At 35.9% G+C, this 138992-nt stretch overlaps 2 protein-coding genes across 2 annotated transcripts; one reads left to right on the forward strand and one right to left on the reverse strand.

Annotated features, from left to right (window-relative positions):
• Positions 1 to 15798: 15798 nt before the first annotated feature.
• LOC141419664 (germ cell-less protein-like 2) lies at positions 15799 to 17304 on the reverse strand. The gene has a single exon (XM_074062919.1). It carries the CDS (start codon positions 17302 to 17304, stop codon positions 15799 to 15801), a length of 1506 nt encoding a protein of 501 aa, XP_073919020.1.
• Positions 17305 to 35271: 17967 nt separating this feature from the next.
• LOC141419910 (lysine-specific demethylase 6A-like) lies at positions 35272 to 113646 on the forward strand. Its single transcript, XM_074064214.1, is given in 21 exon segments — positions 35272 to 35407; positions 39702 to 39800; positions 39927 to 40146; positions 42025 to 42120; positions 43373 to 43471; positions 44063 to 44458; positions 58221 to 58401; positions 58404 to 58995; positions 63617 to 63746; positions 64493 to 64598; positions 65442 to 65647; positions 69133 to 69197; positions 69271 to 69325; positions 69327 to 69346; positions 70319 to 70467; positions 72976 to 73090; positions 76476 to 76663; positions 77335 to 77476; positions 106347 to 106473; positions 111210 to 111380; positions 112388 to 113646. Coding segments are annotated over 21 exon segments (3309 nt in total). The 5' UTR covers positions 35272 to 35285; the 3' UTR covers positions 112418 to 113646.
• Positions 113647 to 138992: the final 25346 nt, after the last annotated feature.

Genomic DNA, 138992 nt, shown 5'->3' on the forward strand with positions numbered 1-138992 from the left:
GTCTTTGACAAAGGAGCTAAAAATATACAATGGAGAAATAGCAGCCTCTTCAACAAAAACTGCTGGGAAAACTGGTTAGCAGTCTGCAAAAAACTGAAACTAGATCCATGTATATCACCCTATACCAATATTAACTCAAAATGGATCAAGGATCTTAATATCAGACCACAAACTCTAAAGTTGATACAGGAAAGAGTAGGAAATACTCTGGAATTAGTAGGTATAGGTAAGAACTTTCTCAAAGAAACCCCAGCAGCACAGCAACTAAGAGATAGCATAGATAAATGGGACCTCATAAAACCAAAAAGCTTCTGTTCATCAAAAGAAATGGTCTCTAAACTGAAGAGAAAACCCACAGAGTTGGAGAAAATATTTGCCAGCTATACATCAGACAAAGGACTGATAACCAGAATATACAGGGAACTCAAAAAACTAAATTCTCCCAAAACTAATGAACCAATAAAGAAATGGGCAAGTGAACTAAACAGAACTTTCTCAAAAGAAGATATTCAAATGGCCAAAAAACACATGAAAGAATGCTCACCATCCCTAGCAGTAAAGGAAATGCAAATTAAAACCACACTAAGATTCCACCTCACCGCTGTTTGAATAGCCATCATTATTAACACCACCAACAACAGGTGTTGGCGAGGATGCAGGGAAAAAGGAACCCTCTTACACTGTTGGTGGGAATGTAAACTAGTACAACCACTCTGGAAAAATATTTGGAGGCTACTTAAAAAGCTAGATATTGATCTACCATTTGATCCAGCAATACCACTCTTGGGGATATTCCCAAAAGACTGTGACACAGGTTACTCCAGAGGCACCTGCACACTCATGTTTATTGCAGCACTATTCACAATAGCCAAGTTATGGAAACAGCCAAGATGCCCCACCACTGACGAATGGATTAAGAAAATGTGGTATCTATACACAATGGAATTTTATGCAGCCATGAAGAAGAACGAAATGTTATCATTTGCTGGTAAATGGATGGAATTGGAGAACATCATTCTGAGTGAGGTTAGCCTGGCCCAAAAGACCAAAAATCATAGGTTCTCCCTCATATGTGGACATTAGATCAAGGGCAAATACAGCAAGGGGATTCGACTTTGAGACATGATAAAAGCGAGAGCACACAAGGGAGGGGTGAGGATAGGTAAGACACCTAAAAAATTAGTTAGCATTTGTTGCCCTTAACGCAGAGAAACTAAAGCAGATACCTTAAAAGCAAGTGAGGCCAATAGGAAAAGGGGACCAGGAACTAGAGAAAAGGTGAGATTAAAAGGAATTAACCTAGAAGGTAACACACACGCACCGGAAATTAATGTGAGTCAACTCCCTGTATAGCTATCCTTATCTCAATCAGCAAAAACCCTTGTTCCTTCCTATTATGGCTTATACTCTCTGTACAACAAAATTAGAAATAAGGGCAAAATAGTCTCTGCTGGGTATTGAGGGGGTAGGGGGTAGAGGGAGGGGGCGGAGTGGGTGGTAAGGGAGGGGGTAGGGGCAGGGAGGAGAAATGACCCAAGCCTTGTATGCACATATGAATAATAAAATAAAAAAATAGAGGACAGGTCATGTTAAAACTTGGTCAGGGCATGTTTACACTTCATTTTGTAACAAATAGCTGGCCTGACATAGCAAAAAAGTTACAAAGATTAGAACACTGGAAAGATAAAAATATGAAAAACTATTAAGATAATCCCGAAAAGTTTATATAAGGCGAGATGAAGAAAACCAAAACAAAAGGCCACGATAATGTTGTCTGCCATAGAGAAAATGATTCAAAATAAAGCAGGCCTAAAGGCCCAGGGACAGCAAGCTCCTCAAGGAGGATGCCAGAAGGGGCCATACTCCATACAGCAACCAAAGGAGAAAGGGAGAAATAAATGTTACAAATGTGGTGACAATGGGCATTTCAAGAGAGAATGCACAAATTGGCAAAAGGAGCAGGTGATACCCCTCATGTTTTTCAATGAAGACTAAGGGTGTCAGGGTCTCTTTTATTTTTAGGGATCCTACCAAGAGCCCTTGATAAATCTAGTGGTAGGATTTGAACTAAATTAAAAAATCTTTTTCATTGATTCTCAAGCAGCTTGCTCATCTTTAGCATTCCATCCTCCTTGATGCAGTTGTAATCTGATAGCTTATTAACTTCTGGAGTGAAAGGAAAGGGATTCCATGTTCTTTTATTCAGAGAAGCCCATGTACGATATAAAGATAGACAGGCGAAAGTAGTCTTTCTCTTTGTCCCTGAAGCAGGAACCAATCTCTTGGGCCGAGACTTAATGTCAGAATTGGGTGTAAGATTAAACATACATCAAAAACAGATTCAGATATCTCTCAACCTGTTATCTCTGGAGGAAGAACAACAAATTCTTCCAGAGGTCTGGAATAGGGACGGAAACTGAGGAGGACTAAAAGTTCTTCCAATTAACGTTGAACTAAACAGTAAGGGAGAAACTGTCAGGGAAATAGTATCCAATTCCCCTTTAGGGAAAGCTGGGATTGCAATTTATCATTGAGGGACTACTCAGGGATGGCCTGGTTAAACCCTCCATGTCCCCTTACAACACCCCAATCCCCCCAGTTAAGAAACCTGATGGGTCTTATAGATTAGTCCAAGATCTAAGAGCCATCAAACAAATTGTGCAAAGTAGATACCTGGTGGTCCCAAATCCTTATACCCTCCACAGCAAGATACAACATGATCATAAATGGTTTAGTGTAGTAGACTTAAAGGATGCCTTTTGGGCCTGTTCTTTAGCTCAGGAACATAGAGATTTCTTTGCCTTTAAATAGGAAGAACCCCAAATGAAAATAAAACAACAATACTGATGGACAATTCTGCCTCAGGGATTCACAGAATCTCCTAATCTGTTTGGACAAATCCTTAAACAAGTATTGGAGACTTTTAATCACCCACAAACAGATTAAGTTACTCCAATATGTAGGTGATTTGTTCATCTCACAGGACAAAAAGAAAGAGGTAACAGAGGCAACTATTGCCTTGCTTAATTTTCTGGGTCAACAGAGGCTGAGAATGTCAAAGTCCAAAACACACTTTGTGGGGAAGGAAGTTAAATACTTGGGACATGTTATTAGTGAAGGAAAATGGAGACTAAGCCTGCAGCAGATTTCTGGAATAATTAGTATGCCTCTACCAAATACCCACAGGGAGCTAAGAAAATTCTTGGGTCTTATTGGATACTGAAGATTATGGATAGATTCATACGCCCTTAAGTCAAAGGGGATTTAGTTTAAACTTTTAGATGAATAACCTGACCCTCTTCTTTGGGAATCAAAGGAATTACAGTCCCTAGACAATCTAAAAGCAGACCTTTATCACCACTCCAGTGATAACCATTTCACCTATTTGTAACTGTTGATAAGGGAACAGCCTTAGGGGGCCTAACAGAAGACCATGGAGGACAAAGAGAGCCAGTTGCCTACCTCTCCAAGATCTTAGATCCAGTCTCAAGGGGATGGCCAAAATGTATTCAATCAGTTGCAGCCACTGTTCCTCTAACAGAGGAGAGCAGAAAATTGACCTTTGGGGAAACCCTGTTTGTAAGAATGCTTCATCAAGTGAGAGTGATCCTTAACCAGAAAGTAGGGAGATGGTTAACTGACTCTAAGATTTTAAAATTTGAGGCCATTGTGTTGGAGAGAGATGATCTAATACTCTCCTCAGATGATTGCTTAAACCCAGCTGAATTCCGAGTGGGAAGACAATCCTCAAGTTCTAGACATGATAGAATGCCAGACCAAGGTGAGACCAGACCTACAAAAGACTCCCTTTGAGAGGTGAAAAGTTTGGTGGATGGTTCTTCCAAGGTAATTGCAGGAAAGAGACATAATAGATACTTAATGATAGATGAACTCACTTAATTATAATTGAATCAGGCCAACTACCTAATAATTGGTCAGCTCAAACTTTGAATTATTTACACTTAATCAAGCCCTAGAACTTTTAGAGAAAAGGGAAGAAACTATCTATACAGACCCCGACTATACATTCAGGGTAGTACACATGTACAGAAAAATTTGGACTGAACAAGGTTTGATTAACAGTAAAGAAAAAGATATTGTTCACAAGGAATTTATCACTCAAGTCCTAAAATACTTAATGAAACCTGAAGAAATAGCAGTAGTTCATATACCGTGACATCAAAAAGGGCATAATATGGAGGCCCAAGAAAATAAAATGGCAGAAAAGGCTGTTAAAGGGGCTGCCTTGAAATCCAAGGTATCCATTTTCCATCTTACCTCAGTCATACCTCCCCCTTCCATTACCCTGAAGTTTTGTCTTCAGGAGGAAAAACAATTATCAGAACTGGGGGATTTCAAAACTCCCGAGGGAAAATGGATTTTACCTGATGGTAGAGAAATGATCACCAAACCAATCAGGAGAAAAATAATATCTCATCTATGTAAAGGAAGTCATTGGGGACGTCAGGCTATGTGTGATGTAATCTTAAGAAAATATGGCTGTATGGGAATATACACCATATCTAAACAAGTAACTGAGAATTGCCTGACCTGTAGAAAGGTCAATAAGCAAGTTTAAAAAACACAGCTTCTAGGAGGAAGGATTAAGACCATTTCAAAGTGTTCAGGTTGATTATAATGAAATGCCCATGGTAGGGTGACTGAGATATCTCCTGGTTATAGTAGATCATTTGACTAATTGGGTGAAGTTGATTCCATTGCCCAGTGTCACTGTCCATAATGTGGCCAAGGTATTTTTGGAATCCATAATGCAACATTTCGATTAATAGAAAATATAGACTCAGACAATAGCAACCTTTTCATGGCCACATCAGCAAAGATCTTACTTAACCCTTAGATATGTCTTGGGAGTATCATGCTCCCTGGCACCCTCCATCCTCTGGAAAGGTAAAAAGAATGAACAAAACCCTAAAGAGATAAATAACCAAACTGGTACTAGAGACCAAACTTCCATGGACCAAATGCCTTCCTATAGCACTCCTCCAAATTAGAACAACTCCTAGGAAAGACATTGGCCTGTCTCCATATGAAATATTATATGGGTTACACTATTTAGGAAGGTCCTCAGATCTCTCCACTATGGAGACAAAGGACCAACTTCTTCAAAACTACATACTGGGTCTCTCCTCAACTTTACTCTCTCTTAGGCTACAAGGCCTTTTGGCCCAGACTCCTTCCCTTGAATTCCAAGCTCATTCTTACAGACCTAGAGGCTATGTCCTGGTAAAAATGTGGAAGGAGAGAAAACTCGAGCCCACCTGGGAAAAATCCTATCAGGTCTTACTTATGAGTGAGATAGCTCTCCAAATGGCAAAATGAGGTTGGACCCTTTATACCAGAGACAAAATTTCTCCTGATCCTCACCAAGGAGAACGATGGATGGCCACCCCACACACGGACCCTATGAAACTGACAATAAAAAGGCTATAAGAGCCTGCCTGGTAATCTTAGGTGCTATCTCCTGTGCTCAGGCTGCACTACCTATGCCCTATGAAGATTATAAGCAGCTTCTTACTATCCAAGATAGGATGTAAATTTGGTTATAAATATTGCTAAAGCTCCTAAACTTCAGGTTATCCACTTTGATCCCTGCATAGTTATACTTTGTGGGGATTTAAGTTATCAAAGGCAATTTTCCCAAGAGGATAAATATTTATGTCCAGAAGGGGAGACTTCTTCTAATGGGGAAGGCTCTTGTCTGGACCGGGATGATGTTTGGTGGACCACCCAACCTCGGGGACGGACTGCTGACCCCACCACACCTAGCATTTTGAGGGGCCTAGCCCCTCTAAAAATAATTTTAGCTAAAAGTATCCCACCCAAAAATTGCCCACATCTCCAGTGTAATCCTCTTCTACTGACCATCCTTAACCGAAAGGCTGCTGGGGAAACCCACAGGTTATACCCCACACTTATGGAATAGGGGTCTCAATCTATGGGTTTGACCTCAGAGGCAGGCTCAAAATCCAAATCAGAGAACCTTCCCAATCCTCTTTTGTACCCTCAACCTACTTTACCACCCCTACTCCAGAGGTGGATAATGGGGAAAGCCACTAAACAATCCTGAAAGGTTCGTGTAACAGTAGTAACTGACTTAAGACAAGCCCTCGAGATAGAGACTGGATATGGAGAGACAAATGCCTGGTTGAAATGGGTAAAATATTCTGTACATGACTTAAATAAAACCCATTGCTATGCTTGCACTGCAGGTAGTCCGGAGACTCAGGTGGTCTCATTCCTACTAGGGAGGAACTCAGACCCAAATGATATGGCAAGAATGATATCTCTATATCAGGAGGATTCAGCCTGGGGAAATAAATAAACTGTTTCCAGCAGTAAAAGGTCAAAGACAGGAGACCCATCTCAATGACAGAAATAAGCACAGGCTTAGCATAAAAGGCTGGAAGAAGATTTACCAAGACAATGGCCCCCCAAAACAGGCAGGAGTAGCAATACTTATCTCTGACAAAGTAGACTTCAAACCTACATTGATTACATGAGATAAGGAAGGACATTCGATACTAATAAAAGGGGAAATAGACCAAAAGGAAATAACAGTTATCAACCTATATGCACCCAATGTCAAGGCACCCAATTTCATCAAACATACCCTGAAGGACCTAAAAGCATATATTAACTCAAACACAGTGGTTGTGGGAGATTTTAACATCCTATTATCATCAATAGATAGATCATCCAAACAAAAAATTAACAAAGAAATCCTAGATCTAAAATATACAATAGATCAAATGGACCTGCTTGATGTCTACAGAACATTTCATCCAACTTCTACACAATATACATTCTCCTCAGCAGCCCATGGACCTTCTCCAAAATAGATCATATCCTAGGGCACAAAGCAAGCCTCAGCAAATATAAGAAAATAGAAATTATACCAACAACAAAAGTAAAGATAACATACATGCAAACAGCTGGAAATTGAATAACTCATTGCTTATTGAACAGTGGGTCATTGATGAAATAAAAGAGGAAATTAAAATGTTCCTGGAAGTCAATGAAAATGAAAACACAACCTACAAGAACCTATGGGACACAGCAAAGGAAGTCCTGAGAGGAAAGTTTATAGCCTTGAGTGCATTTATTAAATAGACTGAAAGATCCCAAAACAATGACTTAATGATACATCTCAAACTCCAAGAAAAACAAGAACAAGCAAATCCCAAAACAAATAGAAGTAGAGAAATAATAAAAATAAGAGCTGAAATCAATGAAATAGAAACAAAAAAAAACATAGAAAGAATTAATGAAACAAAAAGTTGGTTCTTTGAAAAAATAAACAAGATGGACAAACCCTGGGTAAAGAAACTGTCAAAATATCCCTATTTGGAGACAACATGATCCTATACCTTTAAGACCCACAAAACTCTACTCAAATGCTCCTGGACACCATCAACAGCTATAGCAAGGTAGCAGGATATAAAATCAACATAGAAAAATCATTAGCATTTCTATACTCTAATAATGAACAAACTGAGAAAGAATATATGAAAACAATTCCATTTACAATAGCCTCAAAAAAAATCAAACACCTAGGTGTAAAACTCACAAAGTATGTGAACGACCTCTACAAGGAAAACTATAAACTTCTGAAGAAAGATTGAGGAAGACTATAGAAAGTGGAGAGATCTCCCATGCTCATGGGTTTGTAGAATCAACATAGTAAAAATGTCTATACTCCCAAAAGTAATCTACATGTTTAATGCAATTCCCACCAAAATTCCAATAACTTTCATTAAAGAGATTGAAAAATCTATCATTACATTTATATGGAAACACAAGAGGCCACGATTAGCCAAGGCAATACTCAGTCAAAAGAACAATGATGGAGGTATCACGATACCCGACTTCAAACTGTATTGCAAAGCAATAACAATAAAAACAGCAGGATACTAGCACAAAAACAGACATGAAGACCAGTAGAACAGAATAGAGGAGCCAGATATGAAGCCACACAACTATAACCAACTTGTCTTTGACAAAGGCACTAAAAATATACAATGGAGAAAAGACAGCCTCTTTAAGAAAAACTGCTGGGAAAACTGGTTAGCAGTCTGCAAAAAACTGAAACTAGATCCATGTATATCACCCTATATCAATATTAACTCAAAATGGATCAAGGATCTTAATATCATAACCCAAACTCTAAAGTTGATACTGGAAACAGTAGGAACTACTCTGGAATTAATAGGTATAGGTGAGAACTTTCTCAATGGAAGCCAAGCAGCACAGCTGCTGCAGAGATAAATGGGACTTCATAAAACTAAAAAGCTTCTGCTCAACAAAACAAATGGTCTCTAAACTGAAGAGAACACCCACAGAGTGGGAGAAAATATTTGCCAGCTACACATCAGACAAAGGACTTATAACCAGAATATATAGGGAACTTAAAAAACTAAATTCTCCCAAAATTAATGAATCGATAAAGAAATGGGTAAGTGAACTAAACAGAACTTTCTCAAAAGAAGAAATTCAAATGGCCACAAAACACATGAAAAAATGCTCACCATCTCTAGCAATAAAGGAAATGCAAATTAAAATCACACTAAGTTTCCATGTCACCCCTGTTAGAATAGCCATCATTAGCAACACCACTAACAACAGGTATTGGCGAGGATGTGGTGAAAAAGGAACCCTCTTACACTGCTGGTGGGAATGTAAACTAGTACAACCACTCTGGAAAAAAATTTGGAGGTTACTTAAAAAGCTAAACATTGATCTACCATTTGGTCCAGCAATACCACTCTTGGGGATATACCAAAAGACTGTGACACAGGTTACTCCAGAGGCACCTGCACACTCATGTTTATTGCAGCACTATAACAATAGCCAAGTTACAGAAACAGCAAAGGTGCCCCACTACTGACAAATGGATCAAGAAAATGTGGTATTATACACAGTGGAATTTTATGCAGCCATGAAGAAGAACGAAACATTATCATTCACTGGTAAATGGATGGAATTGGAGAACATCATTCTGAGTGAGGTTAGCCTGGCCCAAAAGACCAAAAATCGTATGTTCTCCCTCATATGTGGACATTAGATCAAGGGCAAACACAACAAGGGGATTGGACTTTGATCACATGATAAAGCGAGAGCACACAAGGAAGGTATGAGGATAAGTAAGACACCTAAAAAACTAGATAGCATTTGTTGCCCTCAACGCAGAGAAACTAATGCAGATACATTAAAGCGACACAGGCCAATAGGGGAAGGGGACCAGGAACTAGAGAAAAGGTTAGTTCAAGAAGAATTAACCTAGAAGGTAGCACACATGCACAGGAAATCAATGTGAGTCAACTCCCTGTATAGCTATCCTTATCTCAACTAGCAAAAACCCTTGTTCCTTCCTATTATTGCTTATACTCTCTCTTCACCAAAATTAGAGATAAAGGCAAAATAGTTTCTGCCATATTATATGGAGGGGGTTGGGAGGGAGAGGAAGGGGGCGGGGAGGTAAGGGAGGGGGTGGGGGGAGAAATGACCCAAACAATGTATGCACATATGAATAAAAAAAAAGAAAATGAGAAATTAAAGTTGTAATGATTATGATGTTACTGCTAAAAAAAAAAGAGAAGCCTTCTAAAATGAAAGCTATAATGTATGGAAGGAAGAAGTTTTAGAAAGCATTATAATATGGAAAGATCTCCCATGTTTGTGGATTGACAAAACATGTTGACAGCCATATTGCTGAAAACAATCTATAATTTTGAGGAAACCCCCCTCAAAATTCCAATGACATTTTTCACAGAAATAGATAAAATCCTAAAGTACTTATGGAAATAAAAATGCCTCAAGTCGCCAAAGCAATCCTGAGAAAAATAACAATGCTGGAAGTAACACAAAACCTGACTTTAAACCATACTACAGACCCAAAGAAAAGCCAAATGAGTTACTCTATTACATTCTTAATTGTGTATTGTTTATGATCTGGCCGATTCCAGGCATATCCTGTTGGCCTCTTTTCTATTATATCAAATGCACTTGTTGGCTTCCTTTAGCGTTGGCAATCTCTTCACCTTCCACGTAGTTCTTGTCCTAAGTTTATATGTGCTTCTTTTCCGGCCAAACTGAAAGTTTATCAAATCCTTCTGTTCTTCATTTTGCCCAAGATTCTATTGTGAACCTTGCTGAAACCAGATAACAATAGCCATGCCATACAGCCTGAATATTGTTCTGCCTTGAAGTTTCCTCTGTCAGATTCATTAGTCGTCTCTACTAAACTTAGCCTGAAACAAGGTCAGGATACCAACAAAATGTTGACAAATTTTTTTTTGTCAGAATGTAGCATGACTGGTCTCTAGTCCTATTCTCAATAGAGACCTCGTCCCGATCTGAAACCTCACGAACACAGTCTTTACTCTCTGCATTCCTATTGCCAATCTGGCCTTTTTAGCTTCCCCAGTACCACTGATTAAGCTCTGAATAGAACATTTCAGATTTTTCCAGCCTATATCTGCAAAACTTCACAAAGTTCTCTCAGAAACCAGTTTCAAAGGCTTATAAAACACATGACCAGGAAAAGTCACAGCAATGGCCCCACTTCTCTGGTACCAGTTTTCTGTTATTAGTCAGCCTTCAAACATTGTGAAAAATACCTGAGAGTAACAACTTAAAGGAAGAAAGGTTTATATAGGCCCACAGTTTCAGGGACTTTAGACTTGAAGAGCAGGCTCCATTGTTTCTGGCTTGTGGGGAGGAAGAACATTATGGCAGAGTGGTTGTGGTAGCAAAGGGGCTCATATCATTGTAGCTAGAAACAGAGAGCAAGGGACAGGAAAGGACCGGGCACGGATATAACTTTCAAAATCAATTCCTCTTGACTTCCTCCAACTAAGACCTCTACTTAGGTCCTGCTCCTATTATCCTACTGAGCTATGTACTCATGACTCCATCATTTCTTCATAGCACCACCAGCTGAGACTGCAACTTCATCACATGAGTCTTTGGGGGAGAATACTTCATATTCAATCCATGAAACCAAGATTTATTTGTTTTGTTTTGAATTTTTATTTGGTGGTAAATTTACCTTTAGTCTTGTTTTTGTTTGGTGTACACACATACACACACACAGACACCCCTTTAGAAACTTTAATGTGGGACTGCACAAAGAAACTCTTCTATGTGGTATTCTAATCAAATTATAAGCTAGTGTAAATCTCCGCCAAATATTTTTAGTAAGGTGCTTTGGGGGTACTCAAGGTTCAGTGACTCACTAGGAGAGTTGTTCTCACAACTAAAATTTATTACAGGTGTGGAATATAAAACAAAACCAGGAACAGGAAATGGTGTGTGGTGAAACTATAAGAAATCAGACATAAGCTCCCAAGAATCTTCTTTCATTGAAGTTATGCAGGGCATGCTTACTTTCTCCAGCATTGAATTGCTAGAACACTGTGAAATGTCTCCCAGGAAAACTCATTAGAGATTTACTGATAAATATTCTGTTAGGAGCTAGTCATGTAAGCACTTACTGTCTATCATATACCATAATTCCAGTTTCCCAGAAGAAAATCAGAAAATCAGTGTTTACTAAAAATCATATGGATTTACAGTTTTAGCAAAGTAAATCACTGTTATCAGTTGCTTTTGGGAAACCACCTGAAATTCAGGATCTCATATTCCAATCAAAGCTTAACCTTGCAAAAGACCTTTCTACATAGCAGTAGTACAGTGATATACATACATACATATATGTATATAGAAATATATACATCATTTATATCACTTATTTATACTTATATATAGTTTACATATGATACAAACCTAGATTTTCTATTTAACAAAATAGCAGTGAAAGAACTGCCTATCCCCATTTTAAAGAATTTGAATACATTTTCCACAATGATTTTTGTTCTACATATAAATATAATAAAAATATATTGATTTCATATTATTAGAACAAAGTGCTTTATTCAGTATTCAGACATGTAGTTATGCTATCCTGACAAATTTTGATGAAGGCAAATGAAATAGACTAAGGAAGTTATTAATAATATAACTTTTTATAAATGAACCTAATGACATCCTCTTGATCATATGTTTCAACAAGTACTTGATATGTATTACTGAATATACTACTAGAATTTCAGTTAGACCACAGCACTTACATTCATCCTTTTCTTCTTTGTGAAAAAATTGAAAATAAGAATTTGTGATTTCTTAGAATACTTCTCACACGCTAAAAGTAAAATTTAATCCAATTTAGAAAAAGATATTTAAAGTTAATTTGGATTTCCAGGTACCTACTGATTTTGAGTGAGATTGCTTGGAAACTATACTTATAAGCCTCTAATTCAGTTTAATAGTATATAACATAATGCTTGAAAATACAGAATCAAAAAGAGTTTTAATTTGATGTATGGAAATGTGTCCAAATTTTTCTTCATCTTACAACTTTTATTCCCTCCAATACATATGTAAGAAAACTCATATTGATGATAGTTGTATTAACATTTTTGCCACATGAAAAATACATCTAATTAAAAGACCTCAATTAGATTTGGTGTATTTGCAATACAGGATTTTTTTAGCATTATAATGAGACACATGAATTTTTAATAACTTATGATGTGCCATTCCTTCTACGATTACAATTAGATAAAGTTACCTTTCTTTGCTTTTCAGTGCTACAGTTTACTGCATAAGATGGTATACATTTGTACTGAACCAGCTATACTGGAGGGTCCACATATGTTGAATTCCCAGTGCATATCACTTAATCTTGTTATATTACCTTTTACTCCACAGAAATGGTGATTTCCAAGAATATGTCACTCTACTCCAACTTCTCCTTTGTCTTGAAACCACATCTACAGTACTTTCCCATTCCTGGTGGAGTTTTCCAAAGAACACCAGAAGGTCATAGGATCATAGGTTAGATAGGTATTGCTTCTGACACCCCTCCATCAGTTCTCTTAGGAGTATATCTTGCCATGCATAACATCTGGCTCCTTTTGCTAATATATGTGTCTCCTGGTATAGATTTTGCTATGAATAAGACTTTGGTATGCATCCGTAATAATGATTTTATTTCTACTTTAATTTCCCATTGAAAAGGTCCCTATGACAGTGTACTAAATTTGATGCTAACGGTTGTGTTCAAAGATTGCTTTTGCTAAATGTAAGACTCACAGAGCTACTATTGAAGGTCCTACAGAAAACCATTTGTCTTATAATTTATTCTATCCCTTCTTTAACATTCATTAAATGTTTTAACATCTTAAGGAATTCTCAATGCCAAATTTAAAAACGTGACGCTTGTTGAGGGTTCAACATTTGAAAGAGAAATGTAAGGAAAAGAATTATTTCACATGATAACCCAATAATCTATAGTATTCCTGAAAAGGCTGTCTAGTGTGCCACTCTACTACCATCCAATATTATTTGAATATCTTACTTTGCATCACATATGCACAAAGGAATGATACTATCAATAGACAAATAAGATTATCATGATCCCCACATTTTTCCAAAATTACTCGCAATCATTGCTTTATGTACGCTGTCTGCTAAATCCAAAATGGGAATAAACCAGAAATAATTTAGGCAATATCAACCCTATGTTGATTCCTGAATAAACCCTCAAATTGCACTCAGTTCTCTATGGTTTAGTTATAATTAGTGTTCCATTTCTCACTATTTGTTTTCTTGACATATTTAGCTCTATCCATGCAAATGTGAACCACCAAGTGATGTCAAAAGATAGATGCAGTCATAGCTCTAGAAAGGTGATGAAATACTCAAAGTTTTTCAGATTCCACATAGTCAACTTAATACGTAGAATTCAGCAATAGTAGAAAAAGAAAAGGCAAAATGAGGCAAGTTAAATAAGTTTTGTTAGAACAAATCTTACATGACTTGAAGCACCTCACTTTGCTCTAAAGGACATGTGAACAAATTCTGAAGAAAATAGTGACAGTCGACCCATACAAAATTATCCAAATGACAATGAAATCACCCTAAGTTTATCTTTTCAATCCAAGTAGCTACAGACGTTCACCAGTAATGATGAACCCACTACTAGGCTTTTATGATATGTGAAAACATGAGGGCTTTGAGGATAAAAATTTAAAAATAGGGTATGATAAGCACATTAAAGTTAATTGCCCCTGATTTGACACTAACATTGACAAAAGCACAAATTGCATGTAAGATATTGCACAAAATTTGAAATTTGTAGTAGTCAGCTGAACAGACTAGGTTCTCTCTTCCTAGCTCAGGAACTGTTTGGAAGACCTATCTTTAAAGCTTATCAGCTTCCATTTTTAAATAAATGTTGCATTAAATACTCTGCAGATAAAAAGCCTAGTAAAAGTGAGAAGTATGTGTTTGCCATTTGTATCCTTGTTTTTGAAATAGGTCAGTTAAGATAATTTGTCCATTTTTAAATTGGGTTATTCGTTCTCTTAGGGTTGAATTGATTTTATTATATATTTTGAAAACATTCCCTTATCATAAGATGGTTTTTAATTCTTCTCTCTTAATACATGGGATGTCTTTTCACACAGTTAATCATCCATCCATAGAGAGTAGAAATCTAGTTATCGGAGGCTGGAGGAAGAAAGGGAGAAGAAGAGGAAAGGAAAGATTTTGATTGTAGAGTACAAAGTTTCAGTGAGACTAGAGGAATAAGTTTTAATGATCTATTAGACAGCATGGTGATCACATTTGTTAATATATTGCATAATTCAAAAATTTCTTAAAATTTTAATGTTCTCAGCATAAAAAATAAGTTGATTGATGTGTTAATTAGCTTAAATGAATCTACCATCTTTGCATAGATCCAACTGTCATATTGTGACCCATAAATATATGAAATTATTAGTCAATTAAAATAAATTAACAAAACTGAGAAGAAAGCCAAATTTGGCACCAATAGAGAAAATAAACAGCACACTTTGAAATTACTCATGTATTGATTCCCATAGACACTGATATTATGGAAATCCATTTTGTTTATCATGCTTATCTGCTTAATCATTTCAAAAGTTGTCTTTCTCTGGTATTTATAATCATTTAAACATGCACAAATATGTATAAGTGTGTTTCTATGCATATATAGAATCTACTTGTATATTTTTATTCATACCATATAAAATTGTGTTATATAATATATAATGTTATAATATATAATGGTAGGATAATGTATCTATCTATCATCAGTAATACTAGTTCTCCAAACTGCAGACAATATGAGCTTTGTATAAGGCTAATTATAAAATCTCAATAAAGTTTATAGTATGTAATGCTCTAAAACCCAATGTTTGGTTATTTGAAACCATACATTTATACATTCCAAAGCAGAAAGGCTACCCTCAGTTTTTAACCAATGACTGACTCTCCTGTAATAGGCCGCAATTAAAGCCACATTTGCACAACAGTTTCAGCAAAGGAACGAATTCTTTAATTCTGTCTCATCCTTAAGATCAAGTTTATCTCACAAGGTAATCAGGTTTTGATTCCTTGCAAATATAGTCTCTTTTTTCATTTGGACTTGGGCTATTGGTCATAAATGAGAATCAAAAGATGCCAGCATCATTTATCATTTGATTTGACAGATATTTTCTTGTAAGTAAACTTTTTCTTCATAGATAAATGGAGGTAAATGAAGATGAAAAAGAGTGATTTGTGATGTTACTACATGTATTAGAATATTTCATTTTTGTTACGGATCATCTTAATTATATTAATAATACAGCTGTTAAATTAAATGAGACGTCCAAAGTTTCCAAATGCTAAAATGTCTAAATGATGAGATTATTGGTTTCCTGTATTTTCTAACGACATAAACAGAAAGTTGCAGAATATATATAATGGGAACTTTAGAACTAAGCTATCCAGCCTCATTACTATTTGTTCTTCATCCTTTTCAAAGGTAAGGATTTTATAACCAGTTGTTTTGCTGAAACTTAGTTTTCCACTAGAATCAAAATATACTAAAGTTAATCTGAATGCAATATTTCGTAGAGGTTGTATAGAGGCAGAATCTTCCCATAGCTGACTGAAAGTATTTTGCTTGAAAATTATATAATGGCTGGTAAAAATGGCATGCAAAGGAAAGCCGAAGTTGAAACTTGACCACTTCCAAGAGTATTTACCATTTTTGATAATCTTTTTGCCACACCTCATGCTGTATCCTTCAAGTTCTGTTTCATTTAGGACTCGAGGCCCAATTTCTCTGTATTGCTGTGCCTTAAGCAAGGTAAGCCATTGTTGTTTGTAAGCAGATGATAGCCATTCTGAAGGTATTAGACGATCTTGTTCAATAAGTCTTGTGGAGGCCAAGTCACAGATAAGATGCTGAAATCTCAATTTTTTAAACACTGGTTGAAACATTATTCCTTTTCTCATTTCAAGAAAAGTGGTATTACTAACATATTTCAAGTGCTTCAAAAACCAGCTACCAGCGTTCCTTAAAAGCTGATTCATTGTGCCTTTCCAACCTGGATTAAGGCGAAGGAACATCCACCCTTTAAGTGTGGTGTATACATCCATCTCCTTTTGCATTACTAGTAAATCAGAAGAAGAAATTAGCAGATACATGAGTTCTATGTTGATTTTTTTGTAAAGTTCAACACTTGGGTGCGTCATTAAATTGTGAAGAAGCCATTCAAAGCACCGTGTCTTTACAGAATCTAGCCCATAGGTTTCTGCTGCTACATGATAACCACATACAGTTTTTGCATTAATTGTTTCCTTCATGGTCTCATCACATTGATGAATTAAGTCCTCTACCTGAAGCAGACATGCTGTTGCCAAAATACCTGGAATTTGAAGGGGCTCTATTAAGAAGTCCTCATCCCTGTACAAGGAACCTAGTACAAAATGTAAGGAGTAGACGTCTATATTCTGGTCATTAACCTCCAGTTCAATGGTATCTTCATGCACTTCGTTCCAAGAACCTCTGAACATATTAGCAAAGTATCCTGACTGACATAAAAATATTTTGTGTAAACACCACACTTTCCCCAGAGCACGGATTTTAATATCACTGATCTTTCCTTTCAAAAATAAAGTTTGGTAAGCATATTTAGATGCGATCTTAACTTTTTTCCTGTGGCTTGTGCTGAGGACTTGCTGTCGATCTTCTTTCTGGTCCTGAGAATTGGGGTTGTCAGAGTTTGGGTCCAAACAGTAGCCACTGTTCCGCTTGCGCTTGCGACTGCCTGATATGTAACTGGGGCCTGCTATGGCTTCTGGCTGCTGTGCATTGATAACGCCTGGCTCCCTGCATTGTAAGACCCGGCTGCTTAAAAGCCCCATGGATGAAACCTTCCAGAGCCCCTAAAAGAGACCCGTGTAGAAGCTTCCTCCTCATGACATCGCTGCGGCTTGCTACCACTGTCTTTGCCCTAGCCTCTTTGGGGTGGTTTAGAACAGTCTCAGATGTCACAGAGAAGAGGCATTCTTCATTGTTGGGCGCTGCTGCTCTTGACCTGTGGCCCCGCCCCCTGGCAACAGTCCCTATCTCTTGAGCCTGACCCAGTCTCTGAGTTTCCTTTTCTCTTTTTCTTCTTTTTCTCTTTCTCTGCTCCTTCCTCCATCCATTCCTCTCCTTCCTTCCTCCTTTCCTTCCTTCCTTCCCTCCTTCTTTCCTTCCTTCTCTATCTCTCTCTTCTCCCCCTTTCTCCCTCCCCCACCCTATTTTCATTTCTACTGTTTTCTTAAAAAGGGGTGTCATTGTGTTGCCCACACTTGCCTGTATTGTCTCAAACCGCTGCCTCAGTCACAGGAATTCAGTTTTACTATTCTATAAGGAAATGGCCCAGTCAGGGCCTTTTTGATAAGTGTTAACGCCTATTCCCATTCCCATTCCTGGGGTATAACAGAACACCAGTCAGGGATTTTGAATATAATCACTTATCAACTACTTTTTGCAATTTAAATGATGAAGTATAGTGGGTTAAACTCAAGTCTTCATACTTGCTAACCAGGAGCTCTACCACTTGAGTCACTCCCCTAGCCCAATGTATTATTCTAAGTAGTGATGATAGAAATAAGTTGGAAACATCCCAATAGATGCACACAAAACTGCTTGTATGTCGTGATCCTAGACACCAAATGCAAGTGTTGGAAACAACCCTGTTTACAGTAACATTGTTATGCAGAGTGCACATGAATAACCAGCAAAGGATTTGTGAGTACTGTATGAGGGGAAGTAAAAGTTAGTGATGTTAAGAGATAACTCGAAAAAGCAGAGACACTGCGTATTATTTGATTGCAATGTTCCCATTGTACACAGACACATCAATTCTCAGTGAGTGCATTGAAAAGAACTGGAAGGGAAACAGAAATAGGACTCAGAAGGTTTACCAGTCCAGAACCCAGGGCTTTCACACAGTAACATTTTTTTACAAGTTCATTCTGGGGCTTTCCACAAGGATTTCCTTGTGTTTGCTGCCCCAGTCACCCCCTTTTCCCGAGGACAGGTAAGGACTTCCCTGAGGAGGTATTTTGGCTCGTCTCTTGCTTTCTATGTCTTTTTTCCCTTAGTCATCACCATAGTCCTCCTCTGGGCACGCTGCCCGCTTCCAGGCAGTGCGGGGTCACACGGAACACCCAGGGGACAGACACAGAGCGTAGAAACTGTGCAGGCCGCACCTGCTGCAAAAGATGTGCAGTGCTTATTGTATGATGGACGGGTTGGTGACCATGGAGCGGGATGAAGCGCGAGGACTGGACAAGAAAGTGTTCGGAGTTTGCTTCTGTCACCCGTGGCAGCTGCTCTGTACCTCGCACAGATCTGTAGAGGCCCAGGCCTGTGGTAATGTGGACCACACTGCCTTGGCAGCGCCCGGTGTGGTGCACCAGGCCTGGGGGCTCAAAGTTGCCCAGCAGGAACTTGGCGGCGCCTTCGTAGAGGAAGCTCCGCAGCTTCCTGAATGTATCACATCGCTGGAGCTGCGTGCCCAGGACCAGGTCAGTGTGGGGCATAAAGATCCCCTGCGGGTACAGCAGTAGCGACCAAGGGTTCCACAGTAGCCCTGGGAACAGCATTAGCCTAGCGCATACCATGCCCTTTGCCTCTACTGCCTGACCGCTGCCGGCTTGCTTCCTGCTTCATGGTTCCTGAAGATACAGGACTTGTACAGATGGGCACCACCCAGCTAGTGCTCCCGACCCTGACGACTGAGGCTGCCAGAGGATCCATGAGCCACAGAGTTGTCGCTTGGTTCCTTGCCCTATCCATGGTACTTCAGTCTGTCAAGCCAGGATCCACTGTCCCTTGTTTCCTATTCAGACGCAGGATTGGCTACTTGTGGAGAGCAATGTAAGAGACCCTTCCCCTGACACTATGGAAGCAGTCTGTGCTGATCTGAAATTCTGGATGAGCCTATCAGCATATCCTTCTAAACGTTATTTTCTATTGTTGACAAATATCAGCAGCCCTGTCTTACAAAATTGAAACACCGGAAATGCTGCAGACCATTTAGTTCTTATGCACCAGCATGTAAGACAGGCTAAAATGTGCATAATTCACCCACTATAGAAGAGACAGAGATGTGTACAAACCCTTTCAACAATGACACTGTGGAGTATCTAAGTAGTTGTACCAAGGCTGGGGGCAGTAGGGATGAAGACTCACAACAGTATGTTACATCAGTGCATCCAACCAAAGAAATTCAATGGCAATGACTTGTTTAAATCATCCCCTAAGGACAGGAAGTAAAAGAAGAAACACGGCTGAGGATTTTCCTCTCTTCGTCGTTAATATAAATGTATATGGTAGAGCCCTTGCCCTTCCGTAACAGGTGTGAGGCCACAGGTTTGATCTACCTCAGTGCAAAAATAAATAAATAAATAGAAATAAAAAAGAACAATACATTTATTTGTCGATCTGTACCAAGAGTAAGTTAGCAGGGCTGTCAGGCATGAATATGAATGAAAAACTTTTTCTTTGGAAATTTATGTGTGTCCAGAGGAAATACTCCACAGAGTGAGCCTGGGTCCTCCTTTCTGGGGTGTAATCAAATCAACACCTGGGGAAACATTGAGCAGTCTTGTTCAATGTATTTTGGTTGCTTCCTCGTGGTGCCGTTAGATGTCGCTCTACCTGATACATTTCTCACACAACTGAAGTCTAATGGCTTGATGAGATTCCAGAAGCTCATTTTGGCAATTATACTTCGTGTGTGGTGTTGAATACTTCATATGCCTCACGTCACAGGTTCGTAATTTCAAGGAATCCCAGTATATTATCTCTTCCTTAAAGTAGTGATTGCCAAATTTCTTCATTATGAAAGTATGGTTTTCTCTTGCAATAACCAAGTAATCTGAGGGACATTACTTTGACACTGTGTGACTATCTTGTTCCTTTCCAACCTTGTGTCTAAAGGTTTAGAATCTGGTGATATTCTTTGGTTGAACTAATTATTTCATTGCTGTTGGGTTACAAAATAGTGACTTTTTAATTTCTTTTTTCGTTTGGTGATACTGGGGTTTTAATTCCAGGCTTCACACTTGCTAGGCAGGTGTTCTACCACTTGAGCCATGTCTCCAGCTAAAATGGTGATTTTCTGATGCGGAATTTCCTTCTCTTTTCACTAGCTAGCATTCATCCATAACGGAAAGCTTTCTCTTATCAGCTGTGGATGAACTGTTTATTCCCTAAAAGCACAGAATATGCTTAATTGTCTATTTTAATTTTTGTTTTACAGAGTAAAGAGTTTGGACTATAGAAATCCTCAATTATGAAAAATTATTCTCTCTCTGAGTATAATTTTGAATTTGTGAACTTTTATTCAATAATTTACAGTCAACTAAGTCACTTATTTAAGTTCGAATTGTCCCAACCTTTGACCCATGGGAGCCCTTTCAAGTGACTCCAGTGACCCTTGGTACTTCTTCATTAATCTTTAAGTACTAGGTTGTTTCTGGAACAACTAGATACCCCAGGCTCTCGCTGTACTTTTGCTGTCCCTGCCCTGGAATCACACATTTTCTAGAAAAGTTCTGATCTCCAGAATATGACATTTAGAATCATGCCTGGACACACCATGACGTATTTTTGTTGTTGTTTTTTGAGGTACTGAGGTTTGAACTCCAGGCCTTGTGCTTGCTAGGCAGGCACCCTACCACTTGAGCAACACCTCTGGCCCTTTTTTGCTTTAGTTATTTTTCAGGTAGGGGGTCATGTTTTTGTTTATGGTGGGCCTATAAACTATCTTTCAGAGTGTCTGTATGGTTTTACATTCCCATTGGCAATGAATGAGTGATCCAGTGTCTCCATATCTTCCCTAGCATTTGGTATAGTTCTTATTTTAACAATTCCAATAAGTTTGTAATGATATACAATTCTGGTTTTAATTTGCATCTTCTTCACGACTAATGGTGTTGGGCACCTTTCCCTGTGTTCATATGCCATACCTAAACACGCATATCCTTTCCCATGCATTGGATCTTTGTTGGCTTTTCTGTTTTACATTTTTACTGTTGATTTTTGAGATTTATTTATATATTCTGGATAAGAGTTCTTTGTTAGATGCATAATTTGTAAATATTTTCTTCCAGTCTGTAATTTTTCAATCTCTTCCTAATGAGAAGTTATTATTTTTATTTTTATGATATCTAACATACCAGTTTTTTCTTTTATTTGTCAATCATGCGTCTCCTGTCTGGTCTAAGAACTGTCTACCTATCTCTAATGCTTCTCTCAAATTTTACAGTGATCCATTTTGAATGAATTTTATGTGAGATGTCATATTTAGATCAAGCCTGTTCTCTCTCTCTCTCTCTCTCTCTCTCTCTCTCTCTCTCTCTCTCTCTTCTTCTCTCCCTCTCTCTCCCTCTCCCTTTCCCCTCCCCCCTATCACTACCCCTTCCCCATGGATGTCCAATTGCCTCAGCACCATTTTATTGAAAAGGCTTTCCTTCCTTTGCCATAGCAAGTTGAGCATTCTTGTGTGGTTCACTTCTTCATCCTCTATTGCATCCCATTGATCTATGTGTCTATACTCTTATCAGTACTATAGTATCTTAAGTATTGTAGCCTTATACTAAGCTTCAATATATCTAACAGAATTATTCTTTATATTTTGCTAATTTTCAAGATTATTTAAGGCATCTTAGTGCATGTGTTTTTCTATATAAAATTTTACAATAAGCTTGATTATGTCTGCAGCAATATTGCTGGGATTTAGACAGGCTTTTCAACAAACCTATGTATCAAATTGGGGAGAGTTGACATTGAGTTTTTACTATGTTGAGTCTTCTAATACCTGAGCATGTATGACTTTCCATTTTTGTAGTTATACTTTTTAAATAAATTTTTATTAAGATATATTTGTTATAGAGGAGGGATTCGTAGTGACAATTCTGATTAGGTTTGTATTATACATTCCTTACATTGCCCCCATCATCTGTCCCCTCCATCTCCTTCCCACCCCACTTAAAGCAATTGCAAGCAGTTTCTTTGTTCTGTTTCATATAGGTATATGAAGTCCATCAACCATATACCCTCACCTTAATCTCCTTCCTTCCCCTTCCCCCTCCCAGTAACCTCCCACACATTGTACCTATTTTACAGTTGTGTCTTTCATTATTAATATTTAAGTTTATGTTCAAAGGGGTTTCTCAATGTATGCCTGCTGTGGGTGTGCTTTACTTTGGTCTGTTCAATCCCTTCCATTACTCTCCCTTACCCCTTTACCTCCAACCCCCATTTTTCAACAGCTTTCGGTACACATCCTTGTATTCTCTACCTTCATAGATATTAAGTTTTACTATGTTATTGATGCTCTATCATTCTCTTTTCCTTTCTATCTTTCTCCAAGTTCCATAGAGTAGTTCCACTACTACAAACATGTTTTACATATGAGTTTGTATATGATCACGTTTGTTTTTGTGTATATGTTTATCTTTTGTATCTATCTTCCACGTATGAGAGAAAACATGTGGCATTTGTGTTTCTGAGCCTGGCTTACTTCACTTAACACGATATCCTTCAATTGTATCCATTTACCTTCAAACTTCATGGCTGAGTAAAGCTATATTGTGTGTGTGTGTGTGTGTATCACATTTTCTTGATGTATTCACCAGTTGTAGGACACCTGGGTTGTTTTCAAAGCTTGGTTATTGTGAAAAGTGCTGCAATGAACATCAGTGTACAGGTTTGTCTAGTGTATCCTGTCTTACATTCCTTTGGGTAGATGCCCTGCAACAATATCACTGGATCATATGGCAGTTATATCTTTAGCTTTTTGAGGAATCTCTACACTATTTTCCATAGTATTTGTACTAATTTGCATTCCCACCAACAGTGTATAAAGGTTCCCGTTTCACCACATCCTCACCAGCATTTGTTGTTGTTATTGCCCTTGGATATGGCCATTCAAACTGGGCTGACAAAGAGTTTTCTCCCATTCTGTGGGCTGACTCTTGAGTCTAGTGACTGTCTCTTTTGTTCTGTAGAAGCTCCTTAGTTTGATGCAGTCCCATTTGTTCATTCTTTCTCTTAGATGTTGAGCCTTTAGAGTTCTACTTTGGAAGCAGTTCCCTATACCTATATGTTCCAGTGTATTTCCTACTACTTCCTGGAGTTGTTTTAAAGTCTAGGGCCTTTATATTAAGGTCTTTGATCCACACAGAAGACCAGTGTATCAGAATAGAAAACCCAGATATACACCCATGCATCTATAGCCAACTGATCATTGACAAAGGGCCCAAACACACAATGGAGAAGAGACAGCCTCTTCAACAAATGTTGCTGGAAAAACTAGATATGCAGAAGACTGAAACTAGATAATTGTCTTTCAACCTGTACCAAAATCAAGTCAAAGTGGATCAAAGACCTTATTATGTAGTTATTCTTTGACCATGCTCACCAGTTTATTGTAATACTCAGCATACAGATACCACACATGTTCTGTTAAATATATGCTTAGGTTTCTTAATCTTCTCAAGCTGTCATAACATGATATAGGCTGGGTGCAGAAACAACATAAATTCTTGTTCTCCCATTTCTGGAGGCTAGAAATCACAGATCAGGGTACCACCATACCAAGGTTGTGTGCTCACATGGACTCTTCCTTGGTGTATATTATTTAGGAAGGAGACTAATTGATCTTTAACTCATTCACACAAAGCAGATGGAGTGCTCATAGTTTTAAAAGGGGGTGAGCCAGATAAACTAATCTCTTCTGTGATCTGCTAGTAGACCAGGGAAGAATTCTGTTCCTTGGGATAACCCTGTCTGCCTGGGGTTATCACCCGCTTTTGACTCAGCTAATAGCTAGCTACCCATCCTTCACATTTGCATTAAGTATTTACTCACTTATGGGGCTATATCCCTTAAACAGGGTTTGCTGTCAGATCCCACTGAATCACATACCACACTCATCAGAAATGAGGATTCTTTACTTGGTGTCTGCTTTCTCAAGCTGATTGTGTATTCCCTGAAAGAAGAATCCATGTCTACTTTGCCCACTTGCAAAGCCCCAGATCCTCACTGCACAGAAGTGTGAGATCCACAGGTCTGAGAACTGAAACTAGAGTGAGTATGGGAGTACCAGGGTACACAGGGATAATTCATCAGCACCCTGCTCCTGTTCGTCCAAGTTGAGCTACAACATGGATGAAAAGGAATTATGTTTTCCTGGAATGGAAAATGACATAGGGTAAGATTTATTGTTTTGAATGAATCAAGATATTTGTGTGGAGCATTTTCTTGTTCTTAAACAAGTCACTCTAGGATAGTACCCTCTCTGTTTTCTTTTGTACTTTGCTATGACAACATGTGATGTCTGAAACTCACTACAAATGAAAGTATAATCGCAATATCAGACTACCATTGCATGGTTTCTTTATGTAGCACCTGAAGACAAGACTCAACTATTTTCTGAATTTTGGTGATGCTTCTAGACTCTTATGTGTGCCTTTTGGTGTCCATAAAAGGTTTAAAACTACACAGTGATTTGTTGTATTCTTTAAAAATGCAAAGATAGTAGATGTTATGTCATCACCACCACAAAAAATTACATCTTTGTAAAGTAATTGTTAATTAGCTGTATATAAGCATTCGACAATGTACATACAATTTAAAACATCATGTTGTATAGGATAAATTCATAAAAGCTATCTAGTTTTTTAAATTACTAGCTAGGATGTAGCTCAGTGGTAGAGCATGAACAAGGCCTGGCTTCCATCCCCAGCATCTCAAAAACAAAACTACTCAGAGCTATGTCTGTTCTTACAAAGTCCACTGGAGGGTGCAATTTCACTTCTGTTACTATCTTTTTCAAAATAAACTTAGGGCTAACATGAATACTTGACTGCTTTTTTTATAAGCTCTTGCTATAAAACACCTATGAAAGAAAATATTTGTGTTTTAGATGAAAGGACAAAGCAGGAAATTATAAAAGTGGCAATAATTTTTCTCTTCCTTCCCCTGAGGGCTCCTGGTTGATTCCTCGCTATTTTGCTAATAGTTTATATAAAGGATAGTAGTAAAGATTTTGCTGAAATGTGGAAAGTTTGTTTGGGTACCACCATATCCTTTCCCAGGGGAAAACTCAAAGGTTCAAGATGGATTATGGTTTCTCATTGTGATAGGGAGGATGGAACCCCAGCTGTAAAAGCTCCAGTCTGAAACAGGAGCTCAGAACTTGTCCATGACAAGGTCTCAAAACTCCTGCCTTCTAAGAAAATGCAGGTGTATCCCGTGATCAAATATAATATAGGATTAAACAGGGGACAATTTCTAAGAAAACACAGCTGAAGGTCTCAGGTATTTCATGGTTCTTTACCACCAGTGACCTCCGGAGGTAAAAGCTCTGAGGCAGGTGTCCCCTCTCACTGGGAAACTGCTCTGTCTGTTAGCAGTGCACCCCACTTACTATACAGAACTGGAAGGGCTGGTGCAACTTTGAGGAAGGCATCCACATGTATGTGCTTCTCATGCAGCCATCCCTTGTGGTAGACTTGGTGTGATCACAAGCATACACTATTCCACTTCACAATAAAAAATCCAATACATTCTGCTTTCTTTTTATTCATTCTGACCTTGGGCAAATAACTCAACATTTTATTTTATGGGAGCCAGGATCTCACTGTGTAGTCCATGTAGCCCAGGCTGGCCTTGAACTTGAGATCCTTCTGTTATAGCCTCCTAAGTGCTGGGATTATAAGCATACACCACTACACCTGGCCCCACTCAACCTCTTTGAATCAATTTTCTCATTTGCATGGTGGATTAAAATGTCACTGATCTCACAGTTTATGTCAATTTGTCCCAATATATACACACTTTATTATTAGTTCTTTTTTCAGCAATATCTTTCAAGTTCTAACTGTGAATAAAATGTATTGTTCTATGCACTAGGAATACAGCAGAAAATAAGAAAGACAGGTTTTTGAGCTCATCTAGCACACATTCTAAGAGAGAGAGAGAGTGAGAGAGACAGAGAGAGAGAGAGAGATCTCACAGAAATAAAGTATATATCAGAGGGTGTCACAGAAAGGAAAGTCCCATAATGACATAGAGTGTCAGAAGACATGGAACAGCTGCTTGAGACAGGATATTCCTAAAACACTTATCCAAGGAAATGACACCAAAAGATGAGGATACAGATGTGACATTTGGGAGATCTGTGTTTCATTCAGCAAGTGCAATGGTCTGAAGTGATTTGATTGGTGTGTTTTGGGGACTAAAATAATTTCAGGTGCTTGGATAACATTTTGTGAGACAAAGAGTTATTAGGGGTAGCGATGGAAAGGAAGCATTGTAAGAGAAGTTAGGAGATAGTGAGTGGCCAGTTCACTAAGAATTGTGTAGTCATTTGAATTTTGTTTATTTTTAGTGTTTTTGGGAATCATTGCAGGCTTTTAAATAACAGAAGGACATGAGTTTATTATCATTCTAAGGTTATAAGTGGATGAAAATGAAAGAATTTATCTGGCCTAAACTAGTTTCAGAAAATGCTAAAACATTTGGTCATTTCCACTGTGTTTTATTTATCTATCTATTTATTTGTTTGTTTATTTATCTATTTTTTCATGCCGTGGTTGAATTTATGGTCATGCACTTGATAGGCAAGTGCTATACCACTTGAGCCACTCAGCCAGCTCTCTGTTTAAAAGCTTTTATTAGCATAAATTAATTGTACAAAGGGTTTTCATTATGGCATTTGCATGCATGCATATAACATACTTTGATCAAATTTACCCTCTCTGTTACTCATTCCTAATCCCCTCCCTCCCTTTTTAAAAGCTTTTAGTGGATTTCATTATGCTAGATGCCCTGTTTGCATTATTGGTGCAAAGGAAAGGTGGGTAAAACCATTTTGTTTTTAATTTCATTCATTCCTCCATGGACATTAGGATTGCTTCCACATCTGGCTATTATAAGAACTGATGATATGAACACTGGTGCAGAGTTATCTGTGCAAGCCTGCACTTTCAGTCCTTTTGGGTATGTACTCAGGTGGAATAGCCAGGTCATATGGTAATTCTAGTTGAATTTTTGAAAAGCTGGTGTAGTATTTTCCATAATGGCCACACCACTTCACATTTCCAACAACAATGAAGCAGTGTCCCAACATCCACACACGTCCTCACCCACAATTCATATTCCCCGCCTTACCGCACTGCTTTTCATTGTGACATTAGCCATCTGAAGGGGTTTGAAGCAGACTCACTGAGATTTTGATCTGCAATTCCATAACTGCTACTGCGATTGGTTTATCTTCTTTGCAGAAATGCCTATTAAAGTCCTTTGGTCAATTTTAAATGGGATGTTTGATTTTATAAATTAACTTGTAGGAGTTCTTTATGTTATATGGGGATTGTAAATAACACATGTTATTTACAAATATTGCCACATTCTATGGATTTTATTTTCATTTTCTTCATAGTACTTTTGAGGACACCTGCTCATAACCTTGTGAGTCACTTGGGAGGCTGAGAAAAGTGCCTGGTGCCATGGGACTACTGGAGTAGCACTTCTCTCCTTCCCCTTTAGCTCTGCTCCTCAATCTTTGCCTCCGTCACCCTTGGGCATGTGGATGGCCAGTCCAGGAGAGGAGACAGTGACAGCAGGAGAGGTAAAAGCAACCTCCACCATGGCTACCTAAGGGGCATATTTAGAGAGAAAAGTTCCAGAGGGAAGGAGGCAGAGGCCAGAGGAGGGTAGGTTGTGCCCAGGGTTGTAACTGTGAAGCTCCATTGTTCTGCCTGTGTCTGTGAGTGAAGGAGCTGTGCAGGAGGCTGCATTGGCAGTTCTCAGTATAGGGAAGTAGCAGTGGCCACCTGTCAAGGTGCAATCTAAAACACTTGAATGTGCAGGCCTCCATCCTATAATAAGCCTGTGTTTAAAAACAGTAACAATAAAAAGATAAATCTGCTACCTGTCAGCTTCACCTTCATTCCTCCCAACTTACTGAAAAGAAGGGAGGAAGGAAGGAGGGGACAACGAGACTTGGCTGCTGGCACTGACTTCCATGTCTCTGCCTCTCCTCCCGCGCGCTAGCCCTCCCCTGTGTTCCTCTTAACCCTGGTCATGTGCCCACGTGGGACTCCATTCTGAGGTGCTGGTGTGGGTGCTTTCTGCTCCTGTGCGCGGCTGCTTCTCCCATCCCCATCACTAAGAATAAAAGAAGAACCGGGAGGCGTGGTCAGAAGACAGAGAACACCCCCCACCCCAAGATCCCCGCTTCCTCGTCCCCCCCAGACAGGAGTGCAGTTGGAGCAAGTTGGCGGGCTGGGCACAGCGGTGGTGGAGGATGCATGGAGAAGGCAGGAACTGTAAAGCCAGCTTGGAGCCCGGGCTCCAGACTCCAGCCCAGGGGTTTGCAGCCCCGAGGCTGCGTGGACTGTCTGCCCCGCGGGTCCTGTCTATCAAGGTGTGCAGTCGGAAGGACAGATGGACAAAGGAGGAGCTGTGCGTTGCTGTCGCCTGGAGGCTGGAGATGTCCCAGTCCAAGGCAAGTGGTCCCAAGTTGTCCATGACCTACAGGGGGTGAAAGTGTTAAAGCAGAAAGGACTTTGAAGATGAGGACGCCTCTGCATTTTAAAGATCATCAAACTGAGGTGACTGCCTTGTCCATGACCACACAGATGCTGAGTGACCAAGATGGGGCTTCATTTCAGCAACATGCCAGGCAGTGTTTCTGTCATAACCAAATTAATTAATTCAAATATTTACTCTAAATCTCGGCCTTTTTATAGAGAATGTATTCATTCTACTTATTTCTCTATTGTCATGTGTAACAAATATTTATAAATCTAAGTAGTCTCTCCAGTGAAATTGCTATCTAAACAACAACAAAAAAGAGTACCCTTACAGAAGCTGGGTGACTTTGCTCCTAGTTTTCTTTTATAACCTTAACTGAAATTTCTTCATTATTTGGGAGTTTTCTTTAATTTCATGTATGATTTATTTAAAAAATACTGCTTTTAGAGAGAAACGTTCCGAAGCTTTTCATACCTTGTGAGATTCATCTCCTGGCTGGCTTGACAAACTTCAGTTACCAGATGAGGGAGTTCCCTCAGATTCCCAGTTTCTATGCAAAATTACAGGTACTTGAACTCCACAAATGTGAAAAGAATTTCACAAGGAGTCTCACAAGACGCAAATTTTAGCAAGGATTTATTCTACTGTAGCAGGATAAAGAAGGGAAAAGTGAGGAAAAGCAGGAGAAACATTTCCTGCTCCCCGAGCAGGAAATGGGAGTAAAGACTCCAAATAGTGGGTTTTTATCTGTTGCCTTTATACTTTCTGAGCTGGGGAAATACACGTGGCCATGTCATCTAGAAACCCCCAATCATTAAACAACAGCTCTCAGTGCCCAGCATGGGTGCTAAGTCATAAAAACGGGATCTTGGTCTACCCAAAACACCAGAACAATAGGCACACCTTACAAGTTGTGACCACAAAGGGGCTATAGAATCCTCTCTCCTAAAAAAGCAGATGAAATATTCATTCAATGAACTCTCAGGTGATCCTGAATTTCCTTTATCATAGTCAGCACTTTTGTCACAATTTATTCTAGTTTCATGAGTTATTTTATGCCACTCCAGGAGACAAAGAGTTCCAAGACTAGGTGTCCACTTATGTTACTCATTCCTATATATCAGTCTAGTACCTGATACAACAGATATTGGGAAAGAAATGATCATTGCTAGATTTTTCAGTTGGTAGGACGGAAAATAATCTGTCAGTATCATCCAGTATTTGAGTAGATGGCAAAGCAAATGATTTTGAGTTTTTACTTTATGAAACATTACTTTTAAACAATTTCATTAAGCACAGTTGACATACAGTAAATTACATTTGTTTAAATAGTCAATTTGGTAAGTTTTGAAATTTGGATGCATCTGTGAAAACATCACCAACATAAAGGTAGTAAAGATAGCAGCCATCACCAGGGTTTACTCATGCCCATTTGTAACCCATTTCCTCAACTCTATCCTACTTGTGCCTGGCTCCAACACTGGCGATCACTTACTAGTTTTCTGTCTGTAGAAATTGGTTTGCATTTTCTAGAATTTTATATAAAATACATTTAGACAAATGGAATGAAACTGTAGAAATTCTTTTGTCTGACATCTTTCCTCATGATAATTAATTATGTTTCTTTTTGTATCAGAAGACCATCCATTTTATTTTGAAAAGAATTCAATTGTATGGATAGACTACATCTCTGTCATTCATTGCTAATGGACACCTAGGCTGTTTCCACTTTGGGGAACTCAAAATAAAGCTGGTTTGAATACTAATGTGAACATTCTTCTAGGAACTCTTAGATAAACACACAAGATTAGAAATATTAAACCATATGGCAGGTATATGTATAATTTTTAAAAATATGAAACAGTTTATCTATGTATTTGTACCATTTTCCAAATTTCAAAAGTAATGTATGAGAATTCCAGGTTCCTTACATTTTCAGAAACATTTCATGTGGTGAGGATATGAGATAATCTAATAAATGTGTAGTTGTAGCTAGTTCTGTTATAATTTGCATTTCCCTAACAATTAATAGTGCTAAGTAATTTTCAAGTGCTCACTTGCCATATATACACCATCTCAAGTAAGCATCTACTCATTTCCCCACTAAAATTGGACTTCTTGTCCTCTTATTATTGAGTTTTGAAAATTCTTGATTTATTCTGGATACAAATCCTTTATTAGGTGTATGATTTTCTAATATTTTCTCCCATTCTGTGGTTTGTACATTCTTTCATTCTTTTGAACAACAGAACTTTTTAGTTTTGATGGATTGTAACTTATCCCTTTTTCAGCATAAGTTAATTATACAAGGGGATTACATTGTAATATTTCCATACATGCACAGTATATTTTGATCAAGTTCACCCGTTTTTATTACTCTTTCTTATCCCCTCACTTTCCCCTGCTTTTTAATAGTGTTTAGTGGGTTTCATTATGCTACATTCATACATATGAGAAAACTGTCTCATATGAGAAAGTGTTGCCTACAATAACATCACACAGATTTTCCTGTATGGTTCTGCAAGTTTTACAGTTTTGCATTTTTTAATTTACATCTGTGGTCCACTTTTTTGCTTTGGATATTTAATTTCTTTTAAAGTTTATTTTAGAAGCATATCATTGATGTACTCGGGTACACTGTGACATGTACAAAAGTGTTTCTGATATATCATAACTAAATTCACTCCCTCCATCATTCTTCTTTATCTCCCTCCCTTCTTCTTAAAATGGTTTCCTCGGGTCTCATTTTTCCATTTTCACAGATGAGCAATAATGGTTCCACCAATGTTCATTCTCCTTCACCCTTTCCTTATTTCCTCCACCCTGCTCCTGGTATCAAACCTCAGACAAAACCTGTTTTGCCTTCTTTCATTTTTGAAGGAAGACATTTTGTTTTTTATTATAAGCTATACAGGGAGCTTTACTGTGACATTTGCAAGCATATGGGTATTATGACTAGAATTGGTTCATCCCCTCCATTTTTCTCCTTTCTACCTTAGTCCCCTTTCTGTGATCATTTCAATAGGTTTAAATATTCTATATTAATTCTTGTATAAAAAGTACATCCATTTTCACCTTCACTTCCCTTTTCTTACCTTCCTCTACCATTCGTGTCTTCCTCTTAGCGTGACATGTTTTTGTAGTATTGTTATTTCAATATCTAACTGTTCTTTGTTATTCAATAGAAAGACCATTTGACTTTTGCAGATACAACATTATATTTTGCAGCTTCCAAAGTATTTTTTAACAACGTGATCATTTCTTAATAAAAAGTAAGTTTTCTTATAGTTTGCTGTGCTCTGTGTGTGTGTGTGTGTGTGTGTGTGTGAAAGAGAGAGAGAGAGAGGAGAGGGAGAGAGAGAGATTATTTTCATTCTTTCCTTGTACTGTTGCTTTATTAACATTCTTTCCTTGTACTGTTGCTCTTTTTAAGTCATCTACTACACGGTACCCATCTACTTGTTCCTCATTGTAAGGGGAAAGTATTCAGTCATCATGACTAGATATCAAGTTACCTGAATTTTAAATATATACTTTAAGAAGATCAATTCTGTTTCTAGTTATGCAAGAGAGTTATCAATAATGAATGCTGAGCTAGGCATAGTGGCATACACCTGTAATCCCAACATTCAGCAGGCCGTGGCAGGAGGATAATGAGTGCAAGACAAGCCTGGGTTACATATTGTATTCCAATCCAATCTGGATTAAGTAGCATAGCCCTGTTTCAAAGATTCTAGACAAATACCAAAAAATAATGAATGCTAAATTTCATAATCTACTGAAATGACTAAAATTGCCTTCATTGATCATGATAAGGCACAGATAGATGATAGGAAACTATACATGTAGTTAGATTAAATTTACTAAAACATTAATACAAATTCTTGCATATGGTTCATGAGCATATTGTTATTCATTTCTTATAAAATGTTATTTTAATTTTAGGGTCAAGGTAATGCTGGCCCCATACATCGAGTTGAGAAATATTTCTAGTTTTATTTTGTGGGAAAAAATTGTGTAGTTGGCATTATTTCCTCTTGTCTTGATTAACAAAATTCAAAGCAAATCCAACTGGGTGTGGAAATTCCTTTGTGGGACATTTGATACTATGCATTCAATTTATTGAATAGTGTTTTAATAGCTTCCCATTCACTGCATCTGAGAAAGAAGCATATTCACCTAGAGACCGTTTAAAGACAGATAGTTACACTATGTGAACACTAATCAAAAGAAAGCTGGAGGAACTCTATTCAATTTAGACAAAGTGAACTTCAGAGCACAAAAAAATTTGAGTGATAAGAATGGGCATAGCATAATGATAAAAAGCTAATTTTTCTAAAACCTAATCCATTACTATGCACATAACAACACAACACCCAAATAATAAGACAAAAACTAGTAGATCTGGAAAGAGAAATAGATGAACCCACTACTATAACTGAACACTCGAATACTCCATTATCACTACTGGGCAGATCTAGCAGGCAGAAAATCACTAAGGACATGCATTTTTATGCATTTTTATTATGATTTGATAAGGTTTTCTTTTTTCTTTTCATATTAGGAAGCAATTTTACCCTTCTGATTAAAAGTTCATTCCTATTTAAAGTCTGTTTTACTATTCAGTGTGACATACTCTTTTCTGACTAAATTTCATAGGATGCTTTAATTATAAAAATTTCTTTTATAAATATAGTCCTTTTCCTTCTTTTGTCCAGACTTGGGATATGTATACCTGCTATCCAGCCTCCTCTATCTCATCATCACTCACCATGCTTCAATACAGCTAATTCTTTTAAAACTTCTATATTACATTCTAATCTTAAACCAGGGGTGGAGAGGTCTTGACAATTTCAATATGCTTAGTCCTTTATGACCTAGAGTTAAGATGATTCACACAGCTTAGTATGTACTGAGCTTAGCAAGATGCTAGTGGCTCCCACCTGTAATACTAGCTATCTGAGACACTTATAACAGAAGGATCGAGGCTTGAGTCTAGCCTGGTCAAAATAGTTTGAGACACCCCTATCTCCAAAATAATGAGAAGAAAATGAATTCAAAGTGTGGCCTAAGCAGTAGCCCTGAGTTAAAAACTCAAGGTCCCATAGAAACCACAGTTTGATCCAAAATCCCAGTCTTACCAAAAAAAAGAAAAAAAAAGTACTAAGCTAGCTTTTATAGTTTTCTTGATAATATGATTAATGGGAACAGATCACCAAAAATTATAGAATATCTCATTCTTTATTTTCTCTAAGAAGTCTGTTATATACATTCTCATCCTAAAGATGAAGGAATTAATTTTAAAAATAACATGAAATAATATTTTATTATCAGTTAGGAGTTATTAAGGTTTATTTCCAGTAATTAAATTAGTGAAGACTTGTCCAAATTTAATCTTTGGATTTTGGTTTATTTGTTTGATTTTTCTTCAGTGTTTGTATTTGGTCTGAGCAAATACTTTCTAAGTTTTGGTCAATCTTGTGGTAATACAAATGCTTTCATAATGTCAGTGGTTTATAATTTCAAGATCAACAAATCAGTTTTGCTTAGGTAACATTTTTGCAAAGGAAATTTTACACACTTGAATTGAGTCACAATTGAAACTTTTTTTTTCTGTTTGAATTGATGATTAGCATACAGTGCCCCTTGTAATGTTTCAATTGTCTATGTAGTAGTTATAAGTTTAATTATTAAGCAAAATATTTCTGATATATTTGGTGGCACTCTTACAGCACATTGAGCCTACTTTTCACTGAGGTCTACCATCAGCTTTGAGATTTGTTTTTGTTGTTTTGTTGATCCATCAAATGCTGTTATATTTAAGATGTTCATGCAAGTAACAGGTCAGTAATGCCAAAGTTTAATTTAAATTAATTATATTTGATTACATAAGGTTTTATTTTTATTTGAATTTAAACATGGGATTAATAGATTGGCTGTATCATCCAAGAACAACTTGGGTTTTTTTCAAAATTATATTTAGTAAAGCCAGATTTATGGTTTATAAGTCTGTGTTAATCCAATACCCCAAATCATTTAAATATATTCTCTCTGCTCTTTAAAATTTCATAATAGATTTTATAATTTTTTTTATGGTTCAAATAGGCTTTCTTAAGGCTAGATTTGCCAGTGGTCAGTTTTCAGAAATTATGATTCCAAATAAAAGAATAAATTACTGAAAGGGTATTTTAAATTAATTTATTGAATGTCTGTCTTCCTTCATGGTATATTTTACACTAAAAAATTAGTTGAATTGTGGGTAAATGCTTGTAATTCCTTTTTTTTAATTACAGGTTGGATGCATTATAACATGGATCTAGTAGGAAACAAAGTCCCCAAGGAAAGCTATGCTATTCAGTATCTTCAAAAGTCATTGGAGGCAGATCCTAATTCTGGCGAATCTTGGTATTTCCTTGGAAGGTGAGACTGAATATACTTGGATTCCCTGGAGTATAAAAGCTTAGCTTATATTTGTAGTCTGGTCTGTTTCATTTTTATCTTAAATATAGTGAAGATTCCTTGGAGATAAAATTATATAGCTCTAAATTTGTTTTCTCTTATGAAGACATTTTTATTTTGCTTATTTGTTTTTACATTGTCTTAATCTGACTTGAATTACTGTTAGTTTTTAAAGAGTCTTAAACAGTTTTAAAGTTCTATTAGGTGATAATCACTAATGCATTTTATTTATTTATTTATTTATTTATTTATTTGTGGTGCTGAGGCTTGAACTCAGGACCTTCACCCTGAGCCACTCCACCAGCCCCATTTTTGTGAAGGGTTTTTCCAGATAGGATCTTGTGAACTATTTGCCTGGGCTGGCTTCAAAGCGCAATCCTCCTGATCTCTGCCTCTGAGTAGCTAGGATTATAGGTGTGACCCACTAGCACCCAGCGTTAATACATTTAAAATTTGTGATTAAATTGTGTTTCCTTGAGTCATAGCAATTTTTATATATATATATATCCATTCAACAGAAAATTCATTTGTATTTTACCTGGTTTCTATCATCTATGAAAAATGTTATAATCTTGTTTGGTTTGGTTCTTTGTATTGTTTGTATTTCATTAATTTTGGCCCTTATTTTTATTATTTCTCTCTTGCTTGTTTTGGGTTTTGCTTGTTCTTGTTTCTTTTTAGGAGTTTGAGATGTAGCATTAGGCATTTATTTGAGATCTTTCTGTACTTTTAATATATGCACTCATGGCTATAAACTTTCCTCTTAGGACTGCCTTTGCTGTGTCCCATAGGCTCTGGTAGGTTGTGTTTTCATTTTCATTGACTTCCGGGAACTTTTTAACTTCCTCTTTTATTTCATCAATGACCCAGTGATCATTGAGCAATGTGTTGTTCAGCTTCCAATTGTTTGCATATTTTCTGCTGTTGTTTTTGAAGTTGAGTTCTAGTTTAATGCATTGTGATCAGATAGAATGCATGTACTTTCTATTTTCTTGTATTTGCTGAGGCTTGCTTTGTGGCCTAAGATATGATCAGTTTTGGAGAAAGTTCCATGGGCTGCTGAGAAGAATGTATATTGTGTGGAAGTTGGATGAAATATTCTGTAGGACATCAGTTAGGTCCATTTGATCTATAGTATTTTTTAGGTCTAGAATTTCTTTCTTGATTTTTTGTTTGGATGACATATCTGTTGGTGATGGGGGTATTAAAGTCTCCCACTGCCGCTGTATTGGAGTCTTTATGTGCTTTTAAGTCCTTAGTGTATGTGTGATGAAATTGGGTGCACTGTATTGGGTACATATAGGTTGATAATTGTTATTTTCTTTTGATGTGTATTGCCCCTTTTGTTAGTATGAACTGTCCTTTATCTCATTTGACCATTTGATGTCTACTTTTTCTGATGTAAGTATTGCTTCCCCTGACTGTTTTCCAGGGGTCTTTAGCTTGATAAATCTTCTTCTAGCTTTTTATCCTAAGCCAGTATTTATTTTTGTCAATAAGGTGGGTCTCTTGTAAACACAGATTGTTGGATCTTCCTTTTTAAACCAGTTTGCCAAACGGTGTCTTTTAATGGGGGAGTTAAGTCCATTGACATTAATAATGATAGATGTGTGGTGATTTCTGCCATTTAGTTATTTTTGTTATTAAAGGATTTGATTGTGTGCAGCTGCATCAATGCTACTCTCTGATTACATGTCTTTTCTTCTCCTGTGGTTTGATGCTTTCTGTCCTCTATTTTTTTGTTTGCTTTCATTTTCTGTGTGCAGCATTCTTTGTAGAATTTTGGTAGTGGTGTTTGGTGGTCATATTTTGTTATAGTTTCTGTGGCATGGGAGGCTTTTCATGCTTTAGGGGTCCAGGATTTTGCAGAGTTTGATTCTGATTGATGCTCTATCTTCTGTTTTTTGAGAAAGAAGAAAGAAAGAAACACCCAGGGGCTTTTTCCCAGGGCAGGACTGACTGTTCCACCCTGTTGGGTACAGTTAAAAGCTGTTTTAAGGGTCATTCCTTGAATTTTATATGTACCTAATGTGTTCGTGGGTTATTATTTTGGGTAGAAGAAATCAGAATTACCCAAGTGTAGATCCAGCGTCTCAAGGTGGTTTCTAGAGTCATGGAGTTTAGGATTTCAGATTCTCTACCCTAACTACCATGTTGGATCTTCTCAATCACCAGTTTTTAAAAGTAGTGTTAGTTTTTGGACAGTGTGTCACTTTTTTTTTTATATTAAGTAAACCATACTTGTGAAAGGGAAACTAATATTAGGTGAATTATTTTAAAACACTGTATTATTATTAACATCTCCATGCTTCTGAAGTAGTCTAATTAGCATCACTTAATAATGCAGAACACTCAGACTTTATCTTCCACTAAATTTCAACAGCAGCCTTAGTCTTTGTATCTTTTTTGCACAAAAAAGTGCGTTGAGTAAATTGACTAAGTTACTAGTAGAATAAATGATGTAACCAAGCTGACTTTGGGTTTAGAGCTAGTACCATTACTACTATAACTTTAGCATAATGAATGTGACCATAAAAGAATCTAGAAGAGGTAGACATTGGCATCTGGTATTAAGTGCTTATACTAAGATTTCTTTTGAGCCAAGGGTAAGATTTTAGTATTGTGGGCTCTTCTTTTTTGATGGTACAAAGTTGTTGTTGCAGATAGTCACAGGCTATGTAGTGAGATATAATTTTAAAAGTTAAATTACAAAATCAGTCATAATTATGTGAGCATTTGAGAATGTGTTTTATTTTTAACCTCTTTGTACAAAAATTCCCACTTTCTTCACTTCTCAAATAGAAAATGTTAACCTGTTTTGGGGGGTCAGGGTTTTCATTTTCACTATTAAATATTTTTAATCTCTTGTTGGAATTTTGATTTTACTTTTTTTTTTACTCTTACCACAGCCTTCTAATATATTGTTTTTAACCTTTTCATGCTGGAAAAAGTAATCAAGTTTGGGAAAATTATACTTTAAATGTTACTAAAGGAGCTCTGCATGAGGGCCTCAAGTGTTTACTAAGAATTATTGGGATTGATGACGGTATTATTTCTGTGACTTTTATTATGTTTGTTTTTAGTACTGTGTCGAATATTGAAGTAACTTGATTAGGATATAATTCAAAGTGAAATAGGGGTGCTTAATACATTTATTCTAATACTAGCTATTGACTCAACAATCTCTTAGAGTCACAGAACTATATAATCTTAGATTTATATAAGATCAGAGAGAAATTTGATTCACTTTCTCATTTTATAGATGTAAGAAATAATCCAGAGAAATAAAGTGTTCTTCCTAAGATTATGTTACTACATAAAGGTTATGTTACTGTCACAAAAACGGACAGAGCTTAGTTTTACCCTATGTGGGTTAGATTACATTTGACTATTGATGATTCTAGACAAGTTGTATTAGAGAAGAAGTGTTTAATGATTGAAGTCAGACACCTGTGCTTGAGCTTGTCAGTGTCAAATCTTAACATAGATGAATCTCCAATACAAGAGCTTTTGGGCAAGCAAAAACTAGGTTTGCAATCAGGGACACATACGCACTGACTGGGTTGGCCTTTGGTATGTCTAGAAGAACAAAGGAAGACTATGTTTTATTAGGACTGACAAATCTATACAAGTAGTTATAAAAGAAAACATAGTGGTATTTTTGGTGTTTGAAGGAACTGGCAAGCTCTGATTATCAAGTTGAAGCAGTTACTATGCAAAGTTAGTCTCAAAGTCATAGTGGGGAGTTGTGCCAGGAGTTAAATGCTAAGTTAAAAATTGTCTTAAAGACAGGACAGGCTGTTCTGTTGAAGTGGTTCTGTGAAATTGTCCCTGGAGCAGATTTCTGTTAACTCTTTTCCTTTTTTTTCTTGGCCCATTCTTTTTTCTGGCCCATGCTTTTTTATTTTTCTAACTCTGTTTCCTGGAACATGACAGGAATGACTCCATTTGGTTTCTATTTTCACTTTATAGAAATGGAACATTTCTATAAATATAGAAATATATATTTCTTAGGAACTACTGCTCATTTCTCCTAGCATTGAGGCAGAATTTCCTGATAATATGAAATTTTTAAAGAAAATAAAGATTAGTTTTCTTTTTCCAACAAATAACACAATTAACCAAGAATAATTGTTCTAAATATAAAATATCACATATATATAGTAGTTTGTTTACCTCCACTCCCATCATTTTGGCAAATAAGTTAATTTTTAAGTTAATGGAATTCTACTTATTATATATTTTTCCTTTTTAGGTGTTATTCAAGTATTGGGAAAGTTCAGGATGCCTTTATATCTTACAGGCAATCTATTGATAAATCAGAAGCAAGTGCAGATACATGGTGTTCAATAGGGTAAGGCTACACATATAAAAGTAATAGTATTTTAACTGATGCACAGAATCTTTGAAAGGCATATTGTTTAGTAATTTTGTGAAACTAATCAGGTAATTTTTAACAACTTGTTAATTTTCTTTCTAGTGTGCTCTATCAACAGCAAAATCAGCCTATGGATGCTTTGCAGGCCTATATTTGTGCTGTACAATTGGACCATGGACATGCAGCAGCCTGGAAGGACTTAGGCACACTATATGAGTCCTGCAATCAACCTCGGGATGCCATTAAATGCTACTTAAATGCAACTAGAAGCAAAAGTTGTAGTAATACTTCTGCACTTGCAGCAAGAATTAAGTTCTTACAGGTAAAAATTTTAAATAGCATCTTGTAAAAGATACAAATTTTCCTTAGAACAAGTGGCAGGAGAAAGGTATCAGTTTGTGTGTTGATATTAGCTGTTTCCATCCTTTATAATACTTTTTAAATTTTATTTTACTTTTCATCTTAAGTAAGAAATTTTGGTATTTAAAATAGTTTCTTTTGGACATGTATTTTGTTGATGCATATTAATTTTTGTGTTCTACATTAATATGCATGAACTTTTTCAGTGTGCTAGATACACTTTTAAGTTCTATAGGAAAGAACACAAACACTGCCTTTTCACTCTGAAATTTCATGAGAAGTATATATGAGAATTCTGAAAATCAGAACACAGTTTTGTTCTGATTCTCCTGATTATCTTTTAGTTGCCTTCTTTATATTTAGCTTCTATCTAAAACCCCAAATTTAGAATAATATGTCTGTAAAAATTAAATACCTTTAACATTGAGGAAGATTTAATGGACTTTCTCTTACTCAAATAGGCTTGTGTTAAATTTGCTTTTTACATAATTTTTCCTAGGCTCAGTTGTGTAACCTTCCACAAGGTAGTCTACAGAATAAAACTAAATTACTTCCTAGTATTGAGGAGGCATGGAGCCTCCCAATTCCCGCAGAGCTTACCTCCAGGCAGGGTGCCATGAACACAGCACAGCCGGTGAGAAGTTGGGTTATCCTCTATAGGTGCCCAGCTTTAAGGGTTTTTTCAAATCTGTAGTAGTCAAATTAATTTTACTAAATGTAGGGTTGGCTTCCTTAACATGTAGAAATTCTTTTAATTTAAAATAAAAATTCTTTTAACTTAATTATAGAGGGGTTTTAGATTAAAATAAACTCCCTCCAACATGGGAAGAAACTTGGGGTACAAGTTTAAAACCTTTGCATCTTCCATTATTTGAAAGGGATTTCTTAAGCCACTTCTGGGTAGTAGTTTACTGAATTTCAAATTTTTCTGAAGCACCTACCCATTTCTCCATTGGTAATTAGTTGATTTTGATTTTCACTCTTTGTCACCAGTGATGTCCACACAGCTTTGAAAATTTCACAGCTTATGATGTTTTTTAATCTAAAGGAATGAATTTGAAATGTAGAGAACCATATTTTTCTTTTACTTCTATGATCCTTAGGCATTTAAAGCTTATGATCCAAATACTAAACCTGTGTTAGACCTTAAGCAGACAACAATTTCACAGCAATCCTTTTCACTATATATGATTACTTCTCGCCAGATACAAGGCCTGCTTGCTTACTTACTTCTAGCTAAGTAGAAGGCCTGCTGCTTTGCTAAGAGAATACCACTACCAAATCCACTAAAAGTATAGTGTACTTGTGCCCATGCATGTGCACACATAGAAAATATACACTTTACATACACACATAATTGCACAAACTAGATACTGAAAAGTCCCTAAAAATCAGATCCCAATTCTTCCAAAATTATGTTTATTGTATATTTTAAGCTTGTGGACATCAGAAAGTGAAGCAGTATTTTTTCCCCATAATCTTTGAATCAATCTAGATTCAAGATTGTAGGGATAAGTTTATGTTTATTAATCACATCATTCATTTTTACTGCTTTTACAGTAAAGTTTTAACCATCTCTCTCTGCTGACATTGAAATACATTAAATGTTGGATATAGTAGACAGCTGCTTTAGTTCTTTGAGACATTACTTAGTTATTGCCCTTTTTTCCTAACTTTATAGGTTTGCCAATTGATATATGTTTTTTAATAGGATTTAAAATCATAAGTCCTATTTTTGTGTAAATATTCCAATTCCTAGTCACTTTATATCACCAGAATAGCTGTTAGGATTCCATATCTAAACAAATATTCCTAATTTAAAAAAATACATTTTTCTCAGAATGGTTCTGATAACTGGACTAGTGGCCAAACTGTTTCACATTATCCAGTGCAGCAACAAGTTTATTCACAGTGTTGGACACCACAGAAATTACAGGTATGGAGTATCCTTTGATGTACATTATTTAATTTCTAAGCAGAAGTAATAAGGTATTAAATCTTAAAGTCGAATGGAAGCCAATTAAGTTAATATATATATAGATAAAATGAGTCCATGTTTTTAAAGTAATAGGAATCGCAATCCATTTGATTGGTTGAGGGAGAAAGTGGAAATATTAGATGGATAAGAATATACAGAGTAAAAGTTCCTATTGGTTGCTTCCTCTGACCAGCAATAGGAAATGTTAATATTCTCTTTAAGGGATGCAGATTTTGCATGTATAAGCAAATATGTCTGTTTCAGATATTTTTTTAAAAGTAGAAATGTATGTAGAATTTTTTATGTGTATACATACCTATATATTTCAAGATCCTGTTGTTTTTTTCTTCTCCCTTAAACTGTATCTTGTACTGGGTACTGTGGCTCAAACTCACAATACTAGCTACTCAAGAAACAGAGATAAGGGAGGATTGAAGTTCCAGTCTAGCCAAGGCAGAAAGTTTGGATGAAAGTTTGGGATGATCAGTGGTTGGATACAGTGATACACTTGTCATTCCAGCCAAGGGGGGATACTTAAATAAGAGGTTCATGGTCCAGTCTCATCTAGGAATAAAGCAAGACCTTCTCTCAAAAACAACCAAACCAAAAGGACTGGCTCAAGTGATAGAACATCTGCTTACATGCCCCTCAGTTCAACCTTCTATACTGCCTCTCCCAAAATGTCTGTTGGTGCTGGGGGAGGGGAAGAATGGCTCAAGGGACAGAGTACTTGATGAACAAGTAGAAGGCCCTGAGTACTGTCAAAAATGTACTGTGGGGGTTATTTTCATGTCATGTATTGCTTCTTTTTTCTTTCATAGCTGAATAATGTTACATTTATGGTTCTATAGAGCATACCCTTCATTTAACCAAATCTCTCTTGTTGGGCATTTAGGTCATTTCTAATCATTAACCATGCCTTCCTCTTCCTCCCCTTTTAAGCTGTTTTAAAGCACAAAGAAGTGTTAAATAGCTTTCTTTCTGAAGTTTTATTTCCCATAGCACATTTCTGTTAAAACACACTTTCTTCAGATGAATGTTTAACTTTTGTTAACTATCTTAGACTTCTAAAGACCTTCATTTAGGGATTGACTACTATTGGGTAGGAATTACTATTTTCTCTCACATGGTGGTTGTGAGTTTGTAGTCTTTTCTTTGAGAAGTAGCCTTGTAATATCTTCATTTTTAGATTACATTTTCCTTCTTGTAGCACTTGGAGCATCTGCGTGCAAATAAAGATAATTTAAATCCAACACAGAGACTGATGCTGGAGCAGTTGGAAAGTCAGTTTGTCTTAATGCAGCAACAAGTATGTATAACATTTTTAGTCTTTTAAAAAATGTATTGACATATTGACTTTTTCTTGCAGAAAAGGTCATTTTAGAGAATGTAGTACTCACTTTTAGTGTCTGTATGTTCAATGAAACATATATCTGAGCCTTAAATACATATAAGGAAGAAATTTTTTAAAGGAAAATATAATCATAAATTAGTTTAGAACAGGCACTTGACATTTTATTTATATAATGTGATAATGATGTTCTGCATATTTTCATCAGCCAAGTATCTCAAATTGAGGTAGATAGAAGTGTTTCAATTATTGTTTTGTTTGAAGGGTTTCATATAGATGAAAAAATGGAAATCTGAAATTTTCTATTTTATGATCTGAAAGGCCTAAGATTTTTTGAGTCATAATCCATAATCTTCAGTGGGTTTTGCTAACTATAGGAAAGCATTTCTTTTTCTTGCAGGCATCACATCTAAAAATTAACATGCTTTGAATGTTTTTAAAAGTGTATATTTTTTAGCCTAGAGATATGAAATGTTGTAATAAAATTACAGATGTATCAATTACACAGGTTCAAAATCACACAAGCAGGTTTTCTTTTTGTTTTTGAAGATAAGACAAACAGGAGTTGCTCAGGTACAAACTACTGGAATTTCTAATGGGCCAATAGCTGCCTCATCACTGCCTACAAACTCTATCTCTAGCCAGCAACCACATGCAGCTCTGACAAGAGCACCTAACATCTCTCAGCCTGGAGTTCGCCCTTCTTGTCTTAAAAAGCCTTTGTCCAGCGGAGATTTTCCTGCAGGCTATGTTCCTTTCGACACATCAAAAACTCTAGGGAATACAGACTCTATTTTGGTAGGAAATAATTATATAAGAGGAAGTGGAAGTAATGGAAATGTGCCTTACCTGCAGCAAAACCCACTTACTCTACCTCATAACTGCACAAACCTGACCAGCATCACAGGAGAGTCACGGAGAAAACAACTTTCTAACTCTGCTCAGGTAAAAGAAAGACTAGTTGTTTTGTTGACTTTTTACACAATTCTTCATTTGGCTCATGTATATTTTGGGAAGGAGAAGAAATAAATATTTAAGGAATGGTTTTATCTTTAGGAATTACATTGAAATAATTTGTAGCAATATGAGAATTGTAAGTGATACAGGATTATTACTACATTGTAACTCAATTCTGTACTCATGAATATACTTATCATTTCATGTACTCATGAAATGCTTATCAAGTATAAGATTAGTGTACATATAAATTTTGTTAGTGTTGAAATCAAAAGAAAAGAAAAAAAAATCATGGTCATATGTTTTCCTGAAGTTCAGTTGCTAATTAAGGCAACACAACTACAATTACAACACAACTACTATAAACAGATGTTTATTTATTTATTTTTGGTGAGACTGGATTTGTACTTGGGACCTCAGCTGCTTCTCTCACAGTTGAGTTACAACTCTAGTTCATTTTGTTCCGGTTATTTTGGAGATAGAGTTCTCATGAACTATTTTCCTGGGCTAACATCTAACCTTGATCCTCCTGATTTCAGCCTTCTGAGTACTTATAGTTACAGGTGTGAACCACATGATACACAGTCACAACTAAATTTTAAAATACAGACATTCACCAATTTGTGATGGTCCAGCTTCCAACCTTCAATTTCATGATGATGTGGAAGCTATATTCATTCAATGGAAACTGTACCTTAAACTTTGACTTTCAGTCCTTCTGCGGACTGAAATATATTGTAATATATGATTCTAGCCTCTTGCGGTACTGGAGAGCAGCAGATAGTACTAGCAGTGGTTTTGGTTTGCAGCTCCTAAGACTTTGTCATCCTGAGTTTAAACAACTGATATTTTACCATATACTATATTGCTAGCATTTTAGATTCTGTTTTGTGTTTTTCCATCCCATTATGCCTACAAAATGTCCATCTATATTTCCTTTACCCATGCATTCCTCCTGTTTTTCACTTTCAGTAGTGTACAATAAATTAAACAACTTTATAACATTTTAAATATAAAATAGGCCTTGCATTAGATGTCTTAGACTAACTTTAGGCCAATGTAGGTGTTGTCAACTCACTGGACCATTTGGCAATGTTAGGCTATGCTAAGCCTTGATGTTTGGTAGGCTAAGTATATTAAATGTATTTCTAAATTTGTTGAATTTAGTAGGTTGTAATCCCATTGTAAGTTAAGTAGTATCTGCAAATGTTCCTTTTAAAAATCAGTACTATGTCAGGAGTTATAAATGGTCATTTTAGTGTGTGGGGGGGGGGCAATGACTCCCTTTGCTAGTCATCTCATCAAACAGCCCCCTATTGCACTTTGATTCTGTCTTTCTGTCTGTCTGATTTGGGTCTAGATCTACCTGTGAGAGAATATGTGCAACATTTGTCTGCATCTGGCTTATTTTACTTAACATGATGATCTTCATTTCCATCCATTTTTCTGCAAATGTTATTCTTTATGGCTAAAAATACTTCATTGTATATATATACAATATTTTCGCTGTACACTCATCAATTGTTGGGCACCTACAGTGATTTCATAACTTGGCTATTGTGAATTGTGCTGTAAGAAACATAGGAGTGCATGTATCTCTAGTATGCTAACTTTGATTCCTTTGGCAGGTGCCAAGAAGTGCTATAGCAGAATCATATAGTAGTTCTGTTTTTAGGATTTTAAGAAACTTCCACATTGACTTCCATAGTGGCTACACTAATTTACATTTCCACCAACAATGTATATAAGCATTCCTTTTTCCTGCATCCTCTCCAGTATTTTAAATTTATATTATTATTACTATTATTATGCAGTCACATTTCCAGCGATTTTTCTGTTTTGTTTTTTTTTTAATAGGATCTTGTGTTTCTGCCCAGGTAGTATTCCTCTTATTTATGACTCCAGTGTAGCTGGAATGACAAGCATGTGCCATCATGCCAACTTTTTATGGATTGAAACTGGGTCTCTTTAACTTTCATTCTGATCTTTGCCTCCTAAATAGCTAGGATTATAGGTGAAAGTCACTGTACCCCTTGTTGTTGTTTGATTTCTTATTGATAGTTATTCTGATTGGGATGAGATGGAATTCAGTTTGTTTGTGTTTATTTAGTTAAAAATACTTTTTTCATGTAATTATTGGCAGTTTATACTTCTTTTGAGAATCGTGTTCATTTATTGTTCTTTTGGTGTTTAAATTTTTTTGAGTTCTTTTTATATTTTGTGTATTAATCCCTTGTCAGATGAATAGGTTTCTGTAGATTGTCTGTTCACTCTGGTAATTGTTTCCTTTGCTTTGTAGAAACTTTAATTTGATGCAACCCCACTTGTTATTTCTTCCTGTTATTTCCTGAGCTATTGCTCCTGTTTAATCCTTTGCCTATGCCTGTATCTTGAAGTGTTTTCCTGAAGTAGTTTCAAAGTTTAAATTTTGCATCAACTTCTTTGATTCATTTTTGAATTTGTTTTTGTATAATACGAGATACAGGGATCTAGTTTAGTCTTCTATAGGTGGATTAGAAGAGGCTATCTTTTTTTTCCTACAGTGTTTGTTTTTGTTGTCTTTGTTGAACCATCTGTAGCCATATAGGTTTCTTTCTGGATCCTTTATTCAAGTTCATTGGGGTATGTGTCCATTGTTTTTGCTACTACTACTGTGCAGTCAGGTATTATGATCCTTCTGTATTTTTTTACTTAGAATTGTTTTGACTATTCTTCATCTTTTAGGCTTCCATATGAATTTCTGGATTGTTTTCTCTATTTTTGTGAATAATGTATTGGACTAGTGATGGAGATGGCAGTGAATATGTAGGCATTGTCACAATCTTTTAATTTTCCCAATACATGAACATGGGAGATCTTTCTGTCTTCTATTGTTTTCTTCAGTTTACAGATTTTTTTCCCTGATTTTTTTCAGTGACCTATACATTCACAGCTCTTATTTTGTGTAGTTTCTGTTCTTCTTGTTATCTAATTTTACTCTATTATGATAAGATACAAAAAATTATTTCAGTTTTTTTGTATTTTGTTACTTGTTCTATGGGCAAAACTGTGGTCTATTTTGTAGAAAGTTTCAATTGCTGCTATAAAAAATGTATATTCTTCTGCTGTTAGAATATCCTATAGAATATCCGTAGTTATCTGTTGCATTCAATTTTGGCAGATTATAGCTTTCAAATAATTGTGCACTTTCATCTAATTTACCAAATGTTGGATATAGATCCTTTTAATATTCATGAACCAGTAATGCTGGCCTTCTTCCATTTCTTGATATTAGTGATAGTTTTTTTGCTATCTTTTATTTTATTCTTTTGACTAGGTTTCATTGATGTTTTCAAAGAACCACCATTTGGTTTTGCTGATTTTCTTAAGTGTTTTCCTATTTTTATTTAGTTGATTTCTAATTTTTCTTATTTGTGTGGGTTGGATATATTGGTTTCCTTTTTTTAATATGCTAAGGTTAATACCTAGACTGCTGATCTTATTTAGTTTAATTTTTCTTTTTTGTAAAATAAAATTTCCCTTGCTGCTTTCATGACCATCTCTTCAGTTTGAAATATGTTTGTGGTTGACTTTCTTGCTTTGAGTTTGATTGAGACATTTGACCTATTTGTACATGGGTATTTAACATCTTTCTTTAGGTTTGGATCATTTTCTACTATTTTTTCATTGAATAAACTTACTACCTCTTTGTCTTTCTTTCCTTTGAATTATAATGGGCCAACCATTAGCTCTTTTGATGTCCTGTTGTTCCTATTCTATGTGTTTTTCCTTTTACTATATAATTTTAAGTAGCCTATCTTCTAATCATTTTCTTCTTTTTATTGCTTGATCAAGTCTGCTGTTGATGTTTGCTTTTGCTTTTTTTTTTCATTTTGTTCTGCTGTAGGATCTTTAAAAATTTTAAATTATTTCAAGCTATTAAATTTTTCATAATTTTCTGACTTCTTTTTCTTTATTTTCTTGTAGTTCTCTAGCTTTATGATAGCTTTTTTGTTTGTGATTTGTTAGGTCATCATACTTGCCTGTTATTTAGGAAACTAGCCAATGGCATCATTATTTGTTCATGCATCCTTAGTTCTTATCTTGTGGTCATTTGTCACCTGCTCATTGAACAAATATTTATTATAGTCTTGCCAAGAAATTCTAATTAGACTATCTGTTATGGTTACTAAGATTGTGATTACTGCTGCCCTTGAAGTGTGAGTTTGTACCCTACATCCAAGACCATCATTGTCAATTCAAACCAAGTTGGGATCCTGTGACATTGCAGTCTGGCTTAGAACCTAAGTATATTTGATCTAGGGAATGTAGTCCTCATCCTGTGGAGATGTTGGCTAGGAATTCATACCTCAAGCACCCATGGACTGTGTTTCTTGCAGCTTATTGTGGCTGGGCAAGCTCTTCTGTTTGTCAGTTCTGTTGGTGGAATGCAGAAAAATATCAAAATCCATTCATCATGTTCCCATTCTGTGTTTAAAATAGTTCTGGCACAGCTACAACTTAATTCATTTAGTTGCAGGATGAGATAGAAGTGAGTGTTCTATAATGGTCCCAGAATGGTGGAGAAACTGATACCTGTTTCTAATTCACATTTTCCACTGTAGACCTGTGAGTTTAGGGGAATTGCAGTTAAAGAGAACTGTTTCTTTGCTGTTCGATAGTTTTTCTCAGCTCTGCAGTTCAAGGAGCATCACAATTGAGTCCTAAGTTATTGAATATTTGGCAGTTGGGCTTGTTTGTGAAGGAAGAAAGGGAGAGTGAATCTAAAGAGAACTCTTACTCTGTCAATTTGCAGATCTCACTCTGATTTTAAGTCTTCTTCTCTAATTCAGTGGTATATATTTCCCTCTGGTTTGTTTACTGTGTTCCACAGCATACAAATCATCTTCATTTTCATTGAGAAGTCTTCTCTAACTCATAGTTTTTCTAAAGTCACTATCTAATTTCACAAATGAATATTTTGTATTTTACTTTTTTTCCTTCGTTACTGTTTTTGGCAGCACTGGGGTTTGAACTCAGGTCCTTATGCTGGCGAGGCAGGAACTCTTACTGCTTGATCCATTCCAATAGCCCTTTTTTGTTTTGGTTAAATAACACAGTTCATGAACTATTTGCCTGCACTGTGTTTAAACTCTGATCCTCCTGATCTCTGTTTCCTGAGTGGCTAGAGGATTACAGGTGTGAGCCTCCAGGGCCTGACTCTCATTTCTTTCTATTACTGATTTTTAGTTTTACTTCATCCACTGCGTAACTTATATATTTTTTATGTTTGTTTAAGTTAAATGCATTTTTGTAATTTGCCATGTGGTCTGTGAATGTTCCATATGAACTTTAGAATAATGTTTATTCTGTTTTGGTGGATGAGTATTCTATTCATGTTGATTAAAATTGATTTGGTGCTGTGTTTCAATATGCCTGTTTTAATTTTTGCTTGCTGAATCATTTTGATACAGGAGTATATAGGATCAGTCTATTTCTTTCTGCATTTCTGTCAGTTTTTGCTTACTTTGATGTGTTATTAGTATAGTGCATATTAAGGCTTGTTTTATCATGTTAAAGGAGAGAATCAAGTACTTCCATCTTTTTTTTTTTTTGGTGGTGGTTGTGGGTTTTGAACCCAGGGCTTCATACTCCTAGGCTGCTTGAGCCACACCCTCAGGTGTTTTATGCTTTCTGTTAGGGTTGCATTTTTTTTTCCCTGGGGGTAACCTTTGACCATAATCCTCCTACCAATGCCTCTCCCATGGGTGGGATTACTGCTGTATGCCACCATGCTTGGCTTAGTGAGAGAGAGTCTTGCTAACTTTTTGCCTGGGCTACCCTCAAACCACCATCCTCCCAATATTTGCTTCTGGAGTAGCTGGGAATATAGGTGTGTTTCACTGTACTTGGCTACTTCATTTTTATGAATCCTGGTTATCCTTAGTAATTTTCCTTGATATCATTGTATGTAACAAGTTGTCTATCCAACTTTCTTTTCAATCACCTTAGCATGATTATCTTTATCACTGTTAAGAAAGTGATACATCACCTTACATTCAGAGTTGAGTTTTTTTTTATTTTTATTTTTTGTAAACCATCTGTATTTGGGACTTTGTTTTCTTATTCATTTTGATAATCTGTTTCCCCATCTGGTGTAGTTATACCTTTATTGTTTGGAATGATTATTGCTATATCTGGATTAATACCAACTAAATTTTATTATTTCTTCACACTAATTATGCTTACTTTTTTATTCCTATTTTCCATTATTCTCTGTCTCTTCTTTTTGCCTTTTTTTTGGTTTGAGATTTCTAGATAATTCTGTTTTCTCCTTTCTTATCACAATTATTATTTTTAGTGGTTTCTTTGAAGTTTGCAGTACACATTTACAATTAATCCAAATCCACTTTCAAATAACACTTTGTAAATCCATGAGCAGTGGGAGCACCTTATAATGACGGAAGCATTCTTAAGTTCTTCCCTTGTCTTTTTTGTTCGTCATTGCCACTTACTTAACTTGTAGGTATAATTATTTGATATACTGTTTGACACTACTTCAAGCATACTATTATCTTTATAACAAGTAAAGAAAATAAGGTTTCATTTTAACTTTTTAAAATTTAATGTCAAATTCATTTTTTATTATCTTGAGGGTATAATTATATCGCTTTTTTTCTTAAAACTGAACATTTCTTAAAAGACAGATATTCTGATGACAAAAAGTGTTTCATTTTTAAAGGGTAATTTTGCTTGAATTGTAGATTGTTCTCTTTTCCTTTGTTTATTTCAAATATTTTAGTCTACTTTTTAGTTGTGAACATAGAGTACAGCTTGTAATTTTAGGGTATATAGATCTAAAGAAAGAGAACCTTCTCGACATTGGTGGCTTGTGCCCTATAATTATAACTACTCAGGAGGCAGACATTTTGGGAGAAAAATAATCACAAAAAAGCATTGGTGGAGTGGTTCAAGTGTTAGTGCATCTGCTTTGCAAGCATACTGTACTTGGTTCAAACCCCAGTGCTGCTGAGAGAAAAAAAGAGAGAGGGCCTAATTTTTCATAGTTCTGGAAGCTCAGAAGTCCAGAATCAAGGTGCCAACAGATTTAGAGCCTGGTGTGGACCCATTTCCTGGTTTGTGGTTGATAAAAGGCCACTGCTGTCTTTATGGAGGGCTCTCCTCTCATAATAATCACCTCTGAAAGGTCCCATCTAATACAATCACGTTAGTGATTATATTTCAGTAGAGAATAATTTGTAGGATAGGAAGGTACCACAAATATGCAAACCATATTCAAGAAAAGTCTGCTGTGATTCTTATCCCTGGTAGTCATATAGGTAAGCTGTCCTACATCATCTGTCTTTATCTTTTTTTTTAAATTTCCTTTTGATTTTCTGCACTTTGAATATAATGTTTCAGAGATAGGGGGTGGTGGTATTTATGCTGTTTGATATTCTTTGATCTTTCTGAATCTGTGGCTTATTTCTTATCCATGATTTTTAAAATATTCTCATTAGTAATTATTTCAAATGTTTCTTTTATTTCTTTTCTCATTCCTTCTTTTGTTATTTCCATTATATGTACAATGTCTTTTGTTATTTTCCTCTAGTTCTTTAACACTCTGGCATTTTTCATTTTTTTCTTTTTGCATTTTTGGTTACTTATTTGTTACTTGGCTATATCCAGTTTCCTGATGATTCCACTAAACATATGCTTTGTTTTTGTTACAGTGGTTTTTGACTTCTTGCATTTGCTTTTGATTTCTTTCTATAGTTTATGTGTTTCTTGGAAACATTACCCATTTCTTTTTGAATTTTCCTTCTTTGTTCATTGACGCCCTTATTTAACTGATAATAATCATCTTAAATTCCCAGACTGATAATTATCAAATCTTTTTCTGACAATAACTCACCTTCCTTTATGATTTTTCAAAATTTGTCTTGGAATTTTTTTTTCCAAAACTCAACATAACAGTGGTTATAAGGAACTGAGGTAAATAAGGCATGATTTTATGTTTTATGTTCATTTAATCCATGAGTTATTCTTTTTTTTTACCAGTTTCCATTGCTGTTAATGTCAAATGCTAAAATTTTCTCTGTTCCCCTGCCCCCCCACCCACCTTTTTTGTCTTTGTTTTTCCCATAGATGACTTACTGAACACGGTCTGAATGATTTAGCTCTTTTCCTTGTACTCCCCTGTTATTTTATAGGATTCTTAAAATAAAGATGAGGTAGAAAGGTATGTGGAGAAGTACTGCATAGTTCTCTGATTAGGTCAGTGTTCCAAGTGCTGCTTAGTGATTTGTCCCATTTTATGTGAAGTTGGATGTCCACATGGGTCTGGAATTAAGTATTTCACATATTAAGTTCTGATAAGACCCCAGTTGGTTATGTTGTTATAAAATAACTAATAGTAAAACAATTTCCTTTGGGCATAGATTTTCTCCCTTATTGGAAATAATAAAGAATCATTTTGTCTTTAATGTAAGATAATGGCAGGGCTTCTGGAGATAAAACTCACTAAGGACTTTAGGAGTACATAGCAATTGGGAGTGCATCACAAGTTTAAGGCTAGCCTGGGCTACATAGTGAGTTCCAGGCTAGCCTGTGTTATATAGTGAGACTCTTGTCTCTCTGAAAGAACAAAAGTGTTTGTGGGGGTGTGTTAGGCTTCGGTCCCCTGAACTTTCTAACTGTCAAACATTGCGCTTATAACAATTTTTAATTAGTGTTTAGGTTTTCCTGTTACTGATTCCAGAAGTTTCTGTTCATGGGCTTCTGCTTGGCCATGCTGTTATATCTGTATCTTCTTGTCTATGTCTCCAATTTGGGGTGCCACAGTTTGGCTCCAGATTTCTTACAAACCCAATATGAGCTGTTGGTTTCTGTTTGTTACAGTGTTTTCTTATTGTGAATGATACTGGAGTGTTGTTACTAGGTTCATGTACTGGCAGAGTTGACGATTGAAGATGCCAGAACAGGAGTTAAGAGCCCCGGTTTTTTTGAAAGGTCAGCAAAGCACCCTGACCAATGGGACTTAGCGAAAGAGCTAAAGGAAACAGCGGCCGAAGCTTAGGAAATGATTTAGGACTTGGTCTGATTTAGGTACTCCCTTCTTTACTTTGAAGCTGCATCTATAATTGGCTGTCTAACTTTTTGTTGACCCCATCCTTATTGGACTGGACATTCTGCAAGGGCTTGTTCATCCATCCTGCCCCTGAGACCTGCCATATATATTTTATGACTTCTCATTATCTTGGTGAGACCCCTCCTATTTATTTATCTTGGGAAGGAATGCTATGCTATCTTCCTTAAGGGGTCTATATTTCATCTCTTAGATGTTTGTTTTAAATAAAGCTTCATTTTCCTTATCAAGAAGAAAGGCCATTGAGTTTTATTATCTGGGTGAGAAGCCCACTCCTCATGTCTCCTTAGGTGTTTGCTTTTAAGGATGCCTTCCTGTCTTCTTTATCTAACACAAAATTACTTTTGCTGTTTGTTTCCTGTAAATTCTCAGAGCTGTTTCTGCTGTTTATAGTTTATTCCCTTCCACTGTTTGCTCCCTTTTACTCACTTAGCATATATTTTTAAGATTTGTATTTTGGTTATTTTATTTTATGTGTCATTAACTTATTAATTACTGACAAATATTCCAGTGTATGAATATTATCCTTACTTTTTTTGATTTCTTTGCTAATTAAATATTTGGTTTATTTCCTGATCTTTGTTATTATAAATGTTATAGGTAGTGCTGCTATGAACATTCTAGTAAAAGTTCTTCTATGGACTTATGTTTCTTGTACCTGTAAGTTAGATATCTAGGAGAGGAATTACTATGTCATATAATAAAGTTTTTTTTAACTTTTAAGAATTTTTCAATCTTACTCTAACTGGTGAAGTATTTTACATTCCTACCAGTCATATCTGAGATTTTTAAATTGGATTAAATTTAGTGCATTTTGAAATGGATTTTTCCTCCTTAGTTTCCTGTTGCATTGATTTCTCTTCTGATCGACATTATTTGCTCTTCTTGTACTAATTTTTGGTTTGGTATCCTCTTTCTAGCATCTTAAGATGATGCTTTCTTTCATGTTCTTACGTCTTTCCCACCATAAGCTACACAATTCTAACTATTTCCTTAAAAATGAATTTTGATACAGGGTTTTTATTTTCACTAAGTTATCTAAGTTCTTCATTAAATTTCCTAATTTGTCTCATGCAATATTTGAAGTTTTGTACTTTATTTTGTATTTAGGTACTTATCTCATATTTTGTTGTTTTGGTATTTAATATAAATCCTTTTGCTGAGAAATCATGTGTACACATAAACACACATCACACACAAAATTTATGTGATTTAATTTCTTTTAAACTTTTATTGTAAGCTATGATGGATACGGTGTGCTGTGATAATTTGAAAATAGTATGTATTTAGTTAATGTAAAATTACATGTTGTATATGATATTAAGCAACTGATAATGTTGCTAAATTTTTTTGACTACCTGCTTTATAAATTTTTGAAAGTTGGATGTTAACACTATTGGGGTTTGTTATTTGGTACACACTCATAATTTTTTTTTCAACCTATTTGATACATTGACTTTTCCCATAATTAAGTTTTCCTCTTTTTCTTTAGATATATGTTTTTTCTTTGATTTATCCTTTAATAATATCCTATTTCCAGCTCTGTTTTGATTACTGCTTGCATTGTGTGTTGTTTATCATTCCTATACTTTGAATGTTTCTTTGTATTTGGAAGTTAAGAATATCTCTACATACAGTACCACAATAATGATCTTCATTCAACCGGACTGCTTATAAAATGTTGGTCACACTAAATTATATCATACTGTGTGTAAGGCAATGGTCATATGAAACTACATCATCTTGTAATGTAGCGGTATCTGCTTACGTAAATGCATTCTCAGTGTTCACATAACAATGAAATTGTCCAAGTTTCCATTTCTTGGACATATATCCCTATTTTTATGCAGCAGATCACTGTGGTTGGATTTTTGTGTTTTTAGCTAACATGACAAGCTGTGTCTTTTGAAAGGAATATTCAGTCAATTTGTATTTAATATAACATTATTGGACTTTCATATGCTACTTTACTCTTGTTTTCTTTTCATCATGTATCTTTCTTTTTTTTTTTTTTTCAGTACTGGGGTTTGAACTCAGGGTCCTACACCTTGAGCCACTCATCCAGCCCTTATTTTGAGGGAAGGTCTTAAGAACTATTTGCCTTGGACTGGCTTTGAACCAGTATACTCCTGATTTCTATCTCCTAAGTTGCTAGTATTACAGGTGTAACCCACTGGCACCCAGCTCGTCTTTTAAAAATTTACTGTGGTTTTATAAGTGAGGAAAACTTTCTGTATACATATTTGGTGTTTTTGCAATAAAAAAAAATAACAGCTTGATCTATTTTTTCTTTTTATGGTATTTTCGCCTTTTATTTGTATTGTATTATTTGTGTCACAAGTTCAATAATAACGTATTATTAATTGCCTTAAATATTCTTATGGTTTTAAAAATAATTAAAATATGCAAACATATACACAATCTATTATAACATTTAAAATATTTCCATTGCACTCATTTTTCTTGTGGATCGAAGCTGTAGATGATCTCTGTTAGTATTTTGTTTGTGCTATATACCTATGCTAGCTTGTTTTAGTACATATAGTTTCACTTGACATAGAATTTTTCACTTGACATAGAATTTTTGTTTTCTGTTTTATGTATTTGGCAGTTTGTAATTCCACTAATAACTGGTGCCAGTTTTTATGAGCAGTCTCATTAATCAGTCATATTGTTTTTGTTTTAATATGATGCCATTTGCTTTTCTATTTTTGGGTTTGTCTTTGTCTTTATCTTTTAGCATTTTGATTATGATAGTTTGTGTACTCCTTTTGTTTTTATTCTGTTTTGGGTTAAAAGAACTTCTTGGATATGGAAGAAAGCCTTTCATCTTTTTTGAGAGTTGTTCTTCCTCTATTCTTTAGTTTTTTTTGGTAGTGTCATTGCACATTCAACAATTTTTTATAGGAAATTGGCGTTTTAAATATTAGATATTAGCTACTCTTCTGTTTTATTCTTCTGCATTGTATTCTTTCACACTTTTTTGTTTGTTTGTTTGTTTTGCTTCACTGGCATCTTTCAGGGCCACTCTTGAGCATCTACAGTACATCTACCATTCATCCTCAGCATGTACCAATATATTGATCTAACTCACCCATAATCAAGCCCATTAAATTTATTTATTTATTGACTGATTGCCATCGGTTCTTTCACACTCTTTAAAGTAACTGTCATGTATTCTCTCTCATAGTCTCCGTATTTTGTTTTTAGTCCCAGTTTTAATTTTTACTTTTATTCTGTAAGAACCTCCTTATTGTACATAACAGTTCAGATGGCATCTAATTATTAGGGCCATTTTTGTATCCATAGTTCATAAACCTCCTCTCAACTGAGCAGTAAGCTTTGTGTGAGTTAAGGAACTCTCAGACTTGAAGTCAGTTATCAAGACTGCCATACTCAAAATGCTTTTTGTTCTGACGCTTGAGAAATAATAAAATTGTTACTTTTTATCTGTCTTATTCACTTATTATTTTTGTGTGAATTGTAGTGATGATTAGTAAATTTTTATTCACCCCCCAACGACTTTAAAAAATGATATCTATATAGCAAAAATTTTATGTAAATTATAGTAATCCAAATTGCTGTAAAATTAATAACAATTTATCTAACGTAGCTTAGATTGGAAATGACTAAGTTATTGTTTTAGTATTTTGTATTACTTTAATCAGTAATACTGAGAAGTTAGTTTATTAATTATTTTGTCAGTAAAATCAAATGATAATCTTCTTAGAGAAGTTTGTAACACTAGCCATAAATTTCAGGTAAAATTTCAGTAAAATTTCCAGCCTGTAAAATAAATTTTCTCTGGATCCAGAACTTTTTATCAAGTATAGAAAATTGTTCTCTAACTAATTTATTAGCTTTACACTAGGGATATAGCTCAGAGACAGAATGCCTGTCTATCCCTTACAACGCTTTCAGCATCATGCGTATGCATGCACGTACACACAATTTTTAGCAGTATCTTTTACTATGAATTTGTAAACGTGCTTTCCCCTGTGAATTTGGGGAAAGCACTATCTACTTCCAGTTCATTAGTGTGCTTGTCTGTACGAGGAGTAGAAAGGTAGTAGTTAAAATAAGCTATTTTTAAAAATACTCTCATAGATTGGGTATTTTCTTTTCAAGATTATTGCTAGTTCTATCTCCATTATAGCTTTAGTGGTAATTTTAAAAGTTTAAAAGTTTAATTATATTAAACAATATAATCCATAGACAGTGATTTTGTGTGTATGTATGTATTTGTGACTTTGTTAGTGACATATGTTTGTTTTCCTATTTAAATTTACAGATACATTTTTCTTAAGATGAAAATGCATTTCAGAGGGGAGTAGAGTTCTCTAACTTTACATGAGAAAAAAATTGGGTAGTACTAATAAATGAAATCGAATTAAACAGTTATATTAGATCATGTATTCTATAAATACTAACCACTCTATATCATTTATGATGGGCACTTTAAAAATTTTACGATATGATTTATATTGCACATTTGGCTGTTGGTTTTTAGTGGCTTTGCTTTTCTTTAACATTTTTATCTTCAATGCTTAGTCCTCAGTGTATTCATTCTGAGTTTGTGTAACACAATATTTAAGACAACTTTCTTTTTTTTATTTTTTTTAGGGGCTTCATAAAGGTCAGCATTCACATTTGGCAGGACATAATGGTGAACAACCTCTATTTCCCCCTGAGCCTACTCAGAATCTCCAGGCAGCTAATAATGGTATTAAGAATCAGAATGGACATCATACTCTGCCTAGAAATTCAGTACCACAGGGAGATGCTCTCAGTCATCTCTCCTCTCATATGCTACCTCAGATGGACAAAAAAGTATTACCATTACCAAAGAGAGCAAGCCCTCAAGAAATGGATCCCTGGGGTCTGAAATAAGCAGGCCTGATGGAGACACATCTAGTAGCCGTGCTGGTATCAAGGGACCTTCTAATCATGTCCATCAGACGACAGCAGTTGCTATTTCCAGTCCTAACCATGGAGATTCTGTGTCACCAAATTTAATAACTGCAGACAGTCCTCAGCTCTCGGCCTTTTTGGTTGGAAAAGCCAATGACAATATAGGTACTGGCACTTGTGACAAAGTCAATAATATTCATCCATCTATTCATATAAAGACTGATAATTCTGTTGCCTCTTCACCTTCTTCAGCCACTTCTACAACACCTTCTCCAAAGTCCACTGAGCAGAAAAGCACGCATAGTGTTACCAGCCTTAACAGTCCTCCCAGTGGGTTACATACAATTAATGGAAAAGGGCTGGAGAATTCACAGAGCTATATAAATGTTGACCTGCCTGTAGTTAGCCACAAATGTAGTCCTCAGATTATACCATCAATGTCTGTGTCCATACGCTCCAATTCAACAGAAGTTCTGAAGGCATGTAGGTTAGTGTGGGGAAATTCATCAAAAAGTAAAAATGGTTGACTGCTGGCAAGATCAGAAGATTTGATATATAATTTTGATATTTTATTAGAAAAGGAAATAGAATTTTATTAAAAATGGAAAGATTGCATATTTGCATATATGAATTAATAGTTCATAATGAGCTTTCTTATGTTTGTAAGCTATTGTTATACTTCACCAGGTATAAGAAGCATAGTTTTATAAGCTGCTTTATTTGAGACATACCGTTGTCTAGCTTACTGTCTTTTGTTTATTAGGGTTGTCATTTTCTATGTGATAGATTTTAGTCTGGGACTAAAATGAGAATGAGTTTCAATCATATTTGGTAGAAAACAGCAAGGCCTAGAATATCCTACTACTTTTTTTTTCTCTTTTTTGTTTAGCGCTATTGAATGTTAGTTAGGGGTAGAATGGACTCCACTGATACTGTCTTTTTTTTTTTTTTTATTTAATTTGAGGGTATTTTGCTTCACTCTAGAAGAGGTTTTAAAATGGGCAGGAAGTGCAGGGAGAATTGAAAGATGTGATTGATTACCAACTACTCTGGTAAGATCAGTCATATTCTATTATAATTATGGGATTGAGGTTTTAGTAATTTATTTAATAGGTTTTCATTCTCCCTATAAGACTAAATAAGAATAGCAAATCAGCAACTACCTGCCCATAGTGGTATACTAGCCAGGATGAGGTGGGAGGATCTCGAGTTCTAGTCTAACCTGGGCTACTTAGGAAGTATGCCCCAAATAACCAGACCAGAAAAAAAATAGAATTAGGAATATTCCTCTGGTTTTCTGATAATATAGTAGTCACATCCCAATGATCCTAGTCCGCTTGTTTTTTTAAACAGAAATTTACATGCCATACAAATTTGCAACCTTGATATATATAATTCAGTTTTGTGTTTAATATATTACCATATATGTGCAGTTAACCAAAGTCTGTTTTATAGCATTTAAAAATAAACTGGACAGGTTAAACCAAAAAAATTTAATCTTTTTGGCTCAGAGTTGGGGTAGGGGTGTAGTGGAGATTGAACTCAGGGTATTGAACCTGCTAGGTAAGCATACTACCACTTGAAACATGACCCCTACCTTGTTTTTAGTTTGCTTCTTAGATAGGGACCCACACTTTTACCCAGTCTGGCCTTGGACCATGATCCTCCTACCTTTGTATCCTGAGTAACTAGGATTACAGATATGCTTCACAACACCCTGCTCAAATTTAATTTTAAGTAGGAACTTAACCTCACTTAAATTCTCACTCATAAATGTTGTGTTATGTATAAGCAACTAAAACCAATAAAATTTTGACAAAGATGGCAAACATAGAAAATGTCTGTAATACAGTAATGTTTTAGTATTTGAAATTTGAACAGTACTATATTGTTTTATTAGATTGCTAAAAGATCTTTCTGTTTTTTGATCAAAATAAACTAACAGAAGACAAATGTCCCATAAGTAGACAATCTTAACATTATCTTACATCTACTTTAATCATTTTGTTTTAGTTTCTGAGTTTAAAGTTTGAAAATAATTTTTGCTGATGCCTTCCTGAAGCAGAGGCCTTATAGGTTTCTTCCCTGTTTCTGTATCTAAAAATTATTTAACTTCTAAGTCACTTGGATTTTTCTTATTAGACATTATCTAGGTATGTGCTTGTAGTGACTTGAGACAATAGTATTGGGCTAATGTAACAATTACATTTTTCCTGTAATACCAGCTACTCAGGAGGTCAAGAGCAGGAAGATCATTTTGAGGTCAACTCCTGAGAAAAATTAGCAAGACCCCATCTCAGCAACAATAAAAGTCCCCAGTTTGGTGGTACGTGCCTGTGACCTCAAGTATGTGGGAGACTGTAGGAAGAAGGATTGTGGTCTGAGGTTAGCGCTGGTCAAAAAACAAAAACAAAGACAAAAAAACCCACAAGACGCTACCTGAAAAATAACAAAAAATGACCAGAGTGAAGGGGCATGGTCATGTACTTAGCAAGTGCAAGGCAATTAGTTAAAACTCCAGAACTAAAAAAAAAAAACTTAAAAATTTTTGAGTAAAAGTTGCAATTAAATGGAATGCTATTGAAATGTCTTTCATATATTTTAGTAAAGATTTAATTTTCCATTTAATTTTGAGTCATATGTAAATGTTCAGTTTATAGTAAAATAATATATTTAAAGAAATACTTTTGACTTAGATTGTTAAAAGGACTTCTGCTTATTGTTTTACTTTGAAAGTTGAAATTTACTTGCTATCTGTGGATTTGTGGCTATAGGTGTTACTTCAGTTTACCTATCTTTCAGTTACTTATCTTTCAGTTTGTTACAGAAAGACATAACCATAAAATAAACAACAACAAGTAAAAAACAAAACAGGTGCAGGGAAGGAAGAGAAGAATGAAGAGAATATGAAAAATTGGTTTTTGACAGCTGGAGGTTAAATTATTCTCAGTATGAGACAAATAATTTGTCAGTTGATAGTGGCAACCTATTGTAAGTAAGAGTCTAGGCTGGTGGAATGGCTCAAATGGTAGAGCACCTGCCTAGCAAGTCTGAGGAACTGAGTTCAAACTCTACCACTACCCCCCCAAAAAAAAGAGTCTAAGAATTCAGACAAATGGAAAGAAACATTTTGTAATTTATGTTAATTTTCCTGGTTAAGAAATTTCATGAAGATCACATTAACTGATGAATGGAGAGTGCCTTTCATTTCTATACTCAATGATATTGGTAAATGTGAAAGGAAACTGAAGTGAACTGTATTTGTTTATTTATTTGGTTGCTTGTTGTTTCCTCATTCATTCATTTATTCTTACTTATTTATTACTTATTGTGGTGGTACTAGAGTTTGAAGTCAGGACTTCATGCTTGTTAGGCAGGTGCTCTACCACTTCAGCTACTTCATCAGCCCTATTTTGTGTTGACTATTTTTGAGATAGGATCTTGAGAATTATTTGCCCAGGCTGGGCTCAAATCTCAGTCCTCCTGATATATGCCACCTTTGTAGCTAGGATTATAGGAGTATGCCACCGCACCTAGGTTGTTTTTATTTTGTTTTGAGAAGAGTTATTGCTATGCTGCCCAGGCTACTCTTGAATATCTGGGCTCAGGTGATCCTTCTACCACAGCCTTCTGAGTACCTGGGATAACAGGCATGCATCACCATATTGGTTCTAGTCAGTAATTTCTAATTTGTCTACTGTATGGTTAATCTTGATAGCATTTATATCATTGCACTTCTTTTAAGATTTAAAATGTCAATTTTAACATTCAGTTGGTTATGGGTCCATTGCTTATACCTGATAATTTCTGTTTTCAAAATTCTGTGTTTGCACTGTAGAAATTGCACCTCTCTCTCTCTCTCTTTCTTTCTCTCCCTCCCTTCTGTTCCTTTCTCCTTTCCTCCTCCCTCCTTCCACCACCCTCCCCACTTTTGAATTGGGAATTGACAAGCTTAGGGCCTTACTCTTTTAGTTTGTTTTTCCAGTAGGATCTTACACTTTTGCCAGGACTCTCTTCCAACTGCAATCTACCTTCCTCAGTCTCCCAAATAGCTGGAATGACAGGCATGTACCTTCGTGCCTGGTCAGAGACATATTTCTACTACCTGCCCCTATTTTCTTTTGGTCTCAGTTTTCATATTGAAGATGCAAAAAAGCCTTTTCGTGCCACAATAAATTAAGCAACTTTTCTACTACAGTTAAACACTCGACTTCATATATCCTTATGATATATTATTTATTCTAATTATGCATTGAAATTATCATTAGGTGATTTCATCATTGTATGTACATGACAGATTGTACGCATACAAAATATGATGGTCATGTTTCAATAGTCAATATAAATCTTATGGGACCATCAGCATGAACATGGCTTATTGTTGATTGAAAAATTTTGAGATGTTAGAAATAGACTTTCTAGAGTTGGAAGTTGTCAAAAAGATATTTTGGGAATATTTATTAAGATATTATGTAGAAAAAGAGACATAATGGTATCTAAGCCTTATTTTTTTGGTTAAAGTGTATTAACATTTAACCGAGGAAATTAGAGTTCATATTCTGGAGGTGGTGAGAAAGGGATATGATGAGCCATAAGAGAAATTTTTTGTTTGTTTATTTTCTCAATACTGAGTTTAACTGATGCGTTTACCAGGCACATTCCCTACTACTTGTACCATACCCCAAGACCTTTTTGCTGTATGAATGTTTGCCTCAGTTGGCCTGGACTGCATATATGGAATACCATTATGCCCAGTTTTTATTGACTGAGATGAGATGGAGTCTTGTGACATTTTTGACCAGGCTGTCATCCTTTTGATCTCTGCCTCTTGAGTAGCTAAGATAATCTTAGGCATAAGCCACCATGCCTGGCAATAAGAGGAAGTATTAAAGGTATAAAGTACAAAATGCATAAAATATTTTAAAAAGTATAATATATATATTTTAAATATATATTTATATATTTATAAGTATATATAATTACATAAAAGTATAGGTATTTTTTAAAATATAAAATATTTAAAAATACTTTATACCTGATTCACATTTTCCATTTAAAAAATAAATATAAAGCTGACATAGTTCTTCTTTTTTTTCTGTTTTAAAAAGGAATGTAGGTAAAAATGGCTTGTCTAATAGTCACATTTTGTTGGATAAATGTCTGCCTCCAAGACCACCAGGTTCACCTTACCCTCCCTTGCCAAAGGAAAAGCTGAATCCACCCACACCTAGTATTTATGTGAGTCTCAGTTCATTGACTAGAAAGAATTCAATTGTTTGAACTAACTTATCTGATACAAAATAGATATATTTAAAAAATCAATAATGTTTGCTTTTTAGGCAATAATAAATTTACTTTCACATGTTAAAGTATTTCAGAAATAGATTTTGTGTTCCTGATGTGACACATGAGGAACTCTTAATCTAAATGTCTCCCCCATAAAGTCCAAAATATTTAATGTATGGTAAAATATTTTTAGATTTCTTCCCAAATACTGACTGGGATTATTATGCTTACAGCAAAAGATAAACATGTTTCCAACTCTACTTGCTAGTTGCATGGACCTTAAAATTTCATTCACTTAAGTGTCATTTTTTTCTTTTCTGCAATGTAGGTTTTTGATGCAGAAAGTTGAAATGAGTTATATTAAGATAACATCTCCTGAATAATTTGTACCATTTCTACTACCTCTTTCGTTCAGGAAATAATGGAAGTACAATGCAACAGTACATTTAGGAAAAATTTGATGAGAGTTGATTCATGGGATAAGATCCTCTAAAAATGAATCAAATTTAAAGTGCTATCAAATTTATGTCACTATTTGCTCTATAACCTTTTGAAAAGACCAATAATACAATTAGCAGTACAATATTAATAATTACATATTTTAAGGTGTTAGATCAGTTTTTTAAAAAATAATACAAACTTGCAGTGTTGTATATAATCATTTTTCCTGAGACCTAACAAAATTTTTACTTTTGCAGTTGGAAAATAAGCGTGATGCTTTCTTTCCTCCATTGCATCAGTTTTGCACCAATCCAAAAAACCCTGTTACAGTAATACGTGGCCTTGCTGGAGCTCTTAAATTAGGTAAGCTTTTTAAAAAATATTTGAACATTTCTTTTACTATCTTTAAACTTATTACAGCAGTAGACTCTCACTGATTTATTTTTAGCGCTTAAGATATTTTAATCTTATCTCTGTTTTTTCCTTTTCTTTCTTTATTTGTTCCCTTATCTTTTTCATGGCTCTCCTGTATTTCTCTGTTTTTATTCTTCTTCCTCTCTATCTATGTATTTCTTACTAATTCTTTTAAATTTTGACTATTTTTTTTTTGATGGGGAGGAGCTGACATTGGGATTTGAACTTAGAGCCCCACACTTGCTAGGCAGGTGCTCTAAACTTGATCTACTCCACCATGCCTGTTTTGTGTTGGATATTTTCAGGATCCCCAACTATTTACCCAAAGCTAACTTTAAACACAGTCCTCTTGATCTCTGTCTCCCAAGTAGCTAGGAATACAGGCGTGAGCCACCAGCACTAGCTCAACTTTGTTTTAAAACTATCTATGTCTTATTTCTATTGTGTTCTGTCATCCATGTGTTTTACCCATGTTGTAAGTGATATTGGTTGTTGGTAACTTCTGTGCTGAGTTTCTACTTTAACTTAAAATTTGCTTTAAAACATGAAAGATTTAAATTAAATAATAGAAATTTTAAATCTGCAATATTCATGTTAAATCCTGCTTATAAATACCACAGCCTACTTGTTACACTCTTCCTGGTGTCTACATTCCTGGAATCTTGTATCAAGTAGCTTAGAACTATTTTAAGGAAAATTGATAGAACTTTAAAAATAAAAGTTTTAAGTACTTTGAAATTTTCATTTTACTGAATAGAGTTTTATTTATTAATAAAACATTTCTTTTTGAAGATCTTGGACTTTTCTCTACCAAACCTTTGGTAGAAGCTAACAATGAACATGTGGTAGAGGTGAGGACACAGTTGTTGCAACCAGCAGATGAAAACTGGGATCCCACTGGAACAAAGAAAATTTGGCATTGTGAAAGTAGTAAATCTCATACCACAATTGCTAAATATGCACAGTACCAAGCTTCCTCCTTCCAAGAATCATTGAGAGTAAGTTTATTTTGTATTAGAAACTGGGGAAAGTAGGGAGGGTTTTTTTTTTTTAACATATTATTGCTGTACTGGGGTTACATTGTGACATTTACAAAAATTCTTACAATATACCATAGTTGAATTCACCCCCTCTATCATTCTTCTTTATCCACCTCCATCCATTTCTGAAATTGTTTCTGTAGGTCCCATTTTCATTTTTGTACAAGAGGACATAAAATTTCCACCATACTTAACTCTCCTTCACCCTCACACTGATTCCAACTTTCAGCCAGCCTTCCTGTTCTCCATGTTGAAAAAAAGACATTTTTGTTTGTTTAAGATATTTTTTATGTTTATATGTATTATAACCCAAATTGGTTCATTCCCTCTTTTTCTCCTATCTACCTTAGTCCCCTTCTTATGATGATTCTGACAGTCTTAAAAATTCTGTATTCATTCTTGTGTAGAAAGTACATTAATCAATCAACTATATTCCCTTTCTTGGAAACTTCTGATGGCAGGTGTTTTAATAGAGATGTTATTTGTTTGTTATTTTTTTTTGTGGGAATGGGGTTTGAACTAATGACTTCACACTTGCAAAGCAGGCACTGTACTTCTTGAACCACACCTCAGTCTACACATTACTATCATTATTATTTTTTATGCCCTATTGTTTGAACTCATGGTCACATGCTTGCTAGGTAGGCATTCTTCTTGAGGCACTCCACAGAAACATTTTTTGTAACGGATTTTTCTTTGAGAGAGGGTCTCCTGAATTATTTGCCTATGACTGTCTTTGAACTGTGATCCTTCTGATCTATGCCTTGTGAGTAGGTAGTATTACAGGGTAAGAAAGCTGTTGGCACCCAGCCAAACTGAACATTTTAACAAATATTCCTACTTTAAAGCCTAACCCCATCATTTTCTCCCTTAAAATGACCCACACCCAATCTACTGAAACTGCATTTCCTTCCCAATCTTTTTATTATAATTAGGTTTTTGTTTGTTTGTTTGGCAGCACTGGGTTTGAACTCAGGTCTTCTTGCTTGCTAGGCAGGTGCTCTTCTCACTAAAGTCACTTCCCCAATAACTTTTTTTTCTGTCACTTTGATGTATCCTAGTAAACTTATGCTAGTTTACAGTTAATATTATTGTCAAAAGAACACATTTTTGTTAATAGGAAAATAAAATTGTTGTTTTGTTTATCCTATTGAAAATAATAAACTAAGATTATTTGATAAAAATAGTAACTTTTATTTAATATTTACTTTAATAAAAAAATAAAGACTATTTATATATATTAATGTGTGAATGTACTTATGTTTTTATGTATTTATTTATAGGGTGAGATGTTCATTCATTTATCCAAAGGAGATGTTTCTGTTTTGTTTTTTTCTAGAGATACTGCTACCACATGCATTAGTCATCTTTCCGAATTAATAGTAGCCTTAACTAAAATTGCAGAAGTAGAAATTTACAGAAATGCCTCAAAGTATATGAAAAGTTGAAAAACAAACAAAATGTTAAGTGAGATGTTGGTTAGTGATTTTTTTTTTTTTTTTGATGGTACTGGGGTTTGAAATCAGGGCTATGTACTTGCTGGGAGACAACATCAGAAGAATAGCTAAAGATGAGAGGAATACAATTGTTTGAATTAGTTTTCAGCACATAGCTGTTTTATGTGGTGTCTTTTTTTAGTATAAAGTTTTCAAGATATGTTCATGCTATAGTATATATCACTGCTGTGTTTCTTTTTTTTTGACAAATAATATTTCACAGTATGGGATATGCTACCTTTTTTTAATCTCTTGCCAGTTGATGAGCATCAGTTGTTTTACATTTTACCTTGTGGCTATTCTCAGTAATGCTATTATGCCTGTAATTCCAGCAACTCAGGAGGCAGAGGTAAGAGAATCAAGATCAAAGACTGGCTCAGGCAAAAACTAGAGACCTATCTCAAAAACACCAACAGCAAAAAGGCCTGGAGGCATGAATCAGGTGATAAAGTGCTTTATCAGTTCAAGCTCAGATACCTCAAAAAGAAAAAACATCCACTAACATTTCTCATCTTCCCATTTCTCTTATCTCATTTCTCCGTACTTTCGCCACCTAAGCTAAACGTGTGGGTGTGAAGTGGTATCTCCTTATGATTTTGATTTCCATTTCTCAAATGGCTATTTATTTGTTTAATTGGGCTATTTACTGTTCACTTCAAAATATATCTTATATGTATACTCTTCTAATAAATTCATTGATCAGTATTTAATGTAGCTCAGGGTAGAATCAAAGAAGCAGCCCTCCTGCCTCAGGTTCCCAAGTGTTGACCTTGTAAGTGTGTTACCACCATACCCTGTGAAAGTTTCAGTGTTGTTAGATTCTAGTTTTTTGCTTTTTTTTTCTTTCCTGCTAAAAACCTATTGTGTAATCCATGTTCATGGAGATTTACTCCTGGAAGAGTTTTATAGATTTTACTTCTGATGTTTATGTTTTCTTCCGTTTTAGGTTAAATGATATTATAGGCTAGAATCCATCTTCATTGATTTTCATTTGTATTTTACGAACCATTTCCTCTTTTATAATCTTGTCATTCTTGTCAAAAGAGTAACACACATTTTTATATCCAGCATTTAATTTTCTTACTACTATTATGGAAATACATTGCTATTTATATAGAATTCACTATGTCAAAAACCTAGCCTGTGAAGAACTTTCATATGCCCTTAACTTTATTAGTGTGAATCACAAAGGCAAAGGGAAGGATGACTGAACAAAATAATAACAGAAATAAAGGATGTTAACTTTTCTCACCCTGTATTTCTATATGGGCATGTGCACTTGCATATATAAAAGCAACATTCCTTCTGCAAGTTTAGAGTGTGTGCTGTTTGCCATTTGTAATCAACATTGAAAGCTAATCTTGTTTTAGTTTTTTTTTAGTTTCTTGTATTTGTTATAAATGTAAGCATCTACAGATTTTCTTCTTCTGGGACAGGGTATACAGAGAAAAACAAAGCAATGTTTTTTTGATATCATAGTAGAGCATTGAGCCTTAGTACTTGATGCTTTCTTCAGATTTTTTCCCCATAGTTATTTGTCCCTTTTGCACATTATTCTAATTTTATTTTTGGTTCTTTCTCAAATTTCCTTGACAAAATATAAATTAAAATTTCTTTTCTACTTACAATCTCTATTGAACCAAAGGAAAATTAAATAGGTTTCTGCTTTTCTTATAAATTAATACCTGAGTGTCAAAACAGCAATTTTGAAGTGTTAGAGGAATTTGAGTACTAAGTTCTGAGATTTGACTTTTCCTAAGTCTTAATTTAAATAATGTAATAAATTGGTGCTATGTCCTCTAAAATGTGCCAGCAGAATCTTAATTTTAAAACATAGGCAATTATTGGTCATGTAGAGAAGAGTATTTTGTTATTGATTTGTATTATAGAAATAAAATGATAGCATGTTATAGGATATTAAGTGTGAATATTTTGTTTATTGTATAGGAGGAAAATGAGAGAAAAACACAACTTAAAGACTATTCAGATAATGAGTCCACGTCTTCAGAGAAGTAAGTAACTTTTAGCATCCACTAAGTATTTCTGTCTTAAAGGCTTGGGTTTAATATTTTCTGTTCTTTTAAGTTCTGGAAGGAGAAGGAAAGGACCTTTTAAAACCATAAAATCTGGAATCAACATTTGACCTCTTTGATAACAAAAAGTAAGTATCAACAGCAATCATTTTTGCATTTACTTACACGTGTATACACTATTGCCTCCTACTCCCTCCTCTCTCTTTCAAGGCAGAACGTATTCCATGTGCAATCAGGGAAGGAGAGACAAAAGAGAGGGGTTGAGGGGGTGAATTCAAGTATGATATATTTGATACATTGTAAGAACTTTCGCAGATACTCTAGTGTATCCCCACCCAGCACACAATAATAATAGGCATTCTAAAATGCCAGTTTTAATACACGTTTCATTTCAAAATACTATGCTGATCATTCTTTCTTTTAAAATTGAGATTGCTTCTCCCTATGTTTCTTTTTTTTCTTCTGGACCTGAATATACTGATACTTTATGCATTTAATTATGTTCTGGGTGTTAATTTACTTTAGTAAATACTATGGAACTTATTAGATTTTTTCTTTTGATGATATTGATAATTGCAAGAAATATTAAATGGCAGACAAAAGTTAAAAAAAGAAGTATCACAGCTCTAGTACTATTTCCATGAACTGAAGCAGATGAGATTGCAAGATAAGGAGCTGTCTAACTTCATATTTTTTTTAAATCCCTATTTATTTTACATTGTCATCATCTGTTTTCTTTATGTTGACAAATAAGTTTCAACTGAAAACTTTAGCATTTCAACATTATTTTTATAAGAGTTTACAATTAGAATCAGCCCCAGACATACCTGTCATGGATATAAATACTAATTTACAAATTGAAAAATGAAAATGATTTGTTTCCTTTACTAAGTTATTATAAATTTTTAGTAGTTTTTTTCAGTGATATTTGTTTTAGGACTTTTTCATCCTTGGAAAAATTTAAACATTAACATGAGATTTTAACTCTCTAGGTAAAATACTTAAAGTTGTATCTGTGTTTCTGACTGTATTATAAGGATTGGGCTAATTCTCACTAATAATGGCAGAAGGTTTCAGTTTCACCTGTTATTTTATTGCAGGTGGAAGTTGCAGTTACATGAACTGACTAAACTTCCTGCTTTTGTGCGTGTTGTATCAGCAGGAAATCTTCTAAGCCACATTGGTCATACCATACTGGGCATGAATACAGTTCAGCTGTACATGAAAGTTCCAGGAAGTAGAACACCAGGTGATTTTTATGAGTAAATATATCTAGGATAGTTGAAAGAATAACCTTAAGTATGTAATACAACAGAACCAGGGTCTCCCCACTTATAATTAATAAAGCTGATCTGATTTTTAAGGGTGTTTTTAGGAGGGGTGAGAATGTATATAATTATTCTAAAGTGAAGTTAGAGTGTTAACTATTTTCCCATTGTGTCTTTAGGTTTTTAAATACACAAATAACAAAATAATCTGGAAAATTTAAAGTATAGGATTACTAAGTCATTTAATGTATGAAGGAAGCAATGATAGTAAGTTCTTATGTCATTGACTGCAGCTGATGTTTTCTGTTTTTCACCACAATTACAATGAGAAAAAGCACATTATGTAATGAAGGAGTTTATTTGAACTGTATGTTAAAAAAAATCATGGACAATACTTACAAATTATTATTTTTCAGTCTCCTTTCACTCTTTAAAACACATATTTCAAACTTTCTAATGTAGAAATCAGCAAACTTCTTTGAAGGGCTAGAGAGTAAAATGATGCTACTTTGAAAACCAAGAGGCTTAATTGGAGTATTTTGTGAGTACATACATGAAAACAGATATTAATTTCCATCACTTTCTAGTTGCTGAAAATAAAAATAAATGACAGCTTGAATACAATTTTTGTCTTCTAACAAGGATAGAATTTTCTTACACTGCTGGTGGGAATGTAAACTAGTACAACCATTCTGGAAAAAAATTTGGAGGCTACTTAAAAAGCTAAACATCGATCTACCATTTGATCCAGTAATACCACTCTTGGGGATATACCCAAAAGACTGTGACACAGGTTACTCCAGAGGCACCTGCACACCCATGTTTATTGCAACACTATTCACAATAGCCAAGTTATGGAAACAGCCAAGATGCCCCACTACTGACAAATGGATCAAGAAAATGTGGTATTTATACACAATGGAATTTTATGCAGCCATGAAGAAGAACGAAATGTTATCATTCGCTGGTCAATGGATGGAATTGGAGAACATCATTCTGAGTGAGGTTAGCCTGGCCCAAAAGAACAAAAATCGTATGTTCTTCCTCATATGTGGACATTAGATCAAGGGCAAGCACAATAAGGGGATTGGACTTTGATCACATGATAAAAGCGAGAGCACACAAGGTAGGTCTGAGGATAGGTAAGATACCCAAAAAATTAGCTAGCATTTGTTGCCCTCAACACAGAGAAACTAAAGCAGATACCTTAAAAACAGCTGAGGCCAATAGGAGAAGGGGACCAGGAACTAGAGAAAAGGTTAGTTCTAGAAGAATTAATTTAGAAGGTAACACACACGCACAGGAAATCAATGCGAGACAACTCCCTGTATAGCTATCCTTATCTCAACCAACAAAAACCCTTGTTCCTTCCCATTATTGCTTATACTCTCTCTTCAACAAAATTAGAGATAAGGGCAAAATAGTTTCTGCCGGGTAGCGAGGGGGTCGGTGGGGGGGCAGATATAGGGGGCAGAGTGGGTGGTAAGGAGGGGGCAGGGGCAGGGGGGAGAAATGACCCAAACATTGTATGCAAATATGAATAATAAAAAAAAAAGAATTATTTTTTGGACTATAACATTTTACATCACTACAGGTCAAAAGCTGTAGTCTCAGTCATTAAAGTTTATCATAAATGTACATCTGTTAAAGTTGTTCTGTAATGCCTTTTAAATGTATTTTGTCTGAATTGATACTGTTAAATACTAATGTCAACCGGTAAGCATATTTTCTTAAGCACATTAATTACTTTATTTGTCCTGTTTAGTTATCGTAACATTACAGTTTCTTTCCAATTGAAGTTTAGTTTCACCTTCAATTGGCAGGTTCCTTGGTTGCACGAATTGTTTTTAAATATGGAAAAATTTCTCTGCACTTGAAGTAAGGTTTGAAATTGCTGTAGTTTGAGCATAAAACTGTATGTTGTGTATGTGGGGATATTGGGATTTAGCTTCTTGTTTTGGATAGCATAGCAAGTGAAATGTGATGCAGCTAGATATTACCTTTGGAGAGTTTTGTTTTGCTTTTTGTTTTTCAAAAATGGCTTTATTATAGTATAAGTTTCACATGAAAGTTCTCTCTTACTTTGTAATTTTGGGTTGACTTTGTTAGTGATCATTTTAAGGAACTGCAACAAAATTTCTGTGGCCAGTTTAGTTCAGTAATAGTTGTTGCTAGAATTCAGAAAAATTCGTCTTAACTCTAAGTTCTAACAACAGCAATACATATTCTTCATTGATTGCTAAGTCATTGTCTATTTTGGGATGACAAGTAAGGGTATTTTTATTTCTGATAAAAATTCATGGAACTCATGTTCAGTAAGTCTATAAGTGGCAAGTGATGAGGAAATGCAATATCTGTTAGCTATTGTATTCCCTGTTTTAAAGGTTTATTTTTTTGCTCAGTCTTTAGAAGCCTCCAGTGCCTGAAGAGTATATTTCCCCACTAAATTTATAATGTGATTATGACTTTCATTTCCTTTTACTTTTCAGGTCACCAAGAGAATAACAACTTCTGTTCTGTTAACATAAATATTGGACCTGGAGACTGTGAGTGGTTTGTTGTACCTGAAGATTACTGGGGTGTTCTGAATGATTTCTGTGAAAAGTAAGTTTTAGAACTAAACTGCCATTTAACATATATTGTAAGAAAAGAGCTGATTGATTGATTGATTGCACTACTAGGGTTTGAATTCAGGCCTCATTGCTCTACCACTTGAGCTACTCCAAGAAAACAGTTGTTTTGAATGATAAAGTACAAATGGTATTTCTTAGTGCAAGTTTCAGTTGTTATTTAATGCTCATTAGAATTTTTTTATAAAGATATAGTTGTTCTGGGGATGTATGGTTTCATATCTTTTGTATTGTGTAGAATAGTCAATAAAAAATGACATAAAATCAGTCTTTACAATAGTAACAGGTAGGAATCGAAGGGTAGCAAATGAATTAATTTTCTGGTAATTTAAAAGTCGATGTGTGAAGACATATTTTCTTTTGGCAAATATGTTTTAAAGAAAAATAACATTCTTATTGTGTGGCAAGAATTCAAAAAATTAAATACCCTTATGTATCTTTCTAGTTTAGAATAAAAACATCAGTGTCTTAGTATGGAAATCACACGATTTCTTTTTTCAGAGATGGTGATAATATTAGTGGAAAATGCTATTGTGTACATTTAAAATGTACTATATATTTACAACATATGACAAAAATTGAATAAAATTTTCATAATCATTCACATGCAGGATTATTTTAAAACCAATTCATGTGTATATTTACAGACTAATTTCTTTATTTTTCTTCTGGTGTTTGGGACTAAACCCAGGGGGCTTCACACATAGTAGATAGTAAGCTAGTCTTGGGCTATACCCCCATCCTGGTAATTTCTTCTTTCATTAAATATAATTGTTAGTAATTTTTTTGTGTTTATGGGTTACCACATGATGCTTCAATACAAATATAATCACTCATGTTCAAATCAGGTTAACCATATCTATTTCTGCAAATACTTACTATATCTTTGTGTTGAAATTATTCAAAATCCTTGTTTGTAGGGTACTTGAAGTACAAAATAGTAGTCTTATAAAAGTTCGTGCTTTATAGTTTAAAAAGGGCTTTAATGAGTATTTGATAAGATGTTAACCATAGTAAAAAGAGAAAAAGTATACTCTTTACATAATTTTCTTATCAACTAGCAAGAAATGATCCTTTTTATTTTCTTTGGTATGTAATATATATTTTCCTCATCATAAGAAAGGTGATTTTTTTTGTCCTTTGTGTCTTGCAAAAGCACATACTCTACCACTAAAGATGAAATATTTTTAAGTTTAAAATTTTTTATTAAACACTTCAATTTGAACATGTTTTTAAACAATGGATTTAAATGTAGAGTCATGAACTATAGAAATTATCAATTTCAGAAGAATGATCTATATGCAAAATAAAGTGACAGTGAAATTGCAAAGAGGGCACATAATATTTCTGTAAATTAAGAAATATTTATCATTTAAACTTGGTGTTTACATTACTTCCAAGTTTAAACTTTTCAGGTTATTACTATCTTTGACTGCAGGATGCTTAGCCTTTTGTCTGAAAAAGGGAAGAAGCTAAGCCTTGTAATAATAGTTCCTTACTCAAATAATTAACAAACTCAGTAGTTTAACAAATACTATAATACATATCTTCATAACTTTAAGAAATGAATTCTATCTGTAGAACAATGAGAATTTCCCTATGGTTCTTCTCTTTATCTTGTGTAGCTATCAGTTTCCTGGTTGAACTTTTGAGAGGGTAACTGATTCTGCCTTGATTGATTTTGCTTTCGTTTTCTTTTCCTACTCCTACTTCGCTCTTCCTCTTTGTTCTTTCTCTTCTGATGCTTTTTCCTCTTTCTTTTTTTCCCCAGTAAAACTTTATATACTTTTATGTTTGTAGCATATTGGGTAAGTTATGGTTAAGATTTGTGTGGTATTTATAACTTCTCCCTCCTTCCATCCCTTCTTCCCTCCCTACCTCCTTTCCTTGTTTTCTTTCTTTCCTCCCCCATTCTATCTTCTCATCTTCCTGCTTTCCTTTCTCACCAATGCCTCCATCCTTCTTTTTTCTACTACTTCTTCTTCCCTTTCCTTTTTGATTTCTTTTTACTGATCGCTCTTTGGAAGATCATAGAAAACACTAATTTGTTGTTGTTGTTGTTGTGGCATTGGGGCTTGAACTCAGGGCCTCATGCTTGCTAGGCAAGTACTCTACCACTTGAGCCATTCAAACAGTCCAGAAAACACTAATTTTTTTAATCCTAAAATTTTAGTGTTTTCTAGACTTAGATGAAGAAAAGCCTTACATTTTTAGGGTTACTAATGAAAGGTAAAAAACACTTCACATAGACAATTCCAAATTATCATTTACCACATTTTTTAAAGAAAAAAATACACAAACAAAAGCTGTTTTTGAAATGTTAATAAAAATTTGTAGTATGTGAATTTCTTCTTGAGAAAACTTAATTTGAGGAAATTAAAATGTATCATTAATTCTTTTTAGAAAATTTTGTCAGTCACTAAATAATCATGGTAGCTAATATTACATTGAAAGAGATAAATAGAATCAGATTTTAAAATTAAACCTTATCAATTTAATATGTCAGTATCTATGCCTATTGTGCATAAATTTTCAGATATATATGTTTCTTTTATAAAAAATGCTCTTTTGGGAGTTTTCTCAACTATAATTAAGTCAATTAATTTTTAAAATCCAATAGAAATCTACATTCTGTTTCTTGCTCCTTCCCCTGCTTATGTTATAGCAGTAAGGAAGATTCTGGGTTCTCTCTTTTCTGGGAATTAAAGATTTTATAGTTTCTTATACCTGTCATTGTGCTTAGATTAAAATTTTAAATGACTCGACGTAGTCTTCACCCTTAACTTTCTTTATTAAGGAGACAGATATTAAAAGTTTCTTGATGAAGAAAGAATGAATTAAAATGTTCTTCTGTTTTGTTTTGTGCACTGTGGCTGGAACGCTGGGCCTTCACCTTGAGCCGCTCCACAAGCCCTTTATGTGTTAGGTATTTTTGAGATAGGGTTTTGTGGAACCCTTTGTCTGGGCTGGTTTTGAACCCGGATCCTCTTTTGGTCTCTTCCTACTGAGTAGCTAGGATTACAGGCGTGAGCCACTGGCGCCCAGCTAAAATACTCTTTATTGAAACAAAATTTAAAAATCTGTATTTAAGTGTAACTTGAAACTTTTAACTTTCAGATTTTTGAATAGGAAGTTTAATATACCTGATCTTGGGTAAGTCAACCAATGATCACTTATAGCTAATTATAGTGAGAATTGACCCTTTCACATTGAAATCTTGAAAAAATGCAATTCTTGTTGCAGTGCTTTTACAATTCAGCATTGTAATGGAATAAATATTGCTATCATTTAAACTTTTGAGATAATCTTCCCATCTTTCATAAAACACTAAAAATGATCCTCTAATTTTTTTCCCCCAGAAATAATTTGAATTTCCTAATGAGTTCTTGGTGGCCCAACCTTGAAGATCTTTATGAAGCAAATGTTCCTGTGTATAGGTTTATTCAGCGACCTGGAGATTTGGTCTGGATAAATGCTGGCACTGTGTATTGGGTTCAGGCAATGGGATGGTGCAACAATATTGCCTGGAATGTTGGTCCACTTACAGGCATTAAAAAAATACAACAGATTTTACATTTTATATGATTTTTTTCTAGTGGTTACTTTTAGAGTAGGGAAAATCTTAATTCATAGTGCAGAGACCAAATTCAACTTTCAAAATGGCAATCCCCCACAGAGGTTTCAGTAAACAGTAAATATATTTCTTTGTAGACATACAAGATATGCTTTTGATGTTTTAGAGTGCTGTGGTTTGATTTTACAAAGGAAAATCTTTATGGAAGAGTAAAATGACAATATAATTTAGAATTTTTATTTCATATGCCATATTATTCAGGCAACCCTATTTATTATACAAAAGCTAAGGAGCCTGTCTTTGGAGCCAGAAGACCTCAACTGGACATTTGCTGTACATTGTTGACTTTGTGACTTTGGGCCAGTTTTTAACTTGATTTCACCATCTGCAAAATGTGGATTAGAAAATCAAGGTGGCCTTGAAAGGATGGAATAGTGTAAAGTGTAAAAACAACTAAGCATAATGCCTGACATATTGAGTACTCTTTACCTAACTTTTTAAAAGCCATCATCATTATGTAATGCAATATTTTATGTAATGCAATGTTTTCAGATGGGTGTTGAACTTGAGATGTAGTAATAACCATCTTCTTATTATTTACTACTTTGGTTGACTTTATAACTGTTGCTGTTTTTCCCTTCTAGCCTGCCAGTATAAATTGGCAGTGGAACGGTATGAATGGAATAAACTTCAGAATGTGAAATCATTAGTACCCATGGTTCATCTTTCCTGGAATATGGCACGAAATATCAAAGTCTCAGATGCAAAACTTTTTGAAATGATAAAGTAAGTGCTTTCTAAAACTGCTGTAATCCCTCTTCTGAGGGTAATGTTTAGTATACAGTATTTTTTCTTGAATGAATTATGTTGGTACAAGATATAAAATGGTTCAGAGTTTTGTCAAAATACTGTAAAAGAATGTGCACCTTAAAAATATGTTCTTCCTTTCCAAATAGTCATCCATGATATGATAAGATGAGAAATAATAACATATATGATTGTATTGAGTAAATTTACAAACTCGTATTTCCATCTCTACTTTGATAAAAGTAATTTCCTAGGAAATCATATTTTATTTTAAAATTGTTATTTTGGCTCACCCTTTTTTTTTCCAGTTGGCAGCTAAAAATTGAATGTGTTTAAGGCATACAGGTTGATGATTTACTGTACATGTGCTTAAGGAAATACGCACCACAATCCCTTGATTGTATTCATATAGTTAACAATTGCATGAGCATATTTATATTGGGAATGCCACTTTCCTAGTAAGTTTTCAGTTTAAATACAATATTAGTTGTTGCCACATCCTCAGAACTTATCTTGTATAACTGATAAGTTGCACCATTGACCAACATCTTTCCAGATCACTCTAATCCAACATTCTACTCTGTGCTTCTGATTTTCATCTTAGATTGCATCTATATGAGATCGTCCATAAGAATTCTGTCTCTCTGCATCCAGTTTATTTCATTGTTAACATAATGTCCTCCGTATTCACTCATGTTGTCATTGGTGACAGAATTTTCCTTCTTTTTAAAGACAGACTTATATTCTATTTTGTACACATGCCATGATTTCTTTATTCTTTCATCCATCATCAGTGAACACACAGTTTCCATTTCTTGGCTATTGTGAATAAAGAAGAAATAAAGTGTGGATGTTTTTAATATACCAATTTCACTTCCTTTGGATATATAGTAAAGAGTAGGACTGCTGTATCATATGGCAGTTTTGTTTTTCCTTTTTAGAAATTTCTGTACTATTTCCTATACAGACAGGACCAACTTTGATTCTCACTAGCAGAGAACAAGAGTTCCTTTTTCTCACATCCTGACACTTACATAATCCTTTGTCTTTCTTTATAGTAGTCATTCTAAAATGTTTGGGGTGATACCTCACTGTGGATATGCTTGGCTGTTTCTTGATGATTAGTGTTGCTTACTTTATCACATACACATTGCATGTTAACGTGTTCTTTTGAGAAATGACTTTTTATGTGTTTTATACTTTTTGCCTTTTGAGGCCAAATGATTAGCTTGCTTTGTAGCTCAGGGTAACCTCCAGCCTCAATCTCCTGAACACTAGAATGACAGATGTGCGCAAAATGCTCACTTTGCACATTTCACAATCAGATTATTTAATTCTTTGCCAGTGAGTCATGCAATTTCCTTATATATTTATGGTATTCTTCTTACAAAGCGTATGGCTTAAATATTTTTTCCTATTCTGATTTAGTATGTTCCATAACATTTGTCCATTTCTTCTGCATTATTCAGTTCTGGGTATATTACTATTCATAAAATGGTCCGTTTGATCATTTATATTTCTGAACCTATGCTATGATTCCTTCTCTTTCATTTCTCACTTTGGTATTTGAATATTCTCATTTTTTTGGTCTAGTTGAGTATGTCAATTTTGTTAATTTAAAATACTGTTAAGTTTGCTGATTTTTTTTTTGCCTACTAAAATTCTCTATATGACATACATGTGCTCCAACCTTTGCTTCACCCTGTTCACTTTGCACTTAGTTTGTTGTAGTTTCTTTAGATATAAAGTAAAATCATTTGAGAATTCCTTTTTTTTTGGAGATCTTTTCCATTTGTGTTTTGATACTGGGGATTGCACTTGTTACTTCTTTTTCTCTTGACTATATGCTGTGGCAAAAAGTTATACTACTATCGAATAGCAAGGTGATAGTGGACACCCTTATCTTGTTCCCTGCTTTACATGAAATGCTTTCAATGTTTCAGTGCATACTTTGCAAATAAATGTGACATCATAAATGTCTGGCTGCTGGGTCTCAGACATAAAAGCTATGACATTATTTATCAAGTCAATTAGAAAAATAGGGTTGTGGCGTCACCGACACTGGAGAGTGTAATAATCTATAGCATTATGTGCTTATCTTACAATTGCTAAGTAAATGTTTGTGGAACTAAAAATGTGAGCCTGGTTTGAGCTCAGTTATGAAGCAGTCACTTCTGGTGAGGCAGCATCAGGACATCCCAGAGCACATGGACAGAGGAACACATGGATCAAGGTGTGATTTCAGTCACATAGTGCTAAAATGAACTATATCATGAAAAACCAAAACACACTTATCTAAGATGTGGTCTAAATTAAAATGGTCCAGACTATATGACTTTCTTGTTTTATAAGGAAAAACTGAAAACTTAAAAACAAACAAAAAAACAGGAAAATGAAACAGAATCAAGCAAACAGCACCCTAAGCCAGTAAAAGAATCTCTCCAAAAATCCTGAGACCACCATTTCTGTATTTAATTCCTTGAACTGCAAAACTGTCATACTAGGATGATTGAAAAAATTTTATTTTATGTATGAATGGGATATTATATTTCATAGCATTTGTGTTATAGTGAAAATCAATGAGTCATGTTTTTAAACAAGCAGACTTTGAGCATAATTAGTTATAAAGATCTTGTCAAAGAAAAGAAAAAGCCTGGTGCTGGTGGCTCACTACTTGGGCAGCTAAGATTGGGAAAATCATGATTTAAGGCCAGGCCTGGCAAATACTTCATATATTCCCATCTCTACAATAACTAGAGCAAAATGAGCTGGCGGTGTAGCTCCAGTGGTAGGGCAACTACTTTGTAAGCACAAATCCCTGAGTTCAAACCTCAGACCCAGAAAAAAGAAAGAAAAAGTAGAAGTGGGCATTTTCAGAAGTCTGAGATAAGAGAATCATGAGTTTGTGGCCAGCCTGGGCTATATACTGAGTTCTAAGCTAGCTTGGGCTGCACAGTGAGAACCTGTCTCAACTCAGTCAGTCAGTAATCTGTACTTTCCATGAAAGCTTTTTCTATCATGGTAGGTCCACAGTAAAAACACACACAAAATTCTGGTTGCTCTGTTTCTTTCCCCAGCACTCATGACTTAGGGAAACACATAGCCCTTAAAATACCCAATACGTGGTACCCTCTGATTCTGACTTTCTTTGGCAATACTGTTTTCCCTTTATATTTAGCCATTCCTGTATAGAAAAGGTAACCACTCCAGTGCTACAGGACTGCACAGCTGACATGCAGACATTTAAAGCTGATATCATAGTATCAGTATTAACACGATAAAGATAACTCCATTCCTATAGTAACTGTCATGGCTGCCCCAAATTTGCCCCTCAGTTCTGCACTTCCAATCCTGTCTCCCTTGTCCACATAACTTCAACCCTCTATTACTGTGCTTTTCCAACATGTCATCAGCCTTCTGCAACAGAACCTTTGGTTTGCATCCACTCACCCTCCTACTTTGTACATGAAACATTCCCAGAGCTTGTCACCATGGGTGAATGACATGCCCTCAGTTTTGCCCTCATCAGAGCCCTTGCTACAATCACAAGCATTTGTCTGCATTGTGCTCTGTCTTATCACCTGATGTAGTGTTATCAGAGGTTGGCAAATGTTCTGTCAAGAGCCAGAAAGTGCTGTGCACTGGTGGTTCATGCCTGTAATTGTAACTAGTCAGGAGGCATAGCTTAGGAGGGTCACTGGGAAAAAGAAGCCAACCTTATCTTGGAAAAAAGTTATTACAGAGGAGGGCTTGTGGAGTGGGTCAGGTGGTAAGAGCACCTTCCTTGGAAGCATGAGGCCTTAAGTTCAAACTATAGCGCTGCAAAAACAAAAAAGCCAGAAAGTAAGTAGTTAAGACTTTGTACGTTATATGATCACTGTTTTAACAACTCAGCTTTGCTAATATCCTATGAAGTCACAGTAGTTCACATGTAAAGGAATGAGTGTGTCTTTTGCATAAAACTTTATTGACAAAAGCAAGTGCTGTGCAAGGTATCTAAACCCTCTGTGATATGCTTTTCTTTTCTTGCATTATATTAGCACATATTCATTGTACTGTGGGGATTCATTGTACCAATTCCTAGTAGCCTTACATTGTACATTGGTTAGATTGTCCTCACTATCACCTCACTGTAACCACTTCCCTTCTCCACTTCAAGCAATTGCAAGAGAGCTGATGGTTCTGTTCCATGAATGTATATGAAGTTCATCAACCATATTTCCTCACCTTCATCTCCTTCATTCACCCTTCCCACGCTGTCCTTGTTTTACAGTCCTGTCTTTAATTTGTGATTCCAAAGTCAATGTTCAAAGGGATCTCTCAGTGTATCCCAGCTGTAAATATATTTAAACTTGGTCAGTTCAAGTGCTCTGTTATTCCTCCTTGCCTTTTCCCCCTCACTCCTCATTCAACAGCTTTCAATACATGTTGTTATGTCCTCTACTTACAGAGGTGTAGTGCATTTTGATATTGTTGACTATCATTCTGTTTGCCTTTTCCTCCTCTCCCCGTTATGGGGTACATACAAACATTATATGATCATGTTTGTTTTTGTGTATATGTTTATCTTTTGGCTCTGTCTTCAACATATGAGAAAAAACACATGGGCTTTGTCTTTTTGACTTACTTCCGTTAACATGATGTCCTCCAATTCCATCCATTTACCATCAGATCACATGGTTTCATTCTTCTTATGACTAAATAAAATTCTATTATATATATTACATTTTCTTAATTCATTCACCCATTTTAGGGTTATTTCCATAGCCTAGCTATTGTGAACAGTGCTGCATTAACATCAGTGTGCAAGTGACTCTATTGTATCCTGCTATCCTGACTTACATTTCTTGGAATTTATGCCCAGGTGTGGTATCACTGCATTATATGGCAGTTTGATTTTTAGTTTAAGGAGTCTTTATATTGTTCTTATAATAAATGTACTAATTTACATTCCCTTACAATAGGTTTCCTATTTCATTGCATTCTCGCCAACATTTTTTGTTGTTTATGTTACTGATGATAGCTATTCTGACTGGGATGAGATGAAATCTTTGTATAGTTTTGATTTGTATTTCTTTTATGGCCAGGGAAGTTGAGCACTTTTTCATGTATTTATTAGCCATTTGTATCTCTTTTGTTGAATATTCCCAATTCAATTTATGTGCTTATTTTTTCATTGGGTTGTTTGATTCTTTTGGGGGTATTCCCTGTAGATTCTGGATATTAGTCCCTTATCAGATGAATCACTGGCAAAGATTTTTCCCATTCTGTGGGCAGTTTCTTAAGACTGTTTCTTTTGCAGTGCAGAAACTTCTAAGATTGTTCATCCTTTCTTTTATTTTCTGAGCTATTGGAGTTCCATTTAGGAAGTTGTTGTCTAGGCCTATATGTTTCATTGTATTTCCTTCCACTTACGGTAGTTGTTTCATAGTTTCAGGCCTTGTATGAAAGTTGTTAATTCACTTTAAAATGATATTTGTGCAGAGTAAGAGACAAGGATCTACTTTGAGTTTTCTGCAGCAATATTTGCTGAAGAGGCTGTTATCATCCTGTATTTTGGATTCCTTTGCAAACATGGATTCATATCTAGGTCTTCTACTCCATACCTTGTTCTTCATATCTGGTTTTTTTTGTTTGTTTGTTTCCAGTATTATGCTGTTTTTATTGCTATGGCTCTGAAGTATAGTTTGAAGTTAGGTATTGTGATACGTGTTTTTACTTAGTATTGCCTTGACTATTTGAGGTCTTTTGTGCTTCAACATAAACTGTAGGGTTAATTTTTTAATCTCTGTGATGAACATCATTGGAATTTTGATGTGGATCACTTTGAACGAGTAGATTGCTTTTGATGATGTAACCGTTTTTACAATACTGATTTTGCCAGCCTGTGAGCATCCTTCCATATTTTGTAGTCTACTTTGATTTTTTTCTGAATGGATTATAGTTTTCATTATAGAGGTCTTTTATTTCCTTTGTTAAGTTTATTACTGGAAATGGAATTGTTTTCTTATATTCTTTCTCAGTCTGTTCTTTGTTGGTGTGTAGAAAGGTTACTGAGTTTTGTGAATTGATTTTGCATCCTGCTACTTTGCTGAAGCTGTTTTATGGTGTCTAGGAATTTTTCACATCTTTTAAATATAAGATCATGTTATCAGCAAATAGGGATAGTTTGATTTTTCCTTTCCTATCTACATTAATTTTATTTCTTCTTTCTGATTGCTCTGGCTAGGAAATCCAGGATTATGTTGAAAAAGAGTGGAAAGAGTGGATAATCTTGTTTCATTCCTGACTTGAAAGAAAACAGTTTCAGTTTTTCTCCATTTAGTATGATGTTGGCTATAGGCTTGCTGTATATAGCTTTTTTATGTTGAGGTATATTCTTTCTATTATTGGTTTCTTCAGAACTTTTATCATAAAAGAGTGTTAAATTTTGTTCAAGGATTTTTCTGAATATGTTGAGATGATCACATGGTTTTTGTCTTTACTTGTGTTAATATACTGTACTACATTTAGTGATTTGCATATATTACACTATCCCTGGGATGAAACAGACTTGATCATGACATATGATGTTTTTGATATGTTGTTGAATTTGGTTTGCCAGTATTTTGTTGAGAATTTTTGCATTTAAATTCACCGAAGAGTTTGACTTGTATTTATTTGTTGTTGTTGTGTCATTGTTTGGTTTTGAGATAAGTGTAATACAGGCTTCATAAATTGAGATTGTTAGTGGTCTTTCCCTTTCTATTACATGGAAGAGTTTGAGGAGTATTGGTATTAGTTCTTTTCTTGTCATATCTCCTGTGACAACACAGCTCACTTAGATACAGCTCTTGGGAGTTGAACATGTGATTCCTTTTGTCTGACAAGGCACTTTATGATCCACTGTTGGATTTATCTGGTTTTGGATATTTGAATTTGGTATTCTGTGAGGACAGGTAACACGATGAAAGCTACACAATTAACTACACTGGATTTTAGTTGGGGTAGGAGGAATATACCTATTGGAAATAAAATTAAATGGGATATACCTACTTAACCTAATTTGTCATAGGATTTTTTTTTAATTATTATTTTATTCATATGTGCACACATTGTTTGGGTCATTTCTCACCCCTTTCCCCCTGCCCTCTCCATTAATCTCGGCGATTCCCTCCCTGACCCACTCTTACACCTCGCTACCAGGCAGAAACTATTCTGCCCTTATCTCTAATTTTGTTGAAGAGAGAGTATAAGCAATAATAGGAAGGAGCAAGGGTGTTTGCTAGTTGAGGAAAGGATTGCTATACAGGGAGTTGACATGCATTGATTTCCTGTACATGTGTGTTATCTTCTAAGTTAATTCTTCTCGAACTACCTTTTCCCTAGCTCATGGTCCCCTTCTCCTATTGGCCTCAGTTGCTTTAAAGTATCTGCTTTAGTTTCTCTGAGTTGAGGGCAACAAATGCTAGCTAATTTTTTAGGTGTCTTACTTATCCTCATACCTCCCTTGTGTGTTCTCGCTTTATCATGTGATCAAAGTCCAGTCCGCTTGTTGTGTTTGCCCTTGATCTAATGTCCACATATGAGGGAGAACATACCATTTTTGGTCTTTTGGGCCAGGCTAACCTCACTCAGAATGATTTTCTCCAATTCCATCCATTTACCTGCAAATGGTAGCATTTCGTTCATCATGGCTGCATAAAATTCCATTGTGTATAAATATCACATTTTCTTAATCCATTTGTCAGTAGTGGGGCATCTTGGCTGTTTCCATAACTTGGCTATTGTGAATAGTGCTGCAATAAACATGGGTGTGCAGATGCCTCTAGAGTAACCTGTGTCACATTCTTTTGGGTATATCCCCAAGAGTGGTATTGCTGGATCAAATGGTAGATCAATGTTTAGCTTTTTAAGTAGCCTCCAAATATTTTTCCAGAGTGGTTGTATTAGTTTACATTCCCACCAACAGTGTAAGAGGGTTCCTTTTTCCTTGCATCCTCGCCAACACCTGTTGTTGGTGGTGTTGCTGATTCTAACAGGGGTGAGGTGGAATCTTAGTGTAGTTTTAATTTGCATTTCCTTTATGGCTAGAGATGGTGAGCATTTTTTCATGTGTGTTTTGGCCATTTGAATTTCTTGTTTTGAGAAAGTTCTGTTTAGTTCACTTGCCCATTTCTTTATTGGTTCATTAATTTTGGGAGAATTTAGTTTTTTAAGTTCCCTATATTTTCTGGTTATCAGTCCTTTGTCTGAGGTGTTGCTGGCAAATATTTTCTCCCACTCTGTGGGTGTTCTCTTCAGTTTAGAGACCATTTCTTTTGTTGAGCAAAAGCTTTTTAGTTTTATGAAGTCCCATTTATCTATGCTATCTGTTAGTTGCTGAGCTTCTGGGGTTCCATTGAGAAAGTTCTTGCTTATACCTATTAATTCCAGAGTAGTTCCTACTATGTCCAGTACCAACTTTAGAGTTTGGAGTCTGATATTAAGGTCCTTGATCCATTTTGAGTTAGTACTGGAATAGGGTGATATACACGGATCTAGTTTCAGTGTTTTGCAGATGGCTAACCAGTTTTCCCAGCAGTTTTTGTTGAAGAGGCTGTCTTTTCTCCATCGTATATTTTTAGCACCTTTGTCGAAGACAAGTTGGTTATAGTTGTGTGGCTTCATATCTGGGTCCTCTATTCTGTTCCACTGGTCTTCATGTCTGTTTTTGTGCCAGTACCATGCTGTTTTTATTGTTATTGCTTTGTAATATAGTTTGAAGTTGTTATCGTGATTCTTCCAGCATGGCCTCTTCAGTTTCCATATAAATTTAATGGTAGATTTTTTCAATTTCTTTCATGAATGTCATTGGGATTTTGACGGGAATTGCATTAAATATGTAGATTACTTTTGGGAGTATAGACATTTTTACTACCAAACCATGAGCATGGGAGATCTCTCCACTTTCTATAGTCTTCCCCAATCTCTTTCTTCAGAAGTTTATAGTTTTCCTTGTAGAGGTTGTTCACATCCCTTGTTAAGTTTACACCTAGGTATTTGATTTTTTTTTTTTTGAGACTATTGTAAATGGAATTGTTTTCATATATTCTTTCTCAGTTTGTTCATTATTAGTATATAGAAATGCTAATGATTTTTCTATGTTGATTTTATATCTGCTACCTTGCTATAGCTGTCAATGGTGTCTAGGAGCTTCTGAGTAGAGTTTTTTGGGTCTTTAAGGTATAGGATCATATCATCTGCAGATAGGGATATTTTGACAGTTTCTTTATCTATTTGTATTCCTTTTATTCCTGTTTCTTGCTTAGTTGCTCTGGCTAAGAATTCCAGTACTATGTTGAATAGGAGTGCCAATAGTGGGCATCCTTCTCTTGTTCCTGATTTTAGAGGGAATGGTTTCAGTTTTTCGCCTTAAGTATAATGCTTGTTGTAGGTTTGTCATATATATCTTTTATGATGTTGAGGTACTTTCCTTTTATTCCTAGTTTGTTTGAGTTTTTATCATGAAATGGTGTAGGATCTTATCAAAGGCTTTTTCTGCATCTACTGAGATGATCAAGTGGTTTTTGTCTTTGCTTCTGTTAATGAGGTTTATTACATTTATTGATTTTCATATGTTGAACCACCCCTGCATTCCTGGGAATCTGGATCCGAGTATCTATTTTCTTCATTTCCCTCTGGCTCCTGTACTAATTTTTTGCTGTGGGGAAACTGGTTTCCCTGTTTTTTCTGTCTTCCCATCATTGCCCTTGGTATTATTACTGTCCTTGTACTGTGTACAATTAAGTATTTTCTAGCTTGTAATAATAACAATGATGATTTTTAGATTGGAAGGGTGAGAGGAGAGGGAAAGCAAAGAAGGTAAAGAAAAGGGAAAAACAAATGAAGAAGTAAAAAAAGACAAAACAAACAAACAAACAAAAAGATATAAATGGGGAGAGATAGTGTACTAATCAACAGTAAACTAAGCAGGCATTTTAGAGACATAGGATAAAAATAAACAAAAATAAATAAAATAAAAATTTAAAAAAATCTCCAAGTTCAAATCAATAAAGTTTTAATCTTAATAATTTTGGTGTTCCTCCCTCAGCCTCCAATCCTAGAGATGGTGTCTCAGAAGTAGTTCTGTTGTTGTCTCGTCAAAAGGAAAAAAACCAAAAGAGCAAAAAAACTCCCAAAACACAACAAAGTGTCCCGAGTTCAGATGCAGTAGAGTTTCAGTAAGTTTTTCAGTGTGCAGGTATAGTTAGGTTGTTGTCTCATCAAAGGATTAGGGAAAAAAAAGAGTCTGGAGACAGCTTTGTGAATGTCTGTCTGAGGCTGCGGCTCACCTGCCTGCTGCTGTCAGCCTGCTGTTGCTGGAGGCTTTATTTATGCAGATCTCAGGAATGAGCTTTTCACTCACCTAGCCCCTAGGATTTGTTTACTTAGAGTTCTCCTGGGTGTGACCGCCACTGTTAAAAGCGTTCCCCTTTCCAAGCACACCGGCTTTCTCAGGTCTGAGTGTTTATTTACACTTCACATGGGAAGTGGGTCTTCCCCCCTCTCCTGTGGAGTTTTCCTCTCACCACCACTTTTACAAGCTTTCCTGCTCCTGGTTGCTGGGTGGGTGCCACTACTCTTGCCTTCTCTGGCCCGCTTGTTTATTTACAGTTACTTGAGGGATTTCCCCTCCTCCCCTCTTCAGTGCTCATGGCACCCTGCCCTCTTTGGTATGTGTCTTTTTTATTGTTATTGTTTATTATTCAGTTTTTTTTTCGTTTTCCCCTGGGTGGAGGTCGGTCTGTCCAGGGGGCTATGCTGAGCTGGCCCAGGGTTGTCAGTGGGAGTACCAGATGTTGCTTAGCTCACCTGGTAGTCTGCTTCTCCCAAGCTGGTTAGGTGCTGGCATCTGGCAGTGCTAGAGCCCTCCTGGTTACTCCATTTAACATGAGTGGAGATGCTATGTGCGGGCTGTGGGTGTGGTGGTGTTGGAGTTTTACCTCTTCTTGGTGGTTTTTCCTACAAGGTTTCTCCAAGATTTTACTTTCGGAAGCACGCTTTCTGCTTCCTCCCTCTAGTCACCATCTTGGAATCACCTTGTCAGTGGATTTTATCCATGTAGAAATGTTGGAAAACAGAATTAATGAAGAGGGCTTACTCATTCTGACTGGGTCACATTTCCTTGTCTTGCATGAAAGCCAAATACAAATGTCCTTATAGTGTAGAGTTTCTACAGAGTTAGAAATTGTGGTTCCTACACCTTCCACCTGCCCACTACCTTTATGTTTTGTTTATTTAATGGGTGTTGGCCAGGTTGCCTGGGCTGGTGTCAGCCTCCTTATCTCAGGCAATCCTCCTGACTTAGCCTCCCTCTGAGATGTGAGTTGGAGCTATCGTACCTTGTTCCAACATACAGTTCTACTTGGGAATTCCACTTTCTGTCTTTTTCACTGGGAGGTCATGGTCCAAGGGTCCTCCCCCGCACCCACCACATATTCCTTAGGTTCTATTTGCTCATGCAGGTCCTTCATTTTGATCAGCAACTCAGTCTTGAGGGCCATTGTGCTATATTATGTAGAAATGGTAGCTAGGGATACAACTACTAGCACATTTGGGTCTTCTTTTCTGAGTAGAGATGGAATCTGAATTAGCTATGACTGATGCTTAGTCACTTCTCCCTTTAGAACTGTTCCTTGGGTTGTGACACATAAAATCTGGGACTAACAGAGGGTACCCACCAGAGAGAAGACATAGCCAAAATGGGAAAAAAACCCCAAATAACAAAAAACAGGATGAAGGAAATAAAACCCTGGCAAATGGATATGTAAAAGCCTAGAGAAGGAAGTCTTGTTTGTTGTCCGTTGCTTTCCTGTTTTGGTGGTAGAACCCAGGGCCTTATTCATGCTAGGAAAGAGGTCTAAAACTTCTCTGCACCCCAGACTAGTAACACAGTTTTTAATAAAGGTAAAAACTTGAATAAGGAGCACCTGAAAATATTTACAGCACAGGTGAAAGCACATCCTGCTGAGGATAAGAATGTGTGTAAATCCTGCACAATTTTCAGTATAGCCTCATTGGATCCCTCCTTGTTTGAATTGGATTTTCCTGCCTTTTCTGCTCTGTTGCCTTTCAGTAGCTGTCCTCCTTTCTGCCACTTATGAGACAAAGTACACACAAATGGTAGGAAGGATGTTGTCACACGTACCTTTGCAGTCAACTCAGTGTCTTGGTGTGCACCTTTGAAAAGAATGAAAACAAATTTGTTTACCCAGATGTTAATGGATTTTTAAAAGCCTCCTCATTAAGGAACACATACACAAAACAGGACTTCACTCCTCTTAGATACAGTTACTTCTGTCAGCATTACTAATATTGGACTGAACTTTTTGTTAGGGGGAGAGGCAAAATTGCTGTTTCTCATCCCACTAGGAATCACTAAAAATCAAGGTCATCCAGAAAATAACTTTGCTGAGTATCCTAAGGTTTTCAGATTTGCCTGAAAATTGTTACTGATTGATTAGTTGATTATTGTTTGATTGATTGATTGATTACAGCACTAGGATGGAACCCTTGAGCATGCTAGGCAAGCATTCAGCCACTGAGCTACATCCCTAAATGCCAGAAATTAAAAGGAATAAAATGTCTAATAAGTAAAGGACATTTTAGCTAACTCTGGATATGTGCTGTGTTTCATAAATGGATGGATAGATACAGATAGGCAGACAGAAGAAGATATATAGATTAAATAAGTAGTCATAGCTTGTCACAGGTAACAAACAATGGTATGTTACTTAAATAGATAAGATTTAGATATGTAGATAGAAACAGAAAGTAAACATGCAGGTAGATAAATGGACAGATGAATGGACAGTTTCATATTAAGGGAGGGTTTCTCAACTTCAATGCTAAAGATTAGGCTGGACGGTTGCCTCTGGGGGGCCTTCCTATGCACCTGGGATATTGAATAGCATCCCTGATCTTTTCCCACTAGATGTTAGAAGCAACTCTTCTCCAGTGTGATAGCCAAATCTGTCAGCAGATGTTGCCAACTATCTCCTTGGGCAGACAACAGTCCCCTGTGCAAACTCCTGTCTTAGAGGAAAGGAAACCTGAGGTCACCAAAATATCTCTGGCAAGCCAAGGAGCTTAGCTGTTGTACTGTGTATCTTCATGCCTCTGGCAGATTCCAAAACCATCACACTCAGGAGTACTTACAACAATCTCTCTTTTAAGGAAAGCAGGCATGAAAATCAATAAACAGACATGGCTCTCTAACAGATTTCAAGATGGGATCTATTTACTTTTTCCTGATCATTCTGATCGAAGGGATTTTGGAGAGCAGTTTTGTCTACTTGACACCACTCCAGGAGGTGTTACTCTTTGAGGGAAATTCCTTTTATCAGGTCTGTGATGGTTTTGGTCTTTACATTGGGGTCTATGAGACCAGCCAGAGACATGCTTTCTCACCATCTCCCTGGGCAGATTTTCCAACTTCAGTTCTTCCAAGGTCTTCTTGATCTTCACATAGCTGAGCATGGGAGGGGAGGTACAGCCATCCTTGGCAGGGAGTATAGGAGCACTGGGAGGCTGGGACCGGAATGGCTAGGTTCTGTGTGGGACCAAGGCCTCAGCACTATCCTGTATATACATGTAGAAGTGGGAGTAGCTTTGCTCCAATGTGCACAGCATCTTGATCTGGTCTCTCACTCTCTCTCTCTAACCCACAAGGCTGTATGGACAGCCTGGATGGGTGTGCCAGGTTCTGATGGCTTTCCTTCTCAGGCTGGCTATCCAGAAGCATGATCTTGCTAGGCACCATCTTCATGGTGCTGGTGTTATGTATCACCTACTCAATTCTGGAAAGAGAAGAACCACCAAAGGCAACATTCAGAATGCTGTATCTGCTTCCCCACGGGAACCTGATGCTAAGGCCCTTGGTCAATCATCCAAGTGGAAGGAGCTGCCAGGATTGCGGGTTCTACAGAAAGAGGTTGGTGGGAGCTTGAAAGTTGCCTTCAGTGGTCCAATTCAAACTGCTAGCCACAGCCAGAGCTGTGAAGGTGCTTTCCTGCTGTTTAATATTCATTTGCTTTTATTCCAATGCTAATGCAAACTTTAAGAAGTTCCTCACATTAAATTTTCTTTTGTAGTGGAAACCTTTAGCAGATAGACATTTTGCCCAGAATTCCCAACAACACCTTAGGTCAGGACCTCTCAAAATAGGTTGGTGTACAACTGTGCACTCCAGGGTGCTCCTTTTGACTGAGCATTGTAGTGTTTGGAGGCAGTGCTCAGCATCTCCATCCATTAGTCCCATTCAAAAGCTTCCTGTGTGCTCTTGTACTTTATCATATGCCTCTTCACCTGTCTCCCACCTCCCACCCCAATCCTGTCAAAGACTGAGCAGTATGATGGATGTCCTGTAATAAACAGTAACTCAACAGGTTTGTGTTATTCTTAGTGATCTATACAAAAGATATCCTTTCTTTGATGCAAGTTTCTGGGTGAAAGGAGCGAGGGAGGCACCAAAAGATCCATGGGAAAAGAAAAAGAAGGAGAGAAGACCTTCTGGCCAACACAACAGTGCCTCACTTTGGACATGCAAGGGGTAGCTGCTTTTTGATTTACTTGCTGAACATGCATTTGGGACCCTTCCCTTGAATGTTCTCAGTCAGTATCAAAAGCTTTCCAGCATTTTAAAGTTTTATCACATTTGTGTAGAAATCTGTGTTCATATCTGTGTTTATGTATTTTCCTAGGTCTTACATTAATTTTTTTCCTATTGCTAATTGGATCTCTTCTTTGATTTCTACTTCAGATAATTTGCTGTTGGTATATAGCAATGGTACTGACTTTTGCATGTGGATTTTCTAGTTTGCAGCTTTCTTGAATTCATTTATTTTTTTGGTGTAAGTTTTAGGGTTTTTCTATACATAAGATAATGTCATCTGCAAATAGTGACAATTTGACTTTTTTTCCAGTTTCTATTTTCTGTTTCTCTTAACTCTTTGCATTGAATAAAAGTGGTGGAAGTGGCATTGTGAATCAGCTTAGGCTGGGTCTTTTCTGTAAAAGGATTTAATCATTAATAACTGACTCACTAACTTCCCATATGCTTGCTTCATGGATTCTACCTAACCCTTAAAAACAAAAGGTTGTTATGCTCAGCCAGGAAAAATTCTGCTAGATGTCCTGGTTCTGGAGCTGACAAGAGGGAGTATTGCATCCCTGAACTTTTAAACTTGCCCTCAACCCCAGCCCCCTTTCCAATTAGTCAACCGAGTAGACCATGAACTCAAAACCTGCCCATCCAGGGAGGAGGCAGCATTGCATTAGCAATAAAACCCCAGTGGACTTTTCCCCTTTTGTGCCTGCTTTCCAGGCTCTTTATTGGTTGTAGAAGTAAATTTTTTTTTGTAGAAGTAAATTTTGCCTTGCCTATTGACTTCTGAGTTGTCTTATCTTTTTTGTGATACCCCAATATCTTAAAGATATTTCTAACAGGTGTATTTCTCTTATTCTGGGTCTAAGAAAGCTTTCTGCTTTTTTCCATTTGGTGTAATGTTAGCTGTTGGCTTGCTGTAAATCATCTTTGCTACAGGTGCTCCTGTGTGCCTGATTGGCTTGTATTTTTATCATGAAGGAATACTGAATTTCATTAATCTCTTTTCTGCATCAGTTGAGATGACCACAGGTATTTGTCCTTTTTCCATTTGATAATCATGTTTACTGATGTTTTATATACCTAATCATCCTTGAATCACCCTAGGTCATGGTGAAGAATTTTTTTAATGTAGTGTTGGGTTCAGTTTACTAGACTTTTTTGGTTTGTTTGTTTTTGTAAATTTTTGCATCTATGTTGAGCATATATATTAGCTTGCCGTGCTATTTTTTCATGTTTTCTTACCCTGTTTTTGTATCAGGGTAGTACTGGCCTAATACAATATGTTTGGAATAATTCTTTCCTCATCCATTTTAAAGTAACTTAAGAGAGTTTGTGATAGTTATTCAAATTTTTGGTATAATGCAGTAGTGAAGCTATACCCAGGCTTTTATTTGTTACAGATTTCATTATTACTATTGGTCTATTTTTTTAATACCCTTGGTTCAATTGTGGTAGGTCTTTTGTGTCCAATACTTTTTTAACTTCTAAGTTTTTTTTCCAGCTTATTAATATACCATTTTCTTTCCTTTATTGTTGTGCCAGGTGAGGGTACATTGTGGGATTTATAAAGGGTCCTACAATATTATCAACTATATCATACCTGAATTCACCCCCTCTGTCACTTCTCCTGTATTCTCCTCTTCCTGCTTCCCCCCCATTGCTGGATTTATATGCATTCTACATACACTGCTGTCCCTTTCCCTGCCACCTGCCTCTCCTACCTTCTGGGCAGGACCTGTTCCTGACTATTGTTGTCTGATTTTGCAGAAAAGAAAAGATAAAAAGAAAAACATGACATTTTTGTTTGAGATCAAGATATCTATACAGGGAGTATCCTTGTGCTATTTCCATGTATATATGTGTTATACCCCCAATTGATTCATTTCCTCTAATTATCTACATTCTACTTTAGTCCCTTTGTTATGATGGGTTGAGCCGGTTTAAGATTTCTGTATTTATTCTTGTATAGAGAGTATATCACCCATATACTATTTCTTAGTTTCCTTCTTTTGTCCTACCCCTCTTTTGTGATCTGCCCTTAGTGTGACCAGTGTTTTATAATATTGCTCTATTTGTATTAAGTCTGTGTTCCACATTTGAGAGAGAACATGCAGCTTAAGCCTTCTGAGTATGGCTAACTTCATTTTTAGGATGATGTTCTCCAGTTCCATCCTTTTACCTGTGAGTGACAAAATTTCATTTTTCTTTGTGGCTGAGTAAAATTCCATTTGTATATAAACACTACATTTTCTTAATCCTTTTGTCAGTTGTGGGGCGTGTTAGGTGTTTCCATAGCTTAGTTATTTATAGTGCTGTAGTAAATATGGATGTGCAGGTGTTTCTGTTGTAAATTGACTTACATTACTTTGGATATATCCCTAGGCGTGATCTTGCTGAAGGGTATGGTAGATCTATTTTTACTATTTTAAGGAGCCTCTATAATGTTTTCTTTCTTTTTATTGTTTTATTATTCATAGGTGCATATAAGGCTTGGGTCATTTCTCCCCCCTGCCCCAACCCCCTCCCTTACCACCCACTCCACCCTCTCCTTCTGCCCCCCACCCCTTCCAAATCCGGCAGAAACTATTTTGCCCTTATCTCTAATTTTGTTGAAAAGAGAGTATAAGCAATAATAGGAAGGAACAAGGGTTTTTGCTGGTTGAGATAAGGATAGCTATACAGGGAGTTGACTCACATTAATTTCCTATGCGTGTGTGTTACCTTCTAGGTTAATTCTTTTTGATCTAACCTTTTCTCTAGTTCCTGGTCCCCTTTTCCTATTGGCCTCAGTTGCTTTTAAGGTATCTGCTTTAGTTTCTCTGCATTAAGGGCAACAAATGCTAGCTAATTTTTTCCATAGTGGTTTTACAAATGTACACTTCTACCAGCAGTGTTTGAGGGTTCCTTTTCCCTGCAACCTCACCAACAGTTTGTTGTTGGTGGTGTTCTTGATAGTACCCATTGTAACAGAGTGAGGTAGAATCTTAATGTTGTTTGGATTTGCATTTCCTTTAAGGCCAGTGATACTGAGCATTTTTTCATGTGGTTTTGGCCATGAAAACTTTTTCTTTTTTTGAAAAAGTTTTGTTTAGTTCAGTTGCCCATTTGTTTATCTGTTCATTGAGGTTTGAGGAATTTAGTTTTTTGAGCTCCCTGTATATTCTGGTTATCAGTCCCTTGTCTGACATATAGCTAGCAAAGAATTTCTCCCATTCTGTGGGTGGCCTCTTCAATTTAGAAACCACTTTTTTTGTTGTGCAGAAGCCTTTTAATTTCCTGTTAATCCCTTGTCTTTGTTGCTGAGTTCTGCTGAGGAAGTCACTGCTTATGCCTCTTGCTTCCAGTGTTTTTACTCTTTTTTTTGTACTGGCTTCAAGGTTTCAGTTCTTATATTAAGGTCCTTAATCCAGTTTTTTTGATACTTGTACAGGGCAACAAACATGGATCTACTTTCAATTTTTTTTGCAGGCAGATATTCAGTTTTCCCAGTAACATTTGTTGAAGAGGCTGTCTTTTCTCTATTATCTATTTTTGGTGCCTTTGTCAAAAATTAAGTGGGTGTAACTGCATAGGTTCATATTCAGGTCCTCAGTTCTGTTCCACTGGTCTTCATATCTGTTTTTGAATGGGTACCATGCTGTTTTTATTGCTATGGCTCTGTAGTATAGTTTGAATTTGTAAGTCCACCTTTCCAGATCACTGCTCATAGACCCTGCCTGGGGGAGATGCACAATTGTGTACCACCTAGGTGACCAGCCTGTGACTACAGAGCTATCATACTATTTTCAAAATAATACCAATGCTTATTTGAGTTTCTGTGTCTTTTTTGTTTGTTTGTTTGTTTCAGTTCAGGATCTCACTATTGCTAGACAGGTGCTCTTATATTGCTTAAGCCCACTCCTCCAGTGATTTGAGTTTCTGCTGTCAGTTGTAATGTCTCCTTTTCCCATCTACAAGCCATCACCGAGGCTTGTATCTCCTTTTAGGTCTGCCTGATTATGATTTTCCCATTTATTTATTTATTTGGGCTCTTTGTGTCTCTCTTGGTGCCCATCTCTGACTTTTTGTCATTAGTCTAGCTAATCCTTTTATCGATTTTATTTCTGTCATTTAAGAACCAACTGTAAAAATGATACTTGTTGATGCTATTCCAGGAATCAGGGAAGAGGGGGATAAAGGAGAACCATGGAGAGGATGAATTCAAGTATGTGTTTGACACATGGTAAGAACCTTTGTAAATGCCACACTGTATCCCACCCAGCATAACAATAAAGGAAGAAAAAAAAATAGAACCACCTTTCTGTTTCATTAATTCTTTATATTATTCTTTTAGTTTGTATTTCATCTGTTTCTTCTCTGATCTTAATTGATTTCTTTTCCTTCTGCTAGTTTTATATTTTGTTCTTGTTTAGCTAGGCCATTGAAATGAATCATTTGATCTTTGTGTGTGTGTGTGTGTGTGTGTGTGTGATTAGGGCTTGAATTCAGGGCCTACAACTTGAGCCACTCCACCAACCCTTTTTTTGTGAAAGATTTTTGTCAAGATAGGGCCTTGTGGTAAACTGTCTGCCTGGGCTAGCTTTGAATGGCGATCCTCCTGAGTAGCTAGGATTAAAGGCATCAGCACATGCACGTGGCTTGATCATTCATTTGATATATTCCTATTTATTGGTTTCAGGTACTTACTACTTTAAACTTTGCTATTAATACTCTTTTGCTCATAGATTGTTGCATGTTGTATTTCCATTTTATTTAATTCAAGATAGTTTAAAATTTCACTTCTGATTTCTTAAATGATCATTGTTTGTTAAAAAGTATGTTGTTCTACTCCTATGTTTATATATAATTTTAATACTTTCTGTTGCTGTTGATTTTTTAATTTCATTATGATCAGGAAAGACACGCTATTATTTCATTTTTCAAAATTTATTAATCCTGTTTCCATTACCTAATGTATGGTCTATTCTAGAAAAAATGTGCAGATATATGGAATGTCTTTAAATGGCTGTTAAGTCCATTTGACATAGAATATAATTTAACTCTAATGTTTCTTTTTAAATTTTTTCTTGGATGGATGGATGATGTACTTTGTAAGGAGCCTGAGGTCACTCCTAATTATTTAAAGTTGTTGCTAATTATTGTACTGGGGCTTGTATTTTCTCCCTTTAGGTCTGCCTAGGTATGCTTTATAAATTTCAATGCTATAGATTTGTAATTGTTATGTGTTCTTGTTGAATTGATTTCTCTGCCATAGACTGATCTTCTTTTTCTGTTCTTAGTATTTTTATCTTTAGGTCCATTTTGCCATAGATAAGTATAGCTTCTGCTGCTTAGGTTATGTTTCCTTTTACTTGGATTGTAATTTTTAATCCTTCAGTTTCAGTGAGAGTCACCACATATGAAGTTATAGGCAGCACATTGACAGATTTTTTTTAATCTTTTCATTCTTTCTTTTGCTTTTGTTCTCGTGTTTTTAAATTTTTTTTTATGGCAGTACTGGGGTTTGAACTTAGGGATTTGTGCTTTAGTGTTTGAATCACATCTCCAGCCCTAGATGTGTCTCAGTTGGAGAAGGAAGGTCATTTACAACAGTTTTTATTCAAAAATTTTGGACTTACTCCTTTCATTTTTTTAAAAAAAATGTATTTGTTATGAATATTCTTTGGAAATCTATTCTTTCAGTGAAATTAAGTTTTTCTTCTGCTCTCGTGATGGTAGCTATCTTTCCTCTGCTTCTAGGTGTAGGATTCCATTTAATATGTTTTTTTGAGGTCAGTATAGTGACTTTGAACTCTCTTACTTTATGATTATACTGGAAGGTCTTTATTTCATTTCTTCTTCAATTATGAATCAGAGCCTTGTAATATAGATTATCAGTTACTTTCTTTCAGGATACATTATTCTCTGTACTCCTGCCTAAAGGTTTATATTGAGAAGTCTACAGTTAGTCTAATGTATTTTTCTTTCAGTGTGTATTGGTGCTTCTTTTCTTGCAGATGTTAAATTTCTTTGTCCTGTCTATACTTCTTTAATTTAACATCTGTTGATTTTACCAATTGGTGTTTTTCCCTGTGACATTTCCTTACATGTATATATCGTACTCCCTTCTTTCCTATCTTGCTGTCCTTTTCCTATCCCCTTCCCAACCTCTCCATTCTATGCTCCCCTTTTTAGTCCCTAATAATCCCTTATATACTTTCAGGTCTTTTTTGTTGTTGTTGTTAAAGAGAGAACACATGCAATATTTGTCCTTCTAATGACTTATTTTACTTAACATGATGTACTTCAGTTCTACCCATTTTCCTTGTAATGACAGAATTTCATGCTTCATTGCTGAATAATACTTCATTGTGAATTATAAAATATTGTCTTTATCTACATTTTGACTATCATAAATAGTTCCATATTAAACATGGATATGCACTTGTCTCTTTTGTATGTTGACTTTTTTTGTTTATTTGGTGGTTCTATTCTTAGTATGTTGAGGAAACTCAATACTGTTCTGTACACTGGATGTACGAAATTATACTTTCACCAGTGTATATAATGTTTACCTTTCCTCCAAATCCATACCAACATTAGTTTTTTTCACTTTGTTGTTTTGTTTTCTGATAATTACAATTTTAAGTGGGAATGTAGTTTTGATTTGTATTTACCTGAAGGTTAAGAGTATTGACTATTTTTCAAATATATTTATTGACCTTTTGTATTAGTCCTTTAACAAATGTCTACTCAGATCATTTGTCCCCCTTTTTAATTGAATCAGGTTTTTGAGTTCTTCATATGTTCTATATGTTTATCCTCTGCCAGATGAATAGCAGCAAAGATTTTCTCCCATTATGTACCTTTTCTTTTTAATTCTATGGATTGTTACTTTTCCTGTGCAGGACATGTGTCTGTTTTTGTTTCCTTTGCTTTTGGAGTCCTATTCAGAACTATTCTACTCTCCTTTTTTTGCCATATCTTAAATTGTCTTCAATCCAGTTTTTAGTACAAGGGAGAGAGAGGTAAACCTTCAAATCTCCTGGATGTATATCCAGTTTTTCCAGTATATTTTGTCAAATAGTCTATATAACTTTGTCAAAACTCAGCTGTAAATGTGTGGATTTATTTCTGTGTTCTGTATTCTATTCCATTGGCCTCAAGTTTTTTTTTGTTTGTTTGTTTTTTAATACCAATACCACAAATTTGGTTACTGGGTTCAGTAATACATTTTGAAGTCAGGTGTGATTATTTTGCTCAAAATTCTTCTGTCTACCAAGGATATTTTTTGCTTCTATGTGAAATTTAGAACTGTTTCCCTAGTTCTATGAAGATTTCATTGTTATTTGAATGGGGATTGCATTGAATTTGTAGACCACTTTGGGGAGTGCAGACATCTTCTAACAAATTCAGTCTTTTAATCCATGAATATGGGAAGTCTTTCCAAACCGATTTTTCTCAATTTTACTATTCAGTGTTTTGCAAATTTCATTGTATCTTGGTCTTTAATTAAGTTTATTCCTACGTTTTGCAAATGTGTGCACATGTGCACATGTGACTGCCTGTTGTGAATGGAGTTGCTATCTTGATTTTTTAACAAATTCATTATTAATATATGGAAAAGCTGCTGATTTTCTATGCTTTTTTGTTCTGCTACTTTATAAATGCTTTTGAAGTTATAGTGAAGTGTTTGGATTTTTCTATAGGAAATTATCCCCCTACCCTATTTATATGCCTTTTATTCCTCTTGACCAATTGTTCTGCCAGATTTATAGTACTGTTGAATAAGAGTTACGAGAGTAGATGCTCTTGTCTTATTCCTGGTCTTACAGGAAATGCATTCAGTTTTTCTTCATTCAGTATGATTTTAGGTTTGGTTTTATTATAATAGTCTTTATTTTGTTGAGGGAAATTCTTTATTTTCTGAACTTTTTCACATTTTTATCATAAAGAGATGTTGAATTATATGAAGTACTTTTTGCATCAGTTCCTATCACTATGTGATTTTTTTTTAATCCTTCATTCTGTTGATGTGCTGTAGTTTGTTTATTCATTTGCCTATGTTGAGTCATTCTTGTATCCCTAGGATTGAATCAACTTAATTATGGTATATGATCTTTTTGATATGCTGTTGTATTTGTATTTTGTGGAGGTATTTTGTGTATATTCATCAAGGATATTGGCCTGCATTTATCTATTTTTGTTGTGTCCTCAGTAGGTTATGATAAGAGGGTAATGCTAGCCTGACAGAATGAGGTTAGAAGGTTTCCCTCTCTTTCAGTCATTCAGTATCACTTGGGAAGGATTGGTGTTCTTTAAAACTGTGGTAAAATTGAGGAATCAAACCATCTTGTCCTGTGTTTTCTTTATATTTTCTATGAACCAGTTCTATTTCATTGATTATATGTATTGTTTCTTTGTACTCTATTTTATTTATTTCTGCTCTGATCATTTATTACTTGTTTCCTTCTAATTCTTTCTGGTTTTTTTTTTTGTGGTTCTGGAACTTGAACTCAGAGTCTATACCTTGAATCACTCTACCAGTCCTTTTTTATGAAGGGTTTTTTCCAGATAGGGTCTTGTGAACTATCTGTCCTAACTGTCCCCCTTTAGTACTTCTCTCACTGTATACCACAGGTTTTGGTATGTTGTGTTTTCATTTTTAGTTAACACAAGGAAGTTTTAGATTCCCTTGGGATTTCCTCTATAGCCTTTCATTCAAAAGTATGTACTCTAATCTCCATGTATTGGTGGAATTTCTTTGAGTGACCATACAGGGGTTTGAACTCAGAGCCTTGACACTTAACCATAACACAAGCTGTTTTTGCTTTTATTTTTATTTTTTTCAAGTGGAGTCTCATATTTTTGCCCAGACCAGCCTTAGACTATCATCCTACTAATACCTATGCTGGTCTTACAGGTGTGAACCACCAAACCCAGCTTATTTGTTCACATGGAGTTTTTACTAACTCTTTTTCTTGAACTGGGGCCCTTCTTAGTAGCTGGGATTTTAGCCATGAGACACCATTCCTTGCCTCATACTTATATAATTTCTAAAGTTTCCCTTGCTGTTGATCTCTAGCTTCATTCTGTTTTGATGAGAAAACACAAGATGTGGTATCAATTTTCAGGAAAATTGTTATGATTTATGGCCTAATGTGTGGTTTATTCTAGAGAAAGTTCCATGTACTAATGAAAAGAATGTATAGTCTGTACTATTGGATGGAATAGTCTATGTATGTCTGTTTCTTCCATTTAGTCTTTAGTGTAGTTTTACTATGCTGTTTCTTTGTTTTATGTTTTGGCCTGGATCATCATTTATTCACCCACTATCACTGTATTAGAGCTGTCTTTCCTTTTAGGTGTAACAGTGTTTCATAAAATTGAGTGCTGTTATATTTAGTGCATATCATGTTACAAACATTACATCTCTTTTAGGAATTGATCCCTTGATCATAATGTAATAACCTTATTTGTCTCTGTTGTCATTGATTTATGCAAAACTAAATAACTAAGAACAAATCAACCAGTGGTTCAAGAACCATAAAGCCATGACACACAGGTTTTTTTTTATGCAACAGTACAGAGTGTAAACTGTTAAATGATTTAATTCTAGGAGAAGCCAGAATGACCAAACCCTAGACAGACTAGTAATTTTCAATTAGGTAATAGCCAACAAAATTTATGACCTTGAATTCATTTAATAGTTACAAGTTTAGGTACTGGTTCTAAATTGTTTCAGATAAATATTACTGGATATTAAGGAGAAGAATAGGTTCTGATTTATATTTTTAAAACATGAATCTGTAACTTCATGGAGAATATATTGCAGGCTGAAGATTAGAAGAAGTAAAGTAAATACCATAATTTAAACTAACCTCAGTTTAGTTACTAGTGTGGAAGTTGAGTGAGCAATCATAGTATCAGCTATTATGAAAATAGATCACTTAGTACTATCCATATATTCACTGGTTAAATAAGAAAAAAGAAATCAAGAAAAGATAGTTTTTATCTTCTTTTGTTCCTACCTTGTGTTCATTATTTGGAAACAGTTCTCATTCTTTTGTCTTCCTAGATATCTTCCACATTTTTTTTTCCATACAGGGGTTTGAACTCAGGGCCTACACCTTGAGCCACCCCACCAGCCCTTTTTTGTGATGAGTTTTTTCAAGATGGGGTCTCTTGAACTGTTTGCCTGAGCCCACTTCAAACTGTGATCCTCCTGATCTCTGCTCCTGAGTAGTTAGCATTACAGGTGTGAGCCACCAGCACTTGGCTCTTTCTGCTTCTTAATGTTCGAAATCTGGGCACAAATTGTTGTCTTTCATAATATAGTATATTCTAAATATCTGTGACTCAATTTAAAATGTATTGTCTTTTCTCTTTGAATAGTTTTATTTGCATAAGTTCATTTTACAAAGGTATTTTATTGTGATATTTTACAACTTGCAAGCTGACTCCATCTATTGTTACTCTCTCTTAAATTTTCTTAAATACTTTCCCACCTTTCTCCCCTTTTTTCTTTTTTTAAAGTTTTTGGTGGGCTTCATTGTGCTACTTTCATGCATATATATATAAATATATATATATATATATATATATATAAAATGTGCTTCCATAATATTATTACCTGTCACCTCCTCCTTCCTACCCCCGCCAAACAGTCCTCCTTTTACAATTTTCTAATCTCCCTTTTGATTTCTTCTTTTTTAAGCACGTTTACTTTCCGTTTTTCTGTACATTTTCCAGTTTTATTTCTAGTTTAATTTCTTTCTCACCAGAAAAGATCTTTTCATGATTTGAAATTTTAAAACTGTGCCCTAATTTGTGGTCTGTTCTCTCTATATAAGTAAAAACACATATACTTTGATGTTGTGTGGAGAGAACTTTTAGGTTTAGTTCATAGCATTATTCAAGTTATTTGCTGCTTTGTGGATCTGTCAAGTAGATCTATCTACTCTTAAACGCATACACCAGTCACCAATTCTTATGTAAGAAATTTGTTTCTCCAATTCTGTCAGTAATTTCTGTGTACACTTAGTATTTCAGTAGTAAAGTGCCATATGGTCATACTTGTTATGTCTTATGATATTGTTTAATTTTTAATTTTTCATCAAGTTGGGTAGGCAGCAGTATTCAGACATTTGGTTAAACATTATCGTACATGTTTTTTGTGAAAGTATTTTTAAAATTAGATTAACATTAAATCAGAAGAATTTGAGCAAAGCAATTGTTACCCTTAAAACTTATGGTTTGGAAAGCTGATCCTCAATGCAACACTGTTGAGAAGGAGAACTTTTTAGGGTGAATAAAAATCCTCTTAAATGAATTTTTGTTATTTTTGAGTGAGTGAGTTTGTTATCACAAGAATTATAAAAGTACGTTGACACTAACCCACCTCCCTGCATGTACATATGCTTTTTTTGACATTCTGACTTTTTGGTGTGCAGTGAAACATGAGAAATAAATTTCTATAAATGACCCAGTCTTTAGTGTTTTGGTATGCTAGTGCAAATGTACTAAGACAGATTTGCTACAGGATAAGTAAAGTGTGACTGTAAAAAAAATCAAAATATGGAAGTAGTTTTGGAAATAAATAATGGGCATGAGGTTAGAAGAATTTGGAGGAACAGAGTATGGAATACCTGTATTGCCATGAATACAGCATTAAGGGCAGTTCTGTTAAGAGCTCAGAAGAGAACTTAAAAATAGCCTAAATGGTCATTATTTATATGATCAATAAAAGACAATTCTAATGAGATCTTGGATAGAAATGAGAATACATATTGGAAACTAGAGTGAAAGCCATTCTTGTTATAAACTGTTAAAGAACTTGGGTGAATTATGTATAAGAGGGATAAACTAGGGTATCTGCTGAATGGATATATTGAATTAGCTGAATTGCTACTGTTAACTGCAGTGTAGTAATATGTAAGAGGAGAGAAATGTCTTAAATATGGAATTTGTTATTAGAAAGGATAGAAGGATTTGGGAAAATAGCAGTTTGACCATATAAAGAATATAATAGAATGTTTGTGTCCTTGTCCAGTTTTGGAAGGAATGTGATACTGGTTTCATAGACTGTGCTTGGTGTACTGTTTGTTCCCTTTCTATATCATGAAAAATTTTGAAGAGTATTGGCATTAGTTTGTTTTTTTTTTCCAAAGTCTGGTAGAATTCAGCAGTGAATCCATTGGGTCCTGGACTTTTTTTTTTGTTGTTGGGGAGACTCTTCAATCTCATAATATTCTTGGGTTTTTGTGGGGGCCTACTAGGACTTGAACTTAAGGAATTGTGCTCGCTTGGCAGGCACACACTGTATCACTTGAGCCTCTCTGCCAGCCTAATTTTTTTGTGATGGGTATTTTTGAGGTAGAGACTTGCAAACTGTTTGTCCCGGATTTCATTGGTATTTATTGTGATAACCTATTTTTCATCTGTCCAGTGGTGAAATCATGTAGGAAAAGAGAGGAAAAATACCAGTAGGTATTAAAGATCTAGTATGATTTGTACGTTTTGATGTGATTTGATTTTTCCTTTTTTGCCTCTCCAGGCACCTCTTTCAAACAGTACAACACTTTGTCTTAAAATCCAAATGTAGACAAAGGCTTGACTTTGTTTCTTACTAAGCAATGACAACCAACTAAAGTACCTTTTTTTTTGTCAGTAGTATGGAATAAGCTCAGGCTCTCACATTCATTAGGTAAGCACTGTACCACTTGAGTCACAGTCCATTATGTTTTAGTTTATTTTTTTAGGTAGGGTCTCATACTTTTGCTCCAGGAGGGATGTCTATCTGTTTCCTGCATAGCTGGAGGCCACCACCAAGTCCAGCCTTCAAAGTGATATTCTTAAGAAATTTGTCATGCTACTTTACATTTTTTCCACTTTTACTTATTTTAAATAAGTTGACAAATTCCTGTATGTTTTATTTTGCTCCATGGTTATTTATGTGAATTATGGTTTTAAAAATTAAGTGATTGTTAACTTGCCAAGTTACACATAGGAAGTTACACATAAACTGAGGAAATTAAATCTATTGTTTGTCATGTTGTAATATTTACCTAGTTGTTTTTTTATTAAGTATTTAACTAGGTCCTACATCAGTTACAAAACAGTTTGGCTTTTATGAAGCGTCTGAGAAAGAAAGATAATAAACATAACAGGAAAGAAAGATAATTTTATATACTGATAATGTGATACCAATTCTTTCAAATAGTAGGTATATAATACTAATAATTTTAAATCAATATCAATATAGAGGATAATTAAGCTACAGTTTTATTTAAATCCAGAATCTCAGGAGATTTTATGTTCAAAAATATTGTTGACAGTATTTTTGTTAATCCAATTCATGCTTTTTCAAGGTAATTGTAGAGCTGTAAAGTGCCATATAAATCTTCAAGGTTAGCTTCATTTTGAGATATTTAGAGTCACAGAAACTAAGCAGTGATAGCAAATTATATGAAAATCAGCACTATTTGTGAGAATTCATTATATTGTTAGCACTAGAATTATATATATGAATAGTACAAATTATAAGAAAAGCTTTAATATAAATTACAGATTCTGTTATACTACTTCCAAATTGGACAAACAGTATCATTTTTTCATTTTGTGCTATAGGCAAACCAGTTTTATATCTTGTAATCTCCAAATCTGTAAATAATTTTCTGTTAGGATATAATCAGTTATATAAATTGATTGTTTATGAGTTTAAACACTGTTTATGAGTGTTTAGATAGCCTTCTTTCTGTAATCATAATAATCAAGTTGGAGGTCAGGCCCTTTATGTAAAAAATGAAGCAGGTGACTCAGAAAAGTTCTCTTATTTGCCATATTAGAACAAAATTAAGAATGTGTTTTTCAGCTGGAAGTGTGGCTCAAGTGGTAGAGTGTCTGCCTAGCAAGCATGAAACCCTGAGTTCAAACCCTAGTACCACAAAAAAAAAAAAAGTATCTTTCATTAAGGGTGAGTGGGTAAGTTTATTGTAGATTAAGATCATAGTATTTTTATATTTGAATGTTAGTTATTTTCAACTTTAAATGCTTTAATATTCTCAGTGTTAGGCCTGTTACCCATGAAAAATTGATAAAAAATAAAAGTTACGAGGTGAATTGACTTTAGAACTTAGACTCTCGGTCAGTTTATAATTATGCATTATTTTATTTAACTGGTATATGGATTTTTAAAAACATTCAGTATTTACTTGCTGTCACTATTTTTCCCCTCACTAGGTATTGCCTTCTGAAAATTCTAAAGCAATGTCAGGCATTGAGAGAAGCACTTGTTGCATCAGGAAAAGAGGTTATATGGCATGGGAGAACAAATGACAAGCCAGCACCTTACTGTAACATTTGTGAGGTAAGTAACTATTTTTAAGGATAGTTGTTTTGTTTTGTATTCTCTTAAGTTTCTAAGTTTTTGCTATCTCTTTCAATTGTAATTTACACATATCTTTATTAAAATCAACTATTACAGCTATATGTTAAATTCTCTTCTGAAGGAGCCCAGCCCCAGTGGCTCTTTCCTGTAATCCTAGCTACTTGGGAGGCGGAGATAGGGAGGATTGTGGTTTGAAGCCAGCCTAGGAAATGGTTCCAGAGACCCCATTTTCAAAATAACCAGAGCAAAGTAAACTGAAGGTGTGATTCAAGCTGTAGGGCACCTGTTTTGTAGGCATGAAGGCCTGAATTCAACCCCCAGTTCCACAAAAAAAAATAGATTTTTCTTCTGAAGGTAAAATATTTTACTAATTATATATGAATCTAGGAATTTCTCCTACAGAGGCTCCATGTAGTTAGTCCTTAGCAGATGATAATTTTCTCAGATTTTAAACTAGTCACAATCCATTTAAAAACATAAATGCCAATAAACTGGTAGCAATCCACATAGATTTGTATCAAGTCCTTTTAATACATTTCATAATATACTAGGTAAGCATCCCTAATGTGAAATATGAAATGTTCCAAATAGCAGAATTTTTTGAGTGCTGTCATGGCACAAGTAGAAAATCCCATACCTGACCTTATGTGAAATGTTTTAGTCAAAATAGCAGCAGGGACTTGAGGATGTGGTTTAGAAGTATAGCATCTGCCTAGCATGTATGAGGTCCTAGGATCAGCCTCCAGCATGCCAAACTAGAACAAAATAACAACAGTAATAATAATAATAAACAGTGTACAGACTGTGTATATAATGTATATCTGAACATAAATGAATTCTGTATTTAGACTTGGCTCACATTCCCAAGGTATGTATCATTATGTATATGCAAGTATTAAAAAAATCCCAAACATTTCTATCCCAGGCAAGAGATATTTAATTACATTTGTTCATTTTTTTTCTTGTGGCTAAGACCTGTGAGAGTGTAAATATAGAAGATGTAGTACTTTCTTTGGAGGAATTTATATTCTACTTAGAGAAGACAAATTGTAATTATCTGGGTGTGATGCAAATAACTTAGATGACTATGAAGCTGGATATACATACAAACTATTATATATTAAGAAATGATTTTTATAATACTTGCATAAAAACACACAAACTTACTGACATTGAGTTTAATTCCCTAGACAAAATTAGCTGAAATAGGAGATTTGTAGAACATCATTAGGCCTGGGAAATAATTTGCTATCCAATTTCCACTAACTTCTAATAGTAAATTCTGCTACATTTTCTACTGTTTTATTTTGTTTTGGGTGCTGAGAAGAAACCCCAGGCTTTGCACATGGTTGGCAAGCACTACACCCAATCTGAGATAGATTGCCCACATAGCTACAGCCATCTGACTTTAACAAAGGTGCCAAAAGATAGTCTGTTAACAAAATGGTGTTAGGAAAACTGGATATCCACATGTAGAAGACTGAAAGTGGACCCTGGTCTTTTACCTTATATAGCAATCAATTTCAAATGGATCAAATATCTTAATGTAAGACATGAAACATTCAGGCTACCAAAAGAAACAGAGAAAACCTTTAAAGATAGAGAGACACATAATGCCTTTCTGAATAGAACTTCAGTACTTAGAATATAAAAACAAGAATTAAAATATGGGATTGCATCAAATTAAAAAACCAAAAACATCAAAAGAAAACTGAAAGAACAAGAGATAAATCTTTCCCTGTTAATTATCAAATAAAGTACTAATATCTACAATATATAAAGAGCTCAAAAAATTGAACAACAAAAATAAATCTAATTAATTGAACAGTATTCTAAAGAAGTACAATGGCTAACAAATACATAAAGAGATGTTCAGCATCCTTTGCCATAAAGGAAATACATGTTACAGGAATGTCATGTTATCATTGACATTCTTCTCAGGCCAGTTAGAATAGCTGTCATTAAGAAAACAAACAACTGGAGGGTGCTGGTGGCTCACGCCCATAATCCTAGCTACTTGGAGGCTAAGATCAAGAGAATCATGGATTAAGGCCAGCCTGGGCAAATACTTCATGAGACTTCATCTCCAATATGGCTAGACCAAAACATGATAAGGGAAGAGCACACAAGGGAGGTATGGGGATAGGTAAGAAACCCACAACAGGATAGTATTTGAGGTCCTCACTGCAGAGGAACTAATACAGAAACCTTAAAGCGACAGAGGTCAATATGAGAAGGGGATCAGGAACTAGTGAAAAGGTCAGTTTGAGATGCATCAACTTGGGATGTAACACACTTGTGTATCGAAGCAATGCTAAGAATCTTTCTGTATAGCTATCCTTATCTCAACTAGCATAAACACACTTTGTATTTCTTATTATTGCTTATCTCTTTTCCAACAAAATTAGAGATAAGGGCAGAACAGGTTCTGCCTAGAAGCAAGGGGGGGTTGGGGGAGAGGGAGGGCACGGGGAGCAGGGGGGGAGAAATGGCCTAAACAATGTATACACATATGAATAAATGAATAAAAAAATATGGCTGGACCAAAATGGACTGGAGATGTGACTCAAGTGGTAGAGTACCTATTCTGCAAGCTAGTACCCCTGAGTTCAAACTCTGGTCTCCCCTCACACCCCCCAAAAAAAAATCCAACAAATACTGGCAAGCATGCCAGCTAGGAGGATTCATTTATTAGAGTTCTCCACAGTACAGCCACTAAAAAGCTAAAAATAGAATTACCACAGATCCTGCTTATACCACTCCTGGGCATGTATCCTCTCTGGATACATGGAATGTAAGTAAATACAGTCAAGATACTGCACACCGATGTTTATAGCACCACTGCTCTTGATAGCCAAAATAGGCACTTAGCCTATGTGACCATCAACCAATGAAAAGATAAGGAAAATGTGGGATAAATATACAATGGAATATTATTCACCAATCCATAGGAAGGAGGATGGAACTAGAGATCATCAGACTAAGTGAAATAAACCAGACTGAGAAAGACAAATATCACATGTTCTGTCTCATATGTTCAGGGGTAGATTTTGATAGTGTGGGGGAGGGCAGGGGAAAGGAGAGAATGAAGGTAGGGTAAATATAGTCAAAGTATTTTATAGTACTATGAAATAAATTAAAATTAGTTTTAAAAGGGAGGAGAGAGTATAGAGTGGGAAAGAATAGAAGAGGGTGAATTTGATCAAGGTGTATGTATCAAATGAAATACGTTATACAAATAACATATGCTAGTTAAAAAAGGAAACAGAACAGGAAGAAGTTAAGATGTGTGAATGAAGTGCTGGGCACCAGTGGCTCACGCGTGCAATCCTAGATACTCAGAGATCAGGAAGATTGCGGTTTGAAGCCAGCTGAGGCAAATTGTTCATGAGACCCTATCGCGATAAAAAACCCCATCACAGAAAAGGGTTGATGGAGTGGCTCAAGTTGTATGCTCTAAGTTCAAACACATTATCACTGGGGGAAAAAAAAAGAAGAAAATAAAAGTATGAAACAATTAAAATAAACAAGGCAGTTGATTGAATGGGCTAGAGATTTTCAATTCTTTTTAACTCAGGCTTGTATAATATTGTTATAGTCTATTTATACACCCCAGAATTTTACAACATTTGTTGAAAGATGTTTTAAGGTGATGCAATATTACTGGAGAAGTCAAACAGAGATAGTAGGAACTCTATTGAGAAATGGAAGACAGTCTAAACAATGAAGTTCTTTAAATCTGAGATAAGCTAATCCATTGACTATTTTTACCTTGCATAAAATAGAGTATCTGGACATGAGTTAAAATAGATCCATGTTCATGTTTTGGTTCAGAAAAATTAACATCTATCTTTTTAGTATTTGAACAACTTGTTTCCCATAGTATTATTCGTTATTTTAGCTGAGCCTTTACAATTCATGAGTTTTTTGTGTAAGATGTAAATGTTATCTCTTATTATGTTAATACTCATAAAGTATACCTTGTACTTTTCATTAATATGTGAAGCAGAGACCTGAATACTGTTTGTTACTCACCTATAAGTTTTCTGATTTTGAGACTTCAGATTATTTTCCTTCAAGTCTTTTCTGTGTTAGGTCTATTTAAACAGAAAACACTATGAAATGCTCCAGAAAAGAAGAAATGAATTATATATATATATATATATACACACACACACACACACACACACACACACACACACACACACACACATATAAACAGTGGGACATTGTATAATTCAGAATAGAGGGAAGATGTTCAAATACAGTATATTAGGAGCACTAAATAGAGAAATAAAAGGCAAATAATGACTGCATTTATTTGCTTATATACTGCTATCTTGGGGTAAAATGAAAATAGGCTGACTTTTTTTTTTCCTGTACTAGGGACCTGGGGTTTCAAGTAGGCCTCATGCTTGCTAGGCAGGTGTTTTTCCATTTGAGCCCCTTCACCAGCTCAAAAATAAGTTTACTTTTATTAAGTTTTGGATTAAGTTTCAGCTAATGGTTGTGATGAGTACTTCGTTATCTAACATTATTCTTTCCTGAGTATGCTACAAAATAAACATGGCATCTCACTCACATGTCTATTTTTTAAAGCATTTGCACCTAAGCAAAAGCTCATTTTCCTGTAAAATAAAATTCTGTGGTTATACTAAAGTGGTACAGAATTCAACTATCTCTATCTCTGTTTTTTTTTCTCTTGTATAAAACAGGTAGAAGTTTTTAATCTGCTTTTTGTCACAAATGAAAGCAATTCTCAAAAAACCTACATAGTACATTGCCAAGATTGTGCGCAAAAAACAAGTGGAAATTTGGAAAATTTTGTGGTGCTAGAACAGTACAAAATGGAGGAGCTGATGCAAGTCTATGACCAGTTTACACTAGTAAGTAAATTTAACATATTAATACATAATTTAGCTGAATTATAAAGCAGTGGTATTTTTTTCTTCTGTTCTTTTTCTGCTGAAAAAATAGGAGTTAAGATATAAAATGTTCCACTGGCTCATATATTTTACCTAAGAAAAATATTCTTCTTTATACTTAGAAGTAGTTTATGAATTTGAAGTTGATATATTACCATTTTTCATTATAATGAGAATGTCCTACATAGAGTTATAATAATTACATTTAAAAGTCTTTTAAAATATCATCATAGATTTTATGTTGTTTGGCCTAAATGATAAAACATTTGGTGACAGGTTACTTAATTCTTCTGTAGTAATTATCCAAATAAAAATGTCTGTGTGAATGTATGTGTGTTCAAATACAATTGTGTTTTCTATGCTAACTTATTTAATGTAGTTTGACTAAATGTTATTATATATAAGGCTCCTGTAAGAATACTTACACTCTTATGGACAGTACAGCTTTTAACTTCAAAGACAAACTTTTAGGGGTAGGATTTACTTTTGGTTTTCCATGATTATATAATGAAAACAGACAATAACTTATGAGCTGTTGATACTACTCTAGGACATTTTATTTTAAATTTAAAGTTTAGTTCCTATTATTTGGTGTTGAATAGTCCTTTTGCTTGAAGAAGACAAAGTTAATATGGATGTGTAAGATACAATGATGCATAAATTAATTACTGGTAAAATTTTTATTGAAGTTTTCAGTAAGACTTTTAAGTATTTGAAGATATTGTCAACTTAATAATATCACAAATGTTTTTGAGTGAGGAAGTAGAGAAAAATGGTGATGGTGGTATTAAGGAGTTTCTCTCATTCTAGTATAGAGTATAAGAACATCTCAGTATGCTATTGAGATTTGATGTTTCTTTCAAAGCCACTTCATAAACATTCTGTATGTTGCATGTAGCTGTGAGCAACAGAAGACTTTTAGAAATTTATGTAACAAAACTATTTACATACCTTATTCTTATTTCTAGGCTTCCTCATTGTCAACTTCCTCATCTTAACCTAGTTCCAGGAACATTGAGAGCTTTCTGCTCTTCAGGAAATATCTGTACCCCTAGTTTTGGAGCTATTTCATAAAACTGCTACGTCTATGCAATTTTCCAAAAATAGAGGGTCAGGTAATTAGACAGGGAGAGCACTGCCTCTATCCAAGACTCACAAAGCTGACTCAATTGTATTTCATGAAATAATAATCATAATATACTTGTGTGTGTATCTGACAGAACTGTCAGCGTTACACAGACTACTGACTTGAAGACTTGTGCATTTCTTATCTAATGGGTCAGTTTTCATTTGTATTTTTCCCCTTCAGAAATTTTTTAAAAACAAATACTGTTTTACCTATTTTTTGTAACATAGTTAATACATTGAAGTCTTTTTTGACCAACATTTTTTTTAATGTGAAAACTAAAATGAGAAAACTTTTTACTGCTTTGTTTTTCTGTATTGTTTTAAGGCCATCATAATTATACTGTGGCTCCAAAATAAAACAAAAAAATTAATAGCCAAGACACAAAGGTAATGGATTGCATATAAAGTAATCTTGATATAGAGTTAAACTATTTATAAATATGTATTTATTGTTTGAAAGTATTTGTGAGTGGAATGTTGTTATTTCTTCCCAGATTTATTTACCATTAAATACTAAGGAGTTCTTGAATTTTAAATAATACTTCTATTACATTTTCTAAGTGTAAATAAAACTGCTTAGCATTGTACAAAAACTTTTATTAAAATTGTTTAATGTTTGATGAGTTTTCACGTTTGAGTTTTGAAAAAGATTTTCTGTAAAGACCCAGTTTTTGTTTTTTCAAATCTGAACAATATGTGCATTTTATATGTGTTTGTGTGTGTATATACATATGTGTAATATATAGAGAAATCTGAATATATAATTGCGTAAAGAAAAAAATTTAAAATTTTTTACGTCTATTATAGTTTTGAGGTGCCTGTTATAAAGTATTGCTTACAAAAAAGTATGCTTATTTTTGAAGTAAATGTCTTTCAGTTTTATTTATTAAGTTGAAATTACTGCAGTGATAGCCAGCAAATCATTGCTGGCAAAATGTATTTTATAATAATAGAAAACAAATAGAAAAAGTTATGATTTTATAGGTAACATATAGATTTGATGAGTGTTGTTTTTCATTGAGTGCTTTTATGGAAAGAGATTTAGAATGATAATTTGTAAGGAACTTATTTTTTAAAGTTCAATGACTTTGAAATTCAATTCTTTGTACAACATGGTAGGGGTGGGAGGTAAAAGTATTAATTTTCTTTATTAGTAGTAAGTTTTAAGAAATGAAGAATTCTATTTCAGATGAACATCTTTTAAAATAATATAGTCTCAGCTTATAATCATAATGCCTGGTTACTTTCTAAAGCCTTTGGCCTAGATTTTCATTTTATCACCTGTTCTCTCTTTTTCCAAGGAAGATTTAGTGAAGGATAATAAAGTACTATCAATGAAATTTTATAAATTTCAGAAGAGACTTTATAATCCTTTTTAGTAAAATCTTGATTATTACATTAAGGAAGAATGTTCCTTTAGAGAATATTGGAATATTTTGGCTTCCTAGAAATAATTTAAGGACTAAGGCTATTGGAGATATTTTATTGTTAGATAATTTTCAAGTATTGCAATCCACTCGTAGTAGTTGTCATGTACATATAATCTCAAAAGGAAATAGTTGCAATTTTTAGTTAAGAAAAAAAAGTACTAGTTATTTTCTGTTCTGCATATTTTAAATGCTAATACTCTTGAGATCTTCTTTTGAATCCTTCTATTCAAAGATCACTGAGTCAAGGGAAACCTTTTCTGAAATAAGAATTTTAAATAATTAGAAAGCAAAGATTTTAGGATACTAACATGAATTTTGCTTAACCTGTTCTGTTTATATTACTAACCCAATATCTTATTTTGTCTCAACTATTTGAAGTTCAAATTAAATGAACTGGAAATAAAAAGCATAGCATCATTAGGAACACAGTTAGATGATTGAAGTCCTCTGTAATGTAATTTCTTTTTATCAATTTATCATCCTTTATAAGGATTGTTTCTTTTACTGTGGCATAGCTAAGATTACTAAGGTAGGCCCTACCCAAGTGCCTTCCAATCAAATAAATTTGCATCAAAGCATGTACTTTTAGAAAAAGGCTGCATTCTACTAATTCTGTTTAACAGCAGATTTTTTTCTAGTATAAAATAGAAACTAAGTAAAGTACGAAACTCAGCCATATTATTTGCTCCTTGCAGTAAGTAAATACATACTTTATTGGATATTAGTTTCCATTTCTGCCAAGATTATTGAGTTCAAAATTCCTATTCTATTTTTTAAAAAAAATTTGGCTTCTGTGTTGTGTTATGTTTGTTTGTTTTGTTTTACATGTTAGAAAGAGGATCTTACTGTATAGCATAAGCTGGCCTAAACTTGCCATGTAGCTTGGTCGTCTAGCCTTTAGCAGCTTCATACGTGTAGGGTTACACTCATGCAACACCTTCACCACCTCATGTTTTTTTTAGTGGTATGGGGATTTGAACTCAGGGTCCACACCTTGAGTCACTCCACCAGCTGTTTTTGTGGTGGGTTCTTTCAAGATAGGATCTTGTGAACTATTTGTCCAGACTGGCTTCAAAACCCGATCCTCCTTATTTCTGCCTCCTGAGTAGCTGAGATTACGGTAGTGAGCCAACAGCATCTGGCTGGCCTCTATGCTTTAATATAAAACCTGCTGCTTTTCTAAAAATTACAAAATACAGCCTTTAAAATATGAGTGTTTGGTCAACTGAATTTTATGATTATATAACTTGAGTTTAACCTAGGTGAAGATTCTATTCTGGTTTTAAATTACCGTGATATGTATTTTGCCAACTCAAGACAATTTCTTAATTAGCTTATCCTAAAACCTATCTCTATCTATATATGTATATAAATATATATACATGTATCTATATGTATGATATGAACTTGCCACCTGTTCTCCATATCCACAGTGATTTTATGGACATTCATGATAGTATATCAAGTAACATAAAGAGTACTTGCATTTCACCCCTATAGAACATGAATAATTGGCATGACAAGGCATTGGGAGAGTTAACAGACAAATAGAGAAGGGATCTGATGGTTTATGCCTTCCTTGTTTATATTAGACTTTCAGATTTTTCTTGAAGATTGTAGTAATATAACTCTTGATTGGTTTTAAGCAAAAGTATATCATGAAATTTCCATATCTTCCTGTTTAACATACTGCATTTTTTCTTTACATGTATGTCAGGGGTATATTTTTAAGGATAAAAGTTCAAGGAAGAATAATGGTTTGGGTTTGCACATTTGTGTTGTGGATTGAAATATAGGCATAGATGTGAGAAGCATTTTAAGTAATAAATTTCACAGATCCCAATAGATGTCCATTATTATTATTGTTGTACTGGGGCTACATTGTGACATTTACCAGTATTTTTATAATATATCATAGTTGAATTCACCCCCTCCATCATACTCCTATAGTCCATCTCCTCACATTCCTGGAATAGATTCAATAGGTCTTATTTTTCATTTTCATATTTGAGTACATAATATTTCTACCATGTTCACCCTCCCACACTCTTTCCTACATTCTCTTCCGCTGCCATCAATCCATACCCGGCCCCGGACAGGACCTCCTTGTTCTCCATTTTTGAAAAAAGACCTTTTTGTTTGTACAAGATAGCTATATAGAGATTGATTGTGACATTTCCATAGATAGATAGATAGATAGACAGACAGATAGAGATATATATACACATGTATACACACACACACACACACACACACACACTCAATTCAGGATAAACCTGAATTGGTTCATCCATAGATAGATAGATAGATAGACAGACAGATAGAGATATATATACACATGTATACACACACACACACACACACACACACACACTCAATTCAGGATAAACCTGAATTGGTTCATCCTTCTGTTTTTCTCCTTTCTACTTTAGCATTTGTTTGAACATTAATTTAAAAAAATCAGCGAACATATCTATATATACATATATGTGTGTGTATGTGTATATATTAGTTTATTTCTAGATTTTCAAGTCAGTTCCATTTCTGTTTCTGTTGCTACCACTTTATCTTGATTATTATAGTTATATAAAAGCCCTTACTATTGGATAAAAAAAATTTGCAGGTTTTTTTTCTTTTTTTTCTTTTGTGTGGGGATTGAATTAGGGCCTTAAGCATCTACCACTGAACTATTCATCCCAGCTCTGTCATCTTTAAATTGTTTTAAAATAAAGGATTTACCTTTTCATGTAAATCCTAGAATTGGCAAGTTTACACAAAACTTTATTGGGATTTTTTTTTATCTTGCAAATCATATATCTGACAGTATTTTAGTATCTATAATAATATGCAGATTACCATATTTGCATTAAGCCTGTAGGTTAATACAATTAAGAAAATTGACATCTTTACTAAATCACAAATCTCAGTCTACCATAATGTTATATATCTCTTTAGTTATTTGTCTTCATTGAATTTTTAAATTAATAATATGTGGATTTAGATCCTATGCAGACATTATGCATATTATAAATAAACATTATGGAGTATTTTGTTTACATTGGAGACATAGTGATATTAAGTTTTTTAGTTTTGATTTCTACTTCATTATTTTTGTTTTTTTTGTTGTGATTGTGGTGGTGGTTTTTTTTTTTTTTTCTTTCTTTCTTGGTTTTCTTGTTGTTTTGGTGGCAGTGGTGCTGGGGTTTGAACTCAAGGTTTTATGCTTGCTAAGCAGGTGCTCAAGTACGATACCCACATTCAGACCTTTTGGCTTTATAATTTTTGAGCCATGTCTTGTATTTTTGCCTAAGCTGCCTTTAACTGTGGTTCTTCTATTGAACTGATGGATATAATAGTGTGCTAGAGAAAACAAGATATTATAGGCTTCAGAAAACAAAACAAAAGTAGTCTGAGGCAGGTAAAAAGAAAGACCCTTAATTTCTAGCTGGGTAGTCTGATAAAATTCTCCCCTCCTTAAGGCTAATCTTCAAAGATAAAGAGAAAGAATTTTCTTTTAATGCAAAAATGCAAACATAAAATTATAATGAGCATTTTTTTAGCAAATATATCATACTTGAATTCACTCCCTCTAATACTCTCTTTCATCCTCCCTTCCCTGATTCCTGAAACAGTTTTAACAGGCATCATTTTTGCATTTACATACATGTGTATATACATTATTTGCACCATATTCATCCTCCTGCTCCTTTCTCCACCACCTCCCCCCTCTCATAGATGCCAACCCCTTCCCTCTCCAGGGAACCTGTTCCATCCTCCTGTTCTCCAATTTGTAAAAAAAAAAATAAGAGAAACATGGAGTTTTGCTAGTTTGATATAAAGATAGCTACACTTCGGGAGGGGGTGGGGGCAGGGGGGAGAAATGAACCAAGCCTTGTATGCACATATGAATAATAAAAGAAAAATGAAAAAAAAATAAAAAATAAAAAATAAATAAAGATAGCTACACAGAGAGTTACCTTATGTTGTTTCCATGCATCTATGTATTATAACCTCAATTGGTTTAGCGCTACCTGACCACTCTTACCTAGCCCCTTTCCCATAGAGGCCCTGGTCAGTTTAAGATTTCTATATTAATTTCTGTACAATGAGCACATTACCTCATTAAGTTTTTGGTTCCCTTCCCTTGTCCTATCCCTCCCATGCACAGCCTCCCTTTAGTGTGATCCATGTCCCATATTATTACTGCATTTGTTTTAGGTTTAGAATCCACATATGAGGGAGAATGTGACTTTTGGCCTTCTAAGTCTGACTAACTTCACTTAAGACAATGTTCTCCAGTTCCATCCATTTATCTACATATGACAAAATTTCATTTTTCTTTGTGGCTGAGTAAAATTCCATTGCATAAAAAGTATCATATTTTCTTGATCCATTCGTCAGTAGTGGGGCATCTTGGTTGTTTTCATAGCTTAGCTATTGTGAATAGAGCTGCAGTAAATTTGGGTGTGCAGTTGCCTTTATAGTAACCTGACTCAACATTCCTTCAGAATGTAACCTGACTCCTACCCACATCCCTAGGAGTTGAATGAATGCTATGGCAGATCTATTTTTAGATTTTTTAAAGGAGCTTTTATATTGTTTTCCATAGTGGTGGTAATAGCTTACATTTCTACCAGCAGTGTATGAGGGTTCCTTTTTTCCCACATCCCCACCAACATTTATTGTTGGTGGTGTTCTTGATGGTGGAATCTTAGTGTGGTTTTGATTTGCATTTCCTTTAAGGCCAGGGATGGTGAACATTTTTTCCCATGTGTTTTTTGGCAATTTGGACTTCTTCCTTTAAAAATGTTTTGTTCAGTTTGGTTGCCTGTTTCTTTATTGGGTAATTGATTTTTGGGGAGTTTAGTTTTTGTAGTTCCCTGTGGAGTCTGGTTATCAGTCCCTTGTCTGATATATAGCTGGAAAAGATTTTTTCCCGTTCTGTTGCTGGTCTCTTCCATTTAGAAACCATTTCTTTTGCTGTGCAGAAGCTTTTTAATTTCATGTAGTCCCATTTGTTAGTCCTTTCTCTTAGTTGCTGAACCACTTGAGTTCTACTGAGGAAGATCTTGTCTCTAGCTATTGCTTTCATTGTATTCCTTGTTCTTTCCTGTACTAACTTCAAGGTTTTGGGTCTTATATTAAGATCTTTAATCCCCTTTGAGTTGGTACTTTTTCAGGGTGAAAGATATGGATCTAGTTTCAGTTTTCTGCAAGCAGATACCCAGTTTTCCCAGCAATATTTGTTGAAGAAGCTATCTTTTCTTCATTGTCAGAAAATTGGGTGGATGAAGCTGCATGGATTCATATCCAGGTTCTCTGTTCTGTTTCTCTGGTCTTCATATATGTTTTTGTGCATGTACCGTGTTGTTCTTATTGCTATGACTCTTAAGTATAGTTTAAATTCAGGCATTGTGATACTCCATGTGTATCACATGTTGCTCTTTTTTGCTCAGTACTTATGTGGTTATTCATGGTCTTTTGTGTTTCCAAATGAACTTTAGGGTTGTTGAATGTCATTGGGATTTTGATGGTAATTACATTGAACGTGTAGATTGATTTTGGTAGTATAGCCATTTTTACTATTTCAATTCTGCCAATTAATGAACATGAGAGATCTTTCTACCTTCTGTAGTCTCCAATTCTTTCTTCAGTGGATTGTAACTTTCCTTATAGAGGTCATTCATGTCCTTTGTTAAGTTTATTCCCAGGTATTGATTTTTTTTTGAGGCTGTTGTAAATGGAATTGTTTTCCTAAATTCTTTTTCAATCTGTTTGTTGTTGGTATACAGAAAGGCTACTGACTTCTGTAAGTTGGTTTTGTGTCCTGCTATTTTGTTGAAACTGTTATGGTGTCTAGGAGTTTTTCAGGGCTTTTAGGTATAAGATCATGGTATCTGTGAAAAGGGATAGTTTGACTTCTTCCTTACCTATTTCTATTCCTTTTATTTCCTCTTCCAGCCTTATGCTCTGACTAGGAATTCCAAGACTATATTGAATAGGAGTGGGGATATTGTGCACCCTTGTTTCATTCCTGACTTTAGGGGAAATGGTTTCAGTTTTTCCCCATTAAGTATGATGTTGGTTATAGGTTTGTAATATATATGTAGCCTTTGTTATGTTGAGGTGCATTCCTTCTATTCCTAGTTTCATCAGAGCTTTTGTCATGAAATGATGTTGAGTCTTATCAAATGCTTTTTCTGTGTCTGTTGAGATGATCAAATAGTTTTTGTCTTTGCTTTTGTTAATGTACTGTTTTACATTTAATGATTTGCATTTGTTGAACCATCCCTGCACCCCTGGGATAAAGCTGACTTAGTCATGGTATATAGTCTTTCAGATATGTTGTGGGATTTGGTTTGCCTTTATTTTATTGATGATTTTTGCATCAATATTCATTAAGGAGATTGGCCTATAGTTCTCTTTTTTGGATGTGTCCTTGTCCAGTTTTGGGGTTAGTACAATACTGGCTTCATAAAGTTAGGCAGTATTTCTTCCCTTTCTATTTTGTGGAAAAATTTGAGGATTGTTGGTGTTTGTTCTTCTTTAAAGGTCTGGTAGAATTCATCAGAGAATTCTTCAGGTCCTGGACTTCTCTTTTTGGGGAGATTCTTGATTGCTACTTCAATTTCATTGCATGCTATAGATCTGTTTAGGAGATTAGTATCCTCTGGTTCAGTTTTGGATGGTTATATATATCTAGAAATTTGTCCATTTCTTCTGGATTTTCCAATTTATTTGAATATAGCCTCTCAAAGTAGTCCCTGATTATTCTGTGGATTTTTCTTGGTATTTGTTGTTATCTCCCCTTTTTCATTTCTGATTTTACTAATTTGGGTGTTTCCCCTTCTCAGTTTAGTCAGATTAGCCAAGGGTTTATCAATCTTACTTATTTTTTTCAAAAAATCAGCTCTTTGTTTTATTGATTCTTTGTATGCCTTTTTTTCATCTCCATTTCATTAATTTCAACCCTTACTTTTTATTATTTCTCTCCTTCTGCTTGTTTTGGGTTTTGCTTGTTCTTGTTTGTCTTGGAGTTTGAGGTGTAGCATTAGATACTTTGAGATCTTTCTGTCCTTCTAATATGTGCACTCATGACTATAAACTTTCCTCTTAGGACTGCCTTTGCTGTGTCCCAGAGGTTTTGGTAGGTGGTATTTTCATTTTCATTAGCTTCCAGGAACCTTTTCCTCCTTTATTTCTTCTATGATCCTTTGATTGTTAAGCATTGTGTTATTCAGCTTTCAGTTGTTTGGTATTTTCTGCTGCTGCTTTTGTTGTTGAGTTCTAGATTTAATGCATTGTGATCAGGTAGCATGCAGGGGATTATTTCTATTTTCTTATATTTGCTGAAGCTTGCTTTGTGCCCTAAGATATAATCAGTTTTTAGAGAAAGGTCTAGGGACTGCTGATAAAAATGTATGTTATGCTGTTGCAGGATGGAATACTCTGTAGACATCTGTCAGGTCCATTTGATCTATGGTGTCATTTATTGTATTTTGTCTGGATGACCTACCTCTTGATGATAGAAGGTATTAAAATCTCCCACTACTACTGTGTTGGGATCTGTATGTGATCTTAATTCCTTTCATGCATGTTTAAAGAAATTGGGTGCATTGATGTTGGGTGCATAGAAGTTGATAATTGTTATTTCCTCTTGATGGATTGTTCCTTTTATTAATATGAAGTGACCTTCTTTGTCTCTTCTGACTAATGTAAGTTTGAAGTGCACTTTGATATAAATATTACTACTCCTACCTCTTTTGGGGGTCATTACTTTGGTAAATCTTATGGCCTTTCACTCTAAGCCAATATTTATTTCTGTCATTAAGGTAGCTTTCTTGTAAATAACAGATTGTTGGGTCTTTCTTTTAAATCTAGTTTGCCAAGCAGTGTCTTTTGATGAGGGAGTTGTCCACTGACATTCAGTGTTAAAATTGATAGGTATGTAGTGATTCCTGCCATTTAGTTGTTTTTGTTGTTTAAGGGTTTGATTGTGTGCAACCAGATTAGTGCTTCTCTCTGATTCCTTGTCTTTTCTTCTCTTGTAGTTTAGTACTTCCCATCCTCTTGTGATTTTGTTTGCTGTATCATCTGTGTGCAGGGCTCCTTTTGGCATCTTCTGTAATGGTGGCTTGATGGTCATATATTATTTTAGTTTCTGTTTATTGCAGAGGAATTTTATCCTCAATCAATTTTGAATGATAGTTTGCTGTGTAGAGTATACTAGGACTGAAATAGTCTTCTTTCAGTGATTGAAATACCTCACTCCATGCCCTTCTTGTTTTTAAGGTTTCTGTTTAGAAGTTTGCTGTTATTTTTATGGATTTACCTTTATATGTTATTTGTTTCTTCTCTCTTAAGCCTTCAATATTCTTTCTCTGTTCTTGTGCTTTTTGTTTTAATGGTAATATGCCTCAGAGTGGGTCTATTTTCGTCAAGTCTGTTTGGTGTCCTAAGGGCTTCCTATACCTGAATGGTCAACTCTTTCTCAAGATTTGGAAATTTTTCCATTATTTTGTTGAATTTATTCCATATCCCTTTGGCTTGCATCTCTTCTTCTTTAATGCCCATGATTCTCACGTTTGGAATTTTTGATGTAGTTGCTGAGGTCTTGCATATTCCTTTCACAGCTCTTGAGTGTTTTGTCTAAGAGTTCTTCTATTTTTTAAATTTATTATCTATTTTGTCTTTGAGCTCTGAAATTCTGTCTCCCACTTGTTCTTTACTGCTGGAGTGGCCTTCCACTATATGTTTTTATTTGATTTAAGGGATTTTTTATTTCCAGATTTCTGATGATCCTTTATTTTGAGGTTTTCCATATTTGTTCAATTCCTTTTTCATATTCTGCATTGTCTTCTTTATTTCATTTCTCTCTCTCTTTTTTTTAATAATCTTCTTTCTTTCACTTTGGTGTTTATTGAAGCCCTCTCTGAGTTCATTTAGTTGTTTCTGTGTCTTCTCAAGTTTTTTATTTAAGATGTCTTGGTATTGCTTGAGTTCATTCTGTACATTCTGTTTAGTCATCTCTTGTAGCTTCTCCATAAGTATCTCAATGAGCTCATCCATGATTTCCAGGTTAGAGATTTTTCTTGTGGACATCATGAGCTCATTGGTGATACTTATCATTGTTCTCTTGGAGTCAGGAGCTCGATGTTCATTTTCTTCATTTCCCACTAAATTCTCTATTGATTTTTTGTTGTTGTTGTTGCTGAGGCTTGAACTCAGGGTCTTCACCTTGAGCTACTCCACCAGCCCCCTCCTTTTTTGTGAAGGTTTTTTCAAGATAAGCATCTTTTGAATTATTTGCTCCAGCTGGCATCAAACCATGATCCTCTTGATCTCTGCATTCTGGGTAGCTAGGATTACAGGCATGAATTGTTCTTTTGAGGAGTGGAATTTCCTTGCCTCCTTCTCCTCATGCTTCAAATTAGTCCTGTGCTTCTATATTCTTGATTGGCTAGTTAGCAGTTTTAGTTGCATTTTATCTGCTTTGTGTTGTGTTTAACTATTGTGCTGTGAGTGGCTTAGTCATTAGCTAGGTTGATAACTATTTCTGTCCCTGGCCTGGATGTGTAAATTAGCAATAACAAATTCATTGGTTCAATGACAGACTGGTTGTTTACCTATTATATAGAGAACCTCTTGATGATAATGTCTATAAGTTGTGGGAATTGAGGGGGGTAGTGGTTGTTTGGATAGAGATAGAAACTTGGGTAATTTGAACTGGTGGTACTAAGGGGCAGGGCAAAAAGGGGGGATGGTATAAGTCAGGAAAGAAGTGTGGGGCTACAAGGTTTGGGGGCCCTTGTGTGTGTTAAGGTATAGCTGTTGTGGACTGTGCTTGTGTCAGGGATTGCAGAGGAATGGTGTATACAATTGGTATAATATTCTAGTCAGTGGGTGATGAGGGTAGAAGAGGGAGGGGTAGGGAGATGATAGGGGAAGGCAAGGAGGGGGAGATGAAGTTGGGTAGAGTGTGGATGAAAAGGAGCAGAAAGAATATTTGGTGGAGAGAACAATAGAATGTAGTTAAGAAAAGGAGAGAGAGTGAAGGGGTAAGAGTAGAAAATAGTAATATTTTGTAATATTAAAAATACTAAATAACATACAAGGGAAAACTAAAGAAAAATACACCACCTACAAAAAGTATGATCATTTTGGTAAAAGATCTGGACTTACTCCTTTGGTGTCTAATCCGGGTATTGGTGCTTATGACTGGGGGTTTCTTAGTGACCCCTTTTCTTATCAAGGTTGGTATTCTGGGCTATGTAGAGAAGGGTGCTATCCCTCTCATTGTACAGCTTTGGGGAAGTCACTGGAGGTTTTTTGGTTTTTTTTCCCCTGCTTTCCTTGGTCTGATGGGCTGCTGTTAACAAGCAGGAGATCAAGGTGGTCTCATCAGACAGGTGGAGCAATTCAGTTTTGTGCACCTCCCATTGTCCCAGAAGATTAGGTCAGCAATCAGCCCTCCCTCTGCTCTGGAAGGTTGGCTTGTTGCTCTGGAAGTTTGCCTTGTTGCTTTCAGCCTTTGTTTCTCACCCTGCTCCCTCATGCAGAATTTGGCTCCTTGCATCACCCCTGTTCTCCAAGGTTGGCTCAGCATTCCACCTTGCCCCCATTCTCAGTATTAGATACAATTCACTGTCAGTGTTTTTCAATTTTATTCAGGGGAGGTACAATCTGCCCATGAACTTTGCTGGATTATGTTGGGGTGGGAGAGTGTGATGTATGGCACTAACCCATTGGGTTTCATATTTATGCAGGCAGCTTTGAAATTGGCCACTTGGGACAAATGGTGGGTGGCTTTTCTCAAGGCATTTGCTTCCTGGGACTGGGTTTAGCCTGGCCAGATTGGTAGGCTTTCCATGGGTTAGGAGTTTGGGTACATTATAGGGTTTGGTTCTGTTTGAAGTTCTATCATATGCTTTTTTGCAAAAAAGATAGAAAAGAGAGAGAGGAAGGGAGGGTGGGAGGGAGGAATGAAAGATGGAAGGGAGGGAAGGAAGAAAAGGAAAGGAAGGAAGGAGAGAGGAGCAAGAAAAGGGAGACAGGACCAGAAAGAAAGAAAAGGGAGAAATGTCCAAAAGGCTTTTTCTCAGGGCAGACACGCCCTAGTTGCTGTGTCATGTAGGGATTTTCTTAGCCATTAGGTGCAGTTAAAAGCTGTCTTAAGGATCAGCCCTTGAATTTTATGAGCACCCTGTGTGTTGGCAGTTATTAGTTGGCTAAAAAGAATCAAAATTACCCAAGTGTAACTCCCATGTCTCCAAGTGGTTTCTGAAATCATGGAGCCCAGAAATTCTGATGCCTTTTCCTATCCGCTATCTTGGCCTTCCATGAACATTTTTAAAAGTTGGGAAACATGACTTATTCAAGAATAAAGTACATACTAAAAAGCAACCATAAAAGTATAGCTATCAAAATTACTAGTAACATGGTGGATTAGAAGTTTCCTCCTTGCATCTCTGAATGAGAAGACTCCTTGAATCAAAGAAGAGATGGCAGGTTAGCTAAAGAGAGAAAGAGGTGATGTGGATGAAAGTAGAAAACAATCTGCAGCTCCAGCTTCCTGGGGGTGCGAGAAGACCCTGAAGACATTAGACTGACTTCACTCAGTACTTGCAAGCTTTCAATCCAGTGTGTAGATTTGGTGTGATACTGACTCCTCCTGTGTAATAGGACAGCATTGGAGAATAAACCTGTTGTATCATTTTCCACATTTCTGAGTGATATAGCCAGTGGCCATCTTAAGAGAGTCATATTATTTGCATTTGAATTACTCTGAGACCTGAATACTAGGTACAATCAAGCTAGGAACTAGGTAGCATCAGGACACCAAGCCACCGTGCCTGGTGGGGAGATGGTCAGGAGAGGTAGTTGGGACACACACCCATTAAGAACTGTCACCAGCAAGAAGCTCAGACTGTAGAGAATGTGCTGGTTAGAGGTCCTTACCTTTCTGAGGAGGAGAGAGGCCCATTACTATTTAATTACTGTGGAAACCTTCAGCTGTAAATCCATGGGCAACAGATTGCTTGGCCTCTGGAGATGCCTTGCTGCTACATGTGTTTTGTTGCTGAGTGAAACTCCCAAGTTCTGAGCCAGGCAAGTAGGCTGCTCCATTGCTACAACTTCCTCCATCCTGCAGGGTGGTTTACAGCTGGGCAAGGTCTGAAAGTGTTAATACTGGCAGAGTGCCTAGGCCATACATGTTTCCCTCTCCAGTGCAGAATTCCATGTTCTGTTTGCTTCTCCTACTCTTTGATGAACTATGGTCAGATATCTTTCAGGAATATCAAAAATAACATCAGCAAATTAAATTTATGAATAAACGTTAGTATACGGTTTTTATAAGTAAAATTGTTTGCATGCAGGCAAGGCTAATTCAGCACTTAAAATTCACTTAACATAATCTGTTACATCCACAGACTAAATAATCATACAAATATCTACAAAAATGCATAGAACCAATCATAATATGCACAATTTTTTGACATAGTATACCATTTTAATTTTAGAAAAAAAAATACATGAGGACAGACTTGGTGGCTTATGACTGTAATCCCAACTACTCGAGAGGCATCAGTAGGAGGATTGTGGTTTGAGAACATCCTGGGCAAAAATAAAGCAAAAAAGGGCTGATGCAAAGACTGAAGTGGTAGAGCACCTGCCTAGCAAACACAGGAGTTCAAACGCCAGTACTACCATAAAGAAAAGAAGGGGAAAAACAAAGATACTGCACATAGTGGAACTGTCTTACCTGGTAAATAACATCAACAAAATTCCCCAAGCTAGGGTGTGAAAGGAAGAGGGGAGTGGATGAAAGGAGAGGAAGAAGAGGAGGACAAGGAGTTGGAAGAGGAAGGGGAGAAGGAGAAGAAGAAAAACTAAGAAAATATATACAGGGGAAAGCAGTAAAGCTGTCTTCATTTAGAGATGATCATCCATGTAGAGAATCTGAAAAATTACCAAAATATATAAATAAGACCCTAAATTTAGGGAGCAATTATATAGCAAGTTTGCAAGACACAAATAATTTCTATATATGAGCAACTGACTGTTGGAATTTAATGTTAATGATAAAGTGTTATTTACATTAGCACTAAAATTACATACTTATATGTAAATCTTAATATGTAAAAGAATATCTGATAAAAAACCTCACAAAAATTGAACATCTAAATGAATATGAATGGAAACACAATTCATATTGTACTTGGATAGGAAGACTCAACTAGTGAAGGTCCTAGTTCTTTTTCACTTAATCAATTGTTAACATAAATCCAGTCAAAATTCTATTTCTTTTGTAGATTTTGATATAGTAATTTTAAAGTTAACTTAAGAAGTAAAAAATCCCAGAGTCAATACAATATTGAAGGACTAACTAATGCAGAGGACTACTATTCTTCTTAGCTGCACTCTTCAATACAAATAGAATATAACAGAAAACAAGAGGGGAGGGAAAGATGAGGTATTGTTGTAGGAAGTTGCTAGCTGGGACACGGGACACTGAGGCAGTTTGTCAGGAAGCAAGGTTTTATTGTGCCGGCACAGACCAGCAAACTTGTATCCAAAGGCTGAGCCCCGTTACAAGCAGATTGCAGAGGCAATAAAATTAAAACTTAATTTAATTAAAATTAAAAAACAAGATTTAACCCATATATGGATACATGCAATTCTGTAGCCTTCTTCACCCTAGTTGCATAGTGCCCCTCCACCCCTAGGGCTATGTGACATTTTTCACCTTTGAATTCTTTAGATTTTATCTCTCTGCTATGCCGCCCCCACCCCCCCAGCACTTTATCAGAACTCAGGCCCAGTTTGTTTTCTTCTGATCCTCTTCCCTGCTACATTATTCCCTGCTTTGATGCTCAGACCCACCTAGGTCAAAGAGCATCATCTTGATCTAGGGGTTTGCATCATTACATGTGAGGCCATTTTCCTTTCTTAGTAGCCTCCGTAATAGTCCTTACAGACTGCAGCATCAGAGGAACTAGGCAGGGTAGTATTTAGCATACTCCTAGGATTAGGTCTACTCTCCCTATCAGAGTTTTGAATCCACCTGAGGCAGAAAACCACCCTCCAAACAGGTTATCGGGATCCCATCCTTTCCAAGCCTGGACGGGGACATGGGCAAGTTTCTCATTCTGTCTGTGGTCTCTTCTGTGACCTTCCCTTAATCATCAATCTGTAAGCAGCAGTTGCTCAGGTTACATTTTCCACAAACTCCTCCCTCAGAAGCCAACAAATAGTCTAAAGCCAAGCGGTTCAGATAGATGGCATTTTGCATCTTAGTGATTTGTTTTGCCAGCAAATTGAATGCTCCTGTACTTTTATTACTTACCATTTTAACAACAGCATGCAGTGTGGTGATGCAGTTGAGCATCATATACGTATCACATATATATATGTATGTATGTATGTATAAGGGTGCAATATCCCCAAGACTGTCTTTTCCTAGGTGGCAGGACCATGTACCGGATGGTTTACGCAGGAGGCTGTTTGTCATCTTTTTCCCAAGCCCAGTGGTCTCCCATGTTGGTCTCCCCACAAACATAGCTTGAGGTGACATTCAGTGTCTGGGCTATAGATTCAGCCAGTGAGAGGAACAACTTTTTAGCTTTGGCAGAGATGGAAAATTTATTCTTCATCTCCTCATAAAAGGAGTGAAAACCTTGGTAGGAGGAACTCTCATGAGTAATAGTTACCAATTGGAGATGTATCAGATTTTCTGGGTCAAGACACGTTTTATCTATTTTTATACTAATTTCTTTTCCCTGTGTTTAATCAGATGGCTTAAGTACAAGGAAACTTACAGGCTTACAGGTGCCACAGGTGTAGTTAGGGGCAGCTTTCCTTTGTGAACAAGGGCTTCATATTTTGTCCTTTATTAAACCAGATCAGTAACAATAAATAGTAGTTATGCATCCTGTTCCAAAGAGATAGAAGAGAGCAAATAAAAACCTTTCACCGTGAGTCCAATCAGTGCAGGTGGTTTCTGCCAAGCCTATGGTGAAGACAAGGCTGAGAACTACAGCAGCAGATACAGACGGGGTGATAATGCATTACAGTGAGATCACTGGTGTGAACACAACCCGTTTCTCCTGTTGGAGAGTAGAATCCTCAAACTTCTGCCGTGCATACACTAGTCAGCTTTCAGGGTGATTAGAACAGGGCTGTTGTCCCACTGTTCTTGGTCCCCTGTTGTTTCTTGGGAGTCCTGCCAAGGGAGGATGCACAGGTTCCTGAGGATGATCTTACACCTTGCAGCCAGATCAGGGATGCATTTCCATTTGAGAGAAGCTGGCTTGCCTCAACTGTGCTGGACCCAAGGAGCAATCTCTGCTACTTCAACTGCAGTGGGAGTAGTACACAAGAAAACAAAAGGGCCCCTCCAAAGGGCTTTAATGGGTGGAAATTTTCCTTTATTTTTTTACCCAATGTCTTTTTTTTAAAAACTGAGTAGAATTACCATGGCAACAATGTATTATCAGCATACATGTCCAAAAAATGCATTGTTTAAAAAAAAAAGTCAAAACTACCATCTTTAAGTATCAAAGGACATATTAGGTCTCTCTTTAAGTAGAACTCATGTTTTTGTCTAAAAGTATGAGTTTGTGTCTGGAAGGGCTTTAATGTCAGCCAGCCACATGTGCATAAGACCATTTTCTTTAATCCTCTCGGCCTTGGTTGTTTTTGAGAGGTCTGGCACCAGCGATGCCATTTGATCTTTGATTGCATTCCCCTTCCTTGTCTTCAAACTGCTTGTCTCTCAGCAGCCTCTTCTGAAGATCTGTCCAAGTACTAACCAGGCCCGACCCTGCTTAGCTTTCGAGATCAGATGAGATGGGCACGTTCAGGGTGATACGGTCTCAGGCTGAAGATCTTTCTTTTTTTTTAAAGTTTTATTGTTTTATTATTCATATGTGCATACAATGCTTGGGTCATTTCTCCCCCCTGCCCCCATGCCCTCCCTTACCACCCGCTCCACCCCTTCCCTCTCCCCCTCACCGCCTCAATACCTGGCAGAAACTATTTTGCCCTTATCTCTAATTTTGTTGAAGAGAGAGTATAAGCAATAATAGGAAGGAACAAGGGTTTCTGCTAGTTGACATAGGATAGCTATACAGGGAGTTGACTCACATTAATTTCCTGTGCATGTGTTTTACCTTCTAGGTTAATTCTTTTTGATCTAAACTTTTCTCTAGTTCCTGGTCCCCTTTTCCTATTGGCCTCAGTTGCTTTTAAGGTATCTGCTTTAGTTTCTCTGTGTTGAGGGCAACAAATGCTAGCTAATTTTTTAGGTGTCTTACCTATCCTCACACCTCCCTTGTGTGCTCTCGCTTTTATCATGTGCTCAAAGTCCAGTCCCCTGGTTGTGTTTCCCCTTGTGAAGATCTTTCTTGATTGATTGCTCTTTTCTGGATTTTGTCTGTTTGATTGGTTTTGGTCCCACGTCAGGGGAGAAATAACAAACAGATCAGATCGGAGTCAGTGCCAAATAGACCCTTGTGGCCAAATTTTACCCACAAAGAGGCTTACATCGAGTGACTCTTAGGCAGTGGGCTTCTGAACAAGCACAATACAAAAGAAAATCTAACAGAAGCAGATGTCTAAAAAGCTAACCTGGTTGACATGTAATGGTTATTAGAGTCATTTTTTATGGACTTGATTATAAATGCCCCAGAAGGATCAGAATTGTAACGACAAAAACTTACAAGAGCCATGGTTAAAATATTGATGGACAATTTAGCAGCTAACAGAACAGTAAATCAGTACCACTAACTTTTTGTTACCATGTTTATCTAAATTTTGTGTATTAGAAGGCTTGATATACTTGAAAAACACAAGTATATTTAATACATAGTAACCAGCAACAACACCACAACTCTATAGAGGTTATATATACATATTAGTTTAGTTGTTCTTGAAGTAAAACCTTAGATTTTCATCAGTTGTAGGGGGAAAGAACAGTTTTAGCAAACCCAAATAGCCCTGTCATAGACACATATAGGATACCAACTGTATTAGATTCACCCAAGACAACAGTTGTCTAACCATGAGGTCATCTAGAAAGTTTTAGATAAACTGTTAGAAAATAAGAGGCATGGAAGTGGGAGAGAGATGGCTCAAACACCAGTACAGGGTTTATGGTTTAGGCAGGAGGTCTGTGGCAGGGGACCTCAGCAAGAGAGCTGGAGCCCACTGCCATACTCACAGCCTTGGGCTAGAAATAGAGGGCTAGTGGAAAAGTACTTAGTGACCTCACTAAGGGATATTGTTGCTGGATGACCAAGAAAGATAAGTTGTAATTAGGTCACTGTCTGTCCAACTGTCCTTGGCATCTATCCAGGGAAATGAAGGTAAGCTACCTGCAAGGGGGAGTGGGTCTAGTCCTAACATGGCTGTCCTCATTGTTAACCCCAACATAAACCAACTCTTACATGAACATGCCTCAGCTACCTCAGTAGTTAAAACCCCGACAAAAATCACCAGAGAACACAGGTAAATATTTACAGGGACTATGTGTAGTGTTGGGAAACAGTGGCCAAGAATCATGGCTCAGATGTTGATAAGGGATCACGTCCCAGATTGCTGACATTAACAGATGGCTCATGACATACAGCAGGATCCTATCAACCTGTAGTCAATGGAGCCCCCCCACCCAAATAACAGGCCCAATCTGGACATTCCAGGCCAAAAATTCCATCCATCTAACATGTGGAAGGAGTAGGACTAACACCTCCACCCTGTTGAGTCCAATAAAACTGGAGGTCTTGACTTCCTGTGTAGTGCTCCTTCTTGAGTTTTTTATTTTAATCCTATCTGGAGGGTGTACTTTGGCTCTGTTTTACATAACTAAATTTCTCTTAATCCTTATATCAGTGTAGCAGTATTCCCTGTGCTCAGCTGCCTCTTGTCTATCTGTGTTTTAATAAACTCTTGTTGTCTTGACAAATTTGTGGATAACCTGTAGCATCAAAAATTCCTGACAGTTATGTTGACAAAAACCATTTCTAAGAAAATTTTTTGTAAATGTTATCAAGACCAATACAATATTTTAAAGATAGACTTGTTTTGTGAGCTTAGAGAATTAGGTTACAGTTTAACATCAGTAGATTAAATTTTGACCTTACAAAACCTTTATTGTAACACTTAGATTTTAGTCAACTTAATCTCTTACATAAGCATCCATAAGCTCCATCTTTTTATGACACTTTACTCTGTATCTTTATGATAACTTATTTTGTATCCTCCAGGGGAGCTTGTCTTTATATTTTTTTAAAGTATTTTTTTATCCTTTTATTTTAAAAACCATGGTCTTATTTAAAAACCATTTTATATAGTTCTAAAAATTAATATCTATTAATGTATAATATATGACCATATATTATTATTAATATATTATATATTAATTATATATATTATATATATATTATATATATATATATTATATATTAATAATAATATATATATTAGTTGTTAAAATTAACTCAGAAAACCTTTTAACTTAGGATTTTATACTTGCATGAAAATAAATAAGAAAGCAAGAAACCTTGAAATTATTTTTGAATAAAAGCCATTTTTAGAAAGTCCATTTGCTAATAGACCCACGTATTATTAGAGAGAATTAAATTCCACAATGTATTTATGGCAGAATGAAACATCCTCAGGTCATTTCTTTAACTAATCAAATTTTAAGTTTCCTGCTGCAGGCTGTACTCCCCACCCCCTTTCCTTTTTTCTTTTTTCTCCTCTGGTCTGAACTGGAGTGTTAACACTTGAATGCCTGCATCTTAGTGAGACCTGATTGAAATAAGTTTGAAAACTGGTTTTCTTACAAAGTAGCAGTAGAACAGAGTAATAATTTCTTACATTGACTCTATAATAAGAACTGTTCTAAAGATGTTTACATATTTATGTGTGAAAAGCCTAAGCAGTTTATAACAGAGATCTTTAGAATACAAACCCTGTTTTTTTGTCACCTTAAGTATCATATTAACCTTATAGTAGCAGTTTCAGAACCATTTTAAAAATGCTTACACATACACACACACTGTGAATGCTCCATCAGATGGATCATAATCTGACCAGCCATTAGCAAGGGAAACATAAGCATCTCATGACTGTCCCAACATCAGACCAAGCTTAGTACACCAAACTTTTGGAACAGTTTTTTTCTAGCAACAATCAAAGTTCCTCCTTTTTTTTTTCCTCACCCTATTAGGTAGGCTCTCCCCATTTGTACTCCCTAGAAGTAAAGGTGCCAGCAAGTGTACTATTTCTGGCATATTTTAATAATCCTAAAGTGTTTTCTAGTTACTTTTTATTTTTAAGACATAAAAACTCAAATGAAGGAGTGTATTAAACCTTTCATCTTTTTCTATCTCCAAACATTTTATGACATTTCACTTTTTCTTTCTCTTCTCTTCTCTCTTCTCTCTCTCTCTCACCTCCCTCTCTCTCTCTCTTCTCACTTCATTCATGAAGACCTCATCCCAACTTTGTTTTCATTGCTCCACTCACCCCTATGTTCACAATCCTTCTGCAACATTCCTTTTCTTCAAGTCAGACCAGATATTATGTATCAGTGTTAATTTTTGTAAGAGCTCAGTTAGTGCTCAGGCTCAGTCCTGCTTCAGGATATCCATTTTGGCTGAAGATGTGCAAATTGGGGCACCAAAGCTACCCAACAAGACTGGAAGACTGATTTCTTATAGTTTGCCCACTAAATTGCTATCTGAATTTAAATAAACAAAAGTCTGGCTTTAGAAGACCAGTTTTAGCCTCTTGGCTTTTCCCATTCTCCTGGGTGTTAGATATTTTCTTTGCTTGTTTGTTTTTTACAATTACTCTGTAAATTTCATTAACCACAGTTTTATTTAGTGACCCTTACAGGGGCCATCCCTACTGCACCCAAAACAGGCCAATCTACTTCACAAAGCACCTTTAGCTTGTTAGGAATTAACTTATTAACTCCATAGTCTCCACTAAATCCCCATTTCAAGTTTTTAACCATATACTCCAAGGGAGTGTTCTTACTCTGGCCTCCGCCCATCACCTCCCATTATCAGGTTGCCAGACAGTCACAGAAGGGGAGGTGTTTTGGAAAACCACCGCTTCTTCTGTCTCCTGCAGCTCCCCTCATGAAGATTTAGGCCATAGTGTGTCCATGTAAAGCCTGGACTGGAGGCCCCTTTGGGGCTCACCCTTGATCTCATGAGTTTGACATGGAACTTGTTATCTCTGCAATTCCAAATGACAAGCCTCCAAGAAATGTTGAGGGAGGCTTCTAGCAGAGATACAAGTCTCTGAGGCAAACAGCAGGAAGCAAGGTTTTATTGTGCCAGCACAGACTCAGTGGACTCGTGTCCAAAGGCTGAGCCCGGAGAACAAAGGGGTTTCACCTTATATACCCTTGCAAGCAGGAAACAGAGGCAATAAAATTAAAAACAAGGTTTAACCCACATATGACTCATGCAATTCTATAGGCTACGTCAGGCTCGTTGTTTAGTGCCCTTCTATTCCTAGTGCTATGTGACCTTCTTCACCTTTGAATTCTTTAGGTTTTTACCTCTCTGCTATGTTGTCCCTTTCCCCCAGCATGTCAGGCCTAGTCTGTTTTCATTTGATCCTCTTCCCTGCTGCAATAAGATTTGCCTGAAGATGTATGCTTTTTTTCACTTTTTTTTCTTGGCAGTACTGTGGTTGAACTCAGAGCCTTGTGCTTGCAGGCAGGCACTCTACCAGCTGTGGCACTCCAGCAGCCCTTTTAGCATGTGTGGTTTTTGAGAGGGGGTCTCGCTTTATACCCAGTGTAACTGGACTGTGATCCTCCTATTTGTGCTTCCCACAGAGCTGGGATGACAGGCACACATCACTGCACTCAGCCACTGTATAATATTAGGGTCTCTTGAACTTCTCCCACACCCTTTCTTCTCCCTTCTGTTGGGGACCAGGCATAAACCCTGGACTGGGAAATAATGGAGCGTGCAGAGCCTCTCATAGTAGGAGCTTGCAAAGCCTCTCCTACCATATTTTTCCCAGCACCGGGAGTCTTGACCTTTGTTCTCACATCTCCTTGAAGAAAACAACCTGGTTTGTCCACATACCAGGTCCCCTGATGCAAAATTAGATAAAGTACCAGAACTGTTAGGAGACTCCCTGATGCCACATTAAGCAGTACCTTACAGACGGTGTTCTGCATGCCTTGATTCCAGAACAGACATGCTGTAATTAAGCTTCATTAGCTTTAGGAAAATTAGCCCACCAGACCTCACTCCTTTTACCTTAGATCTAAGAATTGTTGAAGCTTGATTTTTACCTTAGTCTTTTCCTTGTACAGAGCTACAAAATAACACTCTGGCAGAGGTATGTGCTCACGTTTCCCATCAGGAATGTGTAGCCCTCCCATCCCACTCTTCTGTTTTATGTCTGTTTGTCTGTGTGTGTCTTTCTTCTCATTCTCTGCCGCTCTTCATAAGGTTCACGAAGCATACGGATGCCAGTCACAGGCACTCCTCCACCCCTACTCTGAGTGATCTCACATCACTATCCTCCTAATCTCCCCCTCTCAAGTAACTAGGATTGGAGGCTTCAGACACCATGTCCAGCCAAGATGTACACTTTCTAAAAGATGAAAAATAAGGATGAAACATAACTCCTCTACTACTGAAAGATGAAGATGGGTGTGGGAGTTCACCAAGATGGCTTCTGAATAAGATTGTCTGGTGAGCTCTCTCCTGTATGCAGACCAAGTTGAACAGCTGTTCTCACACCAACTGCTAGCAAAGGAATGAAGGAACTCAACTGAGACACCATAACCCATTATTTTTGTGCAGCAAAATGTAAACAAACATTAAAGAAACCAAGGAGGACAGAGTAACCCACATCACCAACCTACCCCAATTCCAAATAGCCCAAGGCAGAAAGAAGTCCGTCTACTTGGGGGAGGGAAAAGGAATCAAGTCAAGGTCTTAAACTTGAAATCCACTACCAGGCCAGCAGTGGTGATACCCAGTGCAGGGGACAGCTCCATAAACTGTTCCTAGGCACCTGCAGATGGAGACCCTAGCACTGCCTTAGGCCTTGTGACAGACACTGCCTCCATCTCCTCTCACTCATCTTCAAGTGGCAGAGACTGGAGCTGAACTGTCCCCAGGAGGGAGCAGCACAGGAAAGCTAGAACAGGACTTTGTGTCATAACCCCATGTCAGGCCTGCTGTGGTGAGACCAAGCACACAACAGATACCATCAGTAGCAATGGCTCATAGACAGAGCCTCCACATAGCTCTGAAGAAGCTGGTGCAATTTCAGGGCACACCCAAGTTTATCCACGTCAGTGCTAGCCTTTGAGTTGCCTGGGGAAAGCCTGCCTCCTCCTGCGACCATACAGATCAAGGCAACCATGAGATTCGGGGTCACTGGGCTTACCACCAGCACTGGTGGTCAGGGAACTGTCCCCGTCACCCATTCCACAACCTGGGCAAGCACATCTGTTTTCACAAATTAGGCTCTGTGATGTCCCAGCAGCAGAGGATGTGTCCTAATGAGGCAGACTCATGTGCTGCCTGCATCACATGGATCTTGTGGTACCCCAAAGCTATGAGGTTCTTGAGACTGAATATCAGGCACAATCCAGCTTAACAAGTGCCCAGGTGGCTAAGGCTCTGTCTTCACCAACATGACCCCAATCTCCAGCAGGAGAGCATGGTGCAAGAACCCATTTACGAAAGGTAGAACAGGGAAATAAGCTTAAGAGCTGGCCTGCTGAAACCTTACACTGGGCACACCCTAACAGCTCTGTCGTGGGCCAAGAACAAATCCTCTGGATTAGCTCCAGCATCAGGGCTAAGACTTTGGCCCCAGTCTATACTACTTCTTTTCCAGCAAGTATCAATTGTGGGTAGTTGTAGTGAGTACACCTCATGAGTATGCCTCAGCAATAGGCAACCCATTGTAGTGTTGGTCCTTGGCTCTGACCCAGTGTTATGAGAAGCTGTGTGCTCTGTATGTGACACAGCGTGGTCACTTTGGTGATCACAAGTATGACATACGAGCCTGGGACTGCTCCATTCACAGTAACTCTGCCATGAGTCAGGAAGAATTCTGGAGGGTCTTACCACACACAGGACAGTGACTATGGATAAGGCATCTGGGCCTTCCTTGTCCTAGGGAGAGGCTTGAGGGGACAGAGAACTTTTTCTAAGTACTCTCTTGTTTCTTTCTGAAATACACAAAGCAGAGTATTTGGAGCAAATTGGAGCTTGATTTCTTTCCATTGTTGAAACAGTGACAGGACATTAACATGAGAAAAGTGGAAAACCTGTACCATGGCACCATCTGGTGTCGAAGTAGTGGAAAGCATTTAGGCTCAGAGAAAATAAGTAAGTAGCTTAGAATGTCTGGAAAGACAGGCAAAACCAGGTCACAAGAGGAAAATGCAAGTAAATACCTAATCCTTCATCAATAAGTTTCAGGAAGCCATGACCTCACCTACGACTCAAAATAAAGTGTCAAAAACTGGAAGTCTGTAACCAGAATGAAAGGCCTATCAGACAGCAAACTTAAAAGAGCTGTCTTAGGATGTGAGAGGAAAATGAAGGATTACAGACAGCCAGTACTTTCTTGTAGGTCACTCGCCTGAAGCAAAAACATCAGACGTGTGGCTGGGAACATGGCTGGCATGGACAGGACAGTAGTGCATCAGTAAAAAGAGCTACAGACCAGCTGAAATCCAGAAATGTTAGACTTTCGATCTGTAGAGGAAACACAGTTCCTTACATCAGATCCTAGGCAACTGGCAGGGAAGGGGAGAACTCCCTCTGCAGTAGTTAAAGCAAAGAGAAAAGGAAAGCCTCAGTCAGCTACAGAGTTGCACAATCTGGCACCCTAAGAAACATAGTTGAAGACAGGTCTGTGGTCCACCCAGCAAGCCTATGCTGAAGAAGTGGCCCTGAGCTTCTGAGCTTGCTCAATAGAGCCACGGTGAGGAACCAACTAAAGAGAACCATCAGAGGTCAAAACTTTTGGTGATGAGATGTGCTTGCATTTTTATATCTCTAAGCACTAAAGTCTTCCCTCTTCCCTGGTTAATCAAGCACTCACTCTGAGTATCAGGGTGGTCCTAGAGAAGTGGTTTGCCCACAGACCCAGGCACACAAGTCTATGTGGTGGCATGTATGGACTGACAGAGAGGAGGAGAGACTGCTGAAGTTGGAGAACTCAATGGTAAAGTGGCCTGGGACAAAGATGTCACCGCCAGGACATGCACAACCACCCAAGGCCCACCTCTTGGCTCCCTCCCCATAGACTGCTTTGGTTTGATTGCTTTCTGCACTCTCCGAGCCACAGAGACACTTGATGGAAATTGAGCTTGTGTTCACCCACCTCCCATCCCGAACATGCCCTGGCAGAGTACCTTTGGGGCAAGGAAGCATCTGACTGGAAAGTCTATGGCTGACTTGCAGGAATAGCTTGAAGGTTGCTGATACACCTGCTGCATGGCTAGGGCGGCATAGGGAGAACACTGGTAGGAAGTCAGACACACAGGGTCTTAGTAGCTAGTGCTCTGGTAGGAGAGGCAGGTTGGGAAGGTACACATCAAGCCTAGAAATTATACACTATATCAACCCAAGTTAGTTAACAACAACAAATGCTGTGATGATGTGGAGAAATGGCCTCTTATTCATGGTGGTAAAGGAAATTAGTAGACCTGTTATGAACAACAGTAAAAATACATGTAGAAAATAAGCTACTCTACTATCCAGGTAACCCATTCCTGAGCATATATCCAAACAAAATAAAATCAACACACAAAAGAGAAACCTGCACACCATGTTTATTGAGGCACTGTTCACAATAGCTGCTTGTACTCAGCCTACAAGCACATCAACACTTGAATGGGATAAATGGAATAGGAAAGTATAAAGAATAAAATGTCATTGGCAGGCCAATGGTTGGAGTAGAGGAAATTCTGTTCAGAGAGTAAGCCAGAAACATAAAGACAAGT

The sequence above is a fragment of the Castor canadensis genome, chromosome X, assembly GCF_047511655.1.
Source record: "Castor canadensis chromosome X, mCasCan1.hap1v2, whole genome shotgun sequence".
Lineage (NCBI taxonomy): Eukaryota > Metazoa > Chordata > Mammalia > Rodentia > Castoridae > Castor > Castor canadensis.

Coding starts and splice junctions, on each gene's coding strand:
- LOC141419664 (XM_074062919.1), bottom strand. CDS start 17,304: ATGGGGCTTTTAAGCAGCCGGGTCTTACAATGCAGGGAGCCAGGCGTT.